The sequence below is a fragment of the Alligator mississippiensis genome, chromosome 3 (assembly GCF_030867095.1).
Source record: "Alligator mississippiensis isolate rAllMis1 chromosome 3, rAllMis1, whole genome shotgun sequence".
In the NCBI taxonomy this organism is placed as follows: domain Eukaryota; kingdom Metazoa; phylum Chordata; order Crocodylia; family Alligatoridae; genus Alligator; species Alligator mississippiensis.
In genome coordinates this window covers 31980599-32124777 of record NC_081826.1, presented here as the reverse complement: position 1 = coordinate 32124777, position 144179 = coordinate 31980599, and the positions used below count along the sequence as shown (strand labels likewise).

Sequence of the window (144179 nt, the reverse complement as noted above, 5' to 3'; positions counted from 1 at the left end):
GATGTGACTGTGACCAAGGCAAACACCCAGGGACACAGTCAACCATTTCAGGGGGGAATGGTGGAGATATTAGAGATGATGATGAGATGAACAAATTTAGTGCCTCTTCAGTTAGCACAGTTCCCCATGAGGTTAGTTCATTATTGTCCAGATAACAATCACTTCACTCCAAAACTGCTCAACTTTCTCCATTCTGGAAAGGATGTGGTTGTTAGTCATGTCCCCTAGTTGAAAACGAAAGAAGGTCACTGAGTCCAACTTTACTGGAAGTGGTTTTGGTGGTAAAACTGAGGGGAGGGGGGGAATTAGAGTGCTTCCACACTGTGTTTAACTCAACAGCATCTGTCACCAGCTACCTCTCCTCAGCCCTTCCTGCCAAAGAGAGACGCAGACTTCCAACTTTGGAACAATTTTAGAATTAATAATGGAGATATTGTCAGTTTGCAAATGTGGAATTGGTTTGGCCATGATTGAATAAATGTGTGGACATTAGACATGATAAAATAAATGGAACACAGTCATGGAGCAATTATGCTGCAAAAGTTTAGCACAGGAGAAAAGCAAATACCAGTAGTCTATTGCAGGCCAGATCTTGATAACACCAGTGCTTTCCACAGTTCCATCACTAGATCTAGCAGCACCATTCAAACAGCTCAACAGAATTTTTTCAGAGCTAGCTAAACAGGATCATCATCAGTCTCAGGCTATGAAACTAGCCATATATAAATATCCTGGCCATAGACATATATCTCTTTTCTCCTACATGAGGATTTTAGATGCTTTGTGGCTGTTGCTGTAGCCCAGGTGGAAAATCTTTAGCTGATCCTATCTTGCAAAAAAAGACAGTGTGAGATCTGTGTGCTGCTGGAAAGAGCAATACAGCTTGTCTTGTCTGGCTGCAAAAGTGGGAAGGTACTCCAGACCACTGACAGGTGGACCAGTGGTCAGAGTTGGCTACATTTGTTACAGCCACTGAAGATTAGTGATAACACTGGCAACATCTTTGTAACACCTCAGGCAATAGCATAATAGGCTTGGAAGATTTGAAAAACAGCACACCTCCAGCAACATCTTGGGCAGTTTGTGTCACATCATGCATGAGTGGTTGACTCTGGCAACATGATAAAATCACCTGGCCCAAAAGCAGCACACACCATTAGACTTTCTCTATGCAGGCAGCCTCTTAAACTTGAAATGGTGTCATTGCATCCATGTGATACCACAGGTAGGCTAATTAGCAAGTGGACATACTACTTGTCATTATCACTCAGCAGTGCTAATCAGCCCCCTGCAACACAGCATGGACATGAGTACTGTGCTCGCCTGGTCTCGAATATCAATTCATGTGCCACCTTGGCACATGTGTCTGCTGTTGGGTGCTGTGTGGGCTCCTGTGACCTTTGGAGGGGTCCTTGATCACCTCAGGGAAAGCCCAAAAACTCTTCTGCCATGACTGTGATGGACTCAGTGGTGAGTTCTCCTGTTGAGGACTCCCTCAGGTGGATCACGCCTCTTGATGGGTATCCATGGGGCTCTGCCTTCCCTACACCTCTTCTTTACATCAGCCTCCAGGACGAGCCACTTGGTCTTTGTCCAGCTTGCACTCTGGTCTCATCGATCCCTGCTCTTCACACCACCTGAACTACAATTGGCTCTTCCCCATCGCTGAACTCCAGGGGTGGCTGGGTACCTAGACCTCCCAGTGTTTCTTCAATGGCCAGCCAGCTGCTTGCCATGGTTCTGAGGCTGCTCCTGTCTTTGGAGCGTTGCCCATGCCCTGCATGAAAAAGAAAAAAAAAGATAAGAAAGGAACTAAAAAAAAAGGGAATACAGGTACTTAAAAGGAAAAAGAGGCTGAGGGGTTAGGCTAGCAGCCCTTCCTCCCTCACAGCCCCAGTGCCTGAGGCTTGGGTTGTCCCCCAACGCTGCTCTGGGTCCTCTCCCCTGCTGAGGACCTCTCTTGCTTCATCCCTCCCCTTCCCCCCCCAGAACCAGATCCACCATTTTATGCCTGCATTCGGCAGCCTGAAATTGGTAAGTAAGCCCTGTTTTCAGGGCTTTTCTTGTAGGGGTGGGTCACCCCCATCCCCAGTCCCACTGCGGGGAGGGTTTCCTGTCCCCCAGTGACTGGGACAAGTACATTGCTTTTAGTTCAGGAAGCAGCCTACATGGAGCAGTGCAGCATGTCTTAGGGTGCTGCTGCCTAACACACTAAGTTCACTGTAGAGCTATAGCTTAAGCTGTTTAAACCCTGTTGGTTCTGTGGCAACAGGCAATGAAGCAAAATTACAAAGGCAGTGAGCAGGAGCACAACTGGATCACAACAGATCTAGAATCCTGATTCCAAAGTAGCGTGGCTTCCTTCCTTTCAATAGGGAATATGAAGACAAGACTAGAAAATGAGACTTACAGATCTAGAGACTGAAACCACTGCCTAAGGCTGCTCAGAATGGCACCATTAACAATTGGTTGCTGTGCTGTAGCAGGTGCTTCAGCAGAGGAGAGGAATAGGACCATATGTGCTGCTGCAGGGGAGGGCAAAAGGCCTCTCTGTCCTTTGGCCCAAGCTGGGGATCTGTGGCTTAATCTGTGACATTCCTTTCTACATTGAGGAAGGGCAGTGCACTGCTCTTATGGAGGATGGTAAGGGAATATTTTAAGACATGATGCTGGTCTCCATTAGAGGGGGAAGAAAGTGATATAGCTCAGGGGATTTTTGTATATTAAGTCCTTGTAGCAGTAGGGAGAGACTTTCATAGATTCATAGATTCATAGATGTTAGGGTCGGAAGGGACCTCAATAGATCATCGAGTCCGACCCCCTGCATAAGCAGGAAAGAGTGCTGGGTCTAGATGACCCCAGCTAGATACTCATCTAACCTCCTCTTGAGGACCCCCAGGGTAGGGGAGAGCACCACCTCCCTTGGGAGCCCGTTCCAGACCTTGGCCACTCGAACTGTGAAGAAGTTTTTCCTAATGTCCAATCTAAATCTGCTCTCTGCTAGCTTGTGGCCATTATTTCTTGTAACCCCCGGGGGCGCCTTGGTGAATAAATACTCACCAATTCCCTTCTGTGCCCCCGTGATGAACTTATAGGCAGCCACAAGGTTGCCTCTCAACCTTCTCTTGCGGAGGCTGAAAAGATCCAGTTTCTCTAGTCTCTCCTCGTAGGGCTTGGTCTGCAGGCCCTTAACCATACGAGTGGCCCTTCTCTGGACTCTCTCCAGGTTATCCGCATCCCTCTTGAATTGCGGCGCCCAGAATTGCACGCAGTACTCCAACTGCGGTCTGACCAGCGCTACTTGGGAGTAGTTGTTCAAGGAACACAGCTTTGGTATCCCCTCAACTCAGTTTAGTTCTAAATAATGTTCACAAATCTGTCTGGAATGCTGTGATAGAAGAAGTGCTCCTTGTCCACCCTCTTTTTAATTTTGATTAATTTCATTCTGTGGAGAACTTCCAACGGATTTACACCACCTGTGGCTGAATCAGTACATTCAGGTTCACAAAATTAATATTGCCACTGTCTGCAGTAATTTCCTGGGATTTGGATAGAGGCAACTTTGCAGGGATTGTGTGAGGAGCAGACACATTTTTCTTGTTTGTTCATCTTTGCTGTTTTCACAAATAAAGTGCTTGGTTTGGCACCACGTTTGATTTGTTTGCTGTTGTGTGTGTTATTTCACATAGCCACTGCAAAATTAGGTTTTTCTTTCATTTGGTCTGGCTCTGGTTCCCAGTAAAAATGGGTGGAAAATATGCTTATTGTACATGGTAGATCCTAATGGGGAATCCCTCAAGATCTGGGATCACCAATATTGTAATACGTTAGTGGTAGAAATTATAGATAACTTTTACCACAGTTTTGGACAACTTGAACTATAAGCATTGTTACCAGCATGGCCTATAATCTAGAATTTTCTAATAACAGTATTGGTACATGTGTGTTGGTTTTCTATACTGTTGCTATCTCTACCTGGATACCTTTGGAAATGAGACATATTCTGCATTTCTCAACAGACATTTTTGTTATACAATAAATGATTGTTTCACAATGATTTGATAATAGTAAGAGGTGTTAATCCCGGTAAGGATTCTCATAGTTGGATATATATCTAATTGATTTTATTATAGGATCATGTGACAAGTCCCTGCCCAAGCCACCAACTTACTGGATAGCTAGTGGCCAGTGCAAGCTTGAGGGAATGCGTGCCCAAGTGGCTGGGCTGCAATCTGACTAGCCAGTGCCATGCTACCTGGAAGAAGGACACTGATTGACCTGGAGCCTGGAAGAGCAGATCTGGAAGACAGGCTGAAGAAAGGAGAGAGAGGATGCATTGGGCCTCAAAGGGAGAGCCCACACATTCTCGCCACCAAGGACCTTGCCACCACAGACACTGCCAGACCACAGCCCATACTAGAACTCTTATGCAGAGCAGCGCATGTCAGGTGGAGAACAGCATGGTCAATGTGGCAAAGCTGGGCAGGAGGATGGTCAGAAGAGATGTACAAAGACAGCTGGCCAAAGCTATCTGACTGGCAGGGAAAACTGAGGGCCAATAGCACCCCAGGGAGCAGCAAGCTAGAACACAGGAACCATACTGAGCCACCTCAGGCCAACCCAAACAGCACCTCACCCTGCAAGGGACACAGACAATGGGAGCCTAAAAACAAGGTGTAAACTGTCAGCAGGTGAAGAAAACCCAGACAAAGGCAGTTAGAAATGGTGCCCCAAGGCACCCTGGACTAAGTTTACTACCCCAGTAAGGGGGTTCTGCTAATACAGAGGCATCAGTGCCTTGCCTGGCCAACTAGCCTGTGCAATTTAAGTCCAGTTACCTTTTTCTGTTGTAATCTTTTGAAGTGAAGGCTTAGGCACCATCCTGAGCAAGCTCACATAACATGTAGCACCTACAAGAAGAAGAACCAAGTGGAGTTACCATTAAGGTTTAGACTTACTATTAAGGTTCAACAATGCCTGAGTGGAAAGACATGGGGTGTAGTGGAGGAGGAGCCCCATCAGCATTCTCTGCAGTACTGCAGCCTAACCAGTCATTCCCCAGTCTATATTTTTACATGCAATTATTCCATCCCAGGTGCAAGATTTTGCACTTCTCCTTGTTGAATGTCATCTAGTTGACTGTGAACTATTTTTCCAGTTGATCCAGGTCATTCTAGAACCTAGCCCTGCCCTCCAGATTGTATGCAATTCCATCCTACTTGGTGTCATCTGCAAATTTGCTAAGCATGCACTAAATCATAGAAGATTAGGTTTGGAAGGGACTTCAGGAGGTCATCTAGTCCAACTTCCTGCTCAAACAGGACTATCCCCTACTAGATCATCCCAGTTAAGATGTTGTCTAGGTGGGTCTTAAAAACCTCCAAGGATGGAGGTTCTAAACCACTCTAGGTAACCTGTTCCAGTGCTTTACTACCCTCCTAATGAGAACGTTTTTCCAAATATCTGACCTAAACTTCCCTTGCTGCAACTCAAGACCATTGCTCCTTGTTCTGTCATCTGCCACCACTGACACCAGTTTAGCTCCATCCTCTTTGTAACCAGCCTTCAGGTAGTTGAAGGCTGCTATTAAATCCTCAATCAGTTTTATCTTCTGCAGACTAAATAAGCCCTGTTCCCTCAGCATATCCTCAGAAGTCATGCGCCCCAAACCCCTAACCATTGTGTTGCCTTTGTGGACAAATTGAAGAGTCCAGCATCCTTTCTGCAGCAGGTGGCCCAAAACCAGACATGGTACTCCAGATGTGCCTCACCAGTGCTGCATAGAGGGGAAGAATCACTTCCACTGGTAACACTTCCACTAATGCAGCCCAATATGTCATTAGTCTTCTTTGTAACAAGGACACACTGCAGGTTACAGTGGAATATATGCCAACAGTGTGCTCTTTTTACCAAAAAAGCCAACAGCATACTGGGTTGTATCAATAGGAGTTGTAGGTCCTTTTCTACAGAGCTGCTGCCTAGCCAGTCAGCCCCCAGCTTGTACTGGTGCATGGGATCATTCCATCCTCAATGCAGGACTTTGCACTGGTCCCTGTTGAACTTCAAGATATTTCTTTTGGCCCAATACTCCAATTTGTCTATGTCACCCTGAATCCTAGCCCTATCCTCCAGAGTATCTACTACTCCTCCTAGCTTGGTGTCATCTGCAAACTTACTCTATGCCATCTTCCAGGTTGTTGATGAAGATACTGAACAAAATAGAAGGGACTAGCCCCTGGTGCACTCCACTTCATACTGACTTCCAACTAGACATTGAGCCATTCATTAATACCCTCTGAGCCCAATGATCCAGCCAGGAAATCGGTGGGTCAGGCATGACTTGCTCTTGATGAATCCATGTTGGCTATTCCTGATCACCTCATTCTCCTCTAGGTACTTCATAATATATACCCTGATGACCTGCTCCAAGGTATCAAGGCCTGACTGACTGGGTTGTAATTTCCCAGATCCTCCTCCTTTCTTTTCTTAGAGATGGACCCTTTTCAGTCATCCAGGACCTCACCCATATAGTCAATGGCTCTGAAATCCTTCAGCTAACTCCTTCACTATGGTGGGGTATATTCTATCCAGTTCTGCTGTCTTGAAAGCATTTGTCTTCTCTACATAATCCCTAACCTGTTCTGCCATTACTCTAGGCTGTTGGTCTCCTTTCTTATCTTTGCTGCCACCTGTGCTTGTCATCTGGTTTATTATATGCAAATGTTTTGTATTTTCTCATATATTTCTGTATGAAAGTCTAGCTAGAAAATTGCTAAACTTTCTTAGACCCATAATCCTTAATTTAAATGGGTTTACTTCAGCCGATTCCAGCTGGAAGGAGGATGAAAGCCTCACTCTCAACATAACCTCTTACCAGGGACAGCCCACTCCCCTGAGTCTCTTTCCTCCCATGCTTTTTCATATATTTTGGGTCAGCCCTGCTACCTGGTTTATCCCTGTAGAGAGAGCGGTTAAAGGCAAATTCTTCCCCTGCTAGCATGAATCTGTCACCTTGCAACCCCTCCAGGGGAATGGATTACTTTAAGAACCTCTAAAGGCCAGAAGAAGTCACTTTCCCCAGAAGTTGTTGCCATCTTCTGTGGCTTGCCTGTCATGAGTATGGGCTGAATATGCAAATAAACCTCCAGTAATAGATTTAATAGTTTTCAAATAAAAAAGTATGATAGTTGTGGACAGTTATAAATAACTGAAATGAAACACATTATGTGTACCATGCCTTCACATGCACTTGTTTAGCTCTTTTGCTGTTAACTTGAAACATCTGTCTCTATGGAAGTGGAGCATTCCACTGCAATAAACACAGTACTAGAAGTGACCCACATATTAAATGACAACATTTGACAAATTTTAGCAGTTGATTACTGGGGAGGGGTAGGCTGTGGTTATAATTAGTGTAAACCAAAAAAATGTGTACCTTTATAAACCTAGGGTTTAAATGAAACATCTGTACTAAATCATGGTTATAGACTAGCACTGTAGCCAACCACCATACCAGATGATAATGATACGTTTTTAACAATCCCTATTTCCATCTCCATCCCAAAATCACATCCAGACCAGGCCCACAGGTATGAGTGCTGTTAAAAACAACTGGGATAATTCCAAGCTACAATGGATCCTGAGTCAATATGAGCTTTTCTCAACTTAGATATGATAGTTGTCCCTAAGAAGAAAACTCACTGATTCCAGTACCTGATGAAGGTTGTAAGCTGAGGTAGGAATTCAGGTGAGTATCAGGATGTTCATGATTCTACAACAATTTCCAGAATTTTTGTATTGGGGAGCTTAATATTAAAAAATGTGGACATATTGTAATGGGCCTGAAATCCAAGTCTTCGTGAAACAAAATACAGCAAAAAGGTGGATGTAAAATTGCTGAATGCAAACGGGCTAGTGTTAGACTAATATCTCTTAGATGAGCATCCTAAGTTTGGCAGTTTATACTTTTTTATATCTGGAGTCTGTCAAATTAGATTGAAAGTCTCATAATAACAGTTCTTCTTTGCAAGCTTTCTATGATGTACTGTTTCTAGTTTGTGTTTGTTTTTCTAGAATGAAAGAAAATCAAATGATAATTAAGCAGACCTGAAACCTAGATCATCTATCTATCCATTTTTCCAAGGTTTTATATTGAGGCCCTTACCTAATATCTGACTTTTTATGTCTTCTTATTACATTTTGTTTGGAATCAGGATTTTTTTTTTGCCAACAATTCATAGGAGTTACATTTTTTAAGTTAAAAAGGAAAATAAATTACTTATACAATCAATTTTCTAAATAAACTTACATTTGTTTAATGCAGTCTACCATAAACACAAAATGACTAACACTACAATAAAATCTAGTCATCAATACATCATATCCATAACTGATAATCAAAAATGTTTTACTCGCACATAAAAAAAAAATCTTACACTCGACATACAGAGGAGAAGAATTTCATAGGGATGAAAATCTGAGGTATATTAACAGAAAAAATTATATAGTTACCATTTTATTACTAGCATTACCTAAATCTTATTTTGTTTATTATATGGGAATAGTTAGAATACTATGACTAATTTGTTTAATGAAGAGTCTAATCTTGCAAACATACTTGCATGTGAGCCCTAAAGTCTGAATTCAATGGGATATGGATTGGAATTTAAAAATGTGAGGAGATCTATTTAAATTAAGCTGATGACTGGTAAGGTAATAGTCAAGCTTTTATGGTATTGGACATAACATTGCAAATAAAATGGAGAGGTAGAAATATCTTGTAGATAAGCAGTATATGGTATTCTTTTAATTACCCTGTAAGAGTCTGTTTTTCTGTTCACGTACTTTAATAAAGTTTTACGAAGTTTGCAGATAATGTACAAATACTGAGGGAGTGATATAATACAAATAATTATATTAGATTAATTAATTTAATAATAGACAAATGGAGCTTTTGTCACAAAAAAATACTGCATAAATGCACAACAAAATCAGAATAAAATGCAGCAAATGAATAGTCTCAAAAGATTGACAAATATAACTATTTTTGTGCATTTTAATAGATTCACTTTAGTTACAGATGGGATATTCTGCTATTACTCTACTATTTGGTATAAAAACAATGAATCACTTCAGATTTTACACCTGTTTTAAAAATGTTCAGAGTTATCTGAATGGGTCTTCTTCACTATATCTACACAAGATGCTCCTGTGCAGTCATTACTGAGCATTCATTTAATTTTTGTATAAGTAAGTACTAAATGAATGTGTAGTAACCTGAGTTACTGCACAGTATCACCGACAAACACATTTTTGTGGTGCTACTGTGCAGTAGTGTCACATCACAGTTTTTGCCACGCAATGCTACTGCACAGGCAGTGTCTCGTGTAGATGTGGTCACTGTACAGCTAATGACTTATTATGCCAGTTCATAAAATAAAATGCTCTGTCATGTTTATCCTTAGTTTCACAATTTTCACAAGAAATTTGTTGAGTGGAGTCTATGGCATAATGATGGGGTTTTTTTCTGAGTAATGAAACCCCTAATTCCAGCTATTTACCTGAGCGTTGATCTTTGCTCGTGAGGTCATGGCATCTGGAAAATATACAAACATTCACAAGCAAACCACACGATCAGACCAGTTTAGGTTTTGTGCTAGCCCGTGCTATGCAGCCAATACATATTACAATATGTTACTATGTGAGTCATTTACAATGGCACAAATACCATTGTATGGAGTTGAAAAGGTGTCTTTAAATATTCCAAGATGGAAATCAGAGTCTAGTTTCTAAAGAAGAGATGTTTTTAGTTTGAAAGTTGTATATTGATATGTATGTGTCTGTCTAATGAAAGATGTCACCTTAATTTCTCTGGTCCAGTATACTGCAATGTAAGAACTCTCATGCTTAGGGATGGTATTAGCAATTAGTAAAATCCTTCCATGTCCTGCATGGTGGCAGGATTTCTGAGAATTTGTTACACTGTGGTGTTAAAAATCACAGGTTACACTTCCATTTCAGCACTCACAAAAAAAAGGGGGTATGTGCTCAGTACATAATACATAAATTAAACGGGATGGACTTTTTCAGAGCCCTCAAGACTCAGGGTGACTTGTGATGGGAAACTTTATTTAAATCATATAGTAGGGCATATTTATATTACTTCCTCCAACAAATCCCACAACATTCTCATTTCCAGATCTCTTTGTTATACCCATTTCAACCACAGAAAGGCCTGAATTCTGGGCTACCATTCTACAACTCCATTACACTGTTCTTGTATCATGTGCCATTATTATTTTAACTTTATTTTGCCACTTTTGTCATGTGGAATACTTTCTATGCCATGGTGGTTAACAGTCTGACATACACTTTTGACAGGTATTTTGAAGTGAAGTATGTGATGTTTACTGCATCTGGTGATACTGATTTCTCCTTAGGGGCAACTGGGGAGGATTTAAAGTATCTGAACCCTCTATTCAGGACAGAGATCCCATAAAGGGTCTATCAATACTAATATATTTGCAGAACCAGAACAAAAACTTGCATGCCACATTTTGTGGCATTAAAGGAAACAATTCAAGGGACTTAGAGGGGTGTAGGTTGTAGCCGTGTTGGTCTAAGGACATAGGCAGACAAGGTTCCTTGGGTGAATCTGATATCTTTTATTAGACCAACCCAAATAGATGGAAAATAATTATTAAGCAAGCTTTCGTGTTCAAAAACCCTTCGTCAGGCTAAGGAAGTTTCATCTGAAACTGATGAAGGGTTTTTGAACCCGAAAGCTTGCTTAATAATTATTTTCCAACTATTTGGGTTGGTCTAATAAAAGATATCAGATTCACCCAAGGAACCTTGTCTGCCAAGGGGCTTAGAAGCATTTGTTTGTCTAAAAATGATTGGCAGGAGGAAAAAAATAAGCTCTGGTCCTTTGATTTTTTGTAATTTTTTAAAAAACGTTTTTCTCTTCTTGTTGTTGACATTAGAAATGCAAATGTAGATTCTATGATAGATTCTATGGATAGCTGAAAAATTAGTAAGATTATAATATTAACCACTCCAAGAAAGTATGGGGGTTGGGGGGGGGGGTGTTATATAGACTTTTAACTTGTTTTTTTCTTTTGAGGAAAAAGACCCCTCCTTGTGTTAAGGGCTCTCTGCCCTGCCTACTCAGAGAAACTTAAACCACGTGTCTGAGTAATCCAAGTAGTTCTCTAAAAAGCAAGAGAAGTCTTTATATCCCTAATATTTAGAAGGTGAAAGATCTTTTTCAGGCCTTTTCATCCCTCATAAAGAAACAACAATGGGTTGAAAACATTTCCTCCCTTTTACAATGGGTATCACATTGTAATAAATGGAGTAGAAATGCAATTTATGTAAGAAAATTGAAACCAAAGAAACATCCTCTACATAGGACTATAAAAATTCTTATACTCTGGTACGGAAAAGCACAGAATACTTAGTTCCATTAGGGGGCTATCATTTTAGGATGCATTTAGATACTAAAGTAATGTTTTTTTAATAGAAAACCCCGAGTTGTTTATTTATTGAGTTTGCTTCTATGATTGCAAAAAGTGACCACTACTGAACTCCCAGGAAGAGTATCATACCTTCCCCAGTCAATGGAACTATGCTAGTTTACATCAGGAGAATTTTTTGCAATCGTTAATATATACAACAACCTATGTACTATATAGACACACATCACCAACAATGCAATGGGGCCCAGGCTACAAACATGTCAATGATTTTGAAACTCCTGTCTGAAGGCCTGTTAAAATATAACCATGCAGAAAAATATGTGTTCATATTTGCTCATCTCATCTGAAATTCTATTCAATCCATTCCAGCACAGAGCAATCTGCAGCATCAACAAAATCACTCTTCATTTGAAAGAATATATATATGTTGCTGATGATGTACCGATTTTCCCCAGGCATTCTCTATTTTCAGATGTTCTTAATCGAGTTCTGACACTTGGTCTAGTCAATCCAGACAAAGGAACCAGTAACAGGACTTGATATGACTTTTGGAAAATTATTTATTTGTTTGGGCATCTGCCACCAGGTCATTTTGCATTAAGTGAAAGCTGCTGCTAGGGAAAAAATGTTGGACCTAAGAAAATGTCATGGTATTCAGCCAGATTTATTCACTTTGCGTACTTTGTGTTGCAATTTAGAAGTGAGACAGATGACAAATAGGGTTTTGGGGTTTTTTTTACCATATGAGATCCCTTCCTATTGCTGTTTCTTTATAAAAGAATCCTTCATTCATATGCTGCATATATGGCAGAAGAATTATGAATTTAAGCTATGTTCTACCTTATTTTCTCCCATATTCAGCATAGACTTAAAACATTAAGTACTTTATACTTCTGAAAGCTTGTGAGATTTACTTGAAGAAGCAACAGCCAACTATTGGTTGGGTGGTCTGGAGGTTGCTGGACACCCAGATCTTATATGGTTTTCAGAAATACTGTGGTTTAGTTGTGGGTATTTCATTTTTGATTTTGAACAGTAAACCATTATTCTATATTACTCAAAGAATAATTGCAATCCCATTAGCCTCAGCATGATATAATAGCATAATACAAGCCTCAATTATAATTTTAAAGATTTTGACATATAAAATAACAGTGTGTAAATTTTAAAGTTATTTACACATCACACCCCTATGAATAGACACTGATTTGTGGTAACCATATGGTTTTATAAGCATTAGTTCTGAATTACTGATGCCGGCATTAACCTCCCACCTCCCCAGAGAAACATACGTCAGTTCCTTGTCCATTTACCTCCAATGGACACTTCTAATACTTTTCCTATTCTGTTACCTTTTGACTGCTTCTTTTCACCTATAATTTTCATACTTTGTAATTATCAATGTCCTAAATTATATGATTTGAAAATGATGAAAAGTAGATTGGAAATAAAAGCTAAAATGCTCATGTATACATTTTTTTCTGAACTAAATTGCCACTTTTATTCTGTAGTAAACATGCAATTCCCTGTGTACTTGGGAGCCTGAAAATAGCAGAGCTCTTAGAACAATCTGAAGGACATAAGGTAAAATTTTCACAAGTATCTAAGGGCATATCTACACAAGAAATTATTTCTCTTTAACTGTTGCTGATTAACCCAAGTGTGGACACACTGGGTGCCTATACACATGCTTTGATGCATTCTAATTAGAACATTGTAGCATTGCTGTAGCATCATATGTATAAGCCCCTGTGGGTTTAAAAATGACTGCTGGGGTGCTTTAACTAAAGCTGATTGAATGAGCTTTAGTTAAAACGTCCTGCAGCCATTTTTAAATGTGGGAGGCTTAATACATGTAACACTGCAGCATTTTAATTACAGCGGTTCTCCAGGGACTGCAGTTCTCCTAACTGCATCATATAGATGCCTACATTTAACAGAGATCCAGGATGGTAATCCAGTTAGACATATTTAGGACCACTGTACAGTCAATGGGGAGAATTAAGTACCTCTGAAGAGCAATCCAGAAAGCTTGGAGGTGGCTAGAGGTGGCCAATAGGAAATACTAAGTACAGGGGTGAATTTGAACTCATACCCACCTCCAGAGCATGGGCATCTGACTCAGGCTGCACATTAGGCCTCTCCTTTTACCTGGGGTCCTGAATTCCTTTGTCGCTTTTATGAGTGTTGGCACAACTGCCCAGTTATGGTGCTACCACACATCTTTTGGACAAGAGTTTAATGGTTAGAGCTCTCACCCAGGAAGTGGCAGATGTGGTTTCTTGGCCCTTTTCAGTTGCAGGAGATTCACATGCACATCTTCCACTTGCCAGGGTAGTACCCTAATCACCAGGCTACAGAATCATTTGGGTGGGGATGCCTTTTACTCCTCCTATTGAAGCTGGCCCATTGGGCAGCCAAGCATACAAGAGTCCCACAGCCAGGTGGAGAGCAAGCAAGGTGAATACTGTCTTTGTAGGCTAGTGGTTACAGCATTCAGCTTGCAGTGGGAAGACCTGGGTCCAGGACAGGCTGTTCCCAGGGCTGTTTATATAGTTTACATTGGGCAATCACTGGTTAAAAATCAGAAATATGTCTGATAGCAGGAACCAAAAGCCTGGTTTTCCCCCTTCCAGCTGTGTGGCACCAGAGGCAACGTAAGCCCTAAACCAGTCAAACTGAGCTGCCTTTTTGGGTCAAGATGTTTAAGTTTTAGAAATTACTGTGCCTATGTTCACAAGCATATACAACCAAGCCAGGTCCGGCTCTGAATCTGTCTTAAAAATATGAAGTATTTTCAGACCTCACTCCAAATACCAGCCAAGTGCTTCTCAAAATCAAATTAAACCAGTGGGAGCTGATGGCAACCCATCCTAATAAAAACCTACCATCTTGCTCTACATTTGACAGGAATGCCTGACTCTGAACTAGCAAGTGATGTAATGGATTTCTAAACTACTTCAAATATCCTTAAGTGAAGACCTCAGTCTCAGAAATTCTGAATATACATCTGTGTTCAAACTGTTAAACTTGAATCATCATTCCAGGTCAATTAAAAGACTATGGGTGTCTTCATTGTAGGCTATTCCATTGCAGTTTTCATGGCCCAATAATTCAGTGTCCATAAAAACAGAAATTGAAAGTTTTCAGCAGAGAGACATCATCCAGTTCTCTCCAGTTATTACTAATCCATCTTTCTTTTCCCAGTGATAACTTTTTTCCTTGAAATGCAGCCAGTTGTCTTTCCTAGGTCTAGGGGAATGCCGTAATAGATCAGTACAGAGACCAACCCCCCCAAAAAACAACTGAGAATAAAAATAACCCTCAGATCTGGAGCCAGAGGGGATAATGCTCTTCACCTGGCTACTACATTCCAAACTTTCTAAAAGTAAATAATTGTGGTTTCTCTTTTGTACATTCTATTCAAAGCGAACATTTTTTTTTTTTCTTGATTATTCATTACAGCTTCCAGGGAGCCCAACTGCTGTGTCTACCATTGAGTAATCGATATCAGAATGGATTACATTCCAGTAATGATGGCTGGTATGGCATAGTCATATCTGCACCAAGAAAGATAATGCAACAATTTTTGGATTATGTATTAACACATTTAAGCATCTATGTTCCCCTCATTTTTTATGTTCCTTGTAATTTTTTACCAGTTACAAAGGATGAAGTTCTTTTACAAAAATATTGAAGTCAGTCTTTTGGCATCTCTATGGGTAAGATTCTCTTTCCTGGACAAGGGACTTTACATCCTTCTCAGTAGTTCCTAAAGAGAAAGTGGAGTTTTCTACTGATTCTGCTCCAGTATTAGTATTGCCAGATGCAGTCCACATATTCTTAGCTTCAAAACAGCTGTCAGAAACACGGACCAGGCTCTTAGTCACTCTGGCTTATAGAGTATTCCATATGACACAAGTGGCAAAGTAAAATTAACATGATACAACAAGAAAAGCATAACAGATTCACATAATGGTGTCAGTAACACTTACTAATATTACAATGACATCTTTCTGGCTCTCCTGCTACTGACTTAATCTGATTTTATTTTCCCCTCAAATTTTAACCTCATTCTTCTTTTCGCTCCTTAACATCTTTGGAACCATTATACTCCTGTGACGGGCCCACGGCAGACTTAATGAAGTGCCGGTGTCCAGGTGGCCAGTCTGCTGGGGAATTGGCTGGCACCACACAACCAGAAGAGGGCTTGCAGAGTAGTCCAGCCCTGGAGGACTCCTAGGATAAAAGGAACTCCCCAGCAGTAGCACAGGGGAGGGAGAAAGAGAGTGTATCATGTGTACAACCTGAGACCCTCCCTGCAGCTGGAGTGGGAGCAACACACCCCCACGGGAGTGGGTTGCCAGGCCAGGCTATCAGAGCTCCAATTGCTGTGGGAACCCTGTTGCAGAAGCAGGCAGCACACTTACCTGTGGCACCACAGCAGGGAATCCTTCCAAAGGCAGGAGGTGCTGCAAAAAGAAGAGACACCATGGACTATCAAGAACCCATAGGAGAAAGAGCAGGTATTGCCGTGGAAGCTATGATGGGTGAACCAAATGGTGCAGACCCAGCTGACCCCCTGCTCACACACCACAATGCCAAAAGGTATCCTAAGGGCAGCTGAGACAGGAGAAGGGGAGCCCAAGAGAGACTAGTAGAGCCCACCAGTGAAAAGAACCTGTCCGGCACCCCTGTAGCTATGTCCACTTCATTTGAGCAGGTGTAGACCCAAGGGCAGCAGTGGTCTTATAGGACCCTAGTGAGCATGAGGGAACATTTCCCAAAGTACTGGGGTATGTGGCCAGGTGCCAGCAGGCCTAAAACCCCAGCTTGCCTGGGGGATACCCACAAAGGAGAAGCAAATTGGAGGTAGGTGAAGCATGCCTCACTGGACCTAGAACATTGAAGTCAAGTGTTATATGTGGGTAGCACTGATGACCTGCTTATCCACATCACCTGAGCATGTTAACTTTCATTATTATTAAGTGTGCATTCAACCACTAAGAGGGCCTCACCATGCTTCTGCAGGCAACCAAGTGGGCAGGCGTGCTGTGAGACCTAATGGCACCAGGGGCCCGTTGCCAATATCACCAAGACCAGAGTGGATAACCTGAGCGGAAAGGGGTGGGGTATAAGCGAGGTGGAGCCCCACAGAAGACCAAGCAGCTAAGGCACCCAGGGCCAGAGGAAAGCACTGAGCAACACTCCAAGCAATCTCAAATACAGGAGACCCTCACTATTCGTGGGTTCGCCATTTGTGGTTTCAAATATTTGTGAATGCCAAACCCACATCTTAAATACGCTTAAAGGAGCTCCTTGGGAGCCCCGTGCTTACCGCTGCCGGGCTTCCACCACTGCCACCACACTCCCACCACCACGCTTCCACTGTCACCAGCACAGCCATCCCCTGCTTCCCCTGGGGGCACTGCATTCATGAATGCAGACAGCATTCATGAACACAGTGCCTTATTCACAGATTTCACGGGGGATATGAGAGTGTATCCCTCATGAATGATGAGGGTCTACTGTAACATCAAGTCATGGCAAGCGGGTAGGCCCCAGGGTGGTGCCCAGGTGGACAGGGCATGCCAGCGGCAGCACTACAAGTGTGGGCTTGCCCAAAACTTTGCTTTTTTTTCTTTAATTACATGTGTTGACCTTCTACAACTACCTTCTCTTGGCTCCCCAGGCCTATATTTCATTCCCATTAGTCAAAAAGTTGCCATTGAAATCATCTAGTCTGTATACTGGCTTTCTGCAATAAGCTTTCTAACCTTCAGAGGTGTGAGGATCTAGAACAGCCTGCCCTTAGGATAAGTGGAGGCAAAAAAGCTGACTGGTTTCAAGACGGGGCTTGGTATGTTTCTGAACAGGATTATATGAGAGGTTTACCCTTGAGAGTGTGGGAGTCTACTTGATGACCCAAGATGCCTTTTTTGGTCCTAAATCCTATGTTCTGCCTCAACTCTAACTCCTTACTTTGGGGTATATCTTCACTCAGTCACAATTATGTTGGCAAAATACAGACCTTCAGTCATATTATATCTAGGTGGTTCCATAAAAATATACACTGTAATAACACTGTGTTCTTTAGAGGCTCTGCACCTGTACTAAGTTGAAACACTGTAGGAATTGTTTGGGAGTATATTGTGGGAGAATTTTCCTCTCCTAGCCATTAACAAAGTAAAACTGTTTCCAGCTCTGCATGTGCCTCATGCCTCTCCATTCTAGCTGGTACCAAGACATGGATTCAGGTCATGAAGATGACCTCCTCCAGCTTTTGGTATCATTACTGTAACTAGATAGAGATAGAAGGTATGACATAAAGTGGAGGACACTTTAGCAGCAGCTTGTGAGCCTCAGAGGCTGCACCCACATGAGATGTTTACTACTCAGTAACACATTACTACTGCACAGTAGCTTGTTACTGTAGTGTCTCAGGGCATGAACTGTGATGTGACTCTACTGCACAGCAGTAACAAGCTACTGCACAGCCAGCATCACCAGGAAGCTCTGTGGGGATGCTACTGTGCAGTAACAACTGTGCAGCCAGCGTCTAGTGTAAACACAGCCAGTAAATAGTAGTGATTTTTGGTGATGAGATCTTATTGAAATAAACAGTGAAGGAGCATATTATATTTTTGTTAATGGGAAGAAAGGAAAAAGTCTCCCTCTTCACATTCTCCACCCTAGCCAGACCTCAAGTTAATATTTTATCTATCTGGGATGTCTCTAACATTGTACAGTATACAATGCTAGTGTCCCTTCTCTCACTTCATGTTGCACAGCTCTGGGAATAACGACAGTAGTTAGTTATGCTAGACATAAAAACTGTGGCTGATGGACCACAGGCAAAACTCTTGGGAGCCGGCGGAAACCTGTTCTCAGCACAAGGTTCCTAGGCTACAATATCCCTGGCACCAAGAGTTCAAAATAAGTCTAAGTAACAGCAGATGAAGTGAAAAATCGAGGCGATTGAGTGTATTAAAATACCTTGAACACATGAATTCTATTTTCTCACTAAGACATGCTGCAGGAAAAAAATCACAGCATAGATTAAAAAAAAAATGCTCAGTATACATTTTAAGCAGTGATACATTGTTCAGTTCCCATAGTTACTTAATGTTGACTGTGCGCTGTGCATATACTGTATATGATAAATTATATGCTGGTTTTCTGATGCTGAATTCCTGTGACAAATCAAAACTGATTTTACTTGGAAAAACAGCTGCAGTTCAGAGATGATAGGTAAAGATTATGTATAGAAAGGAAATTATGGGTTAAGTTGCAGTCTTATACACATGTTAATCAGAAGAAGACAACAACTCAATTGATTTCAAAGTATTTACTCTGGATTTGCATCAGCGTAACTTGAAATAAAATGTGGCCCTATAGGTTGAAAGAGGCACAAAATGCACGGCTTTCAATTATAACTAATATTACTTTTTAAGGCAACTTTTATCTCTACCAAAATCTATGACAGGGGGCTCATGTGATCCAAAAGGAGGCTGCTAATGTGAATACCTTGGCTCAATTAAGAACTCTAAATTATTGGTTAAAAATAAGGGCTTGCACTTAGATACCCTAAGTGCATTTTTAAAGCCTCTTCTCTTACATATAAACTCTTATTTGGATGGTTAAATAGCATATTGTCTTCCAGACAAATGATCTGGGAGACATGCAGACTGTCACTGACCCAATATTTCCCCTATATATAAAACAAGATATAAATGTAAAGAATTAAAGATGCCAGCATGCAGACAGATATGCAGGCATTGAGTTTTTCCTCAAACATCCCCTTTTTGAGATAAATAAGGCATTCTTTTGGTTTAGAAACCTACCTATCTGACGTACAAAACTACAAACAATAATAAACCATTACCAGACTGTGATTTATAGGCAGTCCTTGGACTTACAACACAATTGGTTCCTGAAAACCACATCTTAAGTCGAAACGTTGTAACTCAGAACCAATTTTTTCATAAGAAACAATGTTATAAATGGGGGATTGTTTCCTGAACCAAGGCCTGATACCTTATTTTCACCAAAAATACCCCAGAATTTTGTAATCAATCAATTATAGATGAGTAATATAGCTACATTAATGTATTTATATAGTAAATAGTAAACATATTGATTTGGAAGGACTTCTTTGAGGTGATTTTGCTGGACTTTTTGAAGGGTTCTTGGCTGGAGTCTTCTCAGGAGTCTTAGCTGCAAGTTTTTCTGGAGTCTTGTCTGCTTTCTTAAAGAAAGTGTGCAAGCAAGTTTGGACAGATGTTCTCCAGGGAGATGAGCAACACAGCGAACTTGTTTGCTGGTGTGGTATCGCATCGGATCAAGCATTGGAAGTTGAAACTGATGTTATAAAGTTGAAATAGGGTGTCAATTTATAAACACTGTAGCTCGAAATGTTGTAAGTCAAGGACTGCCTGTACCCTAATGAGACCTGCAGTCATTGAATGAAAACATGCAATTTAAGGTGTGATAGAAACCAGTCACAAAAATGTTACACATTTTTTATGTAATATTTTTGTGACTGGTTTCCTTTTTTGTGGCACCATTAGTTCCCTGAATATGTGGCTGGGTTACTATTTAAGATGCAATCAACAGACTGATCCCATCTTTAGTGTAATGTTTGCCAGGAGCCATTATGGGCAAATGGTGTTGGGCCCTGTACAGACAGGGTATGTTCTTGTAGGAAGAATGAGAAAGAGAACTTAAATCACTATTTGTGGTATTGTTCATTTTTTGAAAAAGTAAGAAGAAAAATTTCCATTAGTGGAAAATTAAAAATACTGTGCTAATGAAGAAAAAACAAGTTGTCTCCTCTCTAACAACTCACAGCCCCTATCCTACACTCCCTACACATATTTGTGTTAGTTGCACAAGAACTAAGAGTCAAAATCAAATAGAAATCTCCTGTTTTTATTTTTTTTACTCTACTATTGCATGTTGTTATATTTTATGTAATTTATATTGTTATATATAGTTTTGTTTTAAACTGGTAGAATATACAGGTGACCTTCGCCATTTGTGGGGGATAGATTCCTGTGATCCCCATGAATGCCAAAATCCGTGAATAGGGCACTGCGTTCATGAACACAGTGCCCCCGGTGGCTGCGGGGAGAGGCATGGCTCTGGCAGCGATGGCGGGAGCGCAGTGGTGACAGCGGAAACCCAGTGGTGGAAGCCTGGCGGCAACAAGTGCAGAGCTCCCGAGGAACTCCAGTAAGTGTTTAAAGTGTACTTAAAATGCGGGTTCAACATTCGCAAATATTTGAAACCACAAAAGCTGAACCCGTGAATACCAAGGGTTTCCTGTATTCTCTTATTGTATGTTTTTACCGATAACCATAAATTATATATTTCTATTATCATTTTATCGTCAACTTTATTGAATTGTTTTACCAAAATCAGAAAATAAATGACTAACTGTTAAAAGCACAAGAAAGAAATCCCATATTGCATACACTCTAAATAAAATCTAGATACTGGCTAGTTAATTAATCAGTATTTCCCTCTCTCTACTACATGTCTTCCCTAAAGAAGAGAAGGACCATTTGTCTCATCACCTCTGTACTCATGTCAATGACCAAACACAAGGAAAGCAGAGCTGAGAATGAGCTATAGAGGGATTTTTCTCCCTTGCCTCGTAATCACTATTATTCTTTTTGGTAAAGTGACCAACTATAGTGTTCCAAGAGAATTAATTTGCTCTGCTGAAAGGCAAAACCAATTAGCTCACCAAGGCTAGGAACAGACCTTGTATTTGTCCCAGGACAAGTTGCTCCCATGTTTGTCCTGGAACAGACAAATGCTAGAATTGGTATGTACACATATTGTTCTTCCAATCAGGGCTTAGTGAGTGGGTGAATACAATGCTGCTTTCCCACCATGATTCATAGATTCATAGATTCATAGATGCTAGGGTCAGAAGGGACCTCAATAGATCATCGAGTCCGACCCCCTGCATAGGCAGGAAAGAGTGCTGGGTTCAGATGACCCCAGCTAGATGCCTATCTAACCTCCTCTTGAAGACCCCCAGGGTAGGGGAGAGCACCACCTCCCTTGGGAGCCTGTTCCAGACTTTGGCCACTCTAACTGTGAAGAAGTTCTTCCTAATGTCTAGTCTAAATCTGCTGTCTGCTAGCTTGTGGCCATTATTTCTTGTAACTCCTGGGGGCGCCTTGGTGAATAAAACCTCACCAATTCCCTTCTGTGCCCCCGGGATGAACTTATAGGCAGCCACAAGGTCGCCTCTCAACCTTCTCTTGCGGAGGCTGAAGAGGTCCAGGTGCCCCAGTCTCTCCTCATAGGGCTTGGCCCACAAGCCCTTAACCATACGAGTGGCCCTTCTCTGGACCCTCTCCAGGTTATCCACATCTCTCTTGAAGTGTGGCACCCAAAACTGCATGCAGTATTCCAACTGCAGTCTGACCAGTGCCCGATAGAGGGGAAGTATCACCTCCTTGGATCTGTTCGTCATGCAATGATGCACTCTCAGGACAACAAATCAGATATACTTCAGAATATCCCAGAACAAACTGCTAGCAATTCTTATCTCACAAACCGTTTTAGGTTTTGTCCTGGAAAAACAGATATGGATATCTGAATAATTTCACTTTGTCCCAGGATAAAATTGTTTCTCTCAGTATAAAAACAATCACGCTAGATGAAAGTTGGTACATTAACCAGAACTGGAAGTAGCATGGATTAGTTGTTCCAGGAATTTATGGAGTTTCTGGACTGTGCCCTGGAATTTGCTCCTGAAAAGTTGCTTGCTTTATTTTTGGGGCCACAAAAAACTACTGGCAACATCTACTGTGGAAGAATACCTGGCTGATTCTTTGTTCCCAGTGCATAAGTTTACCTCAAGCATCTAGCTCATTAGTGAAGCACCTAAAAGCCAGGTAGCTAAGTAGAATTATTTGTTTTGCTATGGTGACACTTACCCATATGGACAGAATATCACTGATTGCCAACCTGAGGCAAGATTAGAATTTTCTTGGACAACCATTGGTGATGTCTCTAAGAGCATTATTTCACTTTCCTATAGAGCACTAAGCATGAAATCTTGAGGCTCAAGTAGATGCACATGCCAAGCTGAGTTATATAAAATATATATGCACCTATTAGCTTTGGATCAGAGCATCCCACCATCTGTTGTGATATCATAGTTCAAGGTTCCCACCCATTCTAATTTCACCATCCCACCCTCAACAATGAGCTGTTCAGAGGGCAGCAAGAGCAAGAGAAAAGAAGTCTGGGATAGTCTCATGCACTTGGAGTTTCCTGTCTTTCTGCTGAGTTCTATCACAGCATTAACATTTTAGACTTACTATTTTTGTGTCATATAAAACAAATTTAAAGGCAATAAAATCAGCTAGGTTCTGCACATATATGCAAGACACTGAAATCATTAGTTTGAGTGTTATTTAATATATAAACTAAGCATTGATTAACAGTAAGCATTTTTTTATCCTATTAAAGGCACCTCAGGAGACAGAACAGTATGTCTACTAAGGAGGGATTAATATAGTTTGGCAATGATAAAATGGTAATTAAGGAAGAAGACATTACAGGACGTGTTTTCTGATGAGATATTGTTTTGCTCGGGTGTTCTGGAAGGCACAAGACATAATGCCAAGTGACTTCATCCTTCTCAGAAGTGGCAATGACACATATCCTGGAATGTCTTGTTGTGAATCTAAAACAATCTTATATGGCCAGAAGCTTTCCCCAAGCTCTGAAATTAGGTCCAGAACATTTTCAGTTGATTCTTAATTAAATATATTAAGTGAAAGCAGTTGTTCTGAACAATTAAGTAGGTGTAATCAATTACTACATTGTAATTGACCCCCATTGCAGTCACTAAGCTTTGTGATACTCCCAGTCTTTTAATATTTGGTAGCATGCTCTGTGCATGGGTCAGGAAGCCAGCATATTTAATTCAAAGGACAAGAATTTACAGGTTTTAGCCCTTCCTTCTTGGAACCTGATAAACTCACACAAACACCTTACTGAACAAAACAGCATTTTTAAGGCTGGGAATTTCTAAGATATACATTTTAGAGGTTAGTAGTTGCAGAGAAAGGTGCAGTCCAAGAGGATAGCACCAAATAAGGAAAAAACCAAATGGAGTAATATCAGAGTGGCAATAGAGTAAAATTATGTGGACTATTATAAGTCAAGATGAACAAAATAAAGGAGAACCCCAGATCCAATATGCATCCTTTGCAGTTTCTAGGGTGATGTATAGGACTCAGTTAATTGTTGCTTATAGTGCTTTGAGATCAACACATCAAAGGCATTGTGTGAAGTGCAAAGTATACTATTACACTTTTAAATCACAGTGATATGGTGGCATCACATAGGCTGAATCCTGAAAAGCAAAATAAACCAGTACCAGAATCCAGAAGATTCCTAGAAACAAATGTACTGAACCAAATACCCCCCCACCCTGCACACACACTGAATTAATAGAAACAAAAAAGTTACAACCTACCCATCTCCAAAGCAGAGTTTTACCCCAGAAATAGAATTTCCAGAGATGTTGTGAAGCCAGCCCAGTACTCCCTCTCATTACTGATTATACGCAGAAGGTGATCAAATACAAACGCAGATAAAATGGAACAGTTAAAAGGTCTGGCCCTGTGTTATGCTAAACTTCATGGAAGAAGTGAGGGATGGAGAAGAATAACCCTTCTAACAGGAGGAAATCTGTCAAAGACAGGACACCCAAATACTTGTGGGGGCACATTTCTCACAAGAAAACCACTCTCTCTCCAACCTCTCAGTCCTGATCCTCGAAGGAAACTTACAAAACACTTCTCAGAGACGAGCCTATGAACTCCACTTCATCAACCTCCTGGATACTAAAAATCTTGGACTAAATATAGACATTAGATTTATGACACATTATAACCTGCCTGACAGCTGACTTCCCAGGTACTTCTCCACTATTCATCCCCCTTCTCTCCCCCCAGCCCAGCCTGACTCTCACCCATTGACTCCTCAATCTACGTTTTCACTGACTGCCTGTCTTGTATGCATACCAGCCCAGCCTCTGGCTTTTTTACTTTTCCTTCCATCCAGGAAGAGCACACGCCAACTGCAGAAACTTCCTTAGCCTGACGAAGGGTTTTTGAACCCAAAAGCTTGCTTAAAAATTGTTCTCCAACTATTTAGTTGGTCTAATAAGATTCACCCAAAGAACCTTGTCTGGCTATCTTAATTACATATTTTTACTAAATAACATAAGAAATGGACCTCCTGCATTTACTTTTGATTAATAATTTGTTCGTGGACATTCATTTTCACACAGTGAGTAATCAACTTGTGGAACTCATTGCCAGAAGATGTTGTACAGACTGATAATTTGAACAGGTTCAAAAAAGGATTAGATTTCATGCAGGACAGATGCATCAGTGGGTATTAAACATGACACAGCTGAAATGTATTCTTTTGCTTAGCTGTAACCTCCAAATTAGGACTTCCTAGGCCCATAAGTCAATCTGAATGGGCCCTGCATAAATGCTCTCCCCCTTAGTATCCACTCTGTCACTATGAAATACATAGTACTGCACTACATGGATCTGTGAACTGACCTAGTATGGCATCTCTCATGTTCTCATCTGTCATACAGTATCATTCCTGAGGAGTGAACATCAGATGATCCCCACTGAAAAGGAAGATAAGCTTCTAAACCAGCAGTTTGTTAATGGCTGATGGTTCTATAAATCCATTTTGTTTCATGGCAATTCATTCATTACCCAACATGCCCATCTACAACTATAAGGAGGCTGAGTCTTCAAGGAGGCTTCTAAGGATAATAGGACTTAGGAATGGGAAACCAGCCTTTGCGAAGCTATGTGGTAACATCTTGGAATACCTCTAGGGCTTTGAGTTTGAAGCAGGTTCATCCACCTGGGAGGGCTCTGCTGTGGGAGGCAAGCCGCCTGGTTGTGTGTGGTTGGGAAGATGTTACTGTGGCTGAAAGACAGAAGGCTGTCAAGCCTTGACTGGGAATTTAAATGTATTATTTTCCTTTAGAAAGTTTGTCCTTTGTTTATTTAGCTTTATACCACATTAAATTCTTTGGGGATGCAATCACACTAGCTATGTAGAATCAGCTCTGAGTGAGTCTAAAATGAAATATTTCACAAAATCCAATGCTATATGAGAACAACGAATAAGATAGGAAAATACTTATTGAATCTGGGAATATTAACTTTGAAAGGGAAAACTTCTGTTCTTCTGGAAAAAGAATCTTGGCAAGTCTGTCATAAACTGTCGGTTCCCATAGAAAATCCAAGGATTTGTTTTGCCTAAGAGTCTTGGTGAGTCAGGACTTGAGGAGGATCTCCAGCTGATGTAAACTGTCACAAATTCATTGGCTTCATGATAATACACACCAATAGATAATGACATCTGCCTGCCAGGTTCTGTTTGCAGCTGTACGACTGGCTGGCTGTGAAACCTCCTCAGTTTACCTATTTGAGAAAAAGCTATAGTAATATAGACCAACTGGCAGTGGTGCTGCAGTGATTACTTAACAGTTTACCAAGTATTTTGACATTCTGGTAACTATTAATATAACTTATGAGAAGTTTGGTATGGTTCTGAATTTATACTTGCTTATACTTCTGTCTCATATTAGTGTTACAGTTAAAATAAGGAATCTGTATTAACCTCCTTATTTTTGGAGACAGCCTAATATACTCACTTTTATCTGGAGTTAGATAACTGAACTGTTTCAGTAACTTAGTCTATACTTGCTTTTTGTCCTTCTTCTTACATATGTCTGACTTGGAGCAACAATTATAAGTCCAGTTTAAGGTTAGTTAACCAGTCTAATGCTCTTGAGGAAAGGGAATATATCTCTGCAATGTCAAATTTGTATAGAGGGCAGAGTGTTGTTATGTGGTCCATAGTTTGATAAGGATTGCCAGAGTCATAATCTGTGACTTGCTGATTTGCTCTAATGGCACAAACACATCAAACCCATGTGCAAACATTATTGTACAATGCTGTTCCTAAATGTCTACAAGCTTATGGTCTCAGAGAGTATCACTGCAGCCAAGTAATTACTTAGTTTTAATGCAAAATGTGTAATAGGGAAAGAGTATTCACTGTGTCACTTGTAATAGTCTAAAAATGTCAGTAGAGGAGAAAAACCAGACTATGTGGCTGGGTCATCACTATCCATCAGAGAGAAATGCAGCTTGAATTAGAATGATAAGGTTATCTGTCTGCAATGAAATTATCCAATTACAATCAGATGCATACCTCTTGAGAGGAAAATGAAACATAAGGTAAGACTGCACTGGTTTGTTTAATGCTTTTGTGGTTGTCTGATTTTATCCTTGTAATTCATGGTATCCAAAAAATGTTTTCATTTCTTTCAGAACAACATCTGTGGAAGGCAAAGGGGATTATCCGCAAGATTTCCCTACAGCTGAATGCACGTTACTTCAATGACAGAGCAAACTGGAACTTATAGAAGACAATCATTTCTTTTCCTCTTTTTGACAAACTGTGTTGGCCAGCCAGACTTACACACATCAAGTTTAGAGTCATTTCCAGTGAAAGTACAATGTGTCTGCAACCTCAGCTTTCCATGGGCCAAATGATTCTACAAATGCAATTTTTATTCATTACAAAGCAATTGGTACAAGTAGCCAAGATTTTCAAAACTAGAGGTGTGTACAGAAGTGTTCTGTGCACATTTTACAGTGCTGCAATTTAGAGGACTTTTTATAGCACTATAAAGTTACAGCACTTTTAAACATGACAGAAGTGCAGTGTTTGGGGGGAAGGGAGGGCTCTGAGCCTCCCTGAACTTTCCAGGCTAGGAGGCAGGGGGCACTTTGCAGCCTCCTTGGGCTTCTCCATTGGTCAGAAAGTGGAAGTTATTAAAAGTACTGTAGGTTGCTAAAGTGCTGTAAAATATCTACTAGCCTTGCCCTTGGTGAATACATGCTGACTGTTCCTAATCAGTCTTTTCTCCTCCAAGTTCTTAGAAATGAGGACCTTGAGGACCTGCTCCATGATTTTTTTGGGAACTGGGGTCTGTAGTTCCTGGATCCTCCTCTTTCCCTTTTTAAATATAGGCACTGTTTGACCTTTTCCAATCACCTGGGACCTTTCCTGATCGCAATGGAGTTTTCAAAGATGATGGCAAGTGACTCCGCAATCAAATCAGCCAGCTCCCTGCATCCCAGCCAGTCCCATGGACTTGTATATGTCAAGCTTTCCTGAATAGTCCCTAGCTGTTCTTTTGCCACAGTTGGCTGTTCAACTCCTCCCCAAACTGATTTGCCGGCCATAAAAACCCCACCAGACCAAAATCAAAGAGGACTGGAAGTGAATCATCCAGTGGGCCCAGAGTGTCCCGGAGCTGTTTGCAGCCCCACTAAGGGAATGTGGTGGCAGCCCCAAGAGGAAGCAGACAGAGATAAGCTAAGCCCAAGACAGCCTAGCTACTTATTTGAAACAGAGCACTGGATCCCGGATACAGCTGGGCCGGAATGAGATAGCAGCAAACCTAAGAGCAAGAGAGAGGGAGAGATAGCGAGAGAAGGATCCTTGGACTGCGGCGGATGGAAGCCAGAGGGAGACAGAAGCGTACTGGGAAGCAGGGTAACCTGGAGATGGTAAAAATTTCAGGCCAGTTAACGTACAGCCTAAATCCAGATGGCACACCGTCCAAACTGGACTTTTCTAACTTAAAAAGGCAAATCAAAACCTTTACCATGACAAGTCCTAGTTGCAGTCTGGAATTAACATCTGTGGTTGGCGTAAGGTGGAGTGTAGAGGAGGTGGAGCCCTGAAACAGGAAGCTGGACAGGAAGATTGAAGAAGAGAACCAGGAAAGACTGGACATAAAACCATCCTCCCAAACTTATTCCAACAAGACATGGCAGGAGAGAACCCTTGGGACCATCCAAGACATCTGACCGAATAACAAGCTGTCAACCACTAAGGGGATGGTGGCGCCCAAAAAACCACTAAAAACAAAACATGCTAGTGAGCAGCACGGGAAGTTAACTTGGTATATATAATAACCCATATTTATGTCTCATTCTTGCAAGCACTTACGGGTGTGTTTCACTTCATGAACATGATAAAGACACTTATCTTCAATAGACTGATCACATATCTACAGTTAAGCATCCATGTAAGTTAGAATCGTCTGCTGGGCCACAAAATGTTGCTGAATAGGTAGCTGGGTTCAGGAATTAAGGTAGAGGGAAAAAAAGAGATCCATTTAGTCCAGGACCCTTAAAACAGAGAGAGTGTGAGAAATACAATATTACTATAATAGGGAATTGAAAAAAAGTGAAAATACCAAGTGTCCAACAACCCCTGGAAATGAATGTGGATAATAAATGCAAGATACTGTAGCAATGCATAAATACAGTAATGTGGAACAGCTGAAATTGAAAAATTGAATGCAAAAAAGTTTCTACTATGCTGTTAATTTGGTCATATACTTTGGGCCTCTCTTTCTCTCATTAGATAAGTAACTAGATATATTAGTTTATATTATTACATTTATATCATAAAATACATAGGCTGAACAATGAGACTGATAACATTGTTGGCATTCCTGTGTGTTGCCCTTTTCAGATGTTAACTGTACATCCTTAGAGTGGAATTGTAGTATCCTTTGTGTTCCTAAATGGCACGTAAGTAGCATTTGGGGCATTTATACACAGTTTACAATACTATTGCCTGTGCAGTATGGATGTATAAGCATGTACACATATCTCACATACTCAGTAGGACAGGGAAGTATGCAACTATGTACATTCTTACTTCCTGAAGAGGTGGTGGGAGAACCTCCCATGTTGTAACACTAATAACTGTGTGGTTAGGGTACTTGCCCAGGAATCCAGAGGCCTAGACTCTAGACCCCTCTCAATCAGAGGGCATGGGGTTTGAACCTACATCTAACTTCCACAGTCCTGCAATGACCATACCGCAGGTATGGGAGTGAGGGTTCAGATTAGGACCTAGGGCCTGCTTCCTTCCAGAGCATACATCCACTGAGCAACATCATCCATCTAACCTGTTCTCCTCCTCCTGTCACGTGTACCTCCCTCTCTTGGCTGCCCGTAGAGCCAGCTTCAAAAGGAGGGCTGTAGAGGGGTTTGGATGATGCCTAACCTGTGGTGTGGTGGTTAGGGGCTGAAACCTGGGAGGACTTTTCTCTTTTTCCTGCTTCTCTGGTGCATAACACCTGTTAGTCATAAGATTTTGTCTGGCTAGAAAATTATAACTAACGCATGTACACTGAGCATAATTCCCACTGCCTGATCAGTGTTAATCTACTGAGCATGCACAATAGCTGAGAAGTCACAGTAACAAACACATCCATACTGCACAGATAATAAAAGGTAATAGATTCCCAAACTGTGTGAGACTACCAAAGAGGCCACTTAGGCAGGTGGAAAATGGAAATTTAGGTGCACAAAAAGTAATAAAAGTCCCCCCTTAATATTATATTTGGCTCCTTTATTTTTTTTCTTCTCTCTTTGAAGATATGACAACTTTTTTGGAGGATTTTGTGTATGATTTAATGAAGCATTTGCCATCTTTTTCATGCTGATGTTTCCTAAGAATAGGAGTTCTGGAAGAAAACATATAGTTTCTCTCATCCTCCATGGGGCATTGTAAGGAGCAGCTGAAACCCAGGGGTGGGTTGTTAGCTGTTAATAGTCTGCCTGGCTGGAAAGCTAGGAACAAGCAGCAACTGCTGACTGGTAAATGAGGGTCGAGCTATGAAGAGACTTAAAACCCCCCAGAAGCAGAGTGCAAGGTGGGAAGAGGAGGTTGTGGTGCTGAGGGCGAAATAGAGAGTCTGGGTTGCCTCTCTCAAGGTCTGAAGAAAGACAGCAGGGGTGGCTTTCTTGCTTGCTTGTTTTGTTTTCTGTGGGGGCAAGGTTGCGCCAGGTAAAATAAACTTGGTGGAAATCCTGCTGAGTCCTCTTGATAAGGAAGATGGGGAGTGCCCTACTTACCAAGGTCATCAGCAAAGAGGAGCTTCCTGAGGCCCTGCTTTAACAGATGACCAGTGAGCATGTTATGAAGGAATTTCCAGTCATGCCTAATTTCTATTTATCCCCTGTCCACTAAATCTTGCAAATACTTCTCAGCTCTTGAGGCTGACCGTAACTAATTATCTGAGCACCATTTCCTCAATGTTTCAAAAAAGAAATGAAATGGAAGCAATGAAAATTTCAACTGAAAAAAATCAGAAAGTTATGTTAATCCAAAAAGAGGGATCATGCTAGAAACAACTTTCACCTTTAAGCACTGGCCAAATCCTGAAGTCATAGCTCAGAATTATAATGGAAGTTCAGACACATCTTTTGTTGACATCCTTGGGACTTATGTACTATCCTGATGTGGTGCATAAGCACTTGGATGGACCCTTTCTCCAGAAATAAACATCATTTCTATTACTGAGTGCAAATGGTGAAGAGGAACACCAAAGAGACAGAAATGAAATAAGATTCTTGTCAAATATGAGCTAGGTTGTTTAGTATGTATTCCAAAAGAGATGGTCAGTTATGTTTTGGTTAAATTTACAATGAGCAGTTCAATAGAAGGCATACAGCTGAAAACATCCATACATTTACAAAGAATAAAAGCTAGGGAAATCAAAAACAAAAAGTTACACAAGCAATTCAAGTACTTTCCTTAATACCACAGGACACTTTTACACATGCTCCGAAGAGGTGGGAGGCAGTGTTTAGAGCGACTTTGAGAGTTGCTCTAATTAAAGTGCTGCAGCATCTCATGTATCAGCATCCCTGTGCTTCAAAACGGAAGTGGGGGCACTTGAACCAAAGCTTGTTCAATCTGCTGTAGTTCAAGTGCCCCGGCCACCATTTTGAAGTGTAGGACACAAGGTGCGGGAGGCCCCTGGAGTGTGATAATTACCACACTCCAATAGACTTGATTAATTGAGTCTGCTCCAGCACTCTGTAATTACAGTGTGTCAGAGCAGGCTCCACACTAGTGTACAGACACCAGAGCCATCCCTTGGGTATGGAGAATCAGGGCGACCGCCCTGGGCCCTGCACTTTGGGAGGCCCCACAGAGCCAAGCAGAGTGGCCACAGACTCTCCTGTGGGGCCCGCCCGGAGCTGGCGGCTCAGCCCCGTGCCACAGAAGACGTGTCCAGCCATTTGCCACTTCTCCCTCTCCCCCCACTGCACACTGCTGGCTTTGTGTCTGCTGAAGAGTAGCTCATTCAGGCTGTGTGGGATCTGTTTGGGCCCAGGTGCCAAATTTCATTGCTACAGCACTGCCGTGCCCTGCGTTTGCTGGGTCCACATGACAGGAGCAGGCTTTCATGCCTGGTGCAAGCATTGGCCTGACCCCTGTCTACAGGCCAACCACCTGCCTCTCTCTCCTGCCACACCTTGATGTAATAATATTGTTGTAATAGTTAGGCAAGAGGCTTCCCATTATATACCCCAATATGGGGGGGGGGGGCTATCCACACCTTCGTTCCAACCCTACACTACAGCCCAAGCCTTGCAGATGGCATCTCAGGCAGCCAACTCAACCGTCCCCTTCTCTCATTAGCTGTGGTCCCTTCCCTGGGACCTTCAGCTTCCCATCAAGCCCTGGCCCTGTCTTAGGCCAGTTGGAACCCTGAGCTTCTCTGCTGTTATGGGTGTTCCTTGCGGTGGGCCCCTGGCCCTTTTGACCGCTATCTGGGTCCTGGCCCCAGCATTGACCAGTTGAGTCCCTCAGTTAGGTCTAAGCTGCCTGCCTGCACTCAGGGATCAGGGTCCCCCATTCCCAGCTCAGGTGCTTCACAAAGCTTGCCTGGCCCTGCAGGGTCACTCACCCCAGCAGGCTCAGGAGCTTCAAGAAGCTTACCTGGCCTTCCCTAGATTAGATGGAACATATAACCCACCTGAAGGTGGGGGCTCGGGTTAAGGCACCCCTACCCACCTTTCACCGGGGCGGTAACTGGCCTGGCATTTTCCTGGGGTTCCCACACCACTGGGAGCCCCACCAGACCACCCACTCCCAGCAGGGTGCAGTTTTAGTTCATGCTCAGGCTCAGAGCCTCCTGCTTCTACCTACAAGTTATTCCCATGCAGCAGCTCAGCCAGGCGATGTTTCTTGCCCTTAAAGTGGCAGGCACCACTGGTGCCCTGCCACAGTCCCATTGCCCTGCCAGTGTTAAAGGCACCCCGCAGAGGCTGATTTGCCCCACACCCCGCTAGGGGTTGGCTCTGACAGGCACCCATAGGTTCTGGTCTTTTTATGTGTTGGTCTTCATTACTGACATCAGGTAGTATTCCATGATACTGATGTAATAAACTGCAGTGTATCCAAATCTATTTAACCACTTTACTGCAGGTTAAAGCATTTAACACTTGTGTGCACTGCTTGCAAATACCTGAACACACAATTCTCTCTTTTTATTGGTGCATGAATTTTTCTTGATATATTCAACTCACCTTTGAGCAAAATTTGTACAGTCCCTGACTGATCTTTGGAAATGATCTAAGAAATCAAGCATGCAGGTGTATACCATGCTCTCTCTCTCTCTCCCCAAAATATGGAAGACAAATGTGCTGCAAGATAGAAAGGACATGCTGTGTAGGTACAAATGACTGAATGAAAAGTTTTAAGAATATAACTCTTGCTTCTAATTTACTGACCAACCTGTATTATATTCTGCTTGCAATTAAATTTTGTGCATACTAGCAGAAAATGGAAATTGAGCTTTATTAATACCAGGATTGAGTCCAGTAAATGTGGAACAAGCCAAATCCCACATATGTTATCTGTGGGCCTCTTCAATACATGAGTGAATATCAGATATTTCATGAGATCATTCTTATTAGATTTGTCATCACACTGTAAAACTTCTTACTTCAACTGTCAGTAAGGCCGCAACCAAAATAAGCACAGCAAAGAGTAAAATGAAACTAATAGTAAAGTTGAAAATAAATTTCCTTCACCAGCAGAAAAACTCTTTTCATTCTTATTTCAAAGGGGTTTTTTTAAATGATGTCCTGAGCTACTCAGCAAAGAAGAGATCCAGTTACAAACATTTTCTATGATGAGGTTCACAGTAACTACTTTTTTGACAACTTGTGCAGAATTTTACTTTGGAAATTATTTGTGGTCCATGTAGTGGAGTGAACTCTTGTTCTTTTTCCATTTAATGATTCTGGGGTTGTTGTTTTTTTTTGCAGTGATACCCTAAAGAAGAATGTTGTGGTTAAAACTTTAAATTGTTGTATTAATTCAATAGAACTACTGTGCAGTTGAGGAAAAGGCTGTAACAACTATTATTCTTAGCAGCCCCTTAGTTGCAAAGCAAGATGTGGATAGCTAACTAATCTGTTACATATGTTCAGAACCAGATTCTGCCTGCTTTTACAACCAAAGCACCCCTTCTTTCCACTAAGAATTCTGGGTGGGTAAGGATTGCAAAATTATCTCACTAAGAACCATATCCTTCCGCATCTATTCACCCTGAGAAATGCTTTACTCTGATTATTTCTATTAAAATTGCCAGAATCATTCACAGAAAAAAATACTCACTGTAAATAAGGATGGTAGAATCTTGCATATACATATGTTTGCATATGCTGCATGCACACTGACAGGCCAAAAGCCAAAAAAATCATTTAGGAAACACAAGGTTGCTATGCGACAACATCATCGGTATGAATGACATCATTTAACAGTTAGGACCTCACAAACAGCCACTGGCATGGCTGTTTGGGCGCTCGTGGCACTCGGATCAGGTCCCGGAGGACTGGAAAAGGGCCAATGTGGTCCCTATTTTCAAGAAGGGGAGGAAGGAGGATCCGAGTAATTATAGGTCAGTTAGTCTCACCTTCATCCTTGGAAAGGTCTTTGAAAAGATTATGAAACATCATATTTGTGGGAGTCCAGCAGGAAAAATAATGCAGCAGGGAAACCAGCATGGATTCATACCAGGTAGATCATGTCTGACCAATCTGGTTCCATTTTATGACAGGGTCACAAAATGCTTAGACTCCGGAGTAGAGGTGGATGTTGTTTTCTTGGATTTTATCAAGGCCTTTGATACAGCATCTCATCTCATTCTCCTAAATAAATTCTGAGGCTGTGACATAGATGTTTACACAGTCCAGTGGGAGGCAAATTAGCTTAGTGGTCGCACCCAGAGAGTGGTAGTAGATGGGTCAGTATCGACCTGGGAGGATGTGGGTAATGGGGTCCAGCAGGGTTCAGTCCTTGGACCTGTACTTTTCAGTATCTTCACCAGTGACTTAGATGTGGGTGTGAAGTGTACTCTGTCCAAGTTTGCGGATGATACTAAATTGTGGGGTGAAGTGCACACTCCGGAGGGTAGGGAATGATTGCAGGCAGACCTGGACAGGTTGGAAAAGTGGGCAGTACACAACAGGTTACAGTACAACAAGGACAAATGCAAAGTGCTGAACCTATGGTGCAAAAATATCCAGCACACCTACTGGCTGGGAAGTGACCCTCTCAGCAGCACAGAAGCAGAAAGGGATCTTGGAGTCATAGTGGACTCCAAGATGAACATGAGTCATCAGCGTGATGAAATCATCAGCAAAGTTAACCGTACTTTATCATGCATCAGCAGATACGTGACAAAGGAGGTGATATTTCCCCTCTATGTGGCATTGGTCAGACCACAGTTGGTGTACTGCGTCCAGTTTTGGGTGCTGTACTTCAAGAAGGATGTTGATAGACTCTAGAGGGTCCAGAGGAGGACCACTCATATGGTTAGGGGCTTATAGGACCAGCCGTATGAGGATAGACTGAGAGACGTGGACCTCTTCAGCCTCTACAAGAGGAGGCTGAGAGTGATCTTGTGGCTGCCTACAAATTCATTAGGGGGATGTAGCAAGGGATTGGAGAGGCTCTGTTCACCAGGGCACCTCTTGGGATAACAAGGAACAATGGTCACAAACCGACAGAGAGTAGATTTAGGCTAGAAAGCAGGAATAACTTCTTCACGGTGAGGGTGGCCAAAATTTGGAATGGGCTTCCAAGGGAGGTGGTGCTCTCCCCTATGTTGGGGGTCTTTAAGAGAAGGCTGGATAGACATCTGTCTGGGGTTATCTGACCCCAGCACTCTTTCCTGCCTAGGCAGTGTCCCAGCCACCAGTGGGAGGGTTCAGGATTGAGAGAGTCATTGGAAGTAAAAAGGTAAGAAAGGTTTATTGATTTAACAAACACACAGCTACGTGTAGTATAACAAGACAACAATGACAGACAATAATATTCCGAGTCATCAACTTATCGGCAGTCCCCTCTGATGCCTGGTATATGACAAGCCTCTCAAAATTCAGTGAAGTCAGGTGTCCCCAATCTGCGCTGTCCAAGGTAGGACCCTGGTATTCAGTCCTCGGGCTTCGCGAGATCCACCGGCCCACCAAACCCAGGTCTTTCACAATGATAGCTTCCTTTACCATGCTGTGTCTTTCTTCTGCCGATTCCTGGATGTGCTAGAAAATTTATAACTTCTGAGCTATGCTGTTGGCTCACAGCCACTCCCAATCTTACACCATGAACTTTCCTTATATGACTAACCAATAGCAGTACAAGTCTTCACATTTTCCTTATACGATTAATTTCAGCTTCACCATTGCTCACGAGGCCGGCCTTAACCAGTTTGCTTTAAACTTTAACTAAACCCTTTAGCTATAATATATTTTGCAAACCACAAACAGAGAACAGGAAACACCTGGTCTAAACATCACAGAGTATTCAGCAAGCACCTTACCACACAGACACTACTTTCAGCTATTACAAGCAGGGGGTCAGACACAATCTGTTGAGGTCCCTTCCCACCCTAGCATCTATGAATCTATGAAATTATCCTTTGCTGTACGGTAGGAGTAGGAGCTTAACTGACGTAAATCAATATAGCTCTTTTGGTTTTACTGGATTATATCACTGTGCAACAACTGATGATCCAGTTCATTTTTTTATCAGCAAAAAAAAAAAAAAAAATGTGTACATCATCACAGCCCAACATCTTAGCTTTGAGTCCACCAGAAATCTCAAGAGAGAAACCCAGCATTCTGTTGGAATTGTAGTGCAAGGATAGGAAGGGCCCAGAGAGACACAGAAATTGAAAGTAAGCACAAACAGTATTAGTGAGCTCCTAAATCCATACTGAGAAGGATTTTTAAACATAAGGGTTGTGGCACACTTCAAATCTCCTGGGTTTTTCCTGGGAATTCCCTGGGAATCTTCTAAGTTTGGGATCAGCCCCAATGGTTCATTCAATGGGGGTAAACTCTGTAATAAGATCCTCAGGGAAATTTTTAACCCTTGAACTGCTACCATGGCCTTTGCTACAATAGAAGATGTGGCCCTCTGCTCTCACTTCCACCTGAACACTGGCAGTGCCTTTGAGAGGGCTTTATGGATGTAACTGAGAACGTATTTCAGTTCATTATTTGTAAGAGCCATTGTTGAAAGTTGTACAATAGCTTTTCCTGTTTGATTTTTCTCTTGGCTATAGAGCTATGTTAAATGACATTCATAAGCACAGTTTTCTTGAGGTTTCCACAGGGAGCCATTCCAGCACAAAAGCACTGTTGCTACCTGGTCAAAGTTTCCATTTGTGGCTAGATTTCAGAAGCTAAGACAAGCAGTTGTGTTGCAAGAGAGGGCTTTTGACGTCAAAGCCTTGTTTGAGGCAGGTTTCACGAACAGCTTGCGATTATAACTCCCCTTTACTTTAAGTGTTCAGAGAAAAGCTTTAGTTAGAAACAAGAAAGTTGATTATTTTATGTGGTTAAGTGTTTGGATTCCCTGGCAAATCTGGTTACATAGTCGCTGGCAACCATCTGCAGATTTTAAGATTTAAGACCTACAGATCAGTGAAGCAGAAATAAAAATTGACCATATACAATTCATTTTTATGTCTTTTGAAGTTGTTAATTTTTGTACATCTTACATCAGAGTTCTGTTTGTGCATCTTTGAGGACCCAGAGCACTTCTTTATGTATAGTGCCACCTTTTGCAAAACATGCAGTGCCATGGAACAGCAAACAAGTAATAAAAAAGAGAGGAAGCAATCTAAGAAGTTAGAACTGAAATTCAATCATTGGTCTTAAAAAAAGGAATGTCTTCTACTACAGTCCCAGTATAATCAATGGAAGTTGTGCTTGGGTATTAATTATTTGATTTAACTTCAAAAATAATGGTGTAATAATAAACAATTTTACAAAACAAAATGGCCAGTTTTTAATAATTTAAATATAAAAGGAAAGCATGTTGTTGTTGACATCTGCTTGTTCAACCCTGCTTGGAAGAGACGCGTTGGGATGTATAGGTGGCTGAGGATGTGCTTCTGCAAAACTGGAACCTGACATCACTCTAGGCCCACTGCTCTTTGCCTCCAAATTGACAAGAGTAGCACAAAGTTGAAGAGTGCTTGCAGATATTTTTCAGAACAGCAACACCAAAAAAATGTATTTTATTGAGGAGTTGCAGGGAAGTCAGAAGCTACTATCCCAAGGTTGTCACAGCAGGTATAGAAAATGAAGCATATTTGAACACATGAAAATGTGCATATTTGAGCACATTTAGAACTTTCATTTCATCCACTGTTGTTATTTTGAACTGTGTCAGGGCAAATCCTACACTGTTTACCTAGAAATGAAGAGGTCCATTTCATCCAGAAGTGGATGACTGCACAGTCTGGTGGGTGGCGAATTGGCTAGAGGGTTGCACCCAAAGAGTCATGGTAGATGGGTCGGTCTCGACCTGGAAGGGTGTGGGCAGTGGGGTCCCGCAGGGTTCGGTCCTTGGACTGATACTCTTTAATGTCTTCATCAGTGACTTGGACGTGGGAGTGAAATGTACTCTGTCCAAGTTTGCAGATGACACAAAGCTATGGGGAGAAGTGGACACGCCGGAGGGCAGGGAACAGCTGCAGGCAGACCTGGATAGGTTGGACAAGTGGGCAGAAAACAACAGGATGCAGTTCAACAAGGAGAAATGCAAAGTGCTGCACCTAGGGAGGAAAAATGTCCAGCACACCTACAGCCTAGGGAATGACCTGCTGGGTGGCACAGAGGTGGAAAGGGATCTTGGAGTCCTAGTGGACTCCAAGATGAACATGAGCCGGCAGTGTGACGAAGCCATCAGCAGATGCATGACAAATAGGTCCAGGGAGGTGATACTTCCCCTCTATCGGGCGTTGGTCAGATCGCAGTTGGAGTACTGCGTGCAATTCTGGGCACCGCACTTCAAGAAGGATGCGGATAACCTGGAGAGGGTACAGCGAAGGGCAACTCGTATGGTCAAGGGCCTGCAGACCAAGCCCTACGAGGAGAGACTAGAGAAACTGGACCTTTTCAGCCTCTGCAAGAGAAGGTTGAGAGGCGACCTTGTAGCTGCCTATAAGTTCATCACGGGGGCACAGAAGGGAATTGGTGAGGATTTATTCATCAAGGCGCCCCCGGGGGTTACAAGAAACAATGGCCACAAGCTAGTAGAGAGCAGATTTAGACTGGACATAAGGAAGAACTTCTTCACAGTTCGAGTGGCCAAGGTCTGGAACGGGCTCCCAAGGGAGATGGTGCTCTCCCCTACCCTGGGGGTCTTCAAGAGGCGGTTAGATGAGTATCTAGCTGGGGTCATCTAGACCCAGCACTCTTTCCTGCTTATGCAGGGGGTCGGACTTGATGATCTATTGAGGTCCCTTCCGACCCTAACATCTATGAATCTATGAATCTATGAAGGTAAAGAAGCCTATTGCTGTCCTGTGTATTATCAAGCAGCTATCCACTCACTCCAGGATCTGAACCTTTAAGGGCACTCAGCTAGCTAATGCTTATAAACTCTCCATCTGATACTCATACGGCTTTCTAGAGTCTTTGGCCCCACTTATCATGAGGAGACTATAAAGACTTGAAGGTTAAGGCTGATGAACAACACAAAGAGAAAATTGAAAAGTCTGGTTGGGGTGAAAGTATTATATTTCAACTTTAGTTTTCATCCTGAACTGGGATGAAAAATGGAAATATTGAATGTTTTGTGGAAAGCCAAGTTTCAGGTTGGAAATTTTAAAATGTTTCATTTCAGCTTTACAGAACTGAAATATTTCATTTAAAATCATTGTATCTGATAACTACAAGGACAGCTCAGCGGAGGGAAGTGAATAGCATGCACAGGACATATCCTTGATAAGGAAGGAGCAGCCTTTGTTCCTTGGCAGTAAATGAATTTGTCTCTTTGTTCACTGCTTGGCAGTTTGCCTAGCTGAAGTTTGTAGTTAGAAGGGTCTGTGGTTTGGTTGCAGTTTGTAGTGTGCAGAGTCTGTTTAGGGGAAATGTGCTGTGAGACTTTGAAAATGAAGCTCTCTGCTTCTGTAGTAGCTGATGAATAGTTAATTGGTGGGTCTAAACCAGAACCAGGTATAACCTAGGCAAAACACTTAAAAAACTAAGCATTCAGCAACTAGGGGATCCCAGGGTGTTTTTACATGTTCTCTGGGACTTGTGGGGAGGGGGCTACTTTAATTAGAGCAGCTCTAAGAGCTGCTCTAATTAAAGCGCCCATAGAAAAGCACCATTGAACGACCTTTAGTTCAAGCAGCCCCATTGCTATTTTGAAGCATGGGGATGCTGATACAGGAGATGTGGAGGCAGGCTGAAGGGCACTAATTATAGCTCCAGCAGACTCAATTAACTGAGTCTGCTCCAACATACTGTAATTACAACGCATCAGAGCAGCCTCCCAGAATATGTATAGGCACCCCCAATGACTAGAGAGCAGGAAATAAGGGAGTTTGCCTGGAAGTTTGTGACCCTACCCTAACTTAGCTTCTGAATCCTAGGCCTGACCATGAAGCTTGACTGCCCACATCCAGGTCCTGACACTACCTGAAGGAAGCTGTTTCTGCATGAACATATGTTGTTGCCTGATATAACCCACGGAAGGAAGATCTAAGGCCTGGAGATGTAGCAAGAAGCAATGGTGGAATTCAGCCAGGAGTTTGAGGACATGATGCAGAAGAGATCAACTGAGGATTTACAGTTTGTGCTGGGATCCTGCTATAGCCTCCCAAGATCAGATTTGGATATAGGTAGAGAAATCTCAGAGATACAAATACTTAATTCTGTCATTATAGAAAACGATTACTTCCCAGATACACATTGAATAACAAATGTTACTAATAATAGTAGGCCTCTACTATTTTTGGTCCTCATAGGCTTCTTCACCAAATAGTCACTGAAGCAACAACAGAGGATGCTATTTTAAACCTGGTTTTGGTAAGAGTTTGTAGAAGAGCTAGTTATAGAAACTTGCATAGAATGATTATGAGTTGGTTAATTCTAGATTAAATAGAAGGCTAAACAAGGTAACTGAAGTTACCATATTTCAAAAGGACAACTTAGTGAAGTCAGCTAGGAACTAGTATGTGAAGTCAACTAGATTAAGTTGCTCAGGGTCTTAAGCAGAGAAGAAGCTTGGAATTTCAGCCAAAGGTACAAAACAACTCAGAACTTTTACTCCTAGGAAGGGATAATGGAGATGAAACCCTCCCTAGTTTTAAGGTAGAGCATGATAATTTTATGAGAAGTTTTATAAAGGCATGCTTGTGATAGCAAGAGCCTGGATATGAGGACAGGAAGCAACCTCCTGGATCATATGTTCCTATGTTACCTCATATGAATTGGAGCTTTGGTGCCTCATAGCCCCATTCTCCTAGGCTACTTGGCTGAATGATATTCCCATGATACACCATACAACTTCTTTGGAGGAAAAACTGTGGTGTACCATGGACAATGCAATAATTCTACCAAGGAATTTAGTCTGTAGAAGAGAATGGAGGTAGGAAGCATGCCAGCTACAATTTTTATCAGGCACCTACCCACCTCTACTCTAGTGAGTAGCAGTGACTTCCCACACCTTCACTGACACGAACCTGGTTTTCATTATTTTTCCTCACTTGCAACATCCACCTGCTCACACTGTTCAGTGGTATAGCTGGCCCCTCCAAGCCTGAAGTATCTAAAGTGAGAATAAGTACAGTCCACTCAGTAAAGGGGGGAGAGAGAGAGAGAGAGAGATTTTTTAAGTGAAAGAAGTGAAATCCTTTTTCATTACATGTATGCTACAAGGACACTGTTTCCAACTTTTGTAATGTTTGGTAGGTCAACTCCACTCATTTTCCTAACTGTCAGGCTAGAGGTAACAGGATAGCACTTATTAATGTAGCCACAAACCATTTCATGGTTGTGCAGACCGGGAGCGATCCGGGCCCTTTTTCGTGCCACGGGCTGTGGCCAGCAGCCCGGGCACGCTGGGTTGGAGAAAGCAGGCGACACGCTAGAATTAGGCACGGACGCGTAATGGTTGATTCAAGATTGTTTACTTACACTGTAGATGGTTGTGGTGCAGGCAGGAAAACTTGCTTGAGTTACAGTTACAGACAGAAAAGAAGAGAGGCGGACTAGAGTTCCTTCCCATGAACATTCTTCTAGCCCACCCGGTTGGATGCTCTAAACCGCGAACCTGTCGCGCCGACCGAAGAAAGTACTCAAAGCAAAGAGCTCTGAATAGACTCACACAAAGTTTGCTAGGCTCTGTGGAACTTGCGCGCAGGGAAGAGGGATACGTCGAGGATTGCGCTCAGCAACGGGGAGAGGCGAGAGGCTGATCAGACCCCTGTTGCCTTCTTGATATTCACGCTGGGTCCAATAGGCTCCGCAGCGCTTAGAGAACTTCACGAAATGTGAAGTTTCCTCCTCCTGATGTTCGTGGAGTCCTCCCTTGCGGGGTTCTCCTCGGAGTTCTCCAACTTGGGCGGAAACCACCCAAGCCTCTTATACGGCTAGCAAGCCAATCGCTAGCCGCCATGTAGGAATATTTTAACACAAGCCAATAATGGGGCTCGAATTTTAATACAAACGGCGGGAACTCCTTGCAACGTGCATCTCCTTTCTGCAGCTAAGAAATGCACCCTGCAAAGAAAGCTACAAACGGCGGGAAAATAATTCAGTGGTGCCAAAGCACACACAAAACAAAAATCACACCCTTGGGTTGTGACAATGGTAAGTTGTTTTTATCTGTTATTTAAAACTGGCTTCCTACTTCCAACTGGACAGTAATGTGTCTGTCACAGGTAGAGTGGTTGAGGCTCAGTTCAAAGACCCTCTATCATCTCCCAGGGCTCAGCATCTGTTGTTCAGATTTGACAAACCAGCAGAATACAAACATCTCAAAATGGAGTACCCGAGGCCAGTAGGGGTGTATCCACAGGTTAAGAATTTTTTAAAAATCTGTCAACACCTAACATGCTATCAGAGAAAGGGGACTTATCAGTTATCACCATGCTTCAGCAAGGTATGCCCTTGCAATTAACCCAGCTGACTGGCTAAATTCCTTCTACATGAAATATTTGCAAACCTACATCTCAGGAGTAGGAAAGGCTCAGGAAGGAGGTCGATAAGCTGCTTAAATATCTATTTATGAACCAGGCCCTCCCACTCCCACTGCTAAACCACCACAAGGGAGAGGGAGAACTGTTTGGATTTTGCCCTTGAAGTTTTTTGTGATTTATCTCTGTAGGACCTGTGGGTGTTCAATAGGAACTAGCTCATTTCTTCCCCTGATAGCACCCACAGAAATGGATGAGCAAGGACAGGGCCAAGTTATCTTGGATTTCAACATTAAGAACTGCTCTCCCTTAAAGGAGCCATATGATTTACAGGCAAAATTACAATCTCATTTTGGTGAACTTTTTCTTAGACTGTGTAATTCATAAAGACGGCGCTTATGCATGTAACAGACATTGAAAGCTTGCTTACTTGACTGGAAGTTATCCCAACAGAGACCCTGTACTGAGGGCAAAATGAAGTTGTCCTGGATAGAAACATCTTGAAAAGAGGAAAAGAATGGAAACCCCCCCAGCCAGGGGTTTGAAATCAGACAGGGACAATAAGGGAGAGCCTGCCAAATCCCAGCCTCTGGGTTGGCTGAGAGGGTTTCTTTAAAAGTGGGGAGTTTTCCCCACCCAGGGAGAGGGGGAGGGGGAGAGAAGGGCGCACACTGTGGGGGAGGGCTGTGTGGGCCTGGATGCAGTGACTCCCCCCCCAACCAGAGCTGCGGCGAGCTGCCGACGGGTCAGAGGAGCACGTGAGTTTGGTTGTAGGGAAGCAAGCCCGGTTAGTGTATGTGTTAATAATTCAAGGAAAGGGTGCACGGCTGTGGAAGACCAGCCCAATGCGTCCCAGTGCTCAGACAAGGGGAGGCGAGACTCAGGGAACTAGCCCTAGCTCGTTGGTGTGCATGTGACCTAAAGGGAGGGCACAGGCTGTGGGAGCCAAACCCAGTGTGCCCATATGTTCACTCGTGGGAGAAGCGTATCTGTTTTCACCTGCAGCCCGAGCTGTGCAGGGGCTGCGGGCTGGGGCAGTGTGCACTGTGTGCTGCAGGGACCCGGATGTGGGAGCAGCTGCCAGCAACGCTGTGACACCTGGGTAGACATGGGAGGACCCCAGCTACAAAGGACCTGCCACGGTGTGGTGGGAGGAGCTGAGGATTGTGTGTAAATTCATTGTGTGTAAAGGTAATTTATAGTGTTTGTAAATAAATATTCTATAGCACATGTTGTAAATATCAAGCAATTTATTTATTAGTGCTTCAATGTCTAATTATTGTTTGCGCTTCTCTCTTAACTTATATCACACCTGGGAGATTATCAGTTTGTGAACCCTGTAGGCACCCAAGTGACTATCTCTGTACCACCGGCGCTCTTTTTGCGTACTGTATATAGAGTTATTTTGGTAGCAATTTGTATCCACTTTAGTTATTTCTTATTCTGTATAAAATTGAATTGTATATAATTAAATATTTGTAAATAATTATATTGGCGGTTGCAAAGGGTTTGTAAGTGTAAAAGGGGTCCTCCCTTCTGAAAAGCCCCATTTCAGCTCCTAGGAGAGCCAAGTGAGGCATATGCTACTGGGCATCCCAGGAGTCCAACACTTGGACGTGGCATGTGGGTCACGCTGTGTGCCAGGGTTACACGCTGATTGTAACAGTGGTGTTTATTGGGGAGGAGGACCTTTTTAATTTTATGTAACAGCTCCAGAGAGTTGTATGAGCCTATAATGGCAGTTAGAAGGAATTGTGAGAGATTTGCTGCCTGATCTCTGTTTTTTAAATTTTCTTTCCTCTGCTCATGTTGGCATGGGGCACAGGGCAGGTAGAAAAAACTGCTGTCTAAACCCTTTATGTGACTTCAACCCTGAAGTGAAGCCAACCATATCCTGAGAAAACCAAAATCCTTTGCATCTTATTGACGCCCACCAGGAAATACCCACCTTCGACACTCAATGACACCTACCCTTTACATCAAAACTTCTTACAAAGGGGCAGTAAGGTTGCAGCACTCTTTGGGCTGAAGATGGTTTCTTGGTATTCTCCCCTGCAGTGATGTCGGTGGTTCACTGCTAGACAAGTTGTCACGAAATTCTATCAGGACAGTCAGAAGACCAGCCTTTTGAGCAAACTCCTTTGTTTTCACCATGGCTTGAAGTGCTGTGATTGGTCATAGACTGTTATCACTCCGTGGATTTTCAGCGTGGGTGGTATAGATGTGAAAAAGAGCCCAAGGTCATGGCTAGTTCAGTTTAGGTATATCCTTTGTCTCTGTGGTGCTGAGCAACTGCTTTGTGTTTCAGTTTTCTCCTTGGTAAAGTTGAGTGAAATATCCACTTTTATTAAAAATACAGTTGGAAAGGTGCTAGGTTCTATTATTATTTCTCTGATACAAATGGTTGCAGTTACTTTTCAATGAAGTGGAAGCTATTAGGGTGTGAAGAAGGCCCTATTTGATTCAGATTTGGATTCTGCCCCAATCAGGGACAGTGATTCGATTCGTTGGTTCAGATCACTGTCCCTGATTCAGTTCAGCTGAATCTAAATTTGAAGATTCGATACTAATTCAGAGAATCAGGTACTTGGAATAGACGCAACTTTAAAATTTTTTTCTACATACCTCGAGGTACCAGTGTGGCACATGATCACTGTGATGCTGGGGTGCATGGAGCATCCCACAGGAGTGTGTGTGTGTGAGGGGGCAGCCCTTCGTGTGCTTGGTGGCGAACCCAGAAGTGGACCAGGAGTACTTCTGGTCTACTTTTGGGTCCGCCGGGGAGTGCACTGGGGGGCCCCTCGCACCCCCTGGCTCAGTGATTGGCCATGGGGGGACCCCAGATGCCCCCCCAGACCCAGGAGGCACTAGTCGCCAAGCCAGGAGGGTGTGGGGGGGCCTGCAGCACGCACCCTGGCAGACCCAGAAGTGGATCGGAAGTGCTTCTGGTCTACTTCCGGGTCTGCTGCCAAGCATGCTGGGGACCCCCTCTGCACTGCTGTGGACACTCCATGCACCCCAGCATCACAGCATTCATAAGGCACCTGCTACCTAGAGGTATGTAGAAAAAACATTTAAAGCTGTGTCTGTGTCTGAACCTCCAAGTCTTTCCGAATATCTCCGATTCAGAGGGTTCCGATTCGATTCAGAGATTAAATGGTCCTCTGATTCAATTCAGATTTGGAGATTCAGCCACCGAATCAGGCCAAATCTCTGCCAAATTGAATTGGGGACCAAAGCTTCGCGCAGCCCTAGAAGCTATGTCTGTTTATTCCATAGCTGAATATTGTTCAGAGACCAAAACAATGTTGGACAAACTACCACCAATATCACTGCAACTACTTTAACTGACTCTGCAGTTTTCTTGCTTCTCCTGTTTGCCTCTCCCTCGTAGTCAAAACGCTGCAGCAGCCACTCTGCCTCTGTATTTTTTTTAAAATTACTAAAACTAAAAAACCTTTAAAAAAATTATTTCTCCTCAGAGCCCAATATTTTTCCTTTCAAAAACACCTCAAAATCATTGCAAAGGTAATAAGGCATGGCTGAGTGCAAGGAAAGGAGGTCTTGGAAAGAGAACAAAGTCAAGATAATGAGGATCAGGGGAAATAAAGTTTCATGATTTTATTGACAAAAAGCCTTTTTTGTGAGACAGCAAATGAACAGCTCCAAATGGAAGGCAAGAAATGACCATAGCTTCAGGAGGCGGTCTAAAACACCCTGAGAGCTGAGTTCAGCTGAGGCACAGCAGTATAATTCCATTAAATTCAATATACTTTCTTTCAAGTCAACAGAAAAACATTTTATGATGACATAATATTGCGAAGATAAAAAACTGTGTAGCTGGTCTGAGTGCCAGGGAGATGAATGGTATGGATAGTTTTCTCTTTGGAGCTGTGTTGCAGAGGCTGAGAGAACTCCGAGATTGTAGCATACAAGTGACAAGGATATCTCTGCCATGGCTTGTGCAGGAGGATGGAAGGACATGAAGGATCTAGTTCTAGTCCTCTAATGCTTCACTTCCATCTTGTCATTATACATTCAGCATCCTAGTAGTCCTAAGCTACATGCATGCAAGGAATGTGCACACTCTGCAAAGTTCTCTTGATTTTTGACGGCCTCCCTTGTATGAATGCAGCAAAGCATTGGTCCCACTGCTTGGGGAACCTCTACAACCATGTATGTGGGTCATGGATTTGCTCTTTTAACAGTCACCAGGTGTTTTGACATTGATTTCAAATGGAAGCAGAATTGTGCCTTTATTCTCTTGTCCACACAATTCAGTCATGATTCTACCCTTACAATCCAGCCTAAGGGACAGAATGCAGTCAAGCTGCCCCAGGATCAGAAAAGAAGCCAAACAAAGAACCTTTCCTGCTTTTCCATTGAACCACAGCTGTACTGTGTGTTAGCAGTGTTACTAGACCATACTATTCACTCTCTCCATTATAACTTTGTTGCATGGGCTGGGGTGCTGGAGAGCCTTGTCTCTACCTACTATTTGCTGTGCTGTCTGACTCCTTGTCCACCTGAGCAGATGGACAAGGAGTCGGACAGCACAGCAGAAAGTAGAAGTAGGAATAGCAATAGGAGAAGTAGGAATAGGAGAAGTAGGAATAGCAACCCAATAGCAATGTGTGTAGCTCATAAAAGCACCAGTTGTGACCCATCTTGCAGTACCACACGTGAGCTCTCAGGCTAAGTGCAGATATTTGGGGAGATTAGGGGGAGGTTAGATTGGGTTAAAAGTGGCCACCCAGTCTAATTTAGTTCACCCAGGTGCAGACTTTCCTTGCACTGAGACCCAGTTTCACTGACTGGAAATCAATCTCAACCCGTCACCTTCCAGAAGTCCTGTGCACACAGACTGGTTTAAAAACAGCAGAGCCCAGTTTAAGATAGACGTAGATCTACGTACACTCTAATTAATCTAGGTTAGGCTGGTGCATCAAACTTCTGTACAGATAGTTGTACAACACCGGAGCTGGGAAAGCCCAGCTACTGGCCCCAACCCAAGGCTGTGCTGTTCCTACCCACCCCCCTAGCACCAAGCTATTTTTAGCACCCCCGACCCTTTGTCCTCTCCCCGCTCTCCTTTGGATCAGCCAGTTTCCCCTAAACCCACCATCCTGCAAGCCACTCCAGGTGCCAGTTTTATCAGTGTTTGCTGCTGCTGGGTGCTGATAAAGTAAGAACTGGTGGGGGAGGGACAGGAAGGATGAGGGGAGGTTCACTAGGGGTGGGTTGGAGGCTAAAAATAATCCCTGGTTCCCCACAAGCCCTCCCATGAGCTCCCTTGGTTCTACCAAACCCTCCCAGACCCCAGCAACCCCCCAGAGGTGCTGCCTGCCCCCCAATTGCTCCCACAGATGCCACCTGCCCCCCATTGCTCCCGCAGGTGTTGCCTGCCCCACCACTGCTCCTACAGATCCCTTCTGCACCCCCATCACTCCTGCATATGCTGCTTGCCTGCCCTCCCCATCACTTCCATGGATGCCACCTACCCCATGATCCCTCCTGCAGACATTGCCTGGCCCCCTATCACTCTCATGGATCCCACTTGCCCCCTGATTCCCTCACAGACCCCTTGTTCTCCCCCCAAGAATGCTTGCCCTCCATCCTGACTTATCTTAGATTAGGTGGTCAGTTTAAAGGTGATCTCTATCTGTTCAAATGTCCGCACTTAGCCTCAGCAGCAATCAACAGGATGTCAGTCAATATGATGAATTAAAGTAGCCTGGAAAAAACAACTTACAGTATTGTCTATCCAGCTTATTTCTGCAACTTATTATTTTAATAGATACTTATATTTCACCAGTGTAAACAACATTTAATGAAGAACAAGGCACTACTTTGCTAAGCATTGTACAGTATGGATAAAGAAATAGATTGTGCTGTAAAGAACTCTCAGGTTAAAGGATCTGACGATTTTAGTTATTTGTAGAAGTGTGCAAAAAGTATGATTTTGGATTGCAATCTTTAAGTTGCTATTAACTTAGCTGACAAATATACATTAAAACTGAAATATCTACCATATATAACTGATTCAAAAGCTTGATCCTTTACTACGTAGTAAAAAAAATTACTGTTGTCTTTTAAATCTATGCCTCTAGATGCTCAATATTACCTCCTTGGTACCTAGGAATGCAGGAAGTAACATTTAGCCTCCTTAAGACTTGTTATTACTGTTAACCTAGTAAGATAACTTAGTTTTCCTTTTTGTTTTCTCCAGATGTCAATGGCTGGGCATCCTTGCAGTTTATGCTTATTCTTAGTGGTTTCCAAAAATGTCTGCATACAAGGTCTATTCTTGTCCATTTCTAAGGTAAAAAAAGGGAATTCAGAAATAGTAAAGCTAATGTGAATTTGAAATGCTTTATACTTTTGAAATGTGAAATGTATTACAGTTCAGGTTATTAAACAATAAAACAAAACCCTCTCAAAATTTTTCATGAAATTTTTACTTGATATTTTCCCGCCATTTATAAAAAATATGCACAATTCTTTAATAAAACCTAAAAATCCTGCCTTTAAATGTCTTCATCTCCCCTTAGTCTCTCTTCTTTATAAACCTCTCATATTTTTGTCCTAATCAGCATACTTGTTTATTTTGTGAAATACAACTTTGCCATTCAGGAAAATGTCAATGAAATAATATTTCTAAGTACTGGCTAATCAATAAGGAAGAGCACAATGCCTTCTAGCATCATGCTCTAAGAAAAAGTGCATTTTATTTTGATGTTTTAGTCATGGGACTGCAATTCCTCATAAACAGGCAATCTTCTGTTCTCATTAGCTAGTATTTTTCTAATGAAAATCAGCACTTAATTAGCATCATGATGTAAGTTAATGTAGCGGTGTTTGTACTTGTTGCATGATTAAAGCAGGCTTTTGTCGAGTACTTAAATAATAGAAAAATGAGTACATCTTCCAAAGATATAAGTTTTCAGTTAGCTCAAACACAAATCAAGGTCACAATAACATTTAGATTCGTCACAGTTTTCAATGACACTGTGATTGCTGCCTCCCTCCTCTTTATATCACAGCTGTTTCTTTTACCATCTTTCAATTTACCATTTCATCCATATTAGAGTCACCATTAGTAATATAGAAGAAGATAGCATTAGAAAACCAAAGCAGTTGCCAAATCTTAATAGGTCATAAGCATGTAGTGCTTATAGTGGAACACCTCAGGGTCTGTATGTATGGATGCCTATTTTATAATTAGGTGAGCCATACTTGAATTCTCTCTCTCACTCATTAGTATGTGTTACTTCTTTGAACTGTAATTCAAATTGAATTACTACTGTTCTGACTGCTAAACCAATGCTTTTTATTGCTAACAAGAAGCATTTATAAGGAAAAATAGTAATAGACTATTTTGATCAAGAAATTCTAGATTCATTTTTCATTTATTTTCATCTGGCAACTTTTAGAATGGCCTGTGGTACCTACAAAAAGCCTAAAGTGAAATTAATAAAATATTTAATTGTCAAACACAACAGCAATTTTGTTGCACTTAGCATTGTTGCTAAGTAGTTAAGATTAATGTCTTATCTTTGCTCTGTGGTCTAGACTCCAGTAGAAGTGGCATAAAAGCGACATACATCAGAAGGATAAAAAAACCCAGATGTAATGACATTAGCATTTTTCAAACAATATTTTAAACAATTTCCATTTAGAAAGTAAATTGAGATAATTGATAGAAATGCTCAGCATTACTGAACAATTGTTTAATCACTAGTTTAATTTCTAGGAAAAAGTGCTTAATACATAAAACATAATGTGTGCTTTCCACAACCATAACAATGGTATTTCCTATAACTGACTGTTGCATCGATAATGACATAGGTTTTCTCTTTCACAGTAACAACATAGGGGTATAAAGGAAGGGTAATGTTAATTTTCCAGCTTTGCCACATACTTTTTGTGTGACCTATCCAAGTCAATTAGGGCTAAGCACCTCAAATTGTGATCCAAAATAACAGGATTAGGGAGGTAACTAGAAATAGCCAATAAGAAAATACTGAGGAAATGGGTATTTCTTAAAAACTGCCTGTCTGCAGGGCAGAGGCATCTTGCTCAAGAGTGCATGAATATCCCTCCAGCCCAGAACTTGTGAAACTAGAAACCTATATCCTATCTTTTAAAGAACTGAGCAGGGGTTGCTCTTTTTTGTAAATCTTAACCAGAGGTGCAGCTGATATTGTCTTGATCCTTGTTTTTACTGTAGCCTAGCAGTTAGAGCACTCAAGCAGGACACAGGAGATCTAGCTTCATTTCCTTCTCTGGGTGATTTCACACATACCAGCCCCAGGAAAGTTCCCAAGCCATGAAGGTATTCTGGAGTCAAATGGGAGGGGACACTACCACTCCTGTAGATCTGTGCTACAGTTCAGAACAAAAATTCAAAATTCACTGGACCACTGGTTTTGATTACAGGTTAGGTCAGGGGTGCGCAATTATTTGGGCCCGTGGGCCACATAGGAAGTTTTGCTGAGCTCTCACAGGCTGGGTCAGCATCCCCCTCTTCCCCCACAACTCACCAAAACTCCCTATGTGGGATGGGGCTGCAAGCGGGTGGGCAGGCTGGTAGGGAGTGGTGTTTGGGAGCAGGGTGAGCAGCTGAGGCCTGGATCACAGGATGGGGTCTCAGGATGGTGGCAGTGCCGGACTCCCCACATGTCCCCGCCTGCAGAACTGGTGCTCTGCCCCAGCCCCAGTCCTGTGCTGTCACGGCCCTGTGATCCCAGGATCTCCATGGAGAGTGGCAGAGAGCTACATGGGCAGAGCATGAGGAACTGCATTTGGGGCCTGGGCTAGGATTGTGGGGAGGTGCCAGCAGGGGGCTAGGACCAGGGCAGAGCTGTAATCTTTGTCCTGCACCACCCTGCCTGCAGGACCCGTGCTCGTTGCAGGGGCATCCAGGGAGCAGATTGTAACTCTGCCCAGGGCTCCAGCCCTGCGCTGTCACTGCTGTAAGATCCTGGGTCTCCCCGGCCTCACCCACCCACCTTGCTCCCAGATGCTGCTCCCTGCCAGCCCGCAGCCCCAGCCCAGCTGCCTGGCCAAATGCCTTGCCCACACAGCTCCCATCTCTGGCAGTGGGTGCAGGGTGGATGGGCTGGGGTGCCAAGGCAGTAGGCCTGGGTCTGGCAGCAGCAGCTGGAAGGAGCTGCCCAGAAACGGAGTCCAGCTGCCATGTTGCCCTGGCCTTGCTGCAAGCCCGGGGGCAGCAGAGCTGGTCACACATGCCACAGCCTGGGGCAAGAGGGACTGAGGGACCCACTGCAGGCTGGGCAAAAATCCAGCTGCAGGCCCATGAATGGTGCGTGCCTCCAGCGGCTGGGGGGGCACGGCGGCGCTAAGCAGGGAGCTCCCGCAGGCACCAGCAGCAGGGCAGGGGAGGGGGTGGTGAGCCCTGGTCGCCGACCACCTGCTGACAATCACTGACTGCCGGCGGTGGGGGTGCACTGCCACGCTCAGGGGGTGCACGCGCACCCGTATGCACCCCCTACATGTGGCCAGTGTGCAAGCCCATGGGCCATACTTTGCCCACACCCGATTTCGGGCTTCCGGCAGCCGAATTCTGAGCGTCTCGTTGTTCCTTGGACTCTATAGGGAACCGCATTTCAGGGCGGAAAACCATTTGCACTGACACAGAGGTAGGGAGAGGTAGTCAGGCCTGTTACTGGGGAGTCGGAAGGCAGCGCAGACATGCGCCTTTAGAGACTAAATAAGAGAGAGAGAGAGAGACGGAGCACAAGCTGTGATGAACACAAGCCGGCTCCACCCGGCGCTGCGAGGGGAGGCGCAGCAAAGGGGGCCGCCGCGCAGCAGACAAGCCCGCGGGAGCGCGGGTCCCACGGGCTGGCTCAGGTGAGGACACCGGGGCCCGCGGGAAGGGAAACCAAGCAGCACGCCGGAGCGGAGCGGAGCGGAGCGGAGCGCACGGCGCGGCCTTGGCCCCGGCGCGGGGAACACGTGCCTGGGGCGGGGCCGCCGCTGGACTGATGCCGCCGCGGGAGGAGGGGCTCCTCGTAGCCCTGCCCCCTGCCGGCGGTGACGACACGGCGCGCGCTGGCCGCGCTCTCCCTCTCCTCCAATGAGGGCCGCGGCGGCGGCTCGAACGGGTGACGCTAGGGGGCGGGGCAGGCAGCAAGATGGCGAAGGTCTCCGAGATGTACGATGTCACTTGGGAAGGTAACAGCGGCGCCCGCCCCTCGTCTCGCGGCCCTGCCCGGCCCGTCCCCGCGGCGCTGCCTGCCCGCGCCCCCGACCGGGGCCGGGCCTTCCCTCCCCGCGTCTTGCCGCGCGTCCCCAAGGCGAGGTGGGAGCAGCTGCCGAGACGGGGGTCTTGGGGTGACTCCTCTTACTGGGCCCAGCGCGGCCCTCCCGCGGCCTGACTCGATCCCGGCTCGCTACCCGCTCCAGTGACGCGTGTTGCCCCAAGACATACCCGCCTCGCGCGGTCTCTGCACCGTCTCAGCTGCACCGTCTCTTTTACGCAAGCACGTGTCTGCGGCATGAGCTTCCTGAGCTGATGCTCCTCCTTTATCAGATACACAGGCTTTGAGCTAAAGCTCTGCTGTGGGTGTGTTGCACACGCGTGTGGTTAGTCTGTACAGTGCAAATCTACCCCACCACCTACCTGACTTCAGACTAGCACGGCTAATTCTGTGTCTCTGATTCAAAGGTTGCCAGGCGTGACATTAGTAGCGTAGCTCCCTCCAATGCCATTGGTACTGAAACTGATGTGCTCTTGGTCACATACGCTCCCTCCAAACCTCTCCAGAGACTGTTTTGTTTCTGTCCCTGATTGTGACATCTCTGTAGACCGCAGTCTTCATGGTAACTCCTTCCCAAACTTCCTCACGGGTGCTCTTGGTTGCAACGTTTCAAGCGTTCATAACTACAGTTCACATTGTTATGAAACCAGGGTGTCTGAGCTTGGCGCTGCCAAGTGCAAACTTCATTTCCACCCCCCCACCCCCCAGCTGTGCAGAAATATACGACTCTGTTGTCCAGTAAATTGGGATCGGTCTACATTTAGCCAGTAATTCGAATAATTTAGCAATACAGTTTTTCACACAGTTGTGCTGGGCGGGGGAGATGCACCCTCTGTGCCAGCATATCTTATTTTGTTCGGGGAGCATGTATAAGCCATATTTGCAAAAAGAACAATTTTGCCAGTATAAACTGCAACTACTCTGGGGGCGTTGCTGGGATAGGTATGGTAATAAACCCCTCTTTACTGTGCACAAGGCCTCAGAAATGGCCAAACAGCTTTAACTCAAACCATCAAATAATTCCCCTCTATGTAGCCAAATGATACTTCCCCTGTATGCGGCATTGGTCAGGCCACAGCTGGAGTACTGCGTCCACACTTCAGGAGGGATGTGGATGACCTGGAGAGGGTTCAGAGGAGGGCCACTCATCTGGTTAAAGGCCTACAGAAAAAAACCCTATGTGGGAGACCTGAACCTCTTCAGCCTCCGCAAGAGGTGGCTGAGAGGTGATCTCGTGGCCGCAAGAAATAGAGGATACAATGTTTACCAGAGTGCCTGTTGGGGTAACTAGAAATAATGGCCACAAACTAGAAGAGAGCAAATTCAGATTGGACCTCAGGAAAAAAATTCTTTACAGTGAGGGTTGCCAAAATATGGAATAAGCTTCCAAGGGAGGTGGTGCTGTCCCCTTCCTTGGAGGTGTTTAAAAGGAGATTGGACAGACACCTGGCTGGGGTCATTTGACCCCAGCACTCATTCCTGCCCAGGGCTAGGGGTTGGACTCAATTATCTAATAGGTCCCTTCTGACTATAACATCTATGAAATAAAAGAAAAAGAGATGAAATGTTTCAACCTACCAAAAAACAAAACAAAATGAAGAAACTAAGACATGAATACCAGGAGATTATTTGTCAGTCTGACAAGAACTGAGAATTATGGTGGAAACTTCAGAAGCTCCTACCTGAATTAGGAGTGTAAACTCGAAAGGGGCTATGCTTCTAGGTTGAAGGGAACATTTCATCTTGTATGTTTGTATCTTCTAGGACCAAGGTTCACTCTTTTTAATAGAAAATGCATGTACAGTAATACTTTGGGCATTTTCATTTAGCCTTGCAACTTCTTATCTAGAAATTCACCAGAAGCAATATGTCCTATTTAGGCCAGAACTAAGATTGAGTTGTCATTAAAGTCTGTTGTTCTGGCGTGAGAAGTAAGAGCTAAAGCTGGGTTGGACAACAAACAAGATGATGTACAGTAGTTAAGATTATGCATTGGCAGACACCATACGCTCTTGGTAAATTGTTTTTTACCTTTGTTAAAAATAGGAGTAGGATGCTCCGAAGAAATAATGCTGACTTTCCTGATGCAAAACTATTTAAAAAGAAGACATAATGGAAGTGTTCCTTGAACATAGGGGTCTGTTCATTTTTGCTTGACTTGCTTTTGGATTGCAGGGAAGGGGAATAAATATAGGAAAAGGAGAGATGCTGTAACTTTCCTTCAATAACTTGTGTGAGAGGCAAGGATTTCTTAGTGTAGTATCTTGGTCCAACTGTGTAGTAGCCTTAGACAAGCTTTCAAATGCAAGGCATTCATCACATTTGCATGTGGTGCCTGTGTTCTACCTTCTTTACTGTTATTTGTTGATTGAGGATTCAAACTGAATTGTTGGTATTTTGTCAGGTTCTTAAAGGAATGCTCATCAACCTGAAATTACTGTATTCACTGAAATCCAAGATAACTTTCAATTTAAGATGACTCCCCAATAATTAGATAAATAGATTCATTTGTTACAATTTTCCATGCATAGAATCTAATTATTGGAGGACTGTTTTAAATTCCCATCCCCCGCCCGCTGTAGGAGAGAAAGCAAGGGGGTGGCCAGACACCTGTCCCTTTCTCCTCCTCCACCATGTCTGTGCTTGCCCCCCCTGCTTCTTGTCCTTTCTGCCTGCCTGCCACCTGCCTCCCTGCTGCTTGCCCTTGTATGCCTGTGTGTGACCCCTGCCATGTGCCCCCTGTGCCTGTCTCCCCACCCCAGCAACCTGCCCCTGGTCTCTTGCCCACTTGCTTGCATTCTGCAGTGGCTTTGGGTGCAGAGCAGTCAGCAACAGCCCTGGCATAGCCCAGTCAGGAAGAACCAGCAGCACTGCTTGGGGCTGGAGCCAGACCTAGAGCTGAAGGTGAGTGGCTTGTGGGGAAGTAAGGGGGAGGTGCAGGTTGTGTGGTCTCCCCTGCACTCCCCGCCCCCCCCCCCCATGTGGTCTCCCCTAGGTACCCACACCTCTACTAGGTGATCACCCCCTTGCCTGCCACACTGTGTTCCCTTACCTACCGTATTAGTCACCCCGGCCTGGGGCAGGTGGCTACTGTGGCTCTGGCCCTAGCCCCAAGCCCAAAACTGAGGCCACAACAGCTGCCTGCCCCAGCTGGTTCTCAAAACTAAGACATGGCTCCCCGCCATATTGATTGTGGGGATGGGGAACTTATTCCAGTAAGTATGGTACATTTCTATAAGAAAAGTTTATGTCTACACTAATACAAGTAACACCTAAGATTCACTGTACAGGTTTCCCTTGATTTATGTGGGTTTGATTTATGCGAATTTGCTCATATGCTATGACCCTTGTGTACCTGAAATTCATTATATGTGAGGTAAATTTGCATATATGTGATTGGCATAGGCGTGCTCCACCCTCCCCCAAGCAGGTAAGTCTGAGTTTGTGAGGGGAGGGGAAACGGCCGTGAGCAGAGGGGAGGGGTGAAAGAAGGGCAAAAGGCCATGGGGCCGGGCCCCACGCACCTGCCTCTGTAGAGCCTGGTGCCGCTGCTGGCTTGAGTCTGCAGTGGCCACTGGCCCCAGCCTGCTCTTGTCCGGCTGCAGGCGGCTGCTTACCCCTGCTGCAGCTGCTCTGGGAGCAGCCGATGCAAGCAAGTTGCAGCCGCTGGGCTGTGCTGTGCCCCAAACTCCCCGGGGCTCTGCTTTTCCTGGGCCACCATGCCCTGAACCACCTAGTGTGGTGCAGCCCAGCAGCTGCAAGCAGACAATATCCACCACTCCCAAGGCTGCAGCAGGGGCGGACAGCTGCCTGCAGCCAAATGAGAGCCGGTAGGGACTGGTGGCTGCTGGAGTGCCGGGAAGAGCCTGGTGCGGCCACTGGCCCCAGCCTACTCTCGACCGGCTGCAGGCAGCTTCCTGCCCCTGCTGTAGCCCTGGGAGCAGCCAATGCTGCCTGCTTGCAGCTGCTGGGCTCTGCCATACTGCGGGGTTTGGGGCACAGTGCCCCGGGGGAAGTGGAGCCCCGCGGGGTTGGGGGCACGGTGTAGCCTAGAGGCTGCAAGCAGGCAGCCTCTGCTGCTCCCAGGGCTGCAGCAGGAGCGGGTAGCCACCTGCAGCGGGGCAAGAGCAGGCTGGGGATGGCGGCTGCTGCAGGCTTGGGCTGGCAGGGCACTGGGCTCTTCCTGGCACTTGGGTTGGGGTGGGTGGGACTGAGCGCCATGAAGAGGCTGGTGCTGCCCCTGCTGCACTGTACCCCTCTCCCTGCCCCTTCCCTAGCCCCAGCCTCACTCCTTCCCTGTCTCTTTCATTGCCCTAGGAATGCATCCCTAACTGTTTCACTGTAAACTGGGTTTGCTTTATGCGAATTCGATTTATGCACCATTCTCTGGGAATGCATCTACTGCATAAACCAAGAGAAACCTGTAACTGAAAGGTGAAAGAGTTGAGTTTTTTGAGTTTATTTAATACTTCTGACAGCGCGTTGTATACGTCTGATTTTGCTATTTTATTTATAATCAGTCACATTCCCACTAGCATGATGCAACTATTTAAATGCATCAGCGGCTGTGGAGCAGAAATTGAACAGGCAGCAGGGAGGTAGTTGCACATAGGGAAGGATGTGAACACATGCATTGATAGTGTTACTCATAGACCCAGCCAGAAGACCCTGCTAATTATCAATACAGAAGTGTCTTACAAAAATCTTTAAAGTAAAATGTTATGTCATGTTTTTGAAGTAGTGCACTATCAGAAAGTGGAATTAAATTTTGAAAAGGCCAGGTTGATAGATTTCTTATAAATAAAAAAACAGTACATTATGTAGACAAGAATTCAGGAAAAAAATCCTTAAAATATAAAAACAAACATGCTTGCATTTGCCTTGAAAGAATTTTGGTGTCAGGCACTTAAACTCCACCCCTGTAAAAAACAAAAAACAAACAAACAAAAAAACCCACTACACGAAAACCAACAACTACTCTCAGGCCCTCCCAGCAAAAATAACAACATGGATATTTTGCTGAGGAGAGGGATACCAGTGCTTAAGGAAACTTATGTTAAGTCACTCAGTTTTTTTCTCAAATGTTTATGCCTTGTCATTCAAGTGAAACAATAATAAAGCACTAAACAAAGACACGTTTGCTTTCCAGTTATTAAATTGCCAGTAGTACACCGCAAGAAGAGAAGCATGGTATTTGCATGGGGTTGGTAGCCTACCTTGGGTATGCTGCGAGTATGATTCATTAGACATTTGTAACTTGCATCTAGAATATTTCAGAAACAGCTTCTCTGTTGCAATTGAGGAAGAGTAGGAATCTCAAACTATTTTAACACTTGGGCTTTGTTCATATGTTTGTACAGTATTCTCATTCCTTCTCTCTGGGATTTGCCTTCACCTTTGGTTCAAAGGGACCATGATTGTTCATTGTTTTGGCATTGTGCAAAGTATTTGCCCATTGGAGCATGAAAAAGTAGTGGGAGTAGAAAAGGAGTTTGTCGTATTTAATTGATTTCTAAATTGATATATTTCAGTCTTCCCTTCAAGTTAAGCTCATGGTTTGTAACAGTGAATATTGTTTTCTATGCTGTTAGCTGAATAAGAATGCTGGAAATGCTGGAGGAAAGCAAGGCCCAGAGAAGGTTTGGTATGGTAGTGAGTGATGGGAGTGACTTGCGGGGGGTGGAGAAGGAGGGTGTATGCTCGCATGCTCTCTCTCTCCTCTCTCTCTCTCTCTCTGTATTAGGGTGGATTTGCTTAAAATAGTAAGTGATTGTTTCATGCTGTACAGGGTGTAAAGTAAAGGCAGTGAAAAATGAGCAAATTCCTGCAGTCTGTTGTAAAAAGATTCTAGCTGGACTACTTCTTCCCATGCTGTTCTTCCAGTATCCTAGGTGTGTGCTCTAATGATGGTCTATAATTTATGTGAAAGGTGTCAAACTCATTTGGTCCCATATGGCAGATGTAGACCATGGGACTTCTTGTGGGGCAGATGACCTACAAGTGGTGGTGGTGCTAACCCTGGGGCTGTCAGAACCGCTCCATCACCACAACTCTAGAAGCCAGGGGTTTGACACTGACACCAGGGTAGGGGACAACTACAAGCAGACCTGGACAGGTTGGACAAGTGGGCAGAAAACAACAGAATCCAGTTCAACAAGGAGAAATGCAAAGTGCTGCACCTAGGGAGGAAAAATGTCCAGCATACCTACTGCCTAGGAAATGACCTGCTTGGTAGAACGGAAGCGGGAAGGGATCTTGGAGTCCTAGTGGACTCCAAGATGAACATGAGTCGGCAGTGTGACGAAGCCATCAGAAAAACTAATGGCACTTTATTGTGCATCAGCAGATGCATGACGAACAGAACCAAGGAGGTGATACTTCCCCTCTATTGGGTGCTGATCAGACCGCAGTTGGAGTACTGCGTTCAGTTTTGGGCGCCGCACTTCAAGAGAGATGTGGATAACCTGGAAAGGGTCCAGAGAAGGGCCACTCATATGGTTAAGGGTATGCAGGCCAAGCCCTATGAGGAGAGACTAGGGCACCTGGACCTCTTCAGCCTCCGCAAGAGAAGGTTGAGAGGCGACCTTGTGGCTGCCTATAAGTTCATCATGGGGACACAGAAGGGAATTGGTGAGGTTTTATTCACCAAGGTGCCCCCGGGGGTTACAAGAAATAATGGCCACAAGCTAGTAGAGAGCAGATTTAGACTAGACATTAGAAAGAACTTCTTCACAGTCAGAGTGGCCAAAGTCTGGAACGGGCTCCCAAGGGAGGTGGTGCTCTCCCTTACCCTGGGGGTCCTCAAGAGGAGGTTGGATAGGCATCTAGCTCGGGTCATCTAGACCCAGCACTCTTTCCTGCTTATGCAGGGGGTCGGACTCGATCTATTGAGGTCCCTTCCGACCCTAGAATCTATGAATCTATAAATCTATGAACCATTCACCTCTGTCCCCCTCCCTCCACTCCCATCTTCCCTAATGTCATGTTTAGTTGCCAGCAGTGACAAAAAAATCCTCATTTTTCACCTGGGTAAGTGTATAGGGAAGGGGCAGCAATGTACATCCCTTGTGTTCTGGAGCTTTGCTATTACAGTGGCTCTGGCAGTGGTGCCAAGAAGCCCCGCAAGACTGATTTGGCCTGTGGAGGTATCTCTTCCCTCTCCCATGGGAGGTTGTTCACCTCAAGGTGATTTCTGTGTGGATAGGATAGGGGCCTTGCAGTGTGTTCAGGTTGTGCTGTGAACAGGAAGACTTGGAAGTGAATAATGTGTGATGTTGTTATTCCTGCCTTCACCCTCCTCCCACTATTTGAGTTTGCTTTTAATTGGGTTGTAAGCTCTTTGGGGCAGGATCTTTTTACGTGTCTTCAGCAGTAGAAAAACGGGCTTTCAATCCTTAATAGGGTTGTAGGATGCTAATGTCATATGCATTGTGCTGTTTTGGGTATTTAGCATAAAGTTCCATAGATAATTTAGTTTTTAAGTTTTATTTGCAGATTAGGTAAATCAGTAACTGCATTTCTATGTTAGCTTGGCATTTAACATAAAACAAATTTGAACTGGAGAAAATAGAATACAAAACAGGAAAACATGGATATTTCAAGAAGAAATGTAATGTCTGTATATAGCCCTGGAGCTGCATCTGTCTGGAGCAGTTTTGTTAATACATTACACAATAGCTGTGCATATTCTTCCTGGTTCTTCTCAGTTGATGCCTATTGTTTTATCCCTATTTACTTTAATCCTTCTAACATTTCTTGTGTAAATTGAGGATAGAACTTTAAATACATTGATCTATTTTCATTAATATAGTTACACCAGAGATAAATTTAGCCTATGAAGGAAGAAAAAAAACTTTGTAAAGTCATCTCAGGAACTGGCTTTGTGCAGTGGGAATTGGGCTGTGTGACTGACATAACTTGAAACACAAACATTGGGGAGAAGTTAGAGCGACTGAAACCAAATAAAGTTAGTTGGTTTTCATGTGAAAGCTCATATATCAGGTCAGGATTAGACAAAGTAAACAAGATTTGTCCAGCTTCACTCGCACAAGAATAGCATTACTAACATCTTGGACCCAGCTAAAAGTAATGACTTTTTTGGTTAATAGTACACACACGTTTGGAGAATTTTTCATGTTGTTTTGGGGGAAATTTTCTTTCCAGTCAATATCCTGGACAAATCCTGCAGTGGATCCCAAAGCCAAGACAGGGACAACATACTCCCTAAAACTGGCCTCTACGAGAAAGGCAAATTGAAGTATATGCTGCAAGATTTCAGATGAATCTCTCCACAGTTTCCATCATCTGGCACCAGTTTTTAGGTCACTAATAGCAAATTGCTTTACCATTTACTAGGAGTAAAATCACTTTACTTAAGCAACTATTGCTTTTTTTCCCCTTATCTTCTACAGTAAGGTATTTGTAGCAAAGATTTTATACTGTTTCAGAGTTTAGTGAGGATCGTTAGTAAATAAGAAACAAATTAAACACAGTAAATAACAGACCTGCTTCTTGCAAATTCAGACACAAGGAAACTTTATAGTGAAGTAAGAGCCCTAAATTAATTCTAAAAAGGATAGTTTGCAAACTGCATTTCTAATTAGTGACATTAATAATTTTCAGAAAGTTCCACTTCACTTACTGAAGATGAAATTATAGCTCTTGTGTATTGGTTAATAAAATGAATTAATTTCTGTTTATAATTTAGCTCCCTATTTAGTAGGCTTTGACACTTCACTGTTATAATTCTCCGCATGTGTTGTTAACAGTCTGTAAATATTATCTTCCATGAACTGTTTAAATTTGGTTCTAACTGGTCTTTGTTTTTCATTATAATTGTAGGATAGTGTTCAGTTTACTTGTATTCTGTTTACCAATTTAGATGACTGTAAAACTGGGGTTACCACAGAGAAACTTGAAATACTGGCGCATCAGTTTAGCTCACTGCAATCATTCGGGGATTCTAGTTGGGGGTAGCAGTAACCAGTGGACAAAGTGCTGGGTTGGGTTGGTTAGGTAACAGGTTTTTTTCCAGCTCGGGGAAGAGAGAAACAGAATGAAAGACACTTGCTCTGCCACTACTAACACTGCACATTTGACTAAATTGGTTTAATGCTTGCCATTTTTCACAGGTAGGGAGGAATAGGAAAATCTCTTTCTAGAGGTCTTTGAGGAGACCAGTAAATGGAAAGTACTTGAAAAATGGGTGCTGGGCAGTCAGGAAGTGTACAGTCCTTGCTGGTTCACTGTGTGACCACAGTAACAGCTACACCTAATAACATAACTGTAGAAAATATGCATGCTAACTGTTGAATAATAATACCCTTAGCAGCAATGGTCTTAATTTCTTCCTTTGCTTTTATTAATGTCAGGGATTTCAAACATATATACTAACCCAAGAGAACTAAAATAGTATGAAAATTTAAAATGTACTGGTTACTGCTTTGATATCCAAAAGAAGTGAATTAAAACTGTAGTAAAAGTAGAGTAAGAACAAACTATTCCTCTGGGGTGTACAGTATAATTCTCAACATAATAGGTCCATTCTGTTACTAAGAACCAACATTGTGACAAAATGTGCCTATTGCTTAGAGTTTTTAACTGATTTGTACATCCATAAATTTGAGTGCTTGACAGTTAAGAGAACAAAATAACTTGATGCATCTGTTGATCAGCTCATATGTAGCAACAGTATAAATATATCTCCTAGGATTCCCCAAAGTCAGACACCACTATTGCACTATTATATATATGTATACTAACACAGGAGACTTAAAGTATAACTGACTGACACATCTGATAAATTTTAGTAAAAAAATTTAGTAACTTTGACCCCTTCCAATGCGCACTGCAAGAAAGAAAAACAGTACCTGTTTACATTGTTTTCTACATTTTTATCATTTTCTTCAGTAGTCTATTCAAATGCTTCACTTTCTTATCTAGCTAACCTGCCTCTCACTTGATTTTCATGACTTAGAATGGTGGTTTTCAACCTTTATTCATTTGCCGACCCCTAAAAAAGTGTTGAGTGGAGGGGCAGACCTCTTTGAATTGTAAGTGTGGGTATTCACATATTGATCATAGTCATCTTTTGTGGACACTTTAGACAGTCTGTGGACCCACAGGGGTCTGTAGACCACAGGTTGAAAACCAGTGAGCTAAAGCATTTATTTCTACTTGCTTTCTCATTGTCAATGATCAAGTGACACGGCATGCTCTTGTGCTGGTTTTTTCCCCCATCCTTGCAAATCCTACATTTTGGTGATGAATGGTGGGCATGAATGCTGTTAATAAATAGTTTTAGATATTACATTTGAAAAGTATACTGGTGTGGAGACTTTAATGGTTGCCAAGTAAATGAATAGATGAAAATTGGATGACTTATTTATTTTTTGTGTCTTTAACCTGTCAGTTCATGTGAACATTTGTGTTCATTCACATTCTTGCTGTCTAATTTTTAATTTCCAGGGGTCGTCATGTGTCAGGAATCATTTAACATTACTTGTGCACATGAAATGTAACCCTGTGGTGGTTTTGGTTGACTTTCAAAATACAAAATGTAACACAGTAACAGTTTTACGAGGGATCTGAGATCAGTTCTAGTAGACAGAAAAACGCCTATGTTTAATATTGAACTGTCAATTTTATTAACCTGTGTGTTTTGAAATGCTAGGAAAATTGTCAAAAGTCAGAGCATTTTTCCCCAAGTGATGTGCATTTAAAAATAACACTGGCACTAATTTTGCATGTTACATTTCCATAGTAAGAAGTAGAGTATATAATGTGATAAATAAACCCCAACTATGGGGCTGATAAATTATATTTTTTTGTGTTATATGCTTTAGAAGGTAAAGAAAGACTTAAGTTAGTAAAGTCTCTTCCAAGTTTCCTTTTTCAAGATTTGGTCCATAAAAAGTGTATTTTGTTGTTTAAAAAGAAAATAAGAGTGGTATCTGTTCTATCTTAGCTAGGTAGATGATGGTTTATTTTTAGTAGTTTTCACTTTGATTTCTCTTTGTGTGAAAGTTCTTATTTTCTTGCCTGCTTTTTATGCTGCATGCTGTCAGAGAAGCAACAGGACCCTCCTAGAAATGAATTTTACAGCACTTATTTATTTTTTATTATAAAATTACTTCTCGTACCTCACAAATGAGTTTTGATATTTCTACTAATCTTCTCCTCCAAAGTCCCGTAGAGGAGGTATAAATACAAAGCAATTTTGGCATTGTTTTGCAAATGTGATAAGTAAATCTATAAGAATTTTAATTTAAGAGCTCTTACCAAACCTGTTTTCCATAGCAGAGGGTGATGTCATGGTCCTGGGGTTAAATTATTTATTAGAATGGCCAGAAATTTTATCCTATAAAAAGTCTGTAAAAATATGTGCATGCATGCATACATGCTCTCATCTGCTGAAGTTTAATAATAAAGCTGAATTGCTTCATCCTTGCACTTAGTGCTTGAGTTTCTTTGCTAGAGCATTGTAAATAATAGTAGATATATTAACATATAAGGTCAATCGTTATTTATTACTATCAGATAGTTTACAGTTTCTCTTATTTTTCTATAAGAAAGTTTTATTCATGGGGGTATTGAAATATACTTTGAAAGTTTCCTGATAAAGAGACATTGTAGATATAGCTTGTAATGATAAACATACTTATTCTTTTTTTCTTGTGTTTATGATGCATTTTTTTCTTGGTAGATTTGAATAATTCTCAGGGGAAGAAACTTGCTTTCTCTCCCACCATTCTTTCTATGGTGTCACCTTCCCTCAGTATTGCAGGACAATACAATTCTATAAAAGTAGCTGCTATTCTGGAAGATCTCAGTACTTCACAAACCATAGTCATATAGCAGGGGTTGTCAACTGGGGGTACATGTACCCCCGGGGGTATTTGGAAAGGTATTGGGGTTATGTGCAGGCGGGCAGTCAGGGACAGAGTGCTGCCACCCACCATCCCACGCTGCTGCCGCCCAGGAGCAGGGCCCGGGGACACAAGGACAGTGGCTCCCCAGTGCGGGCCACACCGGCACCACCTGGCTGGCTGGACATTGTCGGAGGGAGGTGGAGCTCTCATGCAGCATCTGCCATCCACCCTCCCACGCCGCTGAGTGCTGGCCCTCCGACCTTGCTGCTGCCGCCACCACAAGGGGTACACTCCTTAAAAAGGTTGAAAACCCCTGTCATGTAGCATCATTAAAATGCAAACAACTTGCAACTGGAAAGTAATAGCCAGATAAGCAACTGGCCCTGGGAACGTCAAGGGAAGTCCTCATGAAGATTTAATATAATCTTTAATATCTATATATAAAGGAGACAGCAGTTTTTAAAGGTTTCTGTGGAATCCCTGTACATTCTTGACACTATTGATCTGGCTTGCATGGGAAAAAAAAGGTAGAATAACCTTTGTTGTTAGGTGAATTTATTTTTCAGGGAGTCTGATTATTTTACCCTTGATATTTATATTATGACTCCAGTATTTTCTTCTTAACTGAGAAGTTCAGTAAATTCCTTATGGTTCCTTTGGACAGGATCCATAGAACTTTACAATACTATTTCAAAGTTTCAAGCGGTTTTAGCATTAATGAAAATTAATTCCGAAGAACTTTTAGATACTTTCTCATTTGTCCGTCCAAATATTGGCTTCACGTTGCATTGCTCCCTAGCAGTTTTATGTTTTGTTTTCCAGAAATGCGTGATAAAATGAGGAAATGGAGGGAAGAAAATTATCGTAACAGCGAGCAGATAGTAGAAGTTGGAGAAGAGTTAATTAATGAATATGCATCCAAGCTCGGGGATGACAGTAAGTCAAAATTGTTTTAAAAACGTTCACTGACTGTAGCTTTTTATTGTATGCATCTGGTTTTGTTTATTATCCTGCTGTTCTCCTGTTACAGCCTCCATATTATTTTATTCTTGCATTACCTTTCTGTATGTGCTGTTGTCAGTTACATATATTATTTTCTCAATGTAATAGTCTGCTAGAATTCCCAGCCCTTGGTTTGCTTCCCAAATACGGGGTGTGGAGGAAGTAGGTGGAAAAAATTATACCTAATTGAACACTTAGATTGGCACACAAGTCATAAGAATACTTTATGAGCATTTGGCAAAGGTTTTTTTATCTAGCTGTCACTCATTGAGTTGTCTGCTCTTCAGAGAGGTGGCAAAGAATGCAAGAATATTTTTTTTATAAGGAGAGGAAAAGTTATTCATTAAGTCATAAGTGATACCATGTTGTGGAAATTAATAAAAAGGCTGTTTTTATTATAGAATTGCAGTTGTGATGCTATAGTTCAGGATGTGCCTGGGTTTCCGTTGTACATAAAATGACTTTTCAGGGGATTTTATCTAAATAATGCTAATTCTCACTGGACAGAAACTTGGCATGCAGTGTTTTAGGCCAGAAGGGAATTATTTAGAAATATGTCACAATAATACAATATCACTTTTTTTATATAAGCTCAATATAAAACATAAAGGAAGAGGGTTCTTCAGGTTTTCATATGAATCTCATACAGGCAGGAAGGGATACGTGGATTTGTTTTTAATGTTCATTCCTCTTTCTGCATCTTTTCTTTATAACTTGGTTAGCCTAATAAATTTTCCTTTTAATTCTTTAATTATTGTCACCCACTCTTCTATGGCTGCTGCTGGGTTTTGAAATATAGTGATGAAATATACAGTAAAAGTTCTGTTATCTGGCATCTTACAAGCCGGCATACTCCACTAACTGGCATGCCAGCTTGTAAGATAAAGTGAAACCGGAAGTGCCTGCCGTGGCACTTCCGGTTTCTCTGAGCTCCCATGGCTCAGGGCAAAGCAGCCTGTGCTGCCGAGCTTCCACAGCCCGGGGGCATAACAGGCTGTGCGGGGCTGTGTAGGACCCGCCTCCCTGCCCTGTGGGGAGGGGCAGTGATGCTGCGGGAAGGGCGGAGGGACACCCCAAATGTGGTGTGAGAAGCGGTGGTCGGGGACACTCAGTTAACCGGTATATTTTGTTATCCCGCGTCCCCTGTTCCCGGGAGATGCTGGATAACAGAGATTTTACTGTATTTGCTAGCTGAAGTCACAAGGATTCTCAACATGTCCATCTCTGTTCACTTTTAAGAATATGGAGTTTTTCAAGCACCCAGAAACAAAAATCTGAAGAGCTACATTCCTAAAAAGGTCTTGCATTTGTTTTCTTACAGACCGGAAGTCTTTTAATGTGGCATGCTCCCAGAAACTGTAGAGCCATTTTCCTTACTATGGCATTCTCTCTAGTTTTATCTTGCAACTTTGCACCTATAATTTTTGTTTGACTTTCTTTCAGTGAGAGGGACTTATAGTGCTCTCCAAAATAAATAGTATATTTGTAGGAGATTAGTTGCATGGATAAGCTAAACATAGCTTTGTATTAAAGCCAGATCCTTGTGTAAAATATAGTAGGTGTGAGAGTAAAAGTGTGGGTATAAAAGCTACAGGGGTGTAGGTTGTAGCCGTGTTGGTCTAAGGACACAGACAGACAAGATTCCTTGGGTGAATTTGATATCTTTTATTAGACCAACCCAAATAGTTGGAGAATAGTTGTTAAGCAAGCTTTCGAGTACAAAAACCCTTCGTCAGGCTAAGGAAGTTTCAGCAGTTGGTGCGTGCTCTTCCTGGATGGAAATTAGTTATAAAAATTAAAAATGAAAAATTAGGTATAAAAGTTATATACCTAAAGAAGAACCCTGTACAAATGGTATCCCTGCTGTGCTCTTGTAAATGTTCCCCTGCGGGCTGGATAGCATGGCCCTGTAGACTAATTCAGATTGGTACACAGGGTCAGGCTGCACAAGGTTGAGCTGGCGCATGGGATCATAAGAATATAAAAAATGCCATTTACTGGGTCAGACCATAGGTCCATCTTGCCCAGTATTCTGTGTCACGCAGTGGCAGAGTGTGGATGCTGAAAGGGAGAGTGAATAGGGCATGTCTAGGGTGTTTTCCACTGTTCCTCTCCTACTTGCAGCCTCCAGGATTTAAAGGTCTAGGGCAGACCCCATGCCCCAAGCCTGTATGGGATCTGGCCTACAGATTGACCTGGTACCACTCTTCTAACCTGCAGGGCTGGATTGTTGAGCATCACTAGTCTAGATCTTTGTTGTGTAGGATTAAAAATGAAAAAAGTAGAAGAAATCTAAATCTTTGATTTTGAAGGTCTGGAAAGTCACTAACAGAAATTAGGAAGAAATGTACCCTGATAAAAACAAAAAAATCCTACCTGTACAGGTATTCTTGTGATACACATTTAATACTAGTCACTGCCTGAAACAGGATGCCAGGCTAAGTGGACCAATGGGCTACTTTAGGTGACAATTCTTGTTCCAAAATAATATTGTATTCTTTTTGGTAACAGGATTATTAAATGGAATATTTTGAGCATTCATTATTTTGTCTTTATTCCCATGGCTGGGAAGCACAAACATTTTTTTCCTCCTAAGATTTGTTATTTTTATAATAATACTTCATACAAAAATAGTTAACTTTGCAGTATTGCTTTCTTAAAATATTATGGAAAGCCTTGGTTACTTGTCTTCCTTCTGTTGGAAAGATCCTGCAGTGTGCTAAGTGTCCTTAACTCCCATTTTCTTAAGTTGAAGGACACCTGATACCTCACAAGGTGCTTTCTGTTAATTTTATTCTTTTTTTCCCCTTTTCAGTTAATGTACTGAGGTGTACTGCACTGTCTCTTACTTTGTACAGCACCTTGCACAACTTAGGCTTGTTATAAGTCACATGCTTGGCATTGCTTTAATCAAATTATGTATTTGTTTGTGATTTTAAGTAATTCTTTTGCCTGATGGAAGAAGGTGTTATTGATGGGGATTTAGGTCATTGAAACAGTTAAAGGAAAAGCTATTTTTCTTTTGAGTAAGAGTGGCTACTCTCCAGATCTGGACGTAGCGCATTTCATAATGTGTTCTGTTTGGAAAACTCTAGATATAATGTTAGGAAAAGCAAAGAATTAGAGCTTTTCACCTTTTAAGATGTCAAAAGGTACTTTATATTACTGAAGGCAATAAAACTGCTTAAATGTACTTTTAATTAATTCCAGCAGTGTGTTTAAAATGTCCTTGTTTCAGTAATGATCTGCAGGAGTGGTAGGGAAAAATACGCAGAGACAGAATTCATTAATCTTATTTACATTTTAGGTGTTTCCCATCATTCTGAAAATCAATTATCCACATTTAATGTCTCTTTTGTGTCTAGTTTGGATAATTTATGAACAGGTGATGATTGCTGCCCTGGACTGCAGTCGAGATGACTTGGCATTGGTAAGTATTCATGTTGAACTTTCAGTCAAACCTTAAATTTTCTTCTTGGGGATCTGTTCCAGATAGCCCTTTAGACAGCTATAAGATATTAGAACTTGGACTTGCAGAATCTCAAGAAATATGCTGGGAAGCAACTGCCTCCACCCACCCTACTGTGTAACTTTTGTTTAGACAAAGCATGTCTTTTTCAATAACTAGGAAAATATTTACAATGACTCTAATGTGGGCTGAATGTCAGGAATAATATTATTGCTGCCATATTGTACAGAGAATACTTGTTTATTGAAAAACCTTTCAAACTGTATCAGTTTTTAAAACACTTTGAGGTAATGTATCAGTGCCGTGCATATGAATTTAGCTGCCTGATTGCTATTAACACTGACAGGAGCAATACAGCTAAATGTATGCACAACAAATTGAGAAGGCCAATTCAGGCTTGCAGTATTCTTAAAATTTAGTGGTAATGGAAAAAAAAGTGGTTGTGTTCTATTTTGTTCTTTTATGATGTATGAAAATGGCATTATAAACCTAAACTTTTTTGTTCTTCAACTATACACCTTTGGTTTTTATTCTTGCATTACCTCTGCTGGTTTCTCCCAGAGAGGAAGAGCTGCAGCTACAGTTGGAGTTATAACCATCAGTGGTCACCTCTTCTAAATCTTGCCATCTCTTTGTTTGGATGGAGAGAGTATTTTGCTGTAAACTATTTATGGGTATTCAGTTTTGAACTGCAGTATGTAATCTGATTTTATTTGGATGTATACAAATTGTAATGTAAAGAAGAAAGGATTAGGTGATTCTAATCACTTTTGCTATTGATTCAAAATGCAAATGTTAGTATAAACAAAAACACTCGGCATCGGGGGGTGGGGGGGGGGGGAACATAAACTATCTCTGTGTGCTGATTTTGCTTCCAATGCAACCTCCTCCAGAAAAGCCTGGGAATCTTCTTCTTACTTCTTCAGCAATCCCTTGCAGTTGAGGATGATTGTCTTATCTGTGTCGAAAGATGGCCGATGATGAGGCTTATTCGGGATCACCAGACCACTGCATCTGGGACATTTTTCCATGTGGGGTGGATGGTGCTTGATTCTTGATTTGGTATTTTTGACTGCAGTAAAGGTGATCCCAATGGACATTGTTATCCAGTCAGGAAGAAATACAGAATACAGTATTAGGCAGGCTGTGTTTAGGGCACCTTTTTCTGTGGAGTGAGCACAGCTGAAGAAGGGTGCTCAGTCACAGTTACAGCTGTTGAATCACGCTCCCATCTTGTCCAAGTGCTTGACCTTCTTGTAACTTCCGCCTTTGTGCCAGTTCCTGACTAGGAGCTTTCAGACCTCACCGTCTTGCTCTAGTCGCCGTTAGCTGATCACCAAAGGGCTTGAGGAATGTGCTGGAAAAGCTGTTTTAATGGGAGACATCTGTGTGTGACTTCTTTTATTGTGGAGAAGCTTCCTGTACATCGGCTTCCACACAGGTCTTGACAGAACGGGACTTTGATCCAATGACAAGGAGACTAAGATAACTGGGGATCTTGTTCCGCTGCAGCCTTCATCTGCCTTCACAGCCATTGAGTTTCTAACATCATCTTCCACCTGGTTCTCCATTGAGGACTTCTAGACCCATGGCTTGGGGCAGGGCAGCCTTTTCAGAAGGGAGACCCTTGCCCTCTGCTGTCCTCACCACATCCTGGTGGTGCTGCTGCTGCTTGGTCAGTAACTGCTTATTCATCAGTTACCCCTGCTTATCTCACAGCTAATGTTTCCTGAAGGTCATTCCACTATCCACCACCTGTGGACGCACTTGGTAGCAGTACAGCTCTGCCCCACAGAACCTGGAAATGGAACTAGTCTCTACAGTGTACTGGAAAGGCTTCAGCTACTTTAAACCAAGAAAGGAGACCGTCCTATAGTTCATGCATCTTCCAGCACCGCCTTCTCTCAAATTGCAGGGTGTCAGATGGTAGTTGGGCTTGGTGGAGTGTGTAAATGGATGAAACTCAACAACCTGTATAGAAGAGTTCAGACTAGATTATCTGGTGATCTCTTCTGGTCTTGATTTCTTCATTTTTTTTAAACTTGAGTTATTAATCATTCAACTTGTGACATGTAAAAGACTATCTAGTCCCCTAATATATACATAAAGACAGATATCTATCTTCCATCAACAGTCTTCCCTTAACCCAAGTCAGTGTAGATAGACGTCTTTGTTTTTTTCTTCACTTTTTTTCAGTCTCTGATCCTTTGTGTTTTGGTCAATGTTAAGCTTTCGTGTTTCTTTGTCTCTAATTCACTCTTGTTCCTTAGAGCTCTGCTCCCTATCTTTTAATTTACTCCAAATTTGTTCTTAACGGTTAACTTAGAGTTGCACTTCTTAAATATTTAAAGAAGTTTCTCAAACTTTCTGGTTTGGAAACAGAAGATTCTTTTTAGAAAATTTCAAGAATTTCCACCAAGTTTCTAAATAAGCATTTTTTTTCTTTCTCCCCTGGAAGACTGACTTTGTAGGACAAGTTTTCAATTATTAAAACTTTCAAAATTTATTTTAAACCAGTCACTGATTTTTAGGGTGTCATTTGTTTTCTAACCTTTTGCAATTGTAATTCTTGCAGCCACTTAAAGATAAGTGATGAATATATTATGTTACAGAGGTCTCAGGAAGATGCAATAAGGGGTTATCTGTTAGCTGGCATTCTGTTAATTCAGTCTTGTCTCCCACCTTTTTCCAAAATAGTTTGATTCCTCAGACATGTCCACCATATGTGATAGACTCCCCCACCTGGCCACACTCCCTACAACATTTGCCTGTTTCTGTACTATAAATGCATTTAATTTTAAGTGGGGTGAGATACCATCAATACAGGATTTTAAAATAAATTTCTTTTTATTGTTGTACATATGGATATTTGAGGACCATTGTCCAGACAGTCTCCCATTCTTCAGTGCTAATGTCAGTAACCCATTTTGTTATAAGCAGTGCATTTTCTTCTGTATGGTTACTTAGAAATTGCTTTAGGTATTGATTCCTATGAAATTATAAGAAATTGGACCGAGGTAGTCTTTTACATAAATAGGGATAGTTTAATAATCTTGAATTCCATACACCTGGGGTAAACCTGAGTACATGTTATGATATTATATACCATATTGGACTTTTTGTGAGCTAAGTGTACTTCTCATTCTTGGATACCTCTCCTGTTCCATGAAATAAGTTATTGTCTTGTAATTAAATATGTTATTGTCCATGAAATAAGTTATTGTCATGAAAACAAATAAATAAGCTAAGAGAGAAGCCTCTAATTTTTCTAGTATATTTTCAGTCTCTGGAGTTTTATAAGAACTTTTTGTGAAGTTGTTACATAGACCAACATGGATAAAAAATTCAAGTTGCCACATACTAATAATCTGAGCAATGGTGTTAAATTGAATTTATGGCCTCTTACATTGTGTTGTGTTTCTTATAGGATGTTAAGTAAGTAGAATTGCTTATATGTTGTGCTGAGCTTAGTGCAAAACTGAAATCTGGTTTTATTTTTAGTTAACCTCGTTTGTTTTTTTTCACTGTAGCTGCCGCTTTAAGTGTGTGAACACCTTTGGAATCTCTTCTTCTTAGTACTGAACACTTGACAGCTGAGATGCATCTTTCTTAAGGAAAGGAGTTTTTTCAGCTCCAAATAGAGGAATCTGAGAGTTTTTTCCATCTACCCATTCATCTCGCTTCACTGCTTTTTATCCTTTTTATTACTGTCATCTCTATCCCCCTTGCACAAAATAGCAATGCCAATATTTCACTTAGCAGGCTCCGTCTTTTTTACACACATTTGTACTGAGATTACCTGCTGTTGGTAGAAACTTATAATAACTATGTCTAAGATGGTGGAGTTCAAGTTTACCTTTTTTGCCTTTTGTAGAATTAAATTACATCTATAAGAAAAGAAAAAACTCCTGCTTATGCATTCTTTATTTCTTCACTGTTTTTTTTTAATGATAGGTATAAGTAAAAGTCCAAAACTATAATATAAAATGTTTGAGGAAATTGGCACCAAATAGTATTTGTACAAATATGGTACGCTATGTGAATATACACTTTTAAAATTATATATCACTTAATAAAATGTATTATAATGGACATTAGTGGCCAGATTTTGAAAAAAATCCATGTAGAGGAGGGAGTGAAAGAATCTGGATCAGTTAAAAATGTGGCTGGTTTAGTTTTTCCATCATTCCATCACTGCAGTTCTTTATTTGTAATACTTTAATTCTGATGTTGTCTTTATGGTTTGGATCCCTTATGACCATCTGTCTCACGGTGTGCATGAGCACTTAATAATATCCAGTGACTTGACCTAATGGAGTCTGTCTTATTCTTGTGAATGCTATACCCTTAAGTCCTGATTCTGTAGTTTTATCTGCATATGTGATTCCTGTGGCAGCACAGTGTCACTGATTGCTTTCAATCTCCTTTTTTGTGTCCCTTGTGGATTTATGTGTAGTGTGTGTGCCCACCCACTTGGATCCGATTGCAGTTTAAAAATAGAGATCTTTCTTTTGATGATAAAAGTTAATGCTTTTCCATAGTTTTTACATAAGATTACTCAGATTTTAAAGATGTTCATATGATATATGCTTTGTGTGAATGTTTAATGTGCTGTGATGTACAGGAGGCCTTGTATGACAGATTTTAGTTGCAAGCAGCAAACACCCACTCTGAGCGTCACTAAGCCATTCTTTTATTAAGTCAGGAGTTATTCGTTAGATGAATTACATCCTTGCAGACTGGTCTCATTGGATACTTAACAGGATCTTGAAAACATTCTGTGATTATTGTGGCCCCCTGTGACTACATTCAGGGCTATCTTCTTTTGGCTTTTCCCAATTCTTTGTACTCCAAGCAGCTAGGAGGGGTGGGAATGTTTCTCCTTCCTCTTCTCTCACACTCATCTCTTCCTTTTGCATCCCACTCTGTCTAGAAAGATAAGGAGGAAAACTTGTGCTTTGAAGTTTGAAAATCATTTCCATGTTTTGTTACTGAATTTTGCATAGGACAAGGTAGAAGAATTGCTTATATTTATAGAAGTCCACCAGAGCTTTGTGTCTTAAGGTGTTTAAGGATGAAATATTTGTAAGTGGTATGAAAAGGAGTGTTCCAGTGGAAACCTCAGGATTTATTTGCTTCATTGTGCTTGGAGAGCTCAGGGTCTGGGATAGAAAGCCTGCCAGGAGCACAGGGACAAGCAGGTTACAATTCCTGCGCTACCTAGAAAGTAGGTGGGCTCTGCCAGGCACCTATTCTCTAGTGTAATTCTGGGAGAGCTGCTGCCTTTCCCTTCCTTGCCACTTTCTTTTGATCCAAAAGTCACATTCCAGGAAGTTGACTTAGTCAATCAAGGACTGAAGTTGGTTCCCCCCTCCCTGCTTTTGTTTCCTATATTGATGATAAGCCAGTTTCTCTGTGAATATAGTTAAATAAATGGCTTACATTCTTATAAAAGTACACCACACTTTTAGTAGTATATGATTTGTATTTTTTTTTTTTTTTGCAGATGGCTGAATATTAGGCCGGTGCGAAGCGTAAGGTATTCACTTTGGTTTTGGATTTGGTGATTTGGAGGGACAGTGACTCAATTTGGTGATTCAGATCGCTGTCCTGATTTGGTTTGACCGAATCTGAAGATATTCAGTACCAAATATTATTCGGCCATAAACTATACAGGCAGGAACAGCTGGGGGAGCAGCTGGATGAGCCCTGGGAGAAGCCATGGCTCATCTGGCTCCTCCCATGACCCGAGGTGAGGCAGGCAGTGCTGGCAGTCCTGAGAGAAGCTATGGGAGCTAGGGGGAACGATTGGGAGCTGGGGGATTGAGCTTTAGGGGAAGTCCTTGTTCGTTCCCCCAGCCCCTGTGACATCTCCAGGGGCTGCCAGCACTGCCTACCTCGCCCCGGTGGCGGGGGGGAACCTGAGGGGCGGCCGGACGAGCCACGGCTTCTGCCGGGGCTCCTGGCTCAAGCCAGGGCTTGTCCAGGTGCTCCCCCAGCTGCTCCTGCCAGCACTGCCTAGTACCTGGCTGTACAGTCTATGGCTGAATCTCTGAATTTTGCTGAATTGATTCAGAGGCTTCTGATTCAATTCAAGGAGATTAATGGTTCTCCCAGTTGGATTCAGAGCTTCAGCCGCCAAATTGGGCCAAATCACCTCTGAATCAAATTGGCTACCGAAGCTTCGCGCCACCCTACTGAGTATTAGACTTAGGGCCCATGTCCAGAACTTATTGTTTTTTATGATGTGATTGGTTTGGAAATAGTAGACTGTACATATAGCAGGTATTGATATGCATTAATCTCTGGTTGTGATAAGAAGTATTAGTGACACAAAAGACTTCTAATTTTGTTTTTTCTTTTTTCATCATTTTGTCACTCAGAATTGCATTACAGATCGGAAGAATCTTTCTCTTTTTTTTTTTTTTTTTGTAGTTCTGCCTTCAAGAGCTAAGACGGCAGTTCCCTGGGAGCCATAGAGTTAAGCGACTAACTGGCATGAGATTTGAAGCCATGGAAAGGTAATGACTGAACTTAAAATTATTTTTTTTCCTGGAAAAGGTACTAAGTATCTCTTAGGGTGGAAACAGATATTGCCTTTGTGTTGCCATAAGAATTTTTATGGTGGCACAGAGGCCAAACAAAATGACATCTATGCCCATTACTAGGGGTGCACCAATAAAGATTTTTTTAGGCCAATACTGATCGCCAAGTATTAATGAGCCATATTGACTGATACCAATCTGATTGCTAATATGCAGCCCACCATCTGGATAGTAAGTCGGGGGAGGGGGGGGAGGGGGAGGCAGGCAGATCAAGGCCCTCATGGTGAGGGAGGGAGTGGGGCAGGGCTGGATCAGGTACTGCCTAGCTGGGGCATGGTGTAGGATGGAGCCATAAGTGGGTTATATGTAGGGGGCATTGCGGGGGGTGGGGGTCTGTGCACACCCCAGAGGGAGGCATGGGGGGTGTGACCCCGGATCTGTGCATGGGGTGAGGCCAGACTGCTGCTACGGGCTGGGGCAGGGGACAGCACCTGGCTCTTCCAGGTGGGGGTTAGGCTGGGGCTGCACTCAGGGCGCGTAGCAGCAGTGCTGGAAGAGGGGCTATGGAGGAGATTACAGCCACCCCAGACTTTGCTGTAGCCCCCCTGTAACCCCTCTCCCAGCATCACCACCTGTCCTGAGTGCAACCTCGGCCCAGCCCACCTTTGCCCTGCACACAGATCTGGGGAGCACATGCCTCCTGTGCCTCCCTCAGGGGTGCATGCAACAGCAGGAACCGCCCCTCTCCCCATCTGTACCCTTCTGGACAAGCTGCGGCTCAGTCCCGCGGCCCACGCCCTGCCCTGCCCTGCCCTGCCCTGGCTGGGCAGTACCTGCACCAGCCCCGTTCCCTCTCTCAACGTGGGGGCCTCAGTCTGTACCCCCCACACCCTTTCCCTCTCCTCCACCCCTTCCCCCCAACAGACTTACCAGTTAGACCTGCTGGGCTGGCAGCGTGCATGCTGCAGCTATGCACATGCATGCAGCATTTATCGGTAACATTACTGGCAACGTTAGCCAAAAAAAGCTGGTTGCTGATGATATCAATTTTCCTTTATTGATACTGATAGAATATGGCCAATGTATCGGTGCACCTCTACCCCTTTTCATGCCACAGTCGCGTAAAATGTATGGCCGTCACTTAGGTGGTAACAATTTCTGCTGCTATTCAGCAGCAGATGTCCATTTGTTTTAAGGCCTGAGAGCATGGACATCCTGGAGCTGCCTAATTCTGTGCTCCCTAAGAATTCCTATGCAGGATCATGCCCCTCAAGCCTTGGGAGTGCTTGCCTGGCTTTCTCCACTTGAAAAAAGTCATCCTGGGGAAATCTTCTGTAGCATAGCTTTCTGAGTAGGGTCTATGGTCAACATCTGTTTCACCCAGTGAAGTGGATCAAATGTACTGGGACAGCTGATATACTTAATTTGGTGATGTCTATTTCTAGCCTCGGAAAGAAATTCTTACTACACCAAAGTGAACACAGGGCGTGTCTACACAAGATGTTTACTGCAGTGTTGCCTGATTAGCTCTGCAGTAAATGTCTCCGTATCTACACGTGATCCCTCTAGGTCCCCTGCCAGCCAGAGCTGCTCCAACCCAGCTCAATGTGCTGGGATCCTAGGCGCATGTTTAAACATGGTGTCCAGGAGCAACAAACTCTGGTGCGATATGCAGTCTTCCAGTTAGACTTTACAGAACCATTACTCACCACCATAGGTCAATAGGCTGTAAAATATTAGATATTTTTTTGCCACATTTTTTTATTTTGGTTAAAAATAATATATGTAGGTCATAGCTACTAGCCAATCCAAGATGTCCAGAATACAAGCAACATTTTGAAGCAACACATGTAGCTACCAATAATTTCTTCTGCCCCAAATAATTGAGGAATACAGCTCTTTCCCCCAAGTTATTCTGTTATAAAATTTAACCATATAGAATATAATAACAAAAACTGTAACCTTTCTGGATCTTTTGCAGTATCCTGTAAATGGTCCTTTACTATCCATTAATTTCTGTATCAAATGGTTTAAATTAAATGCAGATGATTTCACTGCCTATTATACTCTGTAGGACTTTATCACAAGGGTAGGACTGTTCTGCAGGCCAGCCGTAGTCTATTTCATTTCCCAGTTTAAATAGTTCCTGTATATAAGTTTATAAAATCTTGTTTTAAAATGGAAATGTGAAGATACAGAAAACAGCTAGGGCTTTTGGAGATGACATCTAGTAATTGCTTGCTTGGACTGTTAGCACCTAACATCAACTGACTGTTGTGCACCACAGTTTACTTGCAGAATTAGCCTTTGAGGTCTAGAGACCGCGAACCTGATTGATTTAAGGAAATTGGAAGTCTACTAGGAGAAAAAATGGTTTTCATAACGGATGTTTTTCGTCCTTTCTTTTCATTTTATTGAACATATAAATTGACATATCCAGGAAAGCCCATTGTTTGGATTGAAAATAATGGAAAACGGGTGTTCACTTTTGCACCAGGAAACTTAGGGTAATTAAACCTTCCACATTCTTACACATGGTATGGAAGTGATTTCTTTGAGCTGTCTTCCAAAGAATTGCCTTGCTAACCTGTCCCTATAATAGTTAGCTCTGCCCATGCTGTTATTGGCCAGACATAGTGAACAAGAGACTATACGGTTTGGTGCTTTTCATGGGGTGATAAGTTGGCAGATTGTCCAGAAATGGAACTGTCAGTTGTGCACTGCCTAGACATTTATTTCCAGATTTGTGTGATTAAAGGGGTTGCTTTGTGCCTTTGAACAAATAGGCTCAGCATGTAGGATGAATGCAACAGGGCTGGCAACCTAAAATATTTCAGCAGGGCATAACCATTCAAATAGAGTTTTCCAAAACTGATTGCACATGCTCCTGAGCTAATGTTTTGAGTCCTTGAAATTCCATCACTCAACAGTAACCTCTGTGGCCAGAGGGGCCAACCATGGGCTAATGTGAGAGGCAAATATTTTTTTGAGTGATGTCTTTTTTTTTTATTGGACCAACTACATGGTGATTACATCTACATGAGATGCTGTACTGAAGAGTTGACTTATCACTGCAGTAAAGTGTCATCATCTACAAATGCGTCCCTCTTAAACTGGAGTAAAGTAATTAACTCCGCCATAGAATAGTAGTGCCCAACACAAGTACTATCCTATGATGGAATTATTTACTGTGCCACAATGCATGCCTACTGGCTAGCCCCGCACCATAGCAACCTTGTGCCCCAGCCAGCCACTCTGCAGCATGTTGAGTTGGAGTGGACCATCTCTGGCCTGGCAGACTGACCCTCTGGGTCCCCTACCAGCCAAGGCTGCACCACCCTGGTTTAACGTGCTTCTGTCCCAGGCGCATGTATAAATGCTGTACCCCGGAACAGTGAACTCCGGCACAAACTGCTGTGGAGTTTATTGCAGCGCATTAACATCAAGTGTAGACATGTCCAGTTGGAATCAAGTTAGATCATCTTTTGAATACAAGGCATTCTTCAGCCTTGCATTTTGAAACCTGGTCTGACTTGATCCCAACAGTGGTTGGTCCAATAAAAGAGATTACTCAAAAAATGTTCTTGCTTCTCACAGAAGTCCTGGACCATCATGGCTACAACATCACTCCAATACTACCATATTAATGAGATAACAAAGGCAATAATATCCAGTCATTCTCAGCCTTCATAGGTCCTCAGCAGGACAATGATATGGTGGGTCCTTAAGGAATAAGGACATCTTCTGAAAAGGAAAATAAGTACTTTGTCAAACAGCTTGGCTTATAAAGTGCCCTGGAGAAAATCTGATGAAGTGTACTATATGTGTGGGGATATGAAAAAACTAAATAGATCTGACACAATGTGTGGATAACACAACAGGTACGTAGAGTGTATATTGAACCAAATTGCTTTATTTTTCCAGCTCAGGCTGTGAAATGACCTGTATAAAAAGATGAATTGTTTCCCAGAGAAGATTTAAATCCACTGTAGCAGCATGGGTTGACCTCACCACTTCAAGCAACAGCTTTATGGGGAAATATAAACCCATGTTGTTCTAGTGATAGGAAAGACTTCATATTTGGCTTTGGAATAGATGAAAACATGAGTTACTTGGTATAACCCAGGGGTCAGCAACCCCTGGCACGCGTGCCAAGCATGGCACACGAGGCCATTTTGCTTGGCACACCACTGCCAGCCTCTCACAGATCTGGGTGGGCGAAGGTTCCCCCCTGCCCTCCGGGAGTGCATGCTGCTTCCGGGAGCCGGCCCCACCACCTGCCCAAGCATGCAGCAGCCAGCAGCAGTGGGTGTGGGAGCTGGCTCCTGCTCCTGCTGCCTTCTGTTGGGAGCAGGGAGCTGTGGACCTGGGTCCCTGGCCCAATAGCCATAGTTGGAGGCAGGGGCTTTGGGTGGGGGGCAAGAGGCATGAGCAGGGCTGGGAGGAAGGGGCTTTGGGTGGGAGCCAAAGGGCACAAGCAGGGCTGGGGGGCTATTGTGGGGGGACCTGCACAAAACGAATATACAAGATCAAAGGTAGTATCAGAAGTTTTATTGTCACCATGTTTACAATTTTTAGAAAATCTGGTATTTACCATAAAAAGGAAACATTTATGATTATTAACTATACTGATATGCAGTACTCGTTATACTGATATACTGCCCTCATTTTGTTTTTCTGGCATGCTGGCACTCTGGCACCCTGGCACCTTCCAATGTAGACATTGTTTTTTTTCAGCACTCCAGCCAAAAAACGTTTACCCCTGGTATAACCTCTACAACCCATTATATGTGGCTGGTTGTGCCTTATGTGATTGATTCTCAACCAGGGTGCCACCCTTTCAAGGGTGCTGTGCGGTGGGGTGTCACAGAATGTTAGCACTGCTAGGTGTGTAAACATGATTCACAAGCTAAAGCCAGAGATTTCAAATAGGAATCTATAGTGACAAAATATCCTGACCTGTTGCTGTCTTTCTGAGTTCCTTGCAACAGAAGTATTGCTCTTTTATTTTTTTGTAGTGAAAACTAAAAGCTGGCATTTTCAAATGGTTGCCTTAAGTCTAATGAGGGGTGCTTTGAGTATAAAAATGTTGAGAATCTCAGTTGTATGTCCTCATAAGAGAGAAATGTAAGTTTTAGTTAATCTCAGTTTGACTTTTTTATCTACTGTAACAAAATGGAGAGTTCCTTTTTTGGGTAATCTTTAAAGTGGCTGGGTTTTGTTTCTTTGGATCTTAGATGGGGTTAGAGAACAGGCAAAGGAGAAGGGTTTACTTTATTTAGGTAAAATAAAAGTGGAAGCAGAAAGGTAGAAGCAAGCAAATTTGATTTATCCTGTTTCAGGTTTATACTATTTCTGCTAAATACTATCCCACTGAGAAAAATCAGCTTATTTTTTTTTTAAAGAGGTGTCACCAAATTTTGCAGTTCTTCAAGACTGATTTGATGGGAATTTTGTTCAATGGAAGGCTTAAATAACAACTAAAAATTTAGCTACAAGTACAACTTATTTTTTGCAACTCAATAATATTTCCATAGTACACAGGATGGTGTTGTTTAATTACAGAGTCAATAAAAAATCACACGGGTTGTTTGAGATTCACATCAGCTTTTGTTGATATTAAATAGGTATGATGATGCTATCCAGTTATATGACAGAATTTTACAAGAAGATTCAACCAACACAGTAAGTTAAACAATTTCCTTGAAAATATAAAGTCAAATTGTTTCAATTTAAGCTGACATTTTTCTTGTAGCACTTTAGTGAAATAGTTATCTGATTATGTTTGTGTCTTTTAACTTCTAGCAGAATATTTTAACATTTATTTTTGGAATTAAGTTTCTTCTATGAAAATAGTATTTACATTTAAAAAAAAAATACTGAGTTGAGAGCTCGTTTCTGTAAGTGATGGCCCTTTACATTTATCTTATGGGGTTTGGATCAGATTTTTTAAGTATTAAATGTTGGAGGATGATTTAGTGATAAACTGCTTTAAAGACTGTGTAGTTTACCATGCATCTCCTAGCCCATTTCGTAATCATATTTGAAAATCTACTTTGAGTTGCATAGTATTTATCTCTATCTGGAACTAAGCTTGCTCTTGAGTGAACCTGCAGTCTACTGTATAGCTTGCCTACTTAAAAAATAACTGAGAGGAAATTTTAGGAATGTGATGTCTTCAGGCATATGCATTGCAACAGTACAAAATGTGTAGTAGTACAGAAAAGAAAGTGCTATTGGCAGCCATATGTTCAGTCCCCTTCAGCTGCAGGGTGACAGAGTTGCTAGAATGGCATACCCTCCACCCAGAGGGTGATCAGGGGCTGCTCTATAGATCTGACCCGATTTCCTCTCTTTCCCCCCCCACCTCCCTCAACAGCCTTGCAAGCCCTTTAAAATTATAGGTTTTTTAGAGGTTGCATGGGCAACCTGAGAGCCACTTAAGGTACGCACTTGGGCTGCCCCGTAGCAGGGAATACAATTTTCCTGACTGGGCAGCCTGTGACCCGGCAGCCCTGTCCCTGTTGCTGTTGTGCAGCAATGGGGAGGAGGAGCCGGCATTCCTCCCTGACGGTTAAAGCTGGGTGGGCTTTGAGGGCGTCAACTGCTGCTCCCTCTCTCTCCCCTTTGTGAGGGACAGAGAGCAGAGCACTGTGGGATTGTGGAAGGTAGAGACCTGGCCAAACATGACGTTTGTTTGAGCACAACAAAGGAGATGCTGTCTGAATCAGACTTCGGCAATGATTAACTTTTCCCACTTCTAGCATGCTGGCAGCAGTTTGTCTGTCAAAAGTGTAGCATAAATTGGAAATTACCATAACGTAGCTTGCTAATGGCTTCTTAGTCTCTTGTGGACTCAGAGCAAGTTTCATAACATTCTTGAATTATTTAGTGTGACACTTGACTGCTTCCAAATTCTGTTACAATCCAATGAGGAAAAACAGATTATATGCTTCTCTTTAGTTCAATAATGGCTTCTCAGCCTCTTGTGGACTCAGATTAAGTTTAGTAACATTCTTGAAGTATTTTTAGGTCCTAATTCTGCCCTCTGTTTTATCAGGCTGGCCATATATCAGTTGTGCTTGCCTGACTAATGAAAGCCTGATAGATGATGTGAGCCCTTATAAAACGATACTTTTTTTACATTTATAAAATGGCAATTACTAGCTTCAAGCATCAGCAAAATCAGGGCTGTTCAATTTTGTAAGCTGTCAGGGGCTACATGCTGTGCAGCCCGCACTGGGGCAAGCCACAGGCCATGTGGGCTATACAATGCATGGATGTCCCTTTCTGCACCTCACAGCTCCCCTTTCCCCCACTGTAGCACTAGACTCCTGCTTGCATCTCCCCTTTTCCCTCATTGGGAAACTCTAGCTACAATAATGGAGGAAGCAGCCGCTGGCTGGGGAGAAGTGCAAGGGCTGCAACTGAACCCCTGGCAGGCTGCCAGTTGGACAGTCCTGTGCTAAATTAAACTACTCTTCCAGTCTTTTTTTAACACGAGCGCAATCTGCAAATATCTATGATTTGTCTAAATTTATTTTTTTTTACTTTTCTACTGCTATGGCAGCTTTGCAATATTTGTCCGTCTCCCTGGTATAAATAGTGTGCCCTCTTTTTTTTTTGGAGGACAAGTGTCCCAGTACCGCTGCCATTGCATTGTCATAATCTGAGGGTGTGGTGTGCCTGGGTTTGGAAAGTTTCTCAGAAATTTTTACACAGCTGAATCAAGAGCTGAAGTGCTCCAAATAAGTAGGTTAAAGGAATGTTAAGGAATATCTCCAAAATTAAATTACTTTTTTTTTTTTTTTTTTTTCAAGGGCTGCTTAAGTCAGATGTTTTGTAACCGGTGTTTTCCACTAACATATACTCTGTTGACATTTCATCCCTTTGCAGATAGTCTGGAATCTAGAACCTACATATTAGAAGAAATTATATGTCATGACCTTTTCCATCCCTGAGGAGTTTTTATATTGCTTAGTATATGTTGTTTTTATATTTGTATGATGGGAAGGCTGAGAGGTGATCTTGTGGCTGCCTACAAATTCATTAGGGGGGCGCACCAAGGAACTGGAGATGCTGTTCACCAGGGTGCCTCTTGGGGTAACAAGGAGCAGTGGTCACAAACTGACAGAGAGCAGATTTAGGCTAGACATCAGGAAAAACTTCTTCATGGTGAGGGTGGCCAAATCTTGGAATGGGCTTCCAAGGGAGGTGGTGCTCTCCCCTACCTTGGGGGTCTTTAAGAGAAAGCTGGATAGGCACCTTGCTGGGGTCATCTGACCCCAGCACTCTTTCCTGCCCAGGCAGGGGGTCAGACCATGATCTGTTGAGGTCCCTTTCAACCCTAGCATCTATGAATCTAGGATTTTTTTAAAGACAACATCTTTAGGGTTGGAGGATTCCTGGGCTTGGCATACCATTGTATGTGGGGCTTCTATTTCTAGTGTTATCAAGTAAACATTTATGTAAGTATGATATCTTCAGATACTCTAGACAGGCTGAAGGATCTGAAAGTTTCATTTTAACCTTCAGTGGTGGATTTCAGGGTCCTGTCATTCTTTGCAGTATGTTTTCCTTGGTCTTGGATTTGTGTGTGAAGACTCCATGGACACTGGATATAAAAAAGCATGATGAGATTAGCCATACAAGTGTTATCAATTACACAAGAAAATAAATTAGAAAACTACAGGAAAATACTTTTTTTAAAGAAATGGATCATACCTTTTTTATTCCAACTATAAGCAGCTGCTTTTCAAATAACATACTTTTGGCTAGGGACAGAAGTTACAGATAAACTAGTTAAGTCATCAGAAACTGGCTTAAGCCTGTTACAAAACAAAGTTCAGTGTATATAAACCAGTTTCAAAATGGCTGAAACTGGTTTAAGATAAACCTGGTTGCATGTGGTATCAGACTTAACTGATTTGGGTCAAACCGGTCTATGAAACTTCTGTCCCAGACTCCTTCTTGGTTTAAGTTAAATCACAGCTCCCCAGCATCCCAGCATGTTTTTCAGCTCTGGGGTGGGCTGTGATGTCTGCTCCAGCAGAGAAGGGTTGGTGTGGGGGGGAAGGGAGGCAGGGGCTGCCCCCCCCACCGAGGCAAACCCTGGCTGGAGTCTGGTGACAGGAACAGGGGTTAAACCACCCTTTCTCTGAATACAGAGCTGCCTTGCCCTGCTAAACTTACTGAAACTTACTGGTAGCTGCAGCTGTGGACTACAAATCCCAAAGGACCTGGAAGTAGGAAGTGATGAGCAACCCTGCACAGTCCTACTTCTGTAATTCTGGAGTTCAAATCCTAGAGACCTTGGAGACAGCAGGAAGAGGAAGCAAACACACAGCCCATGCTGACTGCATGCCAGAGAGCTGTGCTTTTGTGCACCCCCGCCCACCTGGCTTCTGGCCTGAGCCACTGCAGGCATGTGGCTGCATTTCCTGAATCAGAAATAAATGTGTGTCCAGTTGTTTCTTAGTTTAATTTCTGCAGCCCAGACTAACCTGCAAAGACTGAATTGATTCAGCCTTGGGCTTTTTGTCTATCCATACTTAGCCTTTAAGTTAACAGTGTCATAGCTTTTGTGTTAAATTTTGTGTTGTGAACCTTTTTGAAATTATTAAATTGGGCCAAGTTAAGTACAAAGATAAAACAGCAATTAAAATCCTCCATCTATTTTTAAGAGGTTGTGCTTGAAGTAAGGTGGACAGCCTTCTACATTATAGTGACAAGAATAGGTAAGTGAGATGTATGCTTTATGACCTTCTGCTGAAATCAGCAGCATTACTTAAGATTTTTGTATGCCACAATCTTTTGAAGCGTGTGTTTTTGGCAGTTATACTTTTCAGCTCTCAATATGACTAACATAATTCAAATGAGGGGTTTCTTAGATGTTTTTTTCTGATGGATATAGTTTTATTTTCTAAATGACAGCCATGCCTGGCAAAATTATGTAAGTCTAATTTCCTTCTTCAAAATATAATAAATATATGCAAGATATTTCTGTAAAGGGTAAAATATACTGTAAAATGAAATACTGGAACAGCTGCATGACCTCTTGTATTTCTGAAATCAGAAATGAAGAGGCTCTGTTCAACATAGAGCAAAGTTCTACCCTGCTGCCCATCTCCCCATAACTGCAGAGTAGGTTGGATCAATCTTACATATGAAGAGCCACGGTTAAATAGAAACTTTTGATAAATTGTCAAGTATTGGAATTGTTTATCTTCTACCTGTTAACTATTTTAAAGCATACATATGGCTGCTGTAGCAAAATGTTTCAAGGTTTTAGAAAAGAAACCAGTGCTGAGTTTGTCTTGGCACTCACCTCACCATATAGCAATTTCTTTTGGTGTGCTGACACATGGAGCTGCTTAGATATATTAAACATTTTCTCGTTTGGCAAGTGCTGTAAGTGAAACATAGACATTTGTTCACAGAAGTCATGTAAAAATCATATACTGCATAGATGAGGAATTTCAGACAAAGATACTTGGTAGCTGTATAGAAATGTAAAAATATATATTTTTTTTAAATAAATAAAAGCCCAGTATCTTTCTATTATGGTAGATGAAATAACTCAAGTTTATAACGTATTGTTATAAAATTGCATCTTCGTATCAGTTTTGTTGCATTACAACTTTGAAATAAGAGGATGGTAACCATTTTATTTCATTCTTTTAAGCATGGTGTTTAAAAAGGACTTAGTTAGGGATAGATGTGAAAGCAGTTTTATTGCTGGAAGAAAGGTAATCCATTCAATATAGGGGCTGTTACAGTTTTATTTTTATTACAGTGGTGACTAGAGACCAAGTAAGTTTAGGGTCCCTATTGTTCTAGTCTCTGTACAAACATATATCAACAGACAGTCCCTAAGCTGAAGAGTTTACAACCTAGAAGTGAAATAATGGCAAAACTCTCAGTGACTTTACTGGGGTGAGGATTTCACCCTAGATAAACAAGGCAAAATATAGAAGTAAAAGGATGTTTTAAATGGAGCTAGTAATGCTACTTGTAGTTAAGGTTATCTAACAGTGTGTAATATAAGAACCTGCTTTGTATTTAATTATACTTTTGATCCACTGTATCTGTTCAGACTGAAACTTTGCCTGATGCTGACACCAACCTGGAGAGTATATTGTAAAAAGCTTTGGTTAAACTGATTGGCTATTTCCCAGAATAAGGTTGAGGAAAAATTGCTTTTTCGTAATGTTTAAGAAATTCTTTGAGTTGTGAAGCTGTAAGTATTCACATGCTTTGGATCACAGGCTTGAAAACTGTCAGTAGGCAAACACTTTTGTTAGATGTGCCTTTTATTATTCCTGCAAACAAACATTCAGATCTGGCTAAATTACAGACCCTTGAAAATCTCAGTTGCACGTTTTTAGTAGAACTTTGTTGGACTTTGAGTATATTCTTTCAAAAATACATCTCTGCTGAGCATGTTTTGTTACAGGGGCTGAACAGAAATTTCCTGCAATTTCCTGGCTGTGGTACTGAGTAAAGGAACTGAGAGAAGGGGCACACTAGCTTCTTTTGTGCTCAGTGCTCTTGAGTGCAAAAGAAACGAGGGGGGAGAAAGCATTTAGGGCGGAGAAGGAAATAGCTTAAAGAGAATGCAGAATGGTTAGTAATGGGAGGAAAAAGTAAGTAAAAATCAGAAGGAGAGGAGACAGGATGAGAAAAAGGACAAGACTGCTGGTGGGACAGAGAAGAGCAGAGAGGCATGGACACAGGCTGGGAGTGCAGGAATAGAAGAGAAAAATCACTAATGCATCTTCAACTCCAAGACAGATTTTGAAACATAAAATTCCTGAGTATCTACTTTATTCTGTTGTCAGATGCCCTGAGACCCACCTTGCCAATGGGTTCTTGCAGACATTGCATTTATTGTGTGATTAACGAGCTGACTCTTCCCCAGCAGATCTTATTTGTCCATGTTTTGGAAGATATGAACAAACAGTTGATGACCCATCAGCTAATGGGGGAATGTTGGCAGAGTCTGTTTAATGGTGCCAGGAGTTTATTACTGCTAGTTCTGGTGAGCCATGAGGCAGACTGAGGGTCAGTTTCTGGGGGAAGTGCATGATTCTGGAGAACAGAAAAATGTCCTCTTCGATGTACCTTTTCTTTTTCCAGCGAAAGAATAATTTCCATTTGATTTATTTTTGCTTGCCTGCAGGTGGCTTCAGGTCACACCAGCCTGTGGCTGGTGAAGTGAGCTAACACATTCAAACATCTTTCCATGTTAAACCCATAAAAACAGTTAAGTCAGCCATGTTTCTGATGGGCTCATATGTGTTTGTCACTTGTTAGTGGATGGTGACCCCGCAATCTGATCTATATGATTTGACCCTGCAAGAAACCACCTGGCATAAAAATTAGGCCTAATTAATGATTTACTACATTGATTATTTTAAAGCCTTTACAGATTTACTGGGCATTTAATGATCACAACATTTCTGTTGTCTTTCTCATTTTGTATCTCACAGTCCTTAAACTTCTGTTTTTTTATTGCCATTTAAAGCAAATGATCACGTCTTCAGTCTAAAAATGTTACTGACTGTTTTTGTAAAACAAATTTGAACTAAGATGAAAGCAAATCAAATATAGTTAAATGGTTTATTTTCTTTTCAAGACTTGTTTTCTCTAGAATTCACAAACATAAGATTCTGGAACATTAAAACCAGTTACACAAACTGTGGAACATCTCTTCTCTTAGATTCAGTAATGCAGAACTATCTCTGGTAATACTCTGTTTTTGACTAAAATTTAATGGCTTGGACTCTAGTCTAGCATGTTTTACTAATCAAATGCAGAAGTTCTTAAATGCTCAAATCCTCACTTTACTTTTAGTCTTCTTAATGCTAATTAAAAAGAATCATGACAAATGGAGGATTAATCTTTGTGCCAGATTGGGGATTATTGGTCTTTAAAAGAAATGGCTTGGAAAAGGTTCGTTGTTTAATAAAGAAATATGTGACATACTAAAGCACCTTAGCCCATATGATACTGATTATGACATAAGTGTTTCTTAAAGGTGACCTATATCTTTCTATTAAGAATGTTGCATTTACAGAGTCAGCCAATAACCACTCTGGGAAATTGATATGGGGAATTCCATGCCATGGTCAAGCAATACGTAGTTTCTTGGAAGGACAGACCTTTTTTATCTGTCCCCACAATAATTTTTGAAGGGGAGAGGGAATCCTTTTGTATGTTAGTTATTCTTAAGAAATATTTATTTTACTAAGATGTTCAGAATTCAAAATACTTTTTTCAGGTGAATTCAAGCTTAGCTACTGAAATGGGTTGGGTTAGATTTTACTTTCATATGTACTGCATAACTCTTTCATACAAATCCTGGTATATTTTTTAGAACATTTTCTAGTTCCTCTCAGCATACTTTTGAATAATTATGCATTTCAGAATAAAGAAAAGCCAACTTTTTTTAAACGAACCAAACAAAAATGTCATGCTTATTGCATTTCCACAGAGTAAGCTTACAATTTGTAAATCAGTTACTTTTTTATGGTAACTAAAATACTACCTGGAACACACTAAAATACATAAAAATGATCCACTTATATCAGCTCACTTTAAGGATGTTATTCACTTGAGTATATGGAACCAATTAACAACTGGTAAGTCTGTTACTGCTACATTTTTGCTTTTTGTCTTAAGGTCCATGAGCTTTTGTCTGTTAACAAATATCTACAGTATAAAATGCCTTTCCCTTAATGCAAGTAAATAAGGAGACTGTGTTACCTAAAGTATAAATAACTTATCTCCAACTTTGGAAGCTCTTATTAAACATTTTTACAATATTCTGTGAGGTAAATTAGTACAGTTCCCAATTTACAGACTGGCAAGCTGACATACAGATGACTTTCACAAGGTCCCAGAAAGGGTATGGTTCAGAATGAGAATTAGGAGATTGGAATGTTCAGCATTGCCCAGTGTCATGATTTAAAGGAAAGTCTTTTGCAAACGTAGAAAAATTCTAAATCAAGCTACTAATAGAGTTGTATTGATTTTATTAGATTCTCCAATTTCAGTTTAAAAAAAAATGGCAAAACAACTTTAAAGTCCTTGTAGTGGCAGAGGAAAGCTTGTAGTTGTAACATATCACCAGCCAGGAGACAAATGAAACAATTAAATTATGGTTTTACTTTGAAATATCATGGGGTTTTTTTAATCCAGTCTTATAACTTTTGGGAACCTAACTCATTACTGTGAGTACTTCAAGTTTCTTGTACTGAATAGCTCAGTTATAAGGCTTTTTGACACTTGAAACATTTTCTTCTTCACTTGCCTTTAAAATCTCTCTTAATAAAATCACATGTTCTTCTAGTCCTTTGCAATAATTTTGAATAGCTTCAGCAAAATATATAAACCCTCATCCATTTCTTTTGGTCTGTACTACTTAAATGCATTTTTATCTTCCTGTTGTCAAGCTTTCTTCATGAATGGGGGTGCAGTTTTTGAATGTCCATGGTTCTTACCAAAGCTTTCTGTAAATAGGACATTTTATTTAACATTTTCCCAAAGTTATCCTTATGAAGGATATTGGTTTCAAATGTGGATTATTCTGTTTTACTTTGTGGTATAAGGGAGAAAACTATGCAGGAAAGATAGGAGGGGGCTTCAAGCATTTGCTTTTGTAAACAGAAAACATAAATTGTGTAGTACTTGACTTTGTTACACTTGGTGCAGGCAAGAACAGTCAGGCAAGGAGGGTATTTCTTCAAACTGTTTACATAATTCATCTCATTCCCTCCTGTATGCTTCCACATACATGATCATTAATCATAAAAATGTTGTGATCATCTGAGGTGATCAAATATTCAGTGGGTGCTAGTTGTACATGAAGAACGGTTTATAGTTGCAATTCAGAAAAGGGCATAAGGTTTCCAGAAGTGGATGGTTTCAGGTTTGAATTGTGTGTGTTGTCTGGGAATACTGTGGTCTGCAAAGAGAACAGCAACCACTATTTCCAAACCATTCTGGAAGGGCTTAGTTGCATGTCATTGAAGGAACTTCATTCAGAAATGAAAAAGAAAGCTCTTCTCATAGTGATTAGTTGTCTGTCCTGTGTGTTTCTGCAATTTAAGTTTTCATATGCATAGCTTGATTTACTATATTAAGCAGTTGGTGGAAATTCCCAAGAATTTTTGGTTTGGTCAGTTCAGTCTCTTGTCTGGTCTTTTTCAAGCCATACCATGAATTGCGTTTTGGAGATTATTACCTGAAAACCACATGTTGGAGTAGGACGTATATAAGAGAGTGTTCCTTTTTCTCAAGCAACTGATGGCAGCACAATCCTACTAAAAGATGACATGTCCTTGTGCATGGTCAGTGTTGTAGTTGCAAAGTTGAATTCTTTCACTAAGATTATTTGCTTGAGTTTATTAATTTTGTTATAAAATATATATACCTGCATGAAAGGCTGTGGCATTACATTGACAATGGAACCACAATGAAGCCTTAGCATCATTAAAATATTTATACAAAAATAACTCAGCTGAGCTGTTGCTTGCAAAAAGCACTTATCTGTACCTCTAGGACCAACTCCTAGAACTCCTGTCAGTCTGTGGACAGGTAGGGCAGACTTCAGAGCACTGTTTTACCCATTTCTGACATGCTCTGCTTTTTAAGTAAGTCACTACATTCTGTATCAACTTCTGTCTTCAAATAATTTGAGTATCACATATTCAAATATTGTTTCTTACAGTCCAGTATTACACAACTGTCTCTAGTTATGAATATTGCAGTTGTATTTGCTTTTAACTGGACGTAATGCAGCCTAGTGAATAAGCACTGAATTATTACTCAGACTGTGCCTCAGTTTTTTCATCTGTAAATTGTGTAAAATGCCTTGAGAGCTGCTGATTAAAAGCAATAGATAAGATCTAAGTAGTTTTATTGTAATTAGTAGCAAAGCCCAAAATAAGACACATCTTTGTCAACTGTTAGCATTTGAATAGATTCTTCCTCTTTGATCAAATATAAACAACAGGAACAATTAAAAAAACCAAGCAAACTCCATTATACAATTTACTTCAAAGTTCTTAAATTAGTTTATATTGCTGTAACAAAGTAATGCTACAGTTAAGTGATTGAGATTTTTCAAAGCCAATTAGGTATTTAGCCACACAACTTCTTTTTAAAGTGAAGTATGCATGTGATTCCCAAGCGGTAGTTTGGCCAAGGCACGTGGATTAACACCACTGCTTTTTGTGAGTAGACCTACCACAATGATTATGCCCCAGTTCCTGTATAAATCCCTTTGATGGCTTCCTCTACCTGTACATTAAATTTAAGCAGAGAAGCATTGTATCCTTGCTTTTATGGTCTTTCACAGTTTGGTTCCTGTTCCTTTTTCCCTTTTTGTTCAGACAGCTGCCTGAAATCCATATGTGGCCAACCCTCACCCAGATTTTGTGATCAGTGTTTCTTGATCTTCACCTCTTTATGCACAATTTGTTTCTGTTGTAAGACAACAGATCCATTCCTCCTCTTAGGAAATGAATTAAAGATGTGACCTTTTTGAGAAATCTTGTGTAACATCTAAGATAAATGTATCGCTGATGGACAGAAATGTCATGGCCCTAGTAAACCTCATCCTTCCTTATCTATCTGTACGTCCCATATGCTCCCATGTACTCTTGTATTTCTATATGTATGATGATTATCTGTTCTGGCCAAGGACTTTAACTTCTATTTTTTTCCATGCAGTATCGTGCAGATGAATTGCAATCAGAATTTTAATGACCCAGCCATGCTAAGTCTACAGTTTTGTATCATGCCAGAAGCTTAGTACTGCTGTATACTATATGGTACACTACTGAGAAAAAAATCCAATTATTGTAACACTGTTACTAAAGAAAGTAGTATGTTGAAGAAATTAAAGGGTTATCTTCTAAATAAGTTCTAAATAAACTGATCTATCCCAGCCATGAATTCTTGTAGCACATGGCAGATTTTGAAAATTTTTACCAGAAATGTGGTATAGAGTTGTTCAAGTTCCCTCAAATACTGAAGAGAAACTTAAAAACAGCAAGATATGTCCAAGGGCTCTCACTTGTATTTCTTGCAGTACTATTTGCAGTTTTTCTGTCATATTGTACTCCATTACTGTAAATGCTGTGGCTTCCCCAAATCCAAAAGAAATTAAATGAGGCAAATGCTAAAGAGGTAATATGTGACTAACAGATTAATAGATTATTGAAAAATGACCAAAAATGGTTTTAAGGGCAACTGCATACACATTATTTGGTGGGATGGGAAGTCAATAAAAAATGAATATCAAGCATATCAAACTGAAATGAATGACTGATTAAAAGAGAGCTAATACCCAGTGAAGAACTATCTATTTCTGAACAAACCAACTTTTCTGATTTTTTTTTTTTCCTCTAAAGAAAAGGTTAATAAGGTTAAAAATAAACCAAGTAAATCTTGGTGTTGATTTTAAAATATCCATGTGCAAAGTTCTATTATTTAATATTTTTTATTTTAAGGTATTCTACCAAAATAGGGGTAGGCAACGTTTTTTGTATGGAGTGCTGAAAAACCCCACAGTGCCTACCTTGGAAGGTGCCGGAGTGCTGGCATGCCAGAAAAAAAAAATGAGGGCAGGGGGTATGTGGCAGGATGCATTGCTTGTGCCACTTGCACCCCACCCATAGCCCTTGCCCCCAGCCTTGCTGCCCTGTGCCCCCCAGCCCTGCTGTCCCTTGCCCCCCCACCCAAAGCCTCTGCCCCTCACCCAGGGCTCTGTGGCCGTCAGCAGATACCCCGGCTCTGGGTAACTGCAGCTGGCAGGCTGCAAACATTTGGCAGCGACTGGATCTACCTCATCAGAATACTTTACTACCCCAATTATTCCTCTCCTGTTATCTACAGGTAGTATATGTTTATCCTTTGAGCTTTTTAAAATCTTTTATGAAAACAGAACTTTGGCCATGGACAGTCATTACGTTTATGCTGGGGAAAAAAGCCTTTCTCCTGGTATACAATGGGAATGCACAGCTGTTGCGGGGATTTCTTGTGGAAGAAGAACTGGCTCTTCTGCAAGAAAGCTAGATTGATTCCTGTGAGGAAGATTTCCCTCCTCCTGCACAAACACGAATGGCTGTGTACTACTCTTGAGTATGGATGACACCCAGTATCCCACAGTCCTCAGCTATCCCTTCCTCCAAGGGAGAGGGAGGAAGGGAGAGCACTAGCTCCCTGAAATAGCCCATCCAAGGGTGAGCTCTGTGGGGTCCTGCCTTGGAAGACTCACCCCAACCCTCTGCCATTCAGCTGATTGGCAACTGGGGGCATTCTCCTGCGGCGGGAACCCTCTTGGAGCCTCAAGGAGGATCTCTGCTAGGGAGAGAGGCCGCTGGCCACGCCCCACCACCTGCACTTCTCCAGGATGGCACTGAGGTGTGTGGGGGAAGTAGGCAGCTATGCCATGGTGTCTCAGGGAACCTTGCTGCTGTATCAGAATGGTCCTTGCCCCCATACTCCCTCCTCCACTCCTCTGGTAGACTCCAGAGGTGTTCATGGAGTGGGGGTTATTCTGTGGTAGGAACTGGGAGGCAGTGATATAACTAGGGCAGGGCAAATGGGGCAACCACCTCAGGCACTGACTGAGGAGTGGCGGGTGATAAAAATGCAGTTCCTTCCGGCAGCTGAATAATCACAACTGAAGGCAGGTGGAAGCTGCTATTGCCCCTGTGCCCCAGGTGCCCAGCTGTGTCCCTATGCTACTACCAGTAGGGTTCCCAGCATGGGAGAATGACCCCTGTCCTACCAGTTGCTGATCGGTAGGATGGGGGGACAGTGTTCTCTGGAGGCTGGACCCTCCAGGGATTGTCTGTAGCAGCTGCTGCTTTTCAGCAGCTGCCAACTACTTATTGACAGCCTGCTCCCTTCTCAGGCAGGGAAAGAGGGCAGGCTGTCAATTAAAGGGCTCCTTTAGCGCAGGGGTGGTCCAGGTAGCAGACTTCTAGTGCCCCCTGGCTGGAGAGCTTGCTTCTGTAGTTTTCCAGGCTGGAATTCATGTAAGCTTTTTTTTTTCCCCCTAGCAGTAAAAATTTCTGAGAAATTCTTGATTGTAGAATTGGGTGCTTGTCCACGGCCTCTTTTGTAGGCCATACGTGTATTTTAATCCCAATAAGTAACTATTAAAGCCTATACACTATACTACAATGAGTTCTCTGCATCAGAGGTTCTCAAACAGTAGTCCGCAGACCACCACGGGTCCATGAGCTCCATTCAGGTGGGCTGCAGAAAGGTTGCGGAACAATCGAGAATATCTGTACTTGACCCTGCATTTGACTGATTTTTTTTTTTCTGACGGTGGAAATCAGAACAAAAAAAGTTTAAGTGGTCCACTGAGCCCCTCAGCAATTTTCAAGTGTTCCACAAGGAAAAAAAAGTTTGAGAACCACTACTCTACGTGTTACAGAAAAGCTATTAGAAATGTAAAGGGAGTTTTAAAGAATGCCTACAGCCTTCTAAATTTTCTTATATTTCCACCAATTCCACATTCTTCCTTAACCCAACCATACACATCTTGGAGAAGGAAGCTTTATATACAAATACAAAGCTTTTAAATTTTGACTTTTCCACGGTATTTCTTACCTAGTAGTGTCACAGGAGATTGGCCTTTAAAACTTTTGTTGGTCAAGGATTTTAGGAGTCCATCCTGAGACTTAGTTTAGTGTGATCTTGGGGAAGAAATTATTGGGTTATCTACCTTCTCAAAAGGAGATGGGTTAATAGATGGACGTGAGTGAACTTATTAAAAGATATTTAGATTTTAAAATATTAAAAGCCAATGAAGTAATTAATATTTTATAGTATCCTGTGTTACGTTAGGTGCTGCACAGAAGATCCAGGCTGTGCCCCAAAGATGTGCAGTCTAGTTTTCAGATATGACAAGATGAAAAAGATTGCTTAAGCTACTGATTAGTACTTTCTCAGTGAGAGTGATCCTGTGCAAAAGGTTGTTTCTTTGTTGTTTTGTCACAGCCTATATGACTTCCAGAGCACACTCTCTTTATGGCTAAATTTTGCTTTTAGAGTTTATTCATCCTGTTAGGGTGTGATCTACAGACTTCTTTAGATAATTGAGAAGCACACTTGAGAAAGCTGAGCCTGTCTACTGCTCAGAGTCTGAGTTATGAAAACAGTGGTTGCCCTCTTTCCCTGTGGACCACAACAATTTTTGTACAGTGTAAAATGTTTCTACAGTATGTTGTCTGAATCTTTTGCCATATATTGTATACAGTGAAATACAATTTACATCTATTTATTAAAAACAATTTTAGAAATATTCTGCATACTTGTTATGCAAGTGATTAAGTGAAAAGTAGCAAATGGAATATTTTTATGATTATTTTAAACTACATTCAATCATTTATTCATTCATTTGACAAAAGATGAGAGCTTGATTATGAAATTAGTACGTTTTTATACAATTCTATTTTAAGTGATCTTTAGCACTTCACATCAAAAATTTGAAAGTTGCATAGAGTTTACTTAGTGGCAATCAAGATGCCACTGTGGGATTCATTCATCTTCAGGGACCACCTATTCCTAAAATACAGATCTTAGGAATGACAGGATGGGGGACTTCGGGCTGGTTAAAGATTAGTGTTCCCCTGCTGCTTTGTAATTATCAGAATCTGGACAGTCACTTATTTGGATGAAATGATGCATACAGTTTGTGCATCCAAAGTAAAGCATACATAATGTGATTGTAAGAGGAGTTTTTAAATCTCCCAGTGGGATGTCATAGGGTATGTTTATAAACTCCAACGAAGCAGTTGCTCTGCATTGGAATTCCACTGGTATTGAGGTAATAATTTGCACAGTCAAATTGCCTTCTTTACAAAAACCCAGGGAATTATGAGAGTCTAATCCTCTATTAATGTCAACCCATAGGCAGCAAGAAAGCGTAAGATTGCCATTCGGAAAGCCCAGGGGAAAAATCTTGAGGCCATCCGAGAGCTGAATGAGTATCTGGAACAGTGAGTGTTTTACAAGAATAAGGATTGTGTTTTGCTATTCTGATAAATCTTTTTAATTAAAATGGAATTTGCATTTGATTTGAGCCTTTGCTTCCATGCTGATCATATACAGAATACCCTCACATATTCTTTATTTGCCCTCTCCTTCTCTTCAGATTTGTTGGGGACCAAGAAGCTTGGCATGAACTTGCAGAACTTTACATCAATGAACATGAGTAAGTTGTTTGCTGAGTCCACATAAAAAGTGCAAGCTTGAAATCTTCTCTTTGTGAGTCAGAGTCCACAGTGACTGTTTCTGAAAGCCTTTGTTATGAAGTATACAATTTCATTTCCAGTATGACAAACAATATCATCAAACAATTAGAAGCTTGACCTGACTACCATGTTACTTAAGGTTTTTTTAAAAATAGGAGGCAATTACCAAATTTTTTTGTTAATTTGTGCTGCTTATTGACCAAATATCATTTAGATAATTTTCCTTGGAGAGAAAAAATTAGAATAGGAATGCCAGAACTCCATATTAAAACGTTCTTCACTAGATATAATTTTAAATGCTTGTAATCTTAAAAAAAGAAAGAAAAGAAAAGGTTGCAGACATTACATATATTTAATGCTCTGAGTTTCGATAAAAATTCTGTTGTGAGACATCAGCATTTTGTTTTCTTAATTGTGCATCTGAAATAGAGGCATTTGGTTGCCTGGGTACAAAACCCAGTGCAGTCGAGAATGCTGAATGTTGTAGGAACTTTCTTATTGGATATTTAATGTTTTTGTTAGCTTTTTTTATTGCTGTAGTGACAGGAGGAAATCCCAGTGTGAGAGGATTAGCTCAAAGCCTTAGTGCAAGTTTTCTAATATCCCAGCATTAATTCTAACCTCCATCCAAAGGCATGTCATTTTTTTTTTTTTCTTTCTCACTTCTTCAGCCTAGACTAAATTATATCACATTGTTTCCTTCCTTCCTTTCCAGAGAGTAGTAAAAGAATCAGATTCTCAGGGAAAAGTTGACCATTCTCATTGTGCCAGAAATACTAGCCCTAGTTCTCACAGAAAGAAAAACCCTCTCTGAATGGCTGACTTAAAAAAAAAAAAAAAAAATCGATCTGCAGTTTTAATGCCCAGGTTTCTTTTTTGCATTAGGAAATGTGTCAACAACTGTTCTTATAATACAAATAGTCAAAAAGTGTTTGTTATGTATTACATTCTATCTTTATATCTGTATTGATAGTATTTTTAAGGATGTAAATATATAAATTCATAAGGTACTGAAGCAGACATACATGTTCAATTATGTAAAATTATTTTTGTTACAAAATAATTTTCTACAAAATTATTTCTAACTTTTTGCAGACATTCCTGTCTTTTGATCATTCCCTTAGCAATAATGTATACAATTTCTCTTGACTGAAGCATTTGACTGCATGATGCATATACTTGAGGATTGTTTAAGAAAATAATGTGAAGTCCTGTCTGAAAAAGAGCTCAATGTATATTTTCAAAGGCAATAACTGCTCAGCCTTCCTTTTTCAAATTAAAGTTACAAAATTTCAGCTCTGATGTAATGACTTTTGCATGTACTTGGGTTGCATACAGGCATATATTTCTACCGAAAGAATTGCAGCTCTTCCAATAGAAACCATGAGCATACAGATGTTCCCACAGTTTCTCCCAGAACAAAAATGGTGCTCCAGGAGAAAAAATAACTCACCTCCAGCACAGTAGAGGTCACTCTCAGGAGAGTTTCTCCCTGGAGAATGAATGTCTGTATCCTTTGCCACCCCTTGACTCTTCCTGGGGACCAGGAGGTTAGAGAGAGTTCAACAGCAGGGATATGCCGGTCACTGGTTTGGGTAGGGAACGGGAAGTAATAGCTGCCTACCACCTCCTTGTTCTGGGAGGAGTTGAGCAGTGAGGAAAGCCTGCTAGACCTTACTCCCATCCCACTTCTAACACCAAGGTCCCTGGTCTAAGAAGATAGTGAGGTTTTCTGGGTTGCACCTTCCATTTGGCTCCTAGCCAAGGAGTAGGCAGTGGTCTTTGTCCTGCTACTCCAGTCCTTTGGGTCTTGGAAAGGTGCAGAGAACAGGGGAGAGGCTGAATGCCTGAATTGCTCCTTCCCCTGGAAACATTTCTAGCAGTGGAACTTTTCCATTACTAGAAATAAATGCCTGTGGCCCTGATTTTCCAAACTGTAGGGAGTCTTCATTTCTGCAGCCTGATCCATTGGTTTAAGACTTTATGCACCTTCAGAGCTTCCCTAAAGTGCTTTGAGGTGACTATCCATTTGTCTTCAGACTGAAATCAGAGGCTTTGTTACTGTTTAGCCCAGAGCTTTCCAAACTGTGTGCCGCGACACATTAGTGTGTCGGCGGCAGTGTGTAGGTGTGTCGCGCGAAATGCAGAAAATTTTGTGGAAGGGCACCACGGAGCTCCCTTACTCGCGTCTGCTTCCCTTGGCCCCTCCACCGGAACTGAATTACTGTGTCGCGAAATGATGCATGTCTAAAAACTGTGTCACCAACATGAAAAGTTTGGAAAGCTCTGGTTTAGCCCATGATAACATTTAATGTTAAATATGTGATCTTTTGTGGAACACAATTAGTTTATTTTTGTTTTAACAAATATATTCTGCTTAAAATATATATTATGTGGTTATATACTTTTTATTATATTCTTGATGTGCCATTTATAGGACATTTATACACATTTTTTTTTGAGCTGCGACGCACCAGAGATCTGGCGTGCTAGAGTAAACTTGATTAATAGAGTCTGCTCCACACGTTAGCTGGCGCCGACCGTGCTGCATCGTTTGCAGTTGTATAAGCAGCAAAATGAGCATCAGCATGGAGAAAATGGCAGCGGTGTGCTTTTGAACTAAAACACCTTCGATGTGTTTTAGTTCAAAAGTGGACTGCCGCCATTTTCTGTGTACTGATGCACGTTTCACCACTTGTACAACTGCATGCATCGCAGTGCTGGGAGCATTTCAAAGCACCCAGTGCTGCAGTGCATACATGTGTAAAAATGCCTATAGGTACTGTAAAAGTAAAACCCCAGTTGTCTTGATTTAGAACTGTTATTAGTTCTAACCATTTTGACTAAAGCTGTTTCATCCCTGGTTTAAAATGCAATTTTTTTTTTCTACAGGAAATTTGTATATAAGTCGGTTAATACATTTTCAGTCATTTTATGAAGTCCCCATATCTTCATAAAAATGTGTCTTGTTATCTTCTTGTTTCTCCTAAATCAATTTAATTAAAGAAAATAATTTTAACTTTGTGGTGTTAGTATAGTTCTGTTTATGAATAAAGCTGATAGGCCTGATCTCAGAAGTCTTTGAGTGTAAGGTATTAAATTTTAATTCTGTGATGGATGCCAAATGAGTGCACTTTTCATTAACTGCAGGATTGGGACCTTAATTTATAGCTTGTTGTATGCAGCATCAAATAACTGATAATTTCTTCAGCCCCATATCACATTTGTGGTATCTTGTATTTAATCTGAGTTGAATGCCTTTTAGCAATTTTTTTAAAACCGTGATTTTGAAAAAGCACCAAAGGATGTAATGTTTATTACAATGATACGGTTTACTGGTTAATAAGCATTCATATCTTTTCCAGGACTTTGAAAATTGTTTGAATTACAGCAGCTGTATTCTTAGGGGTTTTTTCAATAAAACAACTAATGACTCTATATCCCAGGAGGTACTGAGAAACACAGCATATAAATGACCTTTTTAGGATGAAAATAATTGAAATTGAAGAATACTTGAGCAAAGAATTATGCATTCGTCAAAGCAGCAACTTGTTTCATGTCACTGTCTGCTTTTTGATATTCCTCAGCTATGCAAAAGCAGCTTTCTGTTTGGAGGAACTTATGATGACTAATCCACACAATCACTTATATTGTCAACAGTATGCTGAAGTAAGTATTTTTAGAAAAATCAATTGCATTTGACTAGCCTTCTTAGTTTTGCTTCAGTTTCCATGTCAATTGAATAAAAGTAATCTTTTAATATTTTTTTCAGTTTTAGGATAAACAGGAATGTAAAAATCTGATAAATTGTAAACATTGAGTAATGATACATGACTTTTTTTACTTAATATTGTACTGTTGTTAAATTTGTAACAGAATAAAATAACTGCCTATTGTGAACAGTTTCTTACTGAAGGAAACCAAGCTTTTGCTAGCATTTATTTTCTTCACCTAAGCATCAAAGTTAAATGCAGTAAAAGAAAACTAGATTGGTTCAAAGTTTTACCAGTTTCCAAATATAAGCTTTTACAAATTATGTAGTTATTACTGAGAGTGTTTTGAATTAATCCTATTTGTAGGGGTTAAAAATTGGATCAGCGTTAAATTTTCAGAATCTGTCCATATCTCTGTAGTTCCTAGCAGTCATAGCTGAAATGCATTTTCTGCTTCATATTAAGTCTGTAGTTAGCTTCATGATGGGGAAATTAGTTCATTTAATGAATTGCAATCTTTGAATTTGATATATTTAAAAAATGTGGTGGTAAAGAGGATCAAATATAATGAGAACCACATAAGAATCCCTGTTACAATGGGGGTAAATGAGCAAGAGTTGTATTTAGGGATCTGGTATTTGTATTAACACACATCAGAAGGCTTTTAAATAGGGTGACCATATTATGGATAAGGGAACCTGAAAGGAGGGGTTGGGTGTGCTGCTGCCATGCACACGTGCGTGCATGTACGCACACATGCACGCACACACCTGTGGTCCCCAGGAGTCCTGATGGTGGGTGGGGTAGGACAGTGCAGAGGACCACAGCCAGGCTCCATCCCCTGTGTGCAGAGGCTAGACCTGGCTGGGAAGCCGCCTTCCCCCCCTACCCCACCCCACCCTTGACTCCCCCCACTGCTGCCAGCCACATGGGGCTGCCACATGCAGCCTGGACCCTGACAGTGGCTGCAGAGACAATGTGCGAGGTTGTCAGCGGTGGACAGTCATGCTGGCTCCCCCTACGCATGTGCCCATGCTCTGGCCCCAGCCCCCCCCTCCCCTCCTGCCCTGCCCTGGCCTGCCCTGGCTGATCCCAGCCGCAGGCAGAAGGAATGGTGCCCAGCCTAGCCCATCCTCACCACCCTCCCCCTCCCCACCATCTCCAGCTGCTGCTCAGCAGGAGCTGGGCCTCTTCCTCTGCCTGCAGCAGCCAAATCTGGGACTTTTGCTTCAATTTACACCAGCTGGCCAGGACAGCCTGCAAAATCCAAGACTGTCCTTGCCAACTGGAACATATGGTCACCCTACTTTTAAATCTAGGGGTTTTGTGTCTTACAAACCGCTACAAACCATAGATACTAAGTAAGCTTTTATTCTTTCACTAACTGACACTTAAAATGCCTATAGCTTTTTATGTTACAGTAAGAATCTCTATAAATTTGATTTTTGAATTGAGATTAGGTTACTCCAATGCATGTTAAAGAACACTCATGATAGTGTTTTCTTTTTTTTAGTTTTGCATGGTATTCTATATTTAGATGAGTCTTAACAGTTAGAGGAGGGATTTGTATAAATTTTATGCAGAAAAATATCAAACTATTTCAAGTATTTCATCTTTGTGATATAATAAATTACTCAAGATTTCAAAATAATGAAACAAGTAGATTTTAACAGTCTGTAATTTTAACAGGTTAAATATACCCAAGGTGGGCTTGAAAACCTTGAGCTATCAAGAAAGTATTTTGCACAAGCATTGAAGCTAAACAACAGAAACATGAGAGCTTTATTTGGACTATACATGGTGAGTTTCAATTGATAGCTTATTGTTCATGAGCATTATCATTAGGTACTCAGAGAGTTGGTTACCTGTGTTAGTCAAAGTCAGGCGGAAGGGAGGGCAGGGTAGCACCTTAAGAATCATTAAGAATTCAGTAATCTTCCTGTTTTAGTTTAACAGTTTTAGCAAATTGTAAAGGAGTTACTAAATGGACATGGGCAGACAAGGTTCTTTGAGTAAATGTGATATCTTTTATTAAACCAACTAAATAGTTGTAACAATTCTTCTCTGCAGGCTTTTAGGTACAGGCAGAGGGAGAGTCTACATGTGTACTTTGCTGTCCTGGAAGGGACACAATGGAACTGTAGACTCCCCCTCTGCCTGAAGAACGGTTTTTGTACCTGAAAGTTTTCAGAGAACACTTTTTCCAGCTATTTAGTTGGTCTAATAAAAGATATCACATTTACCCAAAGAACCGAGTCTGCCTATGTCCTTAAACCAACATGGCTACAACCAACACTCCCAATAAATGGAAATGAACATTTCATTATGCATAGACTTTAAGGGCCTGCTTCTACTCTCATTGATATCAGAGGAAATCAGAATACTTGGGTTCCATTCCTGGCTCTAGTACTGACTTGCTGTAAAATATTTACATTGGGTTTCTGTGCCCTTATTTTTCCATATGTTAGATGGGGATAATAATACTTTAACCTTGTTTGTAAAGCGCTTTGAGATTTAGTTAGTAAACTGTAGTGTTGTGTTGATTTTTTTGTTTGTTTTTGTTTCTTTGTTTGATTGGGTATTAAATTGTAATAGAGGTGTTGTGCAGTACCTTTGTCTGTACTGGAAGTGGGGCAGATGAAATTTCTGAGCTCCCTGATTTTGGTCAGCTCTTCCAAGGGTAGAACAGAAGAAATGTTAGTGTAGATGAATGAACTGATATTTTAAGCAATTCATTTTATCCAGTAAATTATTTTAATACTGCTTTTCAAAAGCTGAACTGCTAGGTTGTTAGAATTTTTATTTAACCTTATCTTATAATGTGTGTATATTTTTGATGTTTTGTTTTATTAATAGTGTTATTCTTAGTATATGCATTTTGACCACTATGTTGATTATTGTAATTGTCTCTTATCCTTAAGTTAACCATGTGTATGTACTTCAGTATAAAAACACAAATAGCATGGATAATAATCATCAGTACAGTTTAGAAATCAGTTTTAAAACTGTTAGTAGCTAATGTCTGAAGTATGCCATTCTAGACATAGATTGATAGATTTTATATTTTCCTTGCCAATGGATGGAGGAAAAAAGAGCTGTTTTGTGACATTTCCTTTGTAGAGGAAGTCATACTACTTGAAATTATATCCAATTCTCTTCCCAACTCAAGAGAACAAGGGTACCCTTTTCTGGACAGCTGAACCAAAATGTTTAGGTAAATCGGTCAATTATTTTAATGTTTTAGAGACCAGGATTAGAATTCAAAATAACCTTCATAAATTTGGGAAAATAGTTTGCAATAAATAGAATGATATTCTGTAAGGAAAAGTATAAAGTACTATACTTAAGAACAAACAATCGTGAAGAGATTAAAAAACGGAGAATGACTAGCTAGGTTGCAGGGTCACACTAGATCACAAGCTAAATGAATCAGCAGTATCATATTATTGCCAAAAAAGCAAAATACTTACTGGTATGTATTAACAAACTGTCACATGCAAATCCTGGGAGACGATTCTTTCACCCTATTCAGCACAGATAAGGCATCACCTGGAGATTTGTGTCCAAAACAATTTTAAAAGATTCCAGAGGAAAGCAACAGAAGCAATTAGAAATGTCGGAGTATAGAAAAGGAGAGGAAAGGGAGAATTTGGATTGTTTAGTCTAAAGATAAAAAAAAATTGAGGATTGATTGAAAAAGCCTGAAAACAGAAGGAGTTGTTAAGAGGATGATGTCTTTTTTTCTCAGTACTGGGCAAAAATAATGGTCTTACCTGCAAATAGGGAAACTTAGGCTTGATATTAAAAAACTTTCTAACTATGAGAAGAAGCACTGGAACAGGTTAGTTGAAGGGCGTGTAGAATTCCCATTGTAGGTTTTTGGGGGGGTTTTGTGGAATAGTTTATACAGGGATGATCCTTGTCTTGAGCTGGGGGTTGGACTAGTTGGCTTCACAAAGGTCTTTTCTGCCACATTATTCATGCTTAGCTCCAGGTAAGAGTTTGGCGAATCACAAGTTTTTACTTTTCTCCTTTTGTTCTATCCTGTTATACTGTAAGTGAAGCAGCCCACATATTTCAGTTTCTCATTTTATAATTTTATAATTTTTCTCTTTTTAATCCTAGTCTGCCAGCCATATTGCTTCCAATCCAAAAGCAAGTGCGAAAATGAAAAAAGACAATATGAAGTATGCTAGTTGGGCAGCTAGCCAAATAAATAGAGCTTACCAGGTTAGTACTCTTGCCTGTATTCACAAGTTTTGTCCTGGGTGTGTTTTAAATCTCCATTTTACAATAAAGTGGGTTTCTGAAAGATAGGATGTGTGCATATCTTCACTGCTTTTGTGAACAGTCTGTAGGCTAGATCACTGATTCTCAACCAGGGTGCCTTGAGTTTTTTTCAAGGGTGCCACAGGGTGCAGTCATGGTTAGCACTTTTGGGTGTGCCAGTGTGATTCACAGAATAAACTCAGAGATTTCAAATAGGAATCTGTAGTGTTAAAAACATATCTCTGTGTTGTAGCATTAAAACAGGCTTTTTGACCTCTACAGTTGTCTCAGTGTCTGAAAGGGTGCCTTCATTAAAAAGGAAAGGATTTTAAGGGCGTAATTTCTCTTTGGACTATTGGAACTTGGTAGGTTGGAGAGAGTTTCCACTTCCCACTGCGAGGCAAACATTTTCTGACTACAGAACACTCATTAAAAGATTCTTCTTTTGTTAGAGTCTGGTGTAAAGTATGGTAAAGAAATGTACAGATATTTCACTCAAAAAGAAGTCTCCTGTGCCCATATTTATATGCTTACAACACTTTTAGAAAAAACCCTTCCTTAGATAAATAGATAATCAGTTCATTTTAGCTGTTTGTGACAATAAGCAGCAGGTAGAATGCTGTTCAACCTTTACATCTGATTTGCACACAGCTGTGTTGACTTCCATGGGCATTGAATTTAGGCCTTTAGATTATCTATAAGTAAGATAGCCCAAGGAATCGCAAAGATCACAGCATACACCAAAGAAACATGAAGGGCAGAATTCTGTGGTAGGTTTATCACAGATAAACAAAGTAGGATAGTATTTAAAAAGACGTATTTCTCAACATTCACAGAAGTAGTACTCATGTGAAAACCGAAATAAAACACATTGCAGAGGTCAGAGAGCTTTAAAGATTTTTTTTAAAGTTATTCTAAGGACTTGAGATGCTTAATTTGAAACACTAGTAGATGTGATGGTCCTAATACTAGAGGGGGGAGGGGGGGAGCATAATGTATTCATACTCTGGAAAACAACCCATTTTAAAATATCTCACAGTCAGGAATTCCTTTCCATAGGGTTGACCATAGCAGATTGTCATAGTCATGTATCTGTCTTAACAACACAGTTTTTCTCAAGGAATATGACTTGTGTTTTTGCTTCGTATTTGTTTTTTTTATACCTTATGCTACAATTACATCATTTTTATGATGTTTTGTTGGAACTAAGTTAAACTGATTTGTCCCTTTCTTTGTTGGTGCTTTTCAGAACAGATCACATTAGCACAACTAAAATACACCTAAAACAAATGTCATACCTTCTTTGTTTTCATACTTTTTTGATGCATTGCATACTCCAGCTGTATTTTTCAGCAGTTTTGACATAAAGTGAGAAATACCATATTTATCTGAAACCTCAGGGGGAATTTGTGTATACAGAGTGTAACAACTCAAATTAGAATTTGGCCAGCAAATGGAGAGAACACCCTTACTTTTGTAAAAAGTACCACAAGAACCTTTAATGAATATAGCTAGATCGGACCACCTCCCAACCCAATCCACCTTCCAGACAAGACCACAGCAGGGTTTGGCCACCCCATTGTTTATGTTACAGACATTGAAAATCCAAATGCTACAGCAAATGGTGTTGGTGACGTAGTAGGTAGTAGTCTCCCCTCTGAGTCAGCATTGCATCATTGCCCCTGCCAAATAATGTGCTTTTTGAAGATTGTTGAAGATTGTCACTTTGTTAATATAAAGATGAATCCATGGTCTCTTGTACCAATTGAAGTCCCTGTAGCTTTCATAAGGATATTCTTATGGCTAGATTCTGGTTTTAATACATAACTTATTGATATAAAATTGTTCACTGTTCCCATGCTTCCCAGAGTTCTGTATAAATCAAGATAAAATCCTGATGAATCTGGCATGGATTTGGTCCATCACTTTGGACCTGTTTGTATTGTTAAGAACACTGCTCAGCCTTCAGTTATGCATACTTCTGTCCCAGGGGTGGGCAATTATTTTGGACAGAGGGCCGCTTATTGAGTTTTGGCAAGCCATCAAGGGCTACTTGACAGGCAGCCCAGGGCAGATGAATATTAATTTTCTAAATTTTTTAGGGGCCCCGTGGGCTGAATAGAATGGCCTGGCAGGCCGCACCCAGCCCATGGGCCGCATTTTGCTCACCCCTGTTCTATCCCAAAGAAAACCCATTCTCATTCCAGTTTGGGTACCTACCTGAGTAATGTGGATTGGAGGCTTGTGAATATGGAGGTTCTAAATGAAAATGTGTAGAGGTTTTAGAGTCTTTTTGCAAGGCTGGTGTTCATGAGATGCTTTTTTTTAAATTTGTTTTTGAAACATACATTCCCTACAATATTATGCATGGTACATTAATCTTCCTCTGTTTTATCAAAATTCAGGACCATGTTTTCAGCTGTAGTTGTGCTGTTTGTTTTTTCATTGGCTATCCTTGGTAATCCCTAATTTAGGCATGGATTGACAGCCTGCCCTCTGGGCACGCTGACAATAGGCATTTGGCAGCTACTGAAAAGCAGCAGTTGTCACAGAGTCTTTCACCCTATAGGCCTGAGAGGGGTGAGAAGAACTGCTCTCTTCACTCTGCCCCCTGCACCAACCAGGGTCACCCCCTGAGTGACCCAGATGTGTGCATGGAGCTGGGGGTGTTCTTTTACACCTGGAACTGTCACAGGATAGGAGGCAGACATGCCTGGGATTAGAGCTTTCGGCTGATTGAGGGGACAGTAAGGGGGCATTTCCCAGAAGCAGGAACCAATCTCAGAGTCAGAAAAGGGTTCCAACCACTGGAAGATGCCTCTCCCTGAATCTTGTGCACCTCTCTGGGTCACCCAGAAGGCATGCATGGGACAGGAAATAGAGAAAAGGGGCAGGTCCAGTTGTGGGAATTGTCCCCTGCTCGTGCACAGACTGGTTTGGGCAGGGGTGGAGTGTAGATGCCTGGGGCTTGTTCCGGTCTGGGGGAATGTTGCCTTCCTCTCCCCGCCCCCCCTCCCCCCCCCCCTGCACTTGCACAGGCCTGGGATTACCCACATCTCTTTGGTGGCTGGGAGACATTGGCACCGATAGCAGGGTCCCCAGAGGGTCCCTTTCCCTGGGAGAGAGGGAGGGAATGTAGTGGACTGTGAGACACTGGGTGTCCTCAACACCTGAGAAAAGTCTATACTTATTCAAGTTACTGTGGGAGGGGAGTAATCTTCCAGGTTGAAAGAGGGAGAACTTTCTTACAAAAGAGCCAGTTTTCTTCTGCAAGAAACCTCTTGAACAGTTATATGCTCTCTCTCTGTGCTGGGAGAGAGGCTTTTTTCCTGGCACAAATGCAACACCTGTCCATGGTCTTTCTGTTCAGTGGTCTCCTTTCTCACATTCTGTTTTTTTTATTGAAGCTTCATATGGCTTCTGGGACCTGAGTTTTGTACTATTCCTGCAAGCCTGAGTCCATTTTTTTGACCTGTTGTGACTTTTAGTTCATTATTTGCTTAGAAAGTGTTCTTTTTCTTGTGAATACTCAAATGAAATTAAGGGAAAAAATAGTCTGAATATCGGGAGATAAAGTTCCTTTCACTGAGGTCCATCAGACTGTAGAATAGTCTCAGGGAAAGGGATGAGAGCTAAGGAAGCTTGAATTAGATGGTCTTTTTTTGAACAGCAGAACAAGTAGTATTTTCAGTTACCTATCTGAGGGCCCTCTACATACACAGGTAAAGGTGAAGTGGGATCTAATGCGCAAGCCACAAAATCGCACCTCCTGCCATGCCACATGTGCATGGCAGGAGATGTGATTGTGAGATCATGCATTAAATCCCATCATACCTTATTTGCTGGTGCAGGGAGAGCCTGATCCCAGGCTTGGGATTATAATGCCTGGTTTCTAACCCAGGATTTAAAAGGGCATTGCTCACAGAAGTTTAATAATTTGTGCAAATACTTCAAAACCTTTTTTGGAGGATATTATCAAAGTACTAATTATTGAAATAATAGATGCATATCTCTCATTTCAAATGCATTTAAAGTAGTGATATCTTAAGCCTATGTTTTTCATTGCTTTGTCACTGGACATCATTTGAGTAAATTCTGACCTGGAGATCAATAGTCATAAAAACATTTTGTATACAACTGTAAGCATGAGTCACACAGAAATGATGACTAAGAACTGCTACTTCTTTCACTTAACAGCGAAAGAAAATATGCCTACCTAGTGCTCCTCAATTAGATAATTAGTTTAGCATGTCTTCTGGTGGCAGCATTTTAGCAGAGGCAGACAAGCTTGATTAACGCTCTCAAAAATCTTTAATGCAATCCAACTCATGGTAATTTTCCAGATAAATGCTTTTTGGGTACGCTGCTAAATTCTTCAGTGTTAGTGATCTAGACTTTGTTTATGATTGGAGAGGTGATTCTGTTACAAACCATTTGGGAAACAGAAAATTAAATCATGATTAAAAAAAAAAAGTAAAGAAAAGGATTCCGGTTCAATCAGTTGAATTGCAGTATAATGGCAGAATAGGCAAAATAATTGGTTGTCAAGGAAAATTGGAAGTAATTAGATTTCTGAGTTTACATCTATTTCTTATGATGCAGTTTGGTTTTATTTGTTCAAACTTAGTATATGTCACTATCATTAAGGTAGCCACTCTTGAAATTAACAAGTAACGTTTCTTAAAGTAATGTCAGGTTTGTTCTTGATGTTCTTAAGGCAGAAGAAAAAGAATAACTCAAATTCTGTTTTAGTTTTAAATTCTCTCTCCCTCCCTCTTCTACCCTCCCCCCACTTTTTCTCATATGTAGCATTGCTTTTTTGACACTAGAGCATTCAAGCTTCTGAATTTTTATTGCAAGTGTCTCAGGAACCGTAACACATGTGCTTAGGTTTGGTGGCTTTCTTTTCTCTTTTTTTTAATCAAAGCTGTTTCTTAAGAAATTGGACCTCCCCAAGCATCTAATTAGGGCTTTTCTTGTTCTGTGTGATAGAGAAGAAGAAGGCGTAGAAAAAAAGACTTTCTATTTTGTTCAAATCCAGGCAAAAGATTACTCTATCAGCTAAGGGCATTAAGCAGTTTGTTGTTCCTCTAAATTTTTATCAGTGTGGGCAGTAAAGAGGTGGATTTACACCTACTAGTAGAGTCAAAATTCAGTGGTATATTAGTTCCAGAATTCACATGCTGTAAAACTGTGGCATTTTATAATTAAGGGATAAAGTAAAGGGTTTGTCATCATAACCATGTTTTGTAAGTCCAGATATTTAATTTTAAATGGCTTTTTATTTACTTTACCCAGTCTAGATTTTTTAACAACACAAAGTTAGCTGTTAGCAACTGAGGGAATCCTAATTTTCAAATGTAGCCAAGGGGGTCAAAAGCAGGGTAACATGTCCTGCAGCTTGTTGCTGCTGTGATATTACCTGAGCCTGATTACTTAATCTTTCTCAACAGGTCATGAGAAGTTTGTTAAATTAAGTTAATTACAAGAGAGGAGGAACACATAATAAATCAGGGACTAACTATGCAAGACATCATTGTTTTTTGGGGGAAAAAAAAAACATTACATTGAAAATGTATTCAATGGTTAGATGTTAACATTTAGTCAGAGAATAGACTGTTCATAACAGAAAATTACAGTGAGGACCAAAAAAGTTTAGTGTAGGTATTTTAAAATATGGAGAAGATTCATTTGCTTAAAACACCATCCTAGCCAATAAATCTACCGTGTTAAATCAGGCTGATGAGTGATGTGAATTGTCAGTACAGTTAGAAAACTCATTTTGAGATCAGCATGGGGTCGTCAACAGTCCTTTACCCCACTCCCCCAGCCAACCTTCATGTATTGTAGGGAATTCAAAAGCTACATTGCACAAAGATAATATTTGCCGAGCTGTATCTTCCTTCATTACTAATATAGATTTAATTTCAAATTAAATCTGGAATTACAGTTGTAATAGTAGATTATAATCAAATAAAACTTCATTACTCACTATCACGTTGTTGAACCATGAAATGCAATCATAGGATGACCGCATTGCTTTTTAGTAGTTTAAGTAAAGTATTCCAGTCCTTTGCTGTAACTGTAATGAAGTCTTACTAATATTTATATAATGTATACATTCTACCACCATGAAAATATAGATATGATCTAATATTAATCAAATATACAACCGAACAGTTTTAAAAAAAATCAAATTATAGAGCAGACAATGCTGAAAATAATTTATTTTTGTGGCTACAAGTGAGAGGAACAGTAGAAAAACCTGTGGTAATATCCAGTTTACTCTCCCAGTATCCCCTCTCTGCCACTGTGACACAGGATACTGGGCAAAATGGACCTATGGTCTGACCTAGTAAGTGGCAGTTCTTGCATTCTAGGTAATTACTAACTGCAAGATTAGAGTACAGAGATTAGTCTAAAAAAATTCAAATGTAGAATGAATTCTGATGTGCATGACAAGATAACGATAGCTTCTATAGATTGTAACTGAGGCAGAAATAGTTGATATCATTAAAAATTAGCATGCATTGTATGTTTTAAGTTTACAGTAAATAAATGGTGCATTTTTAACAGTTACTTTTGTTTCTGTTAAAATTCCGAACTGCAGTTTGCACAGGACCATTGCTCAGCATTGTATAGTACATTTCTATGACATGTTTGTTATAAATCTATTTAATTCTTTTCTTTAGTTTGCAGGTCGCAGTAAAAAGGAGACTAAATACTCTCTGAAGGCAGTGGAAGACATGTTGGAAGCCCTGCAGATCACTCAATCATAGGTTGTTATGGAGTTATAACATTGAATTTCACAACTCTGTGTTCAGCCTTTTATGTCTTCTGAGTTATTTAAGTACCCAGTGCTGTTAAAAGCAGTTCCATTTTAATTAGTTTATGTGGCTATCTTAAATCATATGGTTTATAAAAATGAAATTGCTTATTTATTAATTCAATGAAGATGATGATGAAATCCCACAGAAATTAATAATTTCTCTCTCAAAAACAAAGAAATTACATTTATTGCACAGCAACTCCTTTAGCTCCTTTATGTACAGTAATGATTTTTTAAGTCATAACCAGGTGTAGAAATAAAATTGCTAAATGATTCATAAGTTTGGTTATTTATTGGGACAGCCTATGGCAGCTTCATAGTTTTACATGTAGATAATTTTATGTAATGTATTGTACTTCTTTAATTAAAACAAAAAAACATAATCAAATTTGACTCAGCAATATTTACCAAACAGACAGACATGAGCCATAATGGTGCCTCAGCACAGCACAGTTTATTGGTGAATAAAGTTGACATACAAGTTTTGTGTTAGAGCATTTTTAATATGGCAGTCTGGAAATGGAAGCAATATATGTATGGAGTTAGCTTTAGCTGGTACAGGGATGTGCCTAAATGGTGTGCTGGGGTCTTTGTGGGCTAATGTCTACTTGTCCTTTTAGTCATCTCTTTGGTACATCTGCACACATCCTTTTTATCTGTACAATTAGGGACATTATGGAAAGAATGTATGTTCCGCTGCGTGTATTTAAAATTGTCTCAGTAAAGCAAGTGTGCTAATCTGCACTAGTTTTGTATTTAGGGAAATGCTGTAACACATGGTTTATACATCATTAATTCAGTTTCTACTAATTCCCAGTGTTTTTAATTAAACTATGCCAATTTAGTCATTTAGACATAATATATTCAATTGGAATTTCAGCAGTTGATCTGCAGAACAAAAGTAAATCAGCCAACAAAAATTTCAATTGGAAATAGTCCGACACAGACTTTATGTTGAACTTCGAAATAATGAATAATAGTTTCATATTTTCAATTTCATTTAATATATACTTATTAAATTAAGATATATGCACTATAAACCCCTTTCTGGGATCCTTAAATTACTGGGATCATGCAATGAGATCATAATCTATTTTCATTAAAAAAAAAAAAAAAAAGTTTCTGCCCCTTGTGGATTCAAAGCAACATGACCCAAGTTTAACTGCAGTTTGCCCAAGTCTGTTTGAACCAACAGCTCCAGGAGGTATGAACTGCACCTTTCATCTGAGCTCTGTAACATGCCGTCATATAGAGGAGAGTGGTGCCATGACTTGGGGGTCTGTTTAGAGCCCCACACTGTTGTAATTCAACCCTGCTACATACTCTGTGAGGTACGTTACAAGGGACAGTTTAGTTAATCCATGTTCCAGGACTGTTTCCCCTTGTTTGGTTGACCACAGAACCAAAACAAAAATCATGAGTTAATTCTACATTGAGTTGTTAAAACAGAACAAAGCATGATAGAAAATTTTGGTTAAAATGTTGAAAAAATGGGAAATATATTTTCTACCATAGATTTTTTTAAAAATGTAAAGCCAATGTTATATATGATTTTATTTTTAATGAGTTTCCTTTGAATTGGTCATGAATTGTAATTTTTTTAATATTCTCAGCATAGTTATAAAGTATAAAAATGATTTTTTTCAATATTAGAAATGGATTTTCATTGTTAATGATAGAAGGATTAGCAAGTAGTCCTCATGTTCCCATAAATATTCTGTACTTAATTTTTCTTTGGAATTGATTAGAATAAGATCATAGTTATTTCACTCTTCCAGTTTACTGAAGTAAAAATAGTTGCCGCCTTTGTGTAATCTGCTTTAAATAACTGAAATATCTGAAATTTATTACAACTATTTACCAATGTATATTCAATGAATTTTAACATTGAAATAAATTAAGTAAATTATGCATTAAATACATTACAGATCAGTTCTTTTAAGATGTGATTTTAAAATGTCTATATATTGATTATAGGTAGGTTGTATCATCTGGGAATTAAAGAGTGAAATAATTTTTTTTAAAACCAAAAAACCTGAAGGCTTGGTGATGAATAGCTGTCTTCTGTAGGAGTGCGCCATCTAGAGTTTTAAAACTCCTTTATTTTTAATACATTCTCAAATAATTTGGTTTTATCTTGAACTCTAAAAGAGTTGTGAAGCTGTACTATAGATTGAATTAATTGAAGCAGCAATCAAAATTGAAACCATTCTGTATAAGGATAAAAACCTCTTCTGCTCACAGATTTATATTTAGAAAATATATTCAGTTTGCAATACATTTTGTAGCTGAAACAAAGTTTAGTTAATGTGCATGTAGTATTAAAATACTGAAGCATGTTCACTTCACTTGAAATACCACTCGGGTTCTAGATCCCTTTTTAAATCAAGCCTGTGCTGTGAAGTTTCAGTTTGCAGTCTGGAGTTTAGGACCATGAAAAGTAAAAACCATGCAAGTTCCAAGCATCAGACACAGAAACACTTTCAAATTGTTTAGACATCTTATACATAACTTACCATGTTGTTATAAGGATTCATTTTCTCAAAAATTATTTCTGTGGTAATGTAGTAAACTTTTAACTTGTGCAGCTGAGCTGCATGGTATACTAAATCCCAATGTGTTAAAATTATAGTTCAGTAGCCTCATGCAATAGGCAGCTTGGGGTCCTTAAAATGGGGATGTAAGGAACACTACTTTACAGACAGCAGTTGTATAACTATTAACTGAATTGACAGTTTGACAGCTGTAGGCATTCTGAATTATCCACAGAGCAGTCAGTTTAGTTTATTTGAAATTATTCAGTGCTTTCATTTTATTGATTGCTTATAAATGATCTACTGTTTATGACTGTTCCTTCACGTCTTAATAAATCTACTACATTGCATTTGTAACAAGTGATCTGTTTTGTGGCCTGGGTGAGTTTTCCAAACTGTTGAGCTTACCAATTGGCCTTGCAAATACTTATGAAAACATATTAGCATGAATATTTTTGACCTTTTCTGTTGACACATGTAAACAAAATATTTGCCTACATATAAATGTTCCTTAAAGTAGTGGCTGTGAAGTAGTTGCAAATGCTGTCAGATTGATTAGTTTTCTATTCAAATTAATGTTTGTAAATACTACTTCATAAAATTAGCTCAGTGCCTTGTCTGGATATTAGAAGATGCCTTTCATAGTTTTGTAATTCAGTATCTCATCCACTTTGAGATGGATTATAAATTCTTACAAATAGAACAGCTAATTATAGTAACTTTTTTTGTAAAATAAAGGATTACAGGACTGGAAGGCAATTTGGAAGTCATCGAGTCCCATCCCAGGGCAGATACAGGATTTGCTGTTTTATCCACCTCAAATAAATACCTATCCAACTGCCTTTGGAAGAAGACTTCCTATGAAGAAGATTACACAATTTTCCTAGACTGCTTGCTCCATTGTCCTTCTGCTTTTAGAGTTAGGAAGTTTTTCCTAAGACCCTGGCAATGCTTATTTATGTTGACTGTAATCTACAGTAACCCCTCAGATCCTTCTGGGCAGTGGTACAGGCCAGCTAGTTATTTCCTATTAGATATTTAAATGCTTGATATTTTTCTTTCTTACATGTAGCACCTTATAATTGATGTTGTCTTCAATTAGTGGATAACATGTTATGCTAAGGGGTTATTTAATTGAGAAATAAATTTCACTCCCTTCAGTAAGACTGACAAAGACAGGCACTGTATAAAATGTTACGTTCTGTCATCAACCTGCAACCTCTTCTCTTCAAAATAATATTTCAAATGATGCCTGGATTAGACACTGTCTTTGAAATGATGAACAAGAAGCAGTTGTGTCTTATTCTTTTATTTTGTGCACCTGCACTTTCATAGCATTTGTGTGCAGAGGTCTTGATGTTATGAACAAAGTGCAACAAAGTGACAGCAGAACCTCTCCTTGCTCATTTATTTCAGAAGTTACTGAAATTCTAAGTTTTACGTAAATGTCAATTCCATAGTCCCCAGACCCAAAAGATCCATATATCCTGTTTAGACAACAGCTCCAAACTTCTTGCAGTTTAGTGTCCAGAATACCTTGCAGTTGCTAGGGGAAGTTTTGTAGTTAGTCAGTGGAGTGTTTCCTCTTGGCAACATTCTATTTGTGATGGCATCCATGTTTGCTGGTGATTGCATTTGCAGTGGAACTTGTATTTCAGCCAGCTTCGGAAAGGAGGAAAAAAGGAAAGCAAATAAAACATGACTTACTGGCTTGAATTCATTAGCTTTTTGTTATTTGCACCTACATATTCCAAGATACCAATCATAACTGCAGTCAGGCTTGTAATAATAACTCTCTGTATGGTAGTTTCATACATTCAGCCATAAGACCAAGAGTTCATTAAAATCTAAAATATACACATCACAGTTAAAATGTTTTGTGCATTGTTGCAACTACCCTGGAATTCAAGACAAGATTAGTTCTTTTGCCCTCACCCAGTTGAGATTAGAATGAAGGAGCCTTATAATGCTTTTTAGACCTTGTTTTTGTTCCGATAACTGGTTTCACTTGATATACCTTGAAACACAGCTTATATTGCTGGCTTTACTCAGTGCCTGAAAGAAGAGAATTCTAGGACCAATTATTGCTTGGAACTGTAGATATTTGAATCTACATGGCGGGTAAAGTACTTTGGATTAGTCATTAGTCTTATCTGAAATGACTCTGCACCCTCAGAGATCTGTATCCGCTTGATAGGCACCAGCTGGAAGTTGGATTTAAACCAGAGACTAGTTTTCAGAAATACAAGGTCATTAATCTACCTGCTCTAAAAAGAAAAAATGTTCTGACACAGAGAAGGTTATGCTTCAGGTGCTGAATGTGAAATGAAAAGACATTATTGATGTGCTACACAGGTACATTTAGGAGTTCTCTTACGAGCAAACCCTCCCAAATTCCAGTGGCAGTACAAGCCCCTCTGAGCTGCTCCAGCCTCTTGGCAAAGCTTTGTGTTTGAAGAAGGGACTTTTAACTCGTATACCTTAAGAGTGGGCTCTGAGCTGGCTTGTACTAAGGAGGTTACTGGGGAAAGCTTAAAGGAAGTGCTCTAGATCTGTACTCAGTGGTTCTCGGGTGCAAGCATACTTTCAAGTAGGGGTGCAGCTGAACTGCAGACAGCATTCCAGCCACCGAAAAGCCATACTGGCCTGGGAGATGCACGTTCCAGCCCTGCAGAGTAGAAAATGAGATCTTCAGAGGCTGAATATCTCAGCATGAGAAGTCTGGCCCAGTCAGCATGATTTCCTACTCTTCTTTTCAAAGGGTAGGATTTATGTTTGTTGTTCTTTCTACAGCTGCATTTGTCAGGGCAAAGCAAGCAAAATGCGTAAAGAAATTTTGAATGCTTGTGTGTGCATTATATTATGTAACACCATTGGGCATAGCCTATCTGGAAATAACAGAGGATAGAGAAAAAAGTATAAAGGGTAATAAGCATGCAACAGTGAACATAAAAAGAAAATCTTTGCTAAATGAAAACAAAAATTATAGGACCTACCAGTGACCTCCTACTCAGAGCTATTTTTTAAATAGCTATTTCAAATCCTGATGTTAAAGGCATTTGGAATTTTGCCATTAGCGTCATTGGGGACAGCAGTTCATTGCATTGTGACCCTTCTTTTCTTTTGTGTTTTTTCCACCTTAGCCCCACACTTGGTAGACTGACTCCAGTGCCTGTGTAGCCTTACACGTTTTCAATGGGTTTCTGAAAACATTATTGGTCTATCCATACAGACCAGATTGATAACTTAGGCAAACTCCTAGCATCCAGGCTACAAGGAAACAGAAAAATTGAAGATGTTTCCTCTCGCATCTGTAAACCAAGAGTGGTGGATGCCAGGGAAAGTAACAAATAGGGGATAGATTGTATATGTGTGTGTGTGTGTGTGTGTGTGTGTGTACACATACACATACATACATGGTGTGTATATACGTATATATACCTGGTTCCATGCTCTTCCTCTAAAACATTTACTCTTGCCACTGTCCAAGACAGGATATTGGTCTCGGATTAGACTCAGTATGGCATTTCTTACGTCCTTGAGGTAAGAATCCCTGACTCTATGGCTATATTTGCATGCATGAAGTGCAAGAGCACAAGTCTTTGCAAGAGAAAGACCTTATAGTGTAAGGTCATCAGGACAGAGCCTTGTCCCATTATTGCTGTATGTCTGCAATGAACTTCAGACATTTGTGGGAGTTTGTCATAGTGAAAAGGTGGCATAAAAATGGTTCTTAACTTAGATGCCTTGCTGAACTTCACATAGTAACTGGTAACCATTCTTATTTATTCACTCTTAAAAATGATTTTTTTAAAGATTATAATTCAGACACAAAAATGGTGGAGACCAAAAGAGTTATGGAATAATTTGCAGCTTGGGTGAGGTTTGTGTAAGGTCAAAATCAGCATTATCTATACAAGTTAAGGGTCATGTCTTTCACTGGTGAGAACTGGTGTAGTTGCAGGGGTGGTGCAGCTCCTTTCTCTTCAGTGAACTAAGGTCTTTATTCTTTACTATATTCCGCTTTTGCACCCACTTTATCCTGGTGTAGATGAACACAGAAAGTGCCAGTATGTGGGGAATTAGTTCCTAAGGTGGTAAATGTAGACTTAATTCCTTGTAACAGGACATACTGTAACTGTCTTCTGTATGGCCTTTTGTCCAGCACCCTCAGTGCTACCAATAGGGGGAAAAGCTATTGTAGACTGACTACCTCCAATTTGATCACTTTTGTATAACTTGCCCTATTTTCATCTCCCTTGACACAGCAAATTAAACAGAGTTTTCTGTACCTTGGGCAGATACTGGGAACAGTGATTGAATCCTGTTAGGCAGCACTTACCAAAGCAGAATGCCTACTGATACTCGGACAAGTTTTGCCAAAAGAATGAAGTCTTGTCCCTCAAATAGATCAGATGTTTCAATAACAAGCTTTAGCTTTTGGACATAGTGTTTGGAAGTGATATTTAAAGCCAGACAAATGTGTTCCTCTTGTTCCCCTAGGAAAAAATAATTGCACGGATCAGCTCTGAGTCAGTTTTGAAAAGCAAGTTACAACTAAAATTAAGCATTGCTTCTGTTTATTTAGGTAATTGAGCCTGACACAGCGGTAAGTCTGACAAGTTGTTTTGCATTTTTTTGTGCCATTAAATATGTATGTGACACTTGAAGCTGTCACTGGGAGTCTGAGAATGTTTGTTTCAATTTAGACTTTGGAAATCATGCAAGTGTAGATGGATCACTATGTGGGCAGCTGTATATGAAATCCACCCAAGAGAGCAGGATCTCCTTTCTCTGAATAGCTGGTATACTTTGTTCCATTGAAGTTAAAATTAAGAATGAAAACCATGAAAAATTGCAAATAGGGTTATTGAAAGTCATAGCTCTAGTGTCCTTTTTTCTGCTGAAATCAATGTTGTCATTCCTATACCTTTTATTTAACTGAACAGCTATTATATAGGCATCTTAAGTACTTGCTTAAGTAATTTTTAATAAGCTGGAAATATATTTAAAGTTCCAGCAAAGAATAAAAATGCTGAATAAATGTAAGTAGTTGGCTCCTTTGTTAGAGTTCAGTTTTAGAAAAGCAGCTTCTCTGCCAGAGTCCCTGAGCCTATTAAACTGCTGCCTAACATGTATTGTGCTTCAGGACACGGTGTTTTGTACAGTACCTACTGAAATCGGGCCCAAGCCTTTAGATACTATTGTAATACAAATAATGTTCCTTTTTTTTCTTTCTTTTTTTCTTTATATTTTTTTACTCAAAAGACTTGCCCAGTGACATTGGATCAAGTCTGATTTGCAGCCTCCATCTGTAGCCAGTATAAGTACAAATATTAAAATAAACCAAGTTCCATATTTAGACAACAGAACGAATGCAGCCTGAATTTCCTGATTACCCTCAGCTCCCATTGCCCTCAGGGACAGTTTTCAGATACCTAACTTTTTTTTTAGAATCTGGCCATGTACTGAGGAGACTAAAATTAAGACCCTACATCTAAAATTTCAATTTCTCCATCATACTAAGGGGATCAGACTGCCTTTGCTTTGCGATCTATGAATGGATGTTACAAAAATGGCAAGTATTCTATTTTGCAAAGACTTCTGAAGTTTTGGAATTTGTTTTTGTTCCAGATTTAGAACAACTCTGAGACCCCTGCTTTGTTTTATTTCTTTTTTAAGAAAATAAACAGAGAAAGATGGGTTTCTACCCCACAATAGCTAAGGGCTTGATTTAAAAAGGGATCTAGAACCTGAGTAGTGTTTCAAGTGAGTGACTGAAACACAGTTTCACTCAAACTACTATTGTGTATTTTGTTTTTTATGAATTGATACCTTTTGGTAAAAAATGTGTTCTTGCAAAATTCCTGATCAGCTCCTCTTTCTGTTCCTCCTCCTCATCATCAATATTTTTATTGGCCTTTCATATAAATACAATCCGAATACTGTGTGTTTAATGAGCTTGAGGATTGTTTTGAGACATTAATAAACAATAATAATTTATAGTCCTACATTTTTCCTCTAATAAACCTGGAACTTACATGGACGTAAACATGGTCTTTCTTCTGGGAAATTTATAATCTCTGTTTGATCAGAGTTCTTTAAATACTTCCACACTTGCTTCTTTTTGTGTATGTGAAAATTTCCTTAGAGCTACATAACCTATCCACATGCATGAAGTTAAATGAAGATTCTGCATGTGCTTTATCCAGCATGGAGTTAAGCCATGTATAATGGTCAAAACTTAAAAACGAAGGCTTTTCATTATACATAAAGTACAGATGCAGGGAAGGTCCAAGCAGTGTGATGCAGAAAGGACTCTTGGCAGGACGAAGGTGGGGAAGAGGCATTTACTCAAAAATTTCAGGTATAAATAGCTGAGTTTCATAAACCAGTTAAATGTTTGACTGAAAGTTGAGCTTCAGCAACTGAATCATTCTCCAAACGTAATACATATTCAAATCCACATCTCAGTCATTATAATTCTACTAACCACAACTTCATGACTCTACATTACATTTAAGAAGCATCTTATTCTTCACTATGCATAAATAACAAAGCTTTGTTTAACACAGCTGATTGGGAAACTGAATTTTTTGTACATGAGTTTTGGAGAAAATGTCATGTTCTTTCTCATTGTAGTTTGAATTTTCAATTAAAATTCACTGCCATATTAGTTTTAACCAGAAGTATTGTTTAAATACATGACCAGATATCCCACTGATCGAAATTGGCACAGCTGAAACTTTACTTCGGTGAGTTACGTCACTTCATGGCAGCAGAGGATCTGGTCTAATATGTTCAGTACAAATAGAATTAAACTAAAGGAAACATTCCCCTCTTCACTTTTTAAAACTCTTCTCGCATCAGACCCCTACATCTTCCAGAGGCTCTGTGTCCATGTGCATGTGAGTTGGTGGCCATTGGTTGCTTTTGGTTTGTTCGCTTTGTTTCTGGTGGGTATTTGGTGTGTTGTTTCTATTTGGTGAAATTAACTGAACTTTATGCTTTTTGGGGGAGCCTGAAACCCAGCAGTGACTAACAGATTTTAGCTGTTTTTGCATGAGTGCTGTTGACTCCAGAGCAAGGGTTCCTAAACTGTGGTATGTGTACCCCTGGGGGTACACAAGACATCTCATGTGGCAGGGGCAGGCGGGGAGGAAGGGGATGGGAGAGAAATTATGTAATGGCAGATTTTATTTTCATTATCATGGCATTTAAGGGGTTAAAATACAAACCATATGCTGATGGGGGTATGTAGGCAGCTGGTAAATCTGGAAGAGGGTACTCAATAAGAAAAATTTGGAGAACCTCTGCTCTAGAGGGACTGAAGCTGGCACTACTGAGAGAGGCACATTTCAGCCATGTTACAACTTCCAAAAAAGCTGAGTTTCTGGTGAAGAAAATGTGGAGCATTTTTTTCTCCTCTGTTGATCACTCAAGAAAAACCTGTGCAAATGCTTCCTTCCATGTAACTAACAGTGCTTTGTCTGCTGAATCATGAATTCCCTTACATATTATTCATAAACGGTGACGTAAGCAGAGGAATAAGGGGTGGAGAAATTATGACTGGATGACTTTCTGCTCCCTCATCCCATTTCTCATGAGTATATCAAGTCTGATCTCATGGGAGAAATATGGGTAAAATGTAGGATACAGCATAATCTTGTGACCAGAATAGAGGATTTGAAGTATATCTCTTGCATTTTTGCTTGGCTGTGTAACCAAGGCCAATTCATGGCCAGTCTCTCTCTCTCTCTCTCTCAATTACTCCAATTGACAATGGGCTTAATTAAAGTCTCTTTGCATACAAAATGAATGCTTGTAAATATGGCTATGAAATTAATACCATCTTGCTACCTATTTTAATGGATATTGTAAATACAAATGAATTGCCTAAAATCTCCGTTAATTATTCAAGATTTCTTTTCTGTGCTCATAATGGAAGTGGTACTAATTAAGACTCTATCCTATGATCCCAGCTCAAGTAAAAAAAATAATTCTCTGTTTCTTCTCTGTTACTTGGATTAATAAACGGACCTTGGTTACAGTATGTGAAACTGGTCTGAGTGACTGCAGATTGCTGGACCACAGAATAAAGGAGCTTGGGAAAAAGTCCAAAAGGTGGTAGGGGAAAAGAGGAGAAATTATGAATACTAGTAAGATAACTACTAGGTGTGATCCTGGGTATTCTGTATATTTTGGGCTTGGTCCAGCTCCCATATGAATGAGTTGAAGGGAATTTTATCTCTATTTAAACAGAAGCTGAATGATGAGGTTTTTTTAGAAACAGCTTTTCTTTCACTTAAAATGCTGTTTTGTATATTAAAAATCCACTTTACATCACCAAATTTAACCATATTTTGCTATAGACAAAGAAGGTGGCATTGTAGGTCTGAAAGTTGCCTCAGCAAAATGTTAGATTACAAAATGCTATTTTACGCCTTGACGTTAATGCCACTAGAAGCAGAGTAAGTGGGTTACAGTAGGGTGGCATTTTTATAACCCATGCCAGTGAAAACATTAAAAGAGGATATGTTAGCAGTCCAAAACAGTAGGATACAGATGGCAGCCTCACAGGAAAACAAACACTGTGGAAGATGATTGGTGAATATTTATGACATAACCGTATCTGGGACAAACAGAAGGGAACTGTTTAAAAACAAAAAAAGTATATAAAAACCTTGGGAAAAACAAAGTTGGGGGAGAGCATCACAAAAGAAAAGAAACAAGTTCTTGAACCCCAAAACAGTGGCAGATGCCTGACCAGATGAAATCACTATCTATCACAAGGTTCACTTACAAATATCTATATGGACTGTTAGGGCTTGCTTAAAAGTTAAGTGTTGCATTTAAAGCCTTGCTTAAATACTAGCATTGCTTCTGTGTTCAATAAATTAGAATATGAGACTGGAACAGTATCACTGATGGATTCATTTCCGTTCGCTCCACCCCTTAGCTAAATTTAGTGCGACAGATTTGGCGTTCCTGGTGGGCATGTATGAATGGAGATCGGAAAATCCTGATTCGCTGAATCTTCCTGGGCTCCAAGTGTTGCAACCTTGACCCTTGGGGAGGGATTTGTCTCGACCTTGTAGACTCCTAGGCAAGTAGGGAATATCCAAATTGGGGATCTTCCCCCTTCGGAGACTAACACCATGTTAAAGGGAAGTTGAAGAGTGAGAAATGGGTACTAAAAACTACCACACACTAGTTTTCAGATAAAAGAACATTTGAGACTGATGAAAATGCTTTAGAAGATTTCTGTAAACTGTGGTCCTCTTGGGTGGCTTCTGGAAAAAAAAAATACATGTCCAGATAAAAAAAAAACAAAAACAAGTAGTTAGCTGCTTTCCAGGGTCTTTTAATGGGAGTGAGGGAGCTGATCAAAGAACTGCTGCAGAAAAATGTGGAAGTGATGCTGAGGGTGGAATGTGAGAGCAGGAAAAAGAAAATGAGAATTTAAAGGCACAATTGGCAGTGTGGTAAGCAGTGTTGCTGAAGGATGTGTGTAAGATGACTAAGACTTAGCAGGGATTGCAGAGGGCATTGCAAGTTACAGAGGGAAAAGACGGGGGGAGCGGGGGGCTCATGATGCCCAGGCTGCCATGCAGGAAGTCATTAAGGATGCATAGGAGGGCGTCCAACAGATCATAGTGCCTGTCAGCGCAAGTTAAAAGAGTGAACAAAAGCTGGACATTTTGAGTGGAACTGTACTTGTCATCCAGGCTGGAAAGGCAGAGGGAGGTGGCAGCAACTCTGAAGAAGAGAAGAATGAGGATAATCATGATACCCCTGACTTGTATCTTGTTTACTATGACTATGAGGATGGTAGGCGGAGGCCAAATCCTAGAAAAGCCCTCCTCACACTGTGCTGAGGGAGGACTTGAGGAAAATGCAGGAATGAGCACCTATGGAGCTGCTAGTTGTCAAGAAGACTGTTCATTTGGGGCCTCAAAGGGGCCATCCAATAGAAGAGATGCAGACACGGGGGCCCTTCATCTCGGATCAGTTGAGAGCAGCTGATAAGGCACTGGGGCTGTTCAAGCAGGAAACAGCTATTGCCTGGCTGATGGCAGTAAATCCGCCAAGAGGGCGAGCCAGTATACAATAGGCCATTTGGTTGATTTACGTCAGGAATGTATTTTGAAGGATTTTGTAGCCCTTCTCCCTGGTGTGAAAAGTAGGTCAGTGACAGTTGCAGGAAGCGTACGGGCAGCAGTGTTAACACCGTTCTTCCCTGAAAGGCCAGCAGTAGTGCTGTTTCACAAGAAGAGACAGCAGCCAGGGGGAAAACCAGATGCTTACATAAAGCGGAAAAAGCTGCTCTATGTGGCAGCTGCTTTACACGTTGGAAACAATCACCAAAGCCCCAAATTTGGTCAGGATGAGGACCATTAGTGCAAAGTTTCTTGGAAGGTATACAAATGTGTTTGAGAAAAGGAGTGTTCGAACTGCCCTCTTGGTAGATTATGAAGGAAGCTAGAAATGGCTATGAAATTAGGCAGCAGGCTGTAAGAGAACAAGGAAAAGATGACAACAAAACAGCAAATATTGATATAGATGTCTCATTTTCAGTTATAAGTAACAAGTAAGAGAACTTTTGCAGCTAAGAACAAGTGGAAGAGAAAAATATGGAGGGGTTTAATGGAGAAAAATCACTAGCACCCTTCAAGTAAAGCAATTTGAAAAAGGAAATCCAAGTTCATCAAAGCAACAGAAAAAAAAATTATAAAGCCTGGTATAACCTTTAGAAATAAAGGGGGAACTTGCTCACAAATTAAAGGCACAGACAAAGAGCAAAATAACAAACCAAATGATTGGGTAGGCTGTGAATTGAAATGTGTCATTATCAACAAAGTAAGAAGGCTGCACCCCAACAGCCAAACACTTTTGCTTAAACACAAAGAGAAAAACTCCCAACCAGCAGAGAACAGAACTTACCAGCAAACTGCCTGCTCCTGCAGACACTGTAACTTTGAAGTCCTTTTAAAAAATGACAGGATTCTCAAAAGATTTTATCAAGGAATATGCAGGAAAGGCTGACCTATTATATAGGTTGTTAAAAAAAAAAAAAAAAAAAAAAACCCTTACCGGAAAAAGTATACCATGGAAAAAGTAGTTTGAAGGAGGGAAGCCATTTGAAAAAAGAACTGAGAAAGCCAAGAAGGAAAAAATAAATGTAGCAAGAAGCACATAAAGCAGAAATAAGAGCATTCAGAGTAATTTTTAAAAAGGTTAGCACCAATAAATTTGGTTACTTTACAGCAAGTTGATAAGGAAGCAATTCAGCTTAATTAAAAAGAGGTTTGCCAGGCATCTGGGATTAAGCAGCACACCAGCATATTTTGGGTCATCCCTAGAGCTTGGGCAAGTGGAACAGACAAACTACACTTTAAAAACAGCTTTAAGAAAAGTAGTGAGCCAACGAAGATTGGGATCACTCCCCACAAGGTCATCACTGGCAAAGAGATTCATATGCCCAAGCAATGATAGGTGGTAGATGTACCTGAAGGACTGCAACCACGAATATTAACGGATAAGCAAATGTTAAAAGCGGTCTCAAATGCTCACAGGCAGTGTCCTTAAAAGTAAAACATGGTCAAATAGACAGGCATTTTGGACCACTTAAAATGCCTGTCAAATAGCTGGTTATTGCTGGCTTTCCAGGGAAGAAGAGTCATGTACCAAGCTTACCACGATAAGGTCCATGCATTGTGCTCCATCTGGGCTGGACCCATCAAAACTGCAGTAAGGCTAGTCCTACTGTAGTCTGTATATCTGGGACATACAGAAGGGAAATGTAAAAAATATATACCTAGGAAAAATCTTAAAGTTGGGGAGAGCATCGCATAAGAAAACAAATAACAAGTACTTGAGCCCCAGAATGGTGACAGACGCCTGACCAGCTGAAATGACTATATCCATTGGAAGACTCCCATAAGAATATCTATATTGACTGTTAGGCCTCGCTGAAAGGTTAAGTGTTGGATTTAAAGTCTTGCTTAAATATTGGTATTGCTTATGTGCTCAGTAAATTGTATTTGAGACTGAAATAGTCTCACTGATTGATTCATTTCCATTTGCCCCACCCCTAAACTAAATTTAGTACAACAGCTTTGTCCAGTACATAACTGCAACAGCCACATTCAAGGAAGGGAAAGATGAAATAAGAAACTAATAGACAATATTGTTCCTTATTTAAAAAAAGTTTTTCCATCTTAAGTCTGGAAGGCAAGCCACTTGAATTTTTTTAATTATCATTAGGCAGCTCTGGTCTAATTTATGCTAAGAGGTTTTGGCCTGTTTGTGTGTGCTGGAATTTGCCAAAATTAGTAATGTGATATTCCATCTTTAGCTAGCCTATAGAGCAATAAATAATGACACATGACTGTATGTGACTGCTGTTAGTTTAAATTTTTTTTCTGTGGTGTTCATGAAATGCCACAATCTTCCAACTCAAATTCTGCAGTATTAGGCAGCAAGTTGTACTCTGAACTAAACCAGATGCTGATCAGCTCTATTCCTATTATCAACTCAGGGCAGCGATGGTAACCAGACCTGATTTGCAACGTTAACATTTGGAACAGATTAACAACAGTTAGGCTGAAATGAGAAACCTCCACTTCACTAAAAGTTTCAAAATATGTAATGCTGTAAAATCAGAAGCCCTGTAGTATGTTAAATAGGAATAAATAAGTTAACTCTATGCCACTCAGGATACGTTGTTTCCACTTTGAGTGCTTTTTTTAAAGGATATGTTTATGACATATGCTGAGGTTTAAGCCCTGGTAAACCATGTGCTTGATGAGGTGCATTATATCAGAACTGTCAAAGTTTATTTCATCATGTCTGTGGTTCTGTTGGTCTGAGGAAGTATGTCTGTACTGTCCTGGGATTCCTGCTTTTTGGGGGCAAATCCTGAGGAGCCTGTACAGCTATAGCTATGAGGCCTAAGATGCACTAGAAATGCCACATTACTAATGCATGTGACATCCAGGTAGCGAAGAATCAACCCCAGGGTACCTTGCTTCTGTGCATGCAACAAAGGACAGCTCCTTGACTGGAACATGAAGTGGGGAGTAGGTAAGTAGGCTCAGCTACTACCTCTACCATTGTCTTGTTCTGGTTACCTGAGCAAAGAGGTCTTCTGAGCACCAGCTCAGCAGTGGAAAACACTGAGGCCAGTTCTCCAGCCAGAGCACTTCGCAGTATTGCTATACTGCAGGCTGTACTAGAAAACTGCTTCAAGTGTGGACACTAGCAAAGCTGGACACTGATCAGCAGACTTTGTTCCAGTGGTCCTTACCAAGCAAAATCAGCATTGTTGATAGAAGCACAATTGTGATAGTGCAATTATCTTTATGCTAAGGTTTTTTGCAAGCATAACTATGGCTCAAAGCATGCCTTATTCCTCCTGTACTAGCACAACTACTAATGGAGCTTGAGTGCAGGATAATGGGGCCCTGTTTACACAGGAAAGTTGAAATGGTGTCATCCTGGGTATGATGTTAACCAATACAGTTATCTGTGCACACGCCTGAGAGAATGCTTTGATTTTGATATAGGAGCACCTCTTTCAATTCAGCATAAAATGATTTGAAACATGTTTCAATTAAACCAGTCACTCCACAATAATAATGGCTTTAAAAGGGTTTGAGGTAAGCCAGAGGGTTTGTAGCTTTCCTGTGTAGGCAAGGGAAAAGCGATTCTGTCTCTTAAGAAGGAATGAATCTGAAGTAGCACTGGCTGTGTTCAAGGGCCCTATAGACCTCATCCACTATGGAAGGAGAAATCTGAAACCACAAGTGCTGGGCTAGGTGGCAGAGCCTCAGAATTCACATTTGACACTTGAGCGAGTGACGCTATAAAGGTGCTGAGATGTCTGTATCCAGCACCAATAGAACTGCAGTCTAAACTGAAAACAGAGCTGGACTGGAAATCACAAAACCTGAATCTGACCTGGTGGCTGGAGGTGGTAATATGGTGAGAGGTGACTAAGGTGGTTAGAGCCAATGACATATGAAAGAGCAAGAGCCCAGGATAGTATTATGGTTTGAGATGGCAGCACAGCGAGAGAGAATGATGCAGAGACATAGTAGCTGTATCAGAAATAAGATGTTTCTTAGCAATACTTCCTCACTACTAACCAGAAATGAATCTAACTGCTAACAATAAATTATGAGTCAGGTGACTAGGGGCAAAAGGGGAGGAAGTGAAGCAGTGATGAAGCATGTGTCCATCAGGCATTCCCACAGGAAGGTAGAGGAAACTGAGGCAAAGTACTACTACTGTCCAAAAGCCCGTGGAGAATAGTAAATGAAACAGCATTTACTAATTCATGCTGTTTTATTATTATTCTGTTTTCCAAATCAAAAGTATTCTTTTTTTCTCCCATTATTAAATTGTCCTTGTTTTATACATGGACCCAGTGCTCGTGAGAGTTTTACCAGCCAAGTGTGACCAGAGTAGGCATCTGGGCAGAGGCTTGAGCTGTTAGCACTTGTTAATTTTAGGAGGCTCTCCTCCTGCCTGCACCTAACCGTTCTCCTGCTAAAGCGAACCCAAAGGGTTACATTTTTGCAAGGACATGTTCTGGAAATAAGCAAGTAAATATGTTATGTTTCTGAAGCTTCTTAGCAAAGGAAAGCTGCAAGAAGAGGTATGATTTTTTAATAAGATGTAACTTTTGAATGCTGCTTAAGGAAATGAAACATGGATTGACAAAAAACAGGAATGGAAGGGACCTTAACAGATCAAACAGTCCATGCTGTTGCCACAGGGTAGGATTACCAATACTGAAAACCTGAGCAACTTGTGGACAAACATTTGTTCAGAAGTAGTTTGTCTAACCTGTTCATACAGACTCCACTGAGGGAGGTTTACAACTGTTCTAGGTAACAGATTCTAGTGCTTGTCTACAGTTGGAAATTTTTTGCTCACATCTCACCCTAAGCCTCCATTGCTGCAATTAAGGTTAATATTACTTGTCCTGTCCTTAGTAGGCATGGAAAGTAGTTCTGCTCATTTTAAGTGTGTGCTTCTTCCCATCTGATCACCTGTTGCAGCTTTATGGGCCCTTCTGTTGGTGGTACTTTAGAGAGCTTCCTTTAGCTTGGAGGTGCAGACTTGTCTTTCTGGAGTTGCAGAGGTTCTGCTCTCAGGTCAAAAAGTGTGTGTTTTTGTGCCATTGTGTTTTTATTTCTACAGTGGATTTGTTGGAGAAAGTACCTCTGGCTCTGCAATGTGTTGGACCTATTTTGCCACCTGTGGTTGCAATCCCATTGCTGTTTCCAGGCCTTTATTTTTTTATGGAAAACTGGTCTCTTTTTTCAGTTTCAGTTCACTGAAAAATTGGCTTGTGTTAGCATTTAGGAGCAGCTCTTTGGTTCAGGTTGTAACCAGAACTCTGGTACAGTATGTTCATGCCCTTATTAACCCTGGCCAGGAAAAGTATTTTAATGAGACAAAAAACTGTGAACACTCACTGAATTGTGACTTTTCTGCAGTTGGAAGAAAATTATTTGACTAGCACTAAGTTATGCATCTTTTATGGATATTAGAATTACATTGTCTAAAAGATGGTGGAAGGCCGAGTAGCAGAGAGAGCCTTTCTCCGTGTGGCAAGGTCCGTGTCCCATCCCACCCCCCCCCCCCCGAGGCAGCTGTAGGAAAGAGTGGCCCTATAGCATCTCCAGTGCTGGAATGGGTCATGAAGGTACCTCAGAGCCATCATGCTAGTTAACAACCTTGATTTAAAGGCAGAGAAGATTGTGATCTGTAAACTCAATCCTAGTGGCATGGGTGGAGTTTACAGTATCCCTCAGGAATAAGCCTGCAGTGAAAGGCTATGAAGCAGGAGCATTTTGTTAACAAATGATTCACTGTTCTGTATGTGTATACTGACTGGTGAATGGCCATGAGAGAGATTATTTCTGCTTTAAAAGATCTGTAGTCATTTCACAAAGCAAGACAGCCGCTGAGGGGTGAGACGAGTTTTGAAGACCACCCCTCCAAATAAGACTATTCCAAAGGGACAGAAAAAAATTAAGGAAGCTTTAAATACAGGTTTCCCTTGCTTTATGCTGGTTCTGTATGTGCAAATTTGCTCTTACGCAATGACCCTTTTTATACCAAAAATCCGTTATATGAGGGGTAAATTCACTCTTATGTGATCGGCGTGGTGGAAGCCCGCAGTCAGCTGGTTTGTGCGGTGCATTGTGGGAGTGATGTGCACCAAAATAGTCTCCTGTGTGGATCTGTGCTCCTTGCTCATTGTCTGTGACACGTGTTTCTGTGGTTGCCATGCCCATTATGGTAAGATTCACCACCACCCTGTGCTTGTGTGCACTGTCTGCTCTTGGCGAGTACAAAAAACTGTCTTGTAAAAATGGTAGAAATGGGTCTGGGGGCCAGTACACTCAAGGTCTTGGAACGTATCCCTATTTGTGACATTGTAAAGTGGGTTCCCTTTATGCGAATTCAAGTTATGCACCATTTTCCAGGAATGCATGTACAGCATAAAGCCAGGGAAACCTGTACTAAACCTTTCAGCCTCTTCATCATCTTTCTTTTTTTCAGTTCTTACTCTTCACTTGTGTTGTTTCTCCCAGTGACACTAGCTAGAAAATGGTGTTCTCACTCTCATTTCCAACATTTTCTTTGAGCCCTGTGTAAACAACTTGGTGCTGTAAAAAGAACTTACATATTGCGTGTCTTGTTTTTAACTACACCTTAATTAAAAATTTTAGACGGGAGTCATATTTAAAGAGATCCTGTTTCCTTTAATAATGGGATACATTGTTATAAAAAATTAATCTTGCCCATTGTAGAAGAACTCCTACTTTGGACATAGTGATTGAGCTTTAATTATTGAACAGCTATGTTATAAAGCTTGGTTGCTGGTTCTAATATATTTTGAGATTTAAAACCAGCACACACAAAAAAAGTAATTGTGGGATAAAATTTGGCTATGTTCACAGCCTAGGAATTATGTTTCAGACTTGGAAGGAAAAAGTGTTGGCTTATTTTTTTCCACTTTCAGAAACACTATTATTTGCTGACTTAATGGGTTTCAAAGCTGTTTAATGAAAAAATTATTTTTGGAATATGTATATTTTGCAGGTGCTTAGTCCTTAGGTACCTCTGAAGCTTTCGCAGTGAAACTATTTTTGAAATAACAAGGCATAAACCTTCATAAAGTGGTTTCAAGGGAGAAAAGACTGGTGCCTAGGGGAGCAGATGTTTGAGCTAGTGCATCTGCATCCAGCTGCCCTCTGCTGAATGTAACACAATCTGCTCAAGTCAGCATTTTGTCTTGCCCACTGGTGGCTGAAAGAGGTCATGCCATATGATGATTATGTTTTTTAATTCCAGTGTTAAATTTTTCTTGTGAAGGTAGACGAAAATGAGTTTAGTTGTTGCTGTCTTGAGGTCAAATGATTCAGCATGTTGCTGTGTGCCAGTCACCTGAGCTCAAGTGAGGTGCAAACTGGACCTTATTACCCAGAGTTGGAACTTATTGTGCAACACAACTGGAAATTTAACACCGGAGGATGTGTTCTCAGCAGGAGTCATGAGTAAGTGACAACACGCCTTATTCAAGGGGAAGAAGCAGTTGTGGTCTGTTAGGTAAATTATTTTAAATAAATCAAATCAAGAGAGCGGTGCTACTGACCACAAACATTCCAAAATCATGAGGGAGATCCCAAAACACCATGGGAATTGTATTTTAAAAAATTGTTTTGAGGCAGTTAGAGGGGGAGTTCTTCATACTTGCCTATTGGATGTTGATCATGGAGGGTGTAATCAGGTCATATTTTCCTGTTTTTCTCTTTAAGCATGAGGACAACTACTTTTCACTTAAAATGGAAGTTGCATTAATCCCTTGTTTTCTGGAATTCAAATAATGTCCTTACACTCTTTCACACAAAGGATATAGGATCATAAAATCAAAGAAAAGTGGGGCTGGACGAGACCTCCAGAAGTCATCTTATCCAACCCCCTGCATGAGGCAGAATCATCCCTATCCATACCGTCCGATACAAATTGTCTAACCTATTAGCAAGACTACACAATCAACCCTGACACAACCACAAGACAACAATGCCCTAATCTGCCACAGGTAAAGCAAGGGGACCATGGAGGGAAATACTATACTAGGAAAAGTATTCCTTTTACATTTTGCTATAAATATTTTTACAACAAATTGACTAAAGCATCACAAAGCCCTAAGATTTCCAGCCCCCACTGAAGTCAGCTTTGCTGTAGACTTCAACCAAGGGCAAGATTTGACCTGTAGCATGGACAAGGGAAATTATAATTTTAGTTCAATTTAGCAATCAATCACCTGAGGTAGATCCATCAGTGGTCCACAAATTCACTGGTCTATCTTAGCATTTTATATGTTAATTGTCATTCATATCTATCTTGTTATAAAAACATACCTTTCCCCCTACTTTATTTGCATTCTGCCCCCCCCCCCCCATTGCTGCTGTGTGAAAGATTCACATTACTAACAGTAGAAATCAAATGACTATCCAGGAGAAACAGGGACATTGACTGATAATACAATAAATTCTTTAAGTACCTTCAGAGAACAAATTGTATTAAAATACCTTGTTACCTTGTTTTAGTGGAGCGATTACTTTCCATGTGCTGCTGCTCTTTGTTCAGGGCAAAACTCATTAAAAATGTTTTCAAAACTTATTTCAGCAGAAATTTGTTTTCCAAATAGGTAATTTTTTTGTGTGTAAAGTATCTTCTGCTAAGGAAATACGGATTTTTTTCCCCCAAAAAAGCTTGATAAAAAAATTAATACCTGAATGTTTTTGGGTTTGTTCGGTTTTTTTTGTGAAAAGTAGCAACTTATTGCAGAGGCATTACCTTCCCTCCCCCCCCCACCCCCGAACCCCGAGCTTTAGTTTATGGCCTAATCCAGGCTATTTTGCTTTAGATACCCTTTAATCCCTTTATGTTGTTTATGGCATAAAAAGGAAAATAATTCTTTATGCCTCTTTTCATGCCTTTGTTCTTTCATGCCTACATAATACATAAGTTTATTCATAGTGCAGTAGTACTCAAAGACATAAGAACACGAGAAGTGCCACATTAGGTCCATCTAGCCCATTATCCTGTCTCTGACAGTGGCAGTAATGGACGCTATGCTTTAGAAGTAGAACATATGACCACAGTATATTTAGAGTGATCTATCCCATGTCATATCCTCCGTGGCATCTACCATCATTGGTTTAGGGATGTCAGGGGACACGTCCCTGACTGGAGCATCAGTTTTGAGACTCCATTGTATTATTGTACAAACACACAGAGGTATGTAGTTCATATCTCAAAGACTTTACAGTACAGTTCAAGACCATATACAACAAGTGAATATGGTAAACAGAGAAAGTAACAGAGAAGGAACAACAGTTAATTTTTTATACACAGTGGGTGTATCTACAAAAGACATTTATTGTGCAGTTGACTAATTAACTATGGAGTAAACTTGTCAGCAATAAGCTCTGGAGTTTATTCACGTACACTAATTTGCCCCACAGAGTTTTAAGGCACTTGTACATGTTACAAGTCATCCTCATACATGTTACAAAATGTTACAAAAGATCACAATTTGTGTAGCATAATGGTGTAACCATGTACATGTGCACTTTTTTTCGTGACAGATTTTGATTTATCGTGGCAACTTAGACCACCCCCAATATGTTTTGTTTTTACTGTGGCCAATTGTTCTAGGAAGCTTCTTTTTATTGTGATAATTTCAGCACATGTACTTTTAATAAACAGATAAATTCTCGACTTTGTGTTCTGACACCCTTTGGCCACCAAGTACCACTTAAATTCACCTGTAGTTTCATATACTTTGCAGGTCAGTTGTTAGTTTTCTTGTGTAATGAATACCTTTTCACAGCAGCTGTTGCTGCAAAGCCCAACATGGAATCATTCCTTGCTCTTTAATAAGTGAATCAATTTAATTTAAATGCATTTTTTGTGCTGAAATTAGTTTCTGTTAGTAGACACAAAACGTTCTGTAGTCACAACTTCAGTGGGTGCTGGTGTCTCAAAAACTGTTCATCTTGAACTATACCAGGCACCCTTGAGCACAAGACTCTCTTTTTACTGGGACATTGCCTTGTGGGAAAACAATTGGCGTCATTTGGTGAAACACATTTTTTGTGTCCACTGTGTACTGCTGGCATCCAGTTTGATGCTGCTGATACCATGGCAATTTGTTGCTCCATGACATAGTTTATATGTGTGCATAACTAATAGTTCCTAATCCTTAAGAAGTTTTTTGTTTTTTTTTTTCCTAATGAATAAATCTCAATATTCCAAGCTGGCACTCTGCTCATCCATTATCAGGTGGTTGTTTCTTGCATGCATAATGATAGCAGTTGGAGAACTTTATGAATTAGTGTGGAGAAAATTCTGTGCATAAAGATTGGAAGTATGAAGGAAACCATAGAGACCTTTAGTGGGAGAAGTTTTTTACATAATATTATATATTTCAGTATACTTTCTTGTTTTCAAGCTTTAAAAAAGAGTAATATATTAGTTTTCAATTTCCTTGATCACATATACTTCAACCACATGAACAACATTAGTACTTTTTATAAATGCCTAGATATTATTTAACATAGAAATATAATATGTCAATAACTGCTTGGGTTGCAAACAATATATTTAAAAACTTTAATTTGTTAAAATGATGGACAAGCAGAGGCAATCCTAATCAAAATAAGGTTCTCCTTATTTTAAAAGGAAATATGATATAAAACAAACTTGTTAGAGTATAGTAAATAAGTCATGAATAGACTACTTGAAGACTAGAGATCAAGACAATCCTTTTCCAATTAACATGTAATTAAAGCTTACAGAAAAAGTTAACAGCACATTAGTCAGAGATGCATGTCATTTTTATTTTACAGCTGTCAAGACATGCTTTTAAAAATCTCGGCCCTACTCAGCAGATGTTATTTAGTCCGGTGTGGTCTGACTTGGACCTTTTCCAAGTCTGCCTGCATATAATTTTCAAGTCCCCACAGCCCTGCACAGCTAGGAGATAAAAACTGACCAGAACTATACCCTTTCATATTACTCATAGCTCAGTTTAATTATCTGAAACACGACCAGATAAATAGTGTAATCAGAAGAATTCCAAGTTAATGTTAACTACTTCCACATCAAACTTTTCTAATTTGAGACAGGGTTTAGATTACTAGTTCTAAATTATGTAAACTTCCAATCAATGATTAATATAACAAGGTAGAAGCTGGATTTTTTTTTTTAAATTAATAAAATCAAGGGTTTTGTTGTGCCTGTGACTTGTGACTAAAGCTATTCCACTTCAATGACATCCTTCTTCATAAATAACATCATGGTCTCTGTCATCAATTGTACCAGACCCCTCCATAAATCTCGATCAGTTTGGCTTTTGCACAGTGAGTCAAGTGGAATGGGTTGACTTGCACCCGCATATTCTTAAGCTTGAATATGTAACACGTAAGATAAAAGCATCTAAAGAAATGGTATGATTTTTCGGAGCTACAGAACACCAAATAACTCCCAAGATATCCTTGTCAGGATAGGCATAGGGTTCGTTTAGGCATGAGACAAGAACCAACAGGATTTAAGTATGTGCTGAATATTAAGCACATGCTTAAGTCCTTTTCTGAATGGGGATGATATTTTAAATTGGGGTCAGCCTTAAAGAGGAGCTTAGATAGCAGTTGTCTGTATTCTGCATCTGTGAAAATCAGGCCACTTGCTTAGGTGCTCAATTATGAATTTAGGCCAAGATCTACAACCATATTTAGGTGTGCAAATCTCATTGAAATCAATAGGAGTTAGAAATCTACCTCATCTTCTTAAATTTGGGCCTTTAAGTTGAAAGCATATCTATCCAGGTACAGACACACAGTTTCTTCTAGGAGAGGCACTGCTCTACCAAGAGAAGCCATGAGTGTACAGATATTCAGGGTTTTTCTCCCAGAGCAAAAATGGTTTCTCGGAGAAAAAAAAAGAATGTGGGGGAAAAACGAGGGTTGATCTGGCTGCTGGGGAGTCACTCTGGGGAGAGTTTCTCCTGGAAGAGTAAATGTCTGTATATGTTCTCTTCTAAGAGGAGCCCAAGTACATCCCAGTATCCCAGGATGCTTTCCCCTTAGCACCCTCTCCACTCCAGGGGCTGCTGGCATTCTGTCTCCAGGCAGAATGAGGGAGACTGCAGAGCATGCTGAGATGTGTACACAGGGGCCCTCTGGCTGCCGAATTTCAGCACTGCAAACTCTCTGTTCCTCAGGAGTTCAGCATTCAAATGTCTGTTTAAACAGCTCCGGGTTGGTTCTGTTTTTGCAGGAAAACATACTTGAGAGAAGTGTAATGGCTCAGCTGCTATACAATCATTTCTGGATTCTTGTTCATTGTCATATATGGATTGAATATATCCATTTGCCACAAGTATTTACGCTAATGAATTAGCTAATTTGTGATTGCTAATTTGTCTATGATTTCAGTGACCATTCCTATAGTTCTGTGGCAGGAATGCTAAAAGAACCAGAAAGCTTAAGATAATATTCAAGACTGTTCATAAAGAGTGACCTCAGAAGTTGTACATGCATGATCACTGGGATTAGAAACCACTCAGCATTGTTCTCAGTCAATTAAGGAGCAGAAAACAAGATTGCCACCTATGACAAACCAAACCAGCAGATACCTCTCTAATTTTGGATGGTAAATATTTGCAATGACTTTTTCCTGAACCATCTACAGAGCATCAATTATTTATCTAAAGGGATTAGTAAATTTCAAATAATTAAATGCATTATTTGGCAGCTTAAAGACTAACTTGTTCAGAAAGGCATACGCTCTCATGGGTGACAACCTACTTTGTCAGGTGAAGGCTAACATGGCTTACTACTTCTCTCAAATAATAAATGCTTGGGACAGTATGACAAAAAAAGCCAATAAGTTGAGGAAATTCCTTATGATAAATTGACAGCCTGCTTTGACTTGGTATACTACACACAAGCAACAATAAGTCTTTCAGGTTTTCTCTAAACATAAAAAGCAACTTTTTCTTTTTTCTTTTTGGGTTTACTTTAAACTAATGGTGAGTTGAACTTACAGGATATGTCTGCATAGCACAAGGCAGCTCTGAGCTAGCTCTTTGTGTACTTTGGCTTTTGAACCAGAAGCAGAATTGTCGTGGTCAGTCTATAGTTCATATCTTTGGTACTTCTAGATCAGGAACTAGCATGCACAGAGAGAGCTTGGGTATCTCTGCATGACACTAGTTGAGCTGTTTCGTCACCTTTTAAGAAGCTGATCAAAATGGTAGTGGATATTGCTATTTTTCCCCTCTCTAAACCATTATGCCTTGCCTTCTGAGAAAACTTTCATTTAGCCATTCACCCTGTTCAAGCTTGTGGACAAGATCAAGTTGCTTTTACATTTGGAAAGCTCGCTAAACTGCTTTCTCAATGCTACATATGAGATCTTTCTTAAAACTGAAAGCTTTTTGGGAAATAAACCTAAGATGTCTGTCACTTGAAGCTCAATACTTTATGTTTAAGATGTTTGCATAATATCACATCACCAAAATGGAACAGATAAAGATGAGGTGTAAAGTATATGTAACGTGGTATGCAGTTAAATGCAGTAATTGGAGAATGTAGGCAGCAGATCTGGAAAGGTGATAAGGTAAGCAAAAGCTTCTTGGAAAGGTAAACTATCTGAAGAACTGAGAGCGATATGCACTGACTGGAAGGAGCCCAAAATTGTTTTAGCCTTTAAGCATCTGACAGACATCAGTGTAATTGAGTAATTGTACACTGTAGGTCCAGTACTCCTGACACTGATACCTCCTGTATCTCAGTTATTGGTGTAATTTAAATTTGATAGCTGCATACATGGTGGACCAAATTCTGCTCTCTTTACTTGCATAAAACTTCAATATGCCACATAAGCTCCAGTGCCTTCAGTATATTCACATAAGTGAAATGAGCAGAATTGGTGTCATATAAAGACTCAATTGTTCTCTCATAAATAGTATCCTATTATTTAAACATGTTTGCACACAGCTATTTATATTATGTGAAGAAAGGGTGTTGATTCAGGAAGGGAATCTGGATAGAAAGGTTTATACCCATGAATACATTTACTATTCTTAGTGCTCCAACATTTTAGAAATTGTTCACTGATGTTTATGTCCAATGATATCCCCCAAGCTTATTTTACTTTATGGTGCCAGTGTGTCAGACTTGCATTCAACCTTGCATCCTCAGAGAGAAGATCTGCCTCTCAGTATTTCTCAGAATGACAGATGCAACTCAGTCATACTTTTGATTGGGTGGAGAGAGCCAGACAGATTAATTTAAAAATATTTCAGCATAAACCAAAGTCCAGTCCCTGTCTGTTTATTTTATCTCATTTCTTCAGTATTACTTTTCAACATTACAGCAGCCAGATCATTGTAAGCTGCGTTGAAGGCTGGGGTGGCATTTTGTTCCATATATTTTGTATAGGATCTCCGCCGGTGGGTTTGCAGGCCACAACCGGGGTTTGCAGGTACTATGAAAATAAATAAATCCTAATGGCTGGCCCTTCTTTCCCTTATCTGTAAAATGGAAGATCATGCTTGGCTGCCTCACTCTGGTGCTATGATTGATTAATATTCATAACATTCTGTAGAACTGCTAACATGCAGTTGGATTGACACACGTGCCTGCCATGGATGGGAGCCCAGGCCCAACAGCTTATTCAGACATTTGTTGCTTATAAGTCTCTTCTGTGGCTCTTGGCAAATGTGCACAGACCACAGCATGGATCTGAGCTCCATTTCTCCTGCAGCAGAAGGCTTGTGGTAATACTGATTTTCATACAATATGAGTCAGTTAAGTTTAGAGTAGCAGGTTAACAGGCTCCTCATAGCTCCCCCAGCGCAGAATCCTCAGACCTTTGATCATGGCAACCTGGGATGATCCCTCTATTTTAAGCAGAATTGCTCAGGGTCACAGTAATAGTCAATGTTCTTAGCATTCCACATGTACTAGAACAGGTTATATAACCCCCTAAGATAGCCCATTTTTCTCAGTCACTATGGGCAACACTATCATCCGGCCTGTTTATGACCTGGGTATCATCTTCAATGTGGACCTCTCTCGATGTCCTCACTTCTAGGCTAGGTTGCAGTCCTAAACTTATTTCAGGATAACATCTCTTAAGATATAGCCTTCCCAAGTCATCCACAAGCTAAAACTCTTGTCCAGGTTCTCATCACCTTATGTTTCTTTTACTGCAATCTCATTCTCTCTGACCTTGACAAATACAGCTTTGTCCTACTCGTATCCATCCAGCATACCGCTGCACAGATCATTGTTCTGGCTGGGTATTTGGAACCTATCACCCACTGTGCACCTTTCTACTAGCTCTCCCTTTATCATGTCACACAAGCAACTTTTCAAATCCTTCAAAGCTTGCTCCCCCGATCATTTCTCACGCACTATAGAGTGGTCGATGCCAAACCTTTATCCTACACTTGTTACATTTTCTAACAGGCACCTTGTGTTTTTTCTCCTAGACTGCCTCCTCATAGCATTGAGAGAAATTTCCTCTAAATATCTACAAGGCTGCCTCATTTTTCTCTTCCAGATGGATTCTTAATACTCACCTTTATCTGATGCCTACAAAAAATTAGCTGACAGTTTGGCTGTTGACATGTTGAGATGGTTGCCCATCGTGTTAACTAATAATGTCTTACTGTTTCCTTGTTCTGTCTCATCTCCTCCTGTCCATGTTTCTTGTCATACACTTTAGAACACTGACTCTCAACCGGGGCTATACATGTAGATTTCAAATAGCAATCCATAGTGCCAAAAGCATCGTGACCGGCTGACCTGCTTAAAAAAGTGTTTGCAGCCATATCTTTTTTTCTGCATTATAATAAATGAATTAATTTCTGACTCCTGTTGATTTCAAAATTATGTTGGTGTGTCTGGGATGGAGACATTTGGGTTCAATAATGATACTTTAATTCTGTGTTTGTACATTGCCTAGCACAATGGATTCTGGTCCATGAGTAGGATGCCTAGGTAATAAAGGTTATAGTAATATTTGTAAATAGGCATGACTGGGGTTTTTTTACTTCAGTAAATATATTCTAACGTGTGCTGGTTCACTGTGTTTGCTTATCTTGCTTACCATGAGTTTATTGTGTATATTTTAAGCTTAAATTCTTCCCTTGGTCTAATTGATTTAGAGTCTCTAAAGACTGTTTGTTTTGGTTACAAAGTAAATGTTGGTCCCAGCAAATTCTTAGAGTACCTGTGTAAGTTTAAAAGATCAAAAGAGAATCCATTGCAGGATATAGTTGAGAGATGTTTGTGATAATTTTTATGGCAAAGACTTTTTTCTTCTTCTTTTTTTTCCTTCTACTTCTTCTTGGAAACACAGATTTTTTTTTAATTACTTCAGTTGCAGTAACAAAGCACAAATCATGCAGTACGTGTGATTTCTATTCTAACAATCTCAATAGACCCAGCTGCCTTAGACATTTGTTAATGTTGGAATAATATATAGGATCATCTTTCTTACTGCCCCATAGAGGTTAGACACTTCCACTGAGGAACTGTCAGCTAAGGTGATTACTGTATAAGCAGCCTAAGCCTGGGGGATTTCATATCAGATCTTGACTGTATTAACTTAGTACGGCTAATTAGTCCATGTTAAATGAGACTCGCCACTTAAAAAAAAAAAAAAGGCATGTTTATGTTCTTAGAAGTATATCTATATGACTGGTTCAGTGTTATTAAATAGGAAAAACAATGCAATAAATTCTTGGAAATAATCCCCTATAAATAATGGTATATTATTTTGGCGATCTCCCCTCATTTCCACCGGATACTACTGGGATTTGTATATCCGCTTTCTTTATGTTTCTAATTAAGAACTCATGTCAGATGTGGAAACCCTACACAATATGTCACTTTGACTGCAGAGGACTAGGCATGTTTCCCTGAACTCCATCCCCATCAATCTGAATATATCCAATTTCATTGATTTATATTGAATAGAATTTCATTGGTGGCTAATGCAGAGATCTACATGATGATTTTCATATTTTGTACTTGAGCAATGCTGAAAATGGAACTTGGGTGTTTAAAATGATCTTTCCCCATCTTCTGCATCTTTTATTTGGGGGGGAAAGGAGTTCTATCATTTTTCATTCCTAAACAGTCATAAGATTTCTCTCTTAAATTATTTTTTAACTGAAAACTTAAATTTTTTGAAGTCTTATGTTATGCTTAGAAACCAATTGATACAGAAAGCAGAAGATTGTCTATGTTTATAAGGTGACTGATATAAAGACTGGATGAATATTTTATTTCCTGAAAAATACATTTTTGATCAAAATGAATCTGTTAATAAATTCAGATCAAATTCATCAAAGAGTTTCAGCTTGAAAATGACAGAAAAAATCAGAAGTGTTGACTAGTTTGGATGATTGTGGTTAGATTGACAGCACTGAGGAGCATGTGATGGTGGTGTTGCTGTTTACATTCTCTAAAGTAGCCAGAAAAAAAGTGGGTGGTCTGTCACCAGCTCCTGTTTGCCACTTCCTCTACCCAGTAATTATTTTTGCCTCTCGGGCTCTAAATCAATTCCTTTTCCTCAGTCCCCCATCAGTTCTGCCAGCAACTCTTCAATCAATCTTGTGCGGTTACTTCCCCATCATTACTACCTCATCTATTCTGCCTCCATGTCTCTTTAGCCTTGAGTCGCACCTCAGCTCTTTTACTGTAGTTACTGCACCTCAGCTCTTTCAGCAGCTCCTTCGGTCCTTCACCCTTCATTTCTCCAGGCTTTTATCCTACTTACAACCCAGGGATTATTTTAAAGTTCCTCAAACCCTTGACTCCCACTGTGATTCCTTGTGACCCACCTCATTTTTAGCTCTATCACCCCTCTTTAGCCCAATGGTTAGGATATTCAGGTGGAATGTGGCAGACCTAGGTTCAAATACCTCTTCTGCCTGATTCACAGTGGGAGTGTCTACACATTCATTAATGTGCAGTAATTACTGCACATTAAGTTTAGTATTTGCTTAATGAAGTACTACATTATATGTGTAGTAACTACAGTAAAAACTGTAAAAACAGTTTTTTAGTGATGCTTATCAATAGCGTATTAGTCCATTTTTTGCCTGGCACGCTACTGTGCAGAGTTATTCAGCTACTGTACATTAGGGCTAGGGACAGAAGTTAGACATAAACCAGTTTAAGTGATGAGAAACTGGTTTAAACCTGTAACAGAACAGAAGTTCATTGCACATAAGCCAGTTTCAAAATGGCTGAAACCGGTTTAAGATAAACTGGGTTGAATTTAGTATCAGACTTAACTGATTTGGATCAACCTGGTTTATGAAACTTCTGTCCCAGACCCCTTCCTGGTTCAAGTTAAATCACAGTCCCCCAGCATCCCAGCATGCTTTGCAGCCCTGAGCCAGGTTGGGCTGTGCTGTCTGCTCCCCTGCTTCAGGCCCTTAAAAGCCTGCAGGTATTTTCAGCCCTGAGGCACACAAGAGAGGAGCCTGAGGGCACTCCAGGTCCCTGTGTAAACCCCGGGCAGGCCACAGGCCCCAGGCCAGCTGCCCCAGCCTACCTGTGCCTTGGAACCACTGCCTGGCATCTCAGTGCAGTGCAGCTGCCAGGCCCATGTTGTCCAGGCCCCCAGCTCCCCTCCCCCCAGAAGCCTGCCCTGAGGCTGCAGATGCTGTGGGGCATTCATAGATTAATAGATTCATGGAAGTAGGGTTGGAAGGGATCTTTTAGATCATCAAGACCAACCCCCTGCCCTGGGCAGGAAAGAAAACCGGGCTCAAATGACCCCAGCCAGGTAGACATCAAGCCTCCTCTTAAAGACCCCTAGGGTAGGAGCCATCACCACTTCCCTTGGAAGTTGGTTCCAGATCCTAGCCACTCTGACTGTGAAGTAGTGCCTTTGGATATGTAGTCTAAACCTACTCTCTAACAATTTGTGGCCGTTATTCCTTGTTACCCCGGGGGGTGCTAGGGGGAACAGGGTCTCTCCCAAACCCTGCTGGTTTGTTTAACCCACCTGGTGAGTTTATAGACGGCCACCATGTCCCCCCTCAGTCTTCTCTTGCAAAGGCTGAACAGGTTAAGGTCCTGTAGCCTCTCTTCATAGGGTCTGCCCTGCTGTCCCTGGATCATGTGTGTGGCCCTCCTCTGGACCCTCTCAATGCTGTCCACATCCCTCCTGAAGTGCGGCGCCCAGAACTGGACACAGGACTCCAGCTGCAGCCTGACCAGTGTCACATACAGGGGGAGGATCACCTCCTTGGCCCTGCTTGAGATGTATCTGTGGATGCACGACAAGGTATGGTTAACCCTACTGACCGTGACCTCACACTGTCGGCCCAGGTTCATCTTGGAGTCAATAATGACTCCA

General features: G+C 40.9%; 1 protein-coding gene across 2 annotated transcripts; it reads left to right on the top strand.

The window, feature by feature from the left end:
* The first annotated feature begins 52671 nt into the window (after positions 1-52671).
* On the top strand, positions 52672-114079 carry EMC2 (ER membrane protein complex subunit 2). 2 transcript variants are annotated; one of them, XM_059723810.1, is made up of 11 exons: positions 52672-52773; positions 65876-65989; positions 69421-69485; positions 75960-76045; positions 81697-81754; positions 97010-97095; positions 97251-97310; positions 100938-101019; positions 102753-102863; positions 105189-105293; positions 112025-114079. In XM_059723810.1, the coding sequence occupies exons 2-11, from the start codon at positions 65878-65880 to the stop codon at positions 112109-112111; spliced, it is 852 nt and encodes a 283-aa protein (XP_059579793.1). In that variant the 5' UTR covers positions 52672-52773; positions 65876-65877; the 3' UTR covers positions 112112-114079. The 2 variants fall into 2 exon arrangements, with proteins under 2 accessions (XP_059579793.1, XP_006269839.1); XM_006269777.4 differs by lacking the exon at positions 52672-52773 and adding an exon at positions 52987-53097.
* The last annotated feature ends 30100 nt before the right edge of the window (positions 114080-144179 follow it).

Excerpts from the sequence above, each read along its gene's own strand:
- EMC2 (XM_006269777.4), top strand. The coding sequence starts at position 53,058 with ATGGCGAAGGTCTCCGAGATGTACGATGTCACTTGGGAAG. Across the intron at positions 76,046-81,696 it reads AGATTTGAAGCCATGGAAAG|GTATGATGATGCTATCCAGT; the intron begins GTAATGACTGAA and ends GATATTAAATAG. Across the intron at positions 81,755-97,009 it reads AAGAAGATTCAACCAACACA|GCAGCAAGAAAGCGTAAGAT; the intron begins GTAAGTTAAACA and ends GTCAACCCATAG.